The sequence below is a fragment of the Urtica dioica genome, chromosome 4 (assembly GCF_054948205.1).
Source record: "Urtica dioica subsp. dioica isolate 48M chromosome 4, U.dioica_male_clone48M_v1_H2, whole genome shotgun sequence".
In the NCBI taxonomy this organism is placed as follows: Eukaryota; Viridiplantae; Streptophyta; class Magnoliopsida; order Rosales; family Urticaceae; genus Urtica; species Urtica dioica.
The window spans coordinates 3,743,814-3,882,640 of NC_142759.1; the positions used below are offsets into that span (position 1 = coordinate 3,743,814).

The 138,827-nt window shown below is 38.0% G+C and overlaps 17 protein-coding genes, 1 non-coding gene and 2 pseudogenes across 22 annotated transcripts in view; 12 read left to right on the plus strand and 8 right to left on the minus strand.

Annotated features, from left to right (window-relative positions):
• The first annotated feature begins 13,557 nt into the window (after positions 1-13,557).
• Positions 13,558-14,269, plus strand: LOC149399412 (uncharacterized). Its single transcript, XM_089612639.1, has one exon. The coding sequence runs from the start codon at positions 13,732-13,734 to the stop codon at positions 14,068-14,070; it is 339 nt and encodes a 112-aa protein (XP_089468765.1). The 5' UTR covers positions 13,558-13,731; the 3' UTR covers positions 14,071-14,269.
• Positions 14,270-20,429: 6,160 nt separating this feature from the next.
• On the plus strand, positions 20,430-24,078 carry LOC149399413 (signal transducer, putative (DUF3550/UPF0682)). 2 transcript variants are annotated; one of them, XM_089613087.1, is made up of 8 exons: positions 20,438-21,150; positions 21,463-21,894; positions 21,967-22,033; positions 22,314-22,484; positions 22,562-22,653; positions 22,968-23,144; positions 23,231-23,367; positions 23,442-24,078. In XM_089613087.1, the coding sequence occupies exons 1-8, from the start codon at positions 20,671-20,673 to the stop codon at positions 23,644-23,646; spliced, it is 1,761 nt and encodes a 586-aa protein (XP_089469213.1). In that variant the 5' UTR covers positions 20,438-20,670; the 3' UTR covers positions 23,647-24,078. The 2 variants fall into 2 exon arrangements, with proteins under 2 accessions (XP_089469214.1, XP_089469213.1); XM_089613088.1 differs by lacking the exons at positions 23,231-23,367; positions 23,442-24,078 and having other exon boundaries at positions 20,430-21,150; positions 22,562-22,657; positions 22,968-23,143.
• Positions 24,079-24,570: 492 nt separating this feature from the next.
• On the plus strand, positions 24,571-25,685 carry LOC149399414 (histone H3.3). Its single transcript, XM_089610950.1, has 4 exons — positions 24,571-24,712; positions 24,811-24,886; positions 24,981-25,148; positions 25,242-25,685. Exons 2-4 carry the CDS (start codon positions 24,815-24,817, stop codon positions 25,410-25,412), a joined length of 411 nt encoding a protein of 136 aa, XP_089467076.1. The 5' UTR covers positions 24,571-24,712; positions 24,811-24,814; the 3' UTR covers positions 25,413-25,685.
• Positions 25,686-29,921: 4,236 nt separating this feature from the next.
• On the plus strand, positions 29,922-30,523 carry LOC149399415 (histone H3.3-like). Its single transcript, XM_089611613.1, has 3 exons — positions 29,922-29,993; positions 30,091-30,258; positions 30,343-30,523. Exons 1-3 carry the CDS (start codon positions 29,922-29,924, stop codon positions 30,511-30,513), a joined length of 411 nt encoding a protein of 136 aa, XP_089467739.1. The 3' UTR covers positions 30,514-30,523.
• Positions 30,524-32,397: 1,874 nt separating this feature from the next.
• Positions 32,398-32,985, minus strand: LOC149399416 (histone H3.3-like). Its single transcript, XM_089611624.1, has 3 exons — positions 32,914-32,985; positions 32,654-32,821; positions 32,398-32,568 (listed from the first exon to the last, which is right to left on the minus strand). Exons 1-3 carry the CDS (start codon positions 32,983-32,985, stop codon positions 32,398-32,400), a joined length of 411 nt encoding a protein of 136 aa, XP_089467750.1.
• Positions 32,986-35,460: 2,475 nt separating this feature from the next.
• On the minus strand, positions 35,461-36,053 carry LOC149399417 (histone H3.3-like). The gene is made up of 3 exons (XM_089611620.1): positions 35,982-36,053; positions 35,717-35,884; positions 35,461-35,631 (listed from the first exon to the last, which is right to left on the minus strand). The coding sequence occupies exons 1-3, from the start codon at positions 36,051-36,053 to the stop codon at positions 35,461-35,463; spliced, it is 411 nt and encodes a 136-aa protein (XP_089467746.1).
• Positions 36,054-39,010: 2,957 nt separating this feature from the next.
• Positions 39,011-39,633, minus strand: LOC149399418 (histone H3.3). The gene is made up of 3 exons (XM_089611489.1): positions 39,542-39,633; positions 39,280-39,447; positions 39,011-39,186 (listed from the first exon to the last, which is right to left on the minus strand). Exons 1-3 carry the CDS (start codon positions 39,611-39,613, stop codon positions 39,016-39,018), a joined length of 411 nt encoding a protein of 136 aa, XP_089467615.1. The 5' UTR covers positions 39,614-39,633; the 3' UTR covers positions 39,011-39,015.
• Positions 39,634-40,701: 1,068 nt separating this feature from the next.
• On the plus strand, positions 40,702-41,306 carry LOC149399419 (histone H3.3). The gene is made up of 3 exons (XM_089610951.1): positions 40,702-40,774; positions 40,869-41,036; positions 41,136-41,306. Exons 1-3 carry the CDS (start codon positions 40,703-40,705, stop codon positions 41,304-41,306), a joined length of 411 nt encoding a protein of 136 aa, XP_089467077.1. The 5' UTR covers position 40,702.
• A 6,386-nt stretch (positions 41,307-47,692) lies between these two features.
• On the plus strand, positions 47,693-50,314 carry LOC149399420 (serine/threonine-protein kinase SAPK1-like). The gene is made up of 10 exons (XM_089613484.1): positions 47,693-47,871; positions 47,952-48,255; positions 48,344-48,418; positions 48,497-48,598; positions 48,704-48,757; positions 48,868-48,960; positions 49,088-49,180; positions 49,251-49,355; positions 49,465-49,563; positions 49,759-50,314. Exons 2-10 carry the CDS (start codon positions 48,136-48,138, stop codon positions 50,020-50,022), a joined length of 1,005 nt encoding a protein of 334 aa, XP_089469610.1. The 5' UTR covers positions 47,693-47,871; positions 47,952-48,135; the 3' UTR covers positions 50,023-50,314.
• A 959-nt stretch (positions 50,315-51,273) lies between these two features.
• Positions 51,274-52,839, minus strand: LOC149399421 (Peroxidase superfamily protein). The gene is made up of 3 exons (XM_089613482.1): positions 52,383-52,839; positions 52,179-52,314; positions 51,274-52,092 (listed from the first exon to the last, which is right to left on the minus strand). Exons 1-3 carry the CDS (start codon positions 52,620-52,622, stop codon positions 51,440-51,442), a joined length of 1,029 nt encoding a protein of 342 aa, XP_089469608.1. The 5' UTR covers positions 52,623-52,839; the 3' UTR covers positions 51,274-51,439.
• Positions 52,840-56,283: 3,444 nt separating this feature from the next.
• LOC149399422 (uncharacterized) lies at positions 56,284-61,697 on the plus strand. Its single transcript, XM_089613481.1, has 14 exons — positions 56,284-56,562; positions 56,639-56,727; positions 56,831-57,013; positions 57,103-57,169; positions 57,304-57,352; positions 57,559-57,644; positions 57,742-58,001; positions 58,086-58,141; positions 58,591-58,676; positions 58,941-59,033; positions 59,985-60,330; positions 60,425-60,993; positions 61,088-61,322; positions 61,388-61,697. Exons 1-14 carry the CDS (start codon positions 56,383-56,385, stop codon positions 61,537-61,539), a joined length of 2,451 nt encoding a protein of 816 aa, XP_089469607.1. The 5' UTR covers positions 56,284-56,382; the 3' UTR covers positions 61,540-61,697.
• Positions 61,634-62,703, minus strand: LOC149399423 (ras-related protein Rab11D-like). The gene is made up of 2 exons (XM_089613485.1): positions 62,402-62,703; positions 61,634-62,304 (listed from the first exon to the last, which is right to left on the minus strand). Exons 1-2 carry the CDS (start codon positions 62,620-62,622, stop codon positions 61,866-61,868), a joined length of 660 nt encoding a protein of 219 aa, XP_089469611.1. The 5' UTR covers positions 62,623-62,703; the 3' UTR covers positions 61,634-61,865.
• Positions 62,704-71,053: 8,350 nt separating this feature from the next.
• Positions 71,054-71,126, plus strand: TRNAK-UUU (transfer RNA lysine (anticodon UUU)). The gene has a single exon. It is a non-coding gene; the product is annotated as a tRNA-Lys (tRNA).
• An 8,033-nt stretch (positions 71,127-79,159) lies between these two features.
• RUS4 (root UVB sensitive protein (Protein of unknown function, DUF647)) lies at positions 79,160-82,809 on the plus strand. Of its 3 annotated transcripts, none has more exons than XM_089612438.1 (10): positions 79,160-79,686; positions 79,960-80,106; positions 80,272-80,418; positions 80,779-80,841; positions 80,953-81,029; positions 81,303-81,408; positions 81,603-81,705; positions 81,862-82,013; positions 82,198-82,263; positions 82,352-82,809. In XM_089612438.1, exons 1-10 carry the CDS (start codon positions 79,246-79,248, stop codon positions 82,589-82,591), a joined length of 1,542 nt encoding a protein of 513 aa, XP_089468564.1. In that variant the 5' UTR covers positions 79,160-79,245; the 3' UTR covers positions 82,592-82,809. The 3 variants fall into 3 exon arrangements, with proteins under 3 accessions (XP_089468564.1, XP_089468565.1, XP_089468566.1); XM_089612440.1 differs by having other exon boundaries at positions 79,548-79,686; positions 79,949-80,106; XM_089612439.1 differs by lacking the exons at positions 79,960-80,106; positions 80,272-80,418 and having other exon boundaries at positions 79,161-79,686.
• A 4,177-nt stretch (positions 82,810-86,986) lies between these two features.
• XLG1 (extra-large G-protein 1) lies at positions 86,987-91,921 on the minus strand. Its single transcript, XM_089611334.1, has 9 exons — positions 91,679-91,921; positions 90,144-91,590; positions 89,908-90,045; positions 89,706-89,810; positions 89,427-89,612; positions 89,068-89,233; positions 88,682-88,923; positions 88,109-88,272; positions 86,987-87,951 (listed from the first exon to the last, which is right to left on the minus strand). The coding sequence occupies exons 2-9, from the start codon at positions 91,473-91,475 to the stop codon at positions 87,360-87,362; spliced, it is 2,925 nt and encodes a 974-aa protein (XP_089467460.1). The 5' UTR covers positions 91,476-91,590; positions 91,679-91,921; the 3' UTR covers positions 86,987-87,359.
• A 10,409-nt stretch (positions 91,922-102,330) lies between these two features.
• On the plus strand, positions 102,331-103,853 carry LOC149399427 (F-box/kelch-repeat protein At3g06240-like). The gene is made up of 2 exons (XM_089611023.1): positions 102,331-102,507; positions 102,626-103,853. The coding sequence occupies exon 2, from the start codon at positions 102,656-102,658 to the stop codon at positions 103,811-103,813; it is 1,158 nt and encodes a 385-aa protein (XP_089467149.1). The 5' UTR covers positions 102,331-102,507; positions 102,626-102,655; the 3' UTR covers positions 103,814-103,853.
• Positions 103,854-105,996: 2,143 nt separating this feature from the next.
• On the plus strand, positions 105,997-107,862 carry LOC149399428 (F-box/kelch-repeat protein At3g06240-like). Of its 2 annotated transcripts, XM_089610870.1 has the most exons (3): positions 105,997-106,055; positions 106,137-106,283; positions 106,424-107,862. In XM_089610870.1, the coding sequence occupies exon 3, from the start codon at positions 106,454-106,456 to the stop codon at positions 107,609-107,611; it is 1,158 nt and encodes a 385-aa protein (XP_089466996.1). In that variant the 5' UTR covers positions 105,997-106,055; positions 106,137-106,283; positions 106,424-106,453; the 3' UTR covers positions 107,612-107,862. The 2 variants fall into 2 exon arrangements, with proteins under 2 accessions (XP_089466996.1, XP_089466995.1); XM_089610869.1 differs by having other exon boundaries at positions 106,011-106,283.
• Positions 107,863-108,494: 632 nt separating this feature from the next.
• LOC149399429 (protein JINGUBANG pseudogene) lies at positions 108,495-109,754 on the minus strand (annotated as a pseudogene).
• Positions 109,755-116,157: 6,403 nt separating this feature from the next.
• On the minus strand, positions 116,158-118,438 carry LOC149399430 (protein JINGUBANG pseudogene; annotated as a pseudogene).
• A 3,852-nt stretch (positions 118,439-122,290) lies between these two features.
• The window catches only part of LOC149399431 (vacuolar protein sorting-associated protein, putative (DUF1162)), a 17,291-nt gene continuing 754 nt past the window's right edge, over positions 122,291-138,827 (plus strand). The window contains exons 1-35 of the mRNA XM_089611228.1: positions 122,291-122,735; positions 122,843-122,939; positions 123,210-125,449; positions 125,750-125,864; positions 126,028-126,837; positions 127,013-127,298; positions 127,380-127,837; positions 127,975-128,104; positions 128,171-128,295; positions 128,473-129,134; positions 129,249-129,366; positions 129,440-129,556; positions 130,099-130,193; positions 130,377-130,525; positions 131,126-131,181; positions 131,290-131,503; positions 131,808-132,227; positions 132,315-132,592; positions 132,779-132,864; positions 132,993-133,079; positions 133,170-133,434; positions 133,519-133,905; positions 134,044-134,140; positions 134,793-135,112; positions 135,671-135,787; positions 136,239-136,406; positions 136,619-136,747; positions 136,842-136,931; positions 137,416-137,522; positions 137,608-137,756; positions 137,886-137,968; positions 138,042-138,137; positions 138,257-138,379; positions 138,543-138,626; positions 138,781-138,827. The exon at positions 138,781-138,827 is cut by the window's right edge and continues 97 nt beyond it. Of these exons, the coding sequence (XP_089467354.1) occupies positions 122,455-122,735; positions 122,843-122,939; positions 123,210-125,449; positions 125,750-125,864; positions 126,028-126,837; positions 127,013-127,298; positions 127,380-127,837; positions 127,975-128,104; positions 128,171-128,295; positions 128,473-129,134; positions 129,249-129,366; positions 129,440-129,556; positions 130,099-130,193; positions 130,377-130,525; positions 131,126-131,181; positions 131,290-131,503; positions 131,808-132,227; positions 132,315-132,592; positions 132,779-132,864; positions 132,993-133,079; positions 133,170-133,434; positions 133,519-133,905; positions 134,044-134,140; positions 134,793-135,112; positions 135,671-135,787; positions 136,239-136,406; positions 136,619-136,747; positions 136,842-136,931; positions 137,416-137,522; positions 137,608-137,756; positions 137,886-137,968; positions 138,042-138,137; positions 138,257-138,379; positions 138,543-138,626; positions 138,781-138,827 (9,086 nt within the window). The 5' untranslated portion in view covers positions 122,291-122,454. The remainder of the gene's footprint in view (positions 122,736-122,842; positions 122,940-123,209; positions 125,450-125,749; positions 125,865-126,027; positions 126,838-127,012; positions 127,299-127,379; positions 127,838-127,974; positions 128,105-128,170; positions 128,296-128,472; positions 129,135-129,248; positions 129,367-129,439; positions 129,557-130,098; positions 130,194-130,376; positions 130,526-131,125; positions 131,182-131,289; positions 131,504-131,807; positions 132,228-132,314; positions 132,593-132,778; positions 132,865-132,992; positions 133,080-133,169; positions 133,435-133,518; positions 133,906-134,043; positions 134,141-134,792; positions 135,113-135,670; positions 135,788-136,238; positions 136,407-136,618; positions 136,748-136,841; positions 136,932-137,415; positions 137,523-137,607; positions 137,757-137,885; positions 137,969-138,041; positions 138,138-138,256; positions 138,380-138,542; positions 138,627-138,780) is intronic.

The window sequence follows — 138,827 nt, forward strand, 5'->3', positions numbered from 1 at the left end:
TCGTTTTGAAAACCCATTTTATAAGATCGCAATTAGTATTTTGTAGATAGCTAGGTTGATTCAATGACCACTCAGCTAATAATAAAGTACCTAGCTTGTTTGTGTATTTGAAGGAATAACAAATTGTGGAGTGAAGAAAGAAAATTGTGACAAAAATATCTAATATTTTCATGTTTATATATATATATATATATATATATATATATTTACTCATTCTTTAGTTTGAAGTTTGAACGGCATAAATAATTAGTTACACAGTAATTACCAATGTTATCTTAAAAATAGACAATTAACATGAAATGGTTGATTAATTCTTTTACCTCTCTCTCTCTCGTGGCTTCTTCTGAAACACATCATGAGATCTTGCCCGGGAAAGGACCTAGACTACTCTCTCTACGATGACGGCACAAACAACTACGAGGAAGAGGAGGATCAGATTGACCGTCAACATATCCTCCACCAAAAACGACGATGTCTCCACCAAAATCGACATCACTCACGATATGCTTCAAAAGTTGCACAAATACCGTATGTATCACAAATTCATCACCAAATATAGATGTTAAATTGTAAATTTACCATAAATACTACAAATATAAAAATATTTATTTATTGTTTTATTGTTTTACTCGTGAATAATTTGTATTCATCATAATATAATGTTTTATTAATAATAAATTAAATATCCACTTCCTCTATCATCGTCAATCCTCATGACCTCGGTTGTTCGCCGCCAATTCTTTCTTTAGAGCTCTTGGGGAGGATAGAAAACTGACGCCACCGTATCTATTAAGATTAACCAAAAGCTTATATACTAGTGAAAATCGTTACTAAACCAAACATGAACCTGGCCATGATGAGACATGGTTAATGTACATGGTTACGTCGTCAATTTAGATATATAATTAAATTAGTATAATGAAATCTTCAACGATCTTTAAAAAACATTATAATTTAAAAATTATGTCGTCTGTATGTAGTAATTTAATACTTTTCCAACGGCCTTGGACAGCAATACAAGGTTTTCGATGCCCTGTAATATTATATAAATGGAGCTAAATTTTATAATATTAAACATTAGTATGTGTAAATTTATGAATGTACAGATAAACTTATGGCGATTAATTTGTGTGAAAACATATGTACGAAATTTTCATAAATTATAAATTATTTTAAGAATTGATCATATACTTGGTAATTATAATGTCTTGCGAATTTTCAACGTAAGAATTAATTACTCAACAACTTTGTGGATAAAGCATATAAACTTTAACGCACAGGCATTTAGATATAGAGTGTGGTCCAAAATAGTAGACTTGTGTAGAATCAGAGAACTACTGCTCTTGCTTGTGTGATTTGACCACGTTACTATATACAATACGCATTGCGATACACTCTAAAATATATGTCCTTATTACAAAATATATTTTATCTATCACGCGACTCTAATTCAAATTACATTCGAACTGATCCTCATTTTTACATTTATGAATATTTAATTTTTGGTGGTGTATATTTTAGGACGTGTGTGCTTTATCGTTTTGAATTATCGGGAAGTATTTTTGTCGCGAAAATAATATTTTTCAATAAACAGTGTGGATCGGTATTTCAGATTTTTCGTCGGATTGTAGGATGGTGCATGGGGTAGACTTCGGTTGGCTACGGAGAGTTCTTTGTCATGGTCTCGGGCTCCATTGGGGAGTGTCAATGTGAAGGTGCTTGTGCTTTTTTTCTAGCGCTTCTCGAATTGGTTCATTGGTCTTGATATGATTTTTGTAATTTTCTTTGTTATGATGTTTATGTTTGTGTACCGTTTGTTTTGTTATCTCGTGTCAGATGATTTGGTTTGGATTGGAGATGGATTAGCCATCGGCCACTATCTCATGTTGGGGTTTTTGTTATGTTTTTTTTTCCATATATAGGCAAAAAATTCATCTTCTTCATGATTATCGGACCGCGGTTGAATGATTTTTTCTATCAACCATTATGAATATTTTGAAAGAGCCTTACATATGCTCAAACTTATTTGTGCGTTTAAGTATTCCCATCGTCAGAAGCAAGCACAAGATGAACTATTATTGGTATTTAGTTTTAGATCATAGATGCATTTCAATTTAAATTTGTAGTGTGTTTTGTATTAAACTATTTTTTTCCAATATCAACTTTTACCCTATTATAAATAAAAACTCAATTTTAGTTATAAAAAAAAAAAAAAAAGAGTTGCAACGATGTGAGCACTACTTTCATTGACAATTCAAATCTGACATAATTAGACTAATTAAAAATAAGTTTTCTGCGTACCTATATGGATTAGGGTTTATCGGAGCTTAATATTCCTCTTTTGAAATTAATTCCAAGACGAGAGAAAAAAAGAGGATGAAAAGTAAAAACAGATCAATTTTTATTTATTTATTTCCTTCTTCTTTCTTTCACTTGATTTGAGAATTCTTAATAATAAAACTCTTCGGAGACAGGAGTGTAGACCTTTGCTTTTTATTTTTTTAACTTTGATGAAAAATATTAATTTTGTAGTGGCTCATTTTATAATAGTGGGGTCCAATAATATGAAATTAATATAACTTTATATGTGTGTGGTCACTTTGGTCTCCCATCCAATGTTGTCTTAATCAACTTATCAAGCCGATCAAATGTCAAGATTTATCAGCTACACTAACACAACCCCATTGTAACTTCAAAAGTATAGTTTTCATATTTTAACCACTCTTTTCATGAAAAATCAACAAACTATATGCTAATTTTTTTTAACGAAAGTATTATTTGTTGATAATACAGAAACAAATATAAATAAATATGAGATGACAGACAAATATAAAAATTTATTATATTAACTACTACATAGACACATCTCAAAATTAAATAAATATGTACAATATTATTCTCAAAATCCGATACTACATTTTATTTATAATAATAGAAATGGTATTAACACTTCCCTAACAAATTTGAGTAACTATATACTATATGAACTACCAAATCAAAGTATAGCCGGAAAATAAAAATAGAAATAGTTTACTTAAAGATTCTATTCAAGTTTCCATCTAAAATCCAAGAGTAGTGAATAGTACACGGATCTGGGTAACTCAAGCTTAGGTGTAATGTAAAATTGTCAATCTTATATTTCTCTCATAAACAAAGAAACATCGGACCTGGAAGTTGGTCCCACAGTAGATAAAGTCTGTCTTTGTGGAAGTCTTCTAAGATGGGTCTCACTCAAAGTCTTCGTGACGTACTGACTACACGCATTCCGATGCTCAAAGAATATTTTTTATTTTATTATTAAGCTCTAATCCCAAGAAGCATCTAAATCAGATTTCTTTCAAGCAAAAATATATATACATATATATATATATATATATATATATATATATATATATATATATCACTTATTATTTTGATGGACTTGAGCCACTTGAATTGGATCTTGTGTTTATTTTCCTCATCAACCAATTTTATGTCTTTGTTTCTCGTATATATATAATTTTTTTTTTGAAGCATGTTTCTTGTAAAAAAAAAAAACATGTTTCTTGTATATTCAAGGTTTTTTTTTTCTTTGGTTGAAAGACTCGTATGTTCTAGTCAAATATAACAAAAACAACAATTTTTAATAGTAAAAGGAGAGAATTAATACAAAGTACAAACTTGAACGTATTCGTTTAGCATGGCTAAGAAGCATAATTTTCTTTAAAATGACTGTGAAATATAAATACTAGTAAATATCACATTCACATGCTTCAGTTTCCTAGTTGGATTAATTAGGGCGAGAAAAGTAACAAATTCACACACAAGTATAAGTAATTAGAAAATAATATAACGTAAAAAATAATAATGTTTCTTTCACATTTGCGATATTCGTACGTGAGACAAAACAGATACATGATAATACCTTGTGTTATTTTAAAGAAATTGTTTGGCTACTTAGGCGCATGTTTCATTAATAAATCATCGTGTACGTTTTGCAAGGTATTAATTCGTAGCTTAAACTTGAGAAGTGGGCTCAATGGTTCAATTTTTAATGTTACAAAATCATTTTGTCTACAACGAGAAATAAGCATGTATTCTTAATTGTGGAAATGGCTCTCGGTAGTCGTTTTTTTGCAATTTATTGCGAAAACAACATACCTAAAATTCACTACAAAAATAACCATTTTAAGTTATAAACATATTTTTTTATGTGTATTATTTTAGACTTTAGTGAACTTTATTTACTGTTTATAATTTAATTTAAAGGAAAAATAACTATTTATCATTTAAAATATATAATATTGAAAATAGCCGCTATTTTTGATATATTATATTTTAAAACAATTATTTTTGTAATTTCCCCTCTAAGAATTTTTGTAATTCTGTTTTTAAAGCTGGGTACATTACATTCAACAGATTGGCCCAAATATGTTGACATAAGTAAAGTTTATTTGTTAATTTATAAAATGTAATTTCCTATAATATATCTTCATAGTGATAGTGTGCTTATCTGAAACTCTATGAGTTGGTCATCTCTCGATCTAATATCCACATATAATTGTCTAAAAATAAAATTAAAGAGATATTTATAAAAAAAAATAAAAATCTGAAATATTTAGAAAATACGATATTCAAGCTATCTAGGTATTTGTGTTACTCTTTCAAGTTGGCAAAGCACATGGGATAATGAAATCTTACTACAGATACTCAGAAGTATCTGCGATTCTGGATCAATATTGGAATTGGGCCTGTAAGCTCAGCCCATAAATGGCTAATGGCGACAGTTGCCCATTGTTCCATATATAGTAACAAGTATTGTACCCGGCGCTTTGCAGCGGGAATATAATCATATGAGATTATAGTTGAAAAGATTTAAAAGATAAATGTAGTTTCACTTAATTTGTGGGATGCGGAAAAAAAAATATTTAATTAGAGTTTAAAAAATAAGAATATTTTGACATATATATATATATATATATATATATATATATATATTTAAACTATATAGATCTACAATCATTTGACATTTTTGCCAAAGTTTCTTTGATAAATAATCTGAATAGGTCATTGGAATAAAACTACCTCTGAAGTGATGTTTCTTTTTATTTGTGTGACCAATAAATTTTCTCATCGATGATGAAGCTATTGTTTGTATTTATATTACAGATAAAGTAACCAGAACTATCTAGGCTCATTCAGTAGAAGACACTTCAGGAGAAGTCCGGACACATTCAATGGCAGCCTTTGTATTTTTTTTTAAAGAATTTATAAGATTTTGTCAGCTATTTTTATCACTATTGTACACTGTCATGGGAAAGAGTGGCATTCAATGTAATTTTTTCGGGAGAAGTTCGGATACATTTTTTTTTTTTTTGAGGAAACGTGGTCGGCACCACGCAAAATTATCATTAAAACCCTCACTTAAGTGGCGGAGGAAAACCGTGGTTACATCAAGGACTAATACCACGAAGGTCGTTCACGGCCTCTTGAACAACACTAGGAGGGGCCGATCCCAACCAACGGGCGCCCGGTTCAAAGTTAAAAGCACAACTAGCAAGAGCATGGGCAACCTTATTACAATCGCGAGGATGAAACACGAAGTCCAAACTATCGAACCTAGGTAACAGAAGGAGAATATCGTTTAAAATGGTACCTACCTCTGTAGCTTGCACCTCGTGTCTTCGGATAGCCGAGATAACTTCAAGACAATCAGATTGCAAGACCACTCTGGACCAGCCCATATCGAGCGCAAAAATCATACCCTGTAGAATCGCCAAGGCTTCAGAGACTTGGGGTGAGAGGCCAAGATGAATAGTCTTCGTGTCCGCCCCAAGAATCTCCCCCCTCGTATCTCGCGCAACCACTCCGAGCCCAATCCGGCGCTCTTTCGTACGAACTGCGGCATCCACTGAGATTGCCACTTTATCAATCGGCGGCGGGTTCCACTTTCTCGGTGGGGTCTCCTCCCGCTTCTTCTTAGGAATTCCGCACGCTTTATGGTAGTCTTGCAGAAACAGACCGGACCATTCAAGGAGTGCGTCCGGTTTCCACACTTTCCGCCCCGAGCAGACTCCATTCCTGTGATTCCATAATTCCCAAACAATAATAAGAAACAATTCGAAAGTACGTACCGTGAGACTCGTAGAGGCATGAACGAGCATCCCAATGGTATCGCCGGCCGGGAAACCTCGAATAATATCATAGAACCCACCCAGCTTCCATACTTTCTTGGCCCAAGAACAGCCCCAGAAAGCATGATGAGTAGTTTCCCCATCAATACCGCACACCGGACACCTGTCATCAGAGCTAATATGACGATGTTGGAGGATGGACTTAGTCGGAATCCAACCTCTACAAGCCCGCCACACAAAGGACTTAACTTTAGGAGGAATACTTAAACTCCATAGCTTGTTCCACCATTCTCCATTCCCGGATATGCCGGAAGGGCCCACCAGAACCTTCGCCTCTGCAGCTACTCGGTACCCACTCCGCACCGAGTATTCGCCGTTTTTAGTGAAGTGCCATCGGAGCTTATCCGGGCCACCCCCACGACTCTCAGGAATACTGAGAATAGCCTCTACGTCCTCGGGGGGGAACATAGCCGAGATCAGGGAAACGTTCCACGCCCCGCTGATGTCCTTAAGCTCGGAAACTCGCATTTCCACGGGGATAGAGGCCGCGTCACTGATTCTGAACGTCGGGGGACAAGGCAGCCACCTATCGCTCGAGACGGATAAGCTCTCCCCATCCCCAACTCTCCATCTGGATCCCTTAACAATAAGCTCCTTACCCCAACAAAGACTCCTCCAAATAAAGGATCCTGTGGAACCACAAGAGGCTTGGAGGATATCTCGGTTCGGGTAGTAGCTTTGCTTGAAGACGCGCCCCACAAGACTATCCGGTCGGCGAATAAGACCCCACACATTCTTAGCAAGAAGAGCTTGATTGAAGTCACCGACATCTCGAAAACCCAAACCACCCTCAGACTTGTGCCTTGTGAGCTCAGACCACTTACACCAGTGGATTTTCTTCCCGTGTTCTTTGTCTCCCCACCAAAAACTTGCGATAGCTTGGTGGATCCCATCTACAAGTCCTTGTGGGAGACGGAAACAGCTTGCCACGTACGTAGGGATGGCCTGCACAACAGCCTTAATAAGAGTCTCTTTACCTGCCTGAGAGAGCAGAAGCCCCCGCCAAGATTGGATCCTCTCCCAAACTCTTTCTCTGACAAAAGCGAACACGTCTGCTTTTTTCCTCCCCACCGCCGTAGGCAACCCTAAGTACCGGTTATGACACGACGTGACGGACACCTGTAGCATCTCAGCCAGCTCTGCACCGTGATCTTCGTCTACATCTGACCCAAAACAAATGTCAGATTTAGAATAATTAATTAACTGACCTGAAGCCGCCGAATAAGAGGCAAGACACCGAGCCACCTCCTCGCACTCGTCCATATTAGCACGGAAGAACATAATGCTATCATCTGCAAAAAAGAGATGAGAAACAACAAGGTCTTCCTTGCCAAAGCTAGCACCTCTGATAAGCTGTTGGGTTTCCTTTTTTCTTAGTAGGCAAGAAAGCCCCTCAGAACAAAAAAGGAAAAGGAAAGGCGAGAGTGGATCACCTTGTCGCAGCCCCCTCTCCGGGGTCACCCGTCCCCTGGTTTCACCGTTTATATTGAAAGAGTAGCTCACCGAGGACACGCACCGCATCACCTTATCCACCCACCGGCCATCATACCCCAGCTTCAACATCATGAACTCCAAGAAGGGCCATTCTACCCGGTCATACGCCTTCGACATATCAATTTTCAGCGCCGCGCACTCGCCATTCCCAAAGCGCCCCCGGGACATGGTATGGATAGCCTCATAGCAAATCATCACGTTATCAAAAATTTGACGACCCCCCACAAAGGCACTTTGGTTCTCCGAAATAGCGGATCCCATCGTACCCCGTAGGCGGTCAACCAAACATTTCGATATGATTTTGTACAGCACGTTACAGAGGCTAATCGGCCTAAAGTCACTGACCCTCCGAGGCTCATCAATTTTTGGAATAAGGGTGATGATCGTGTTGTTGGTTTCCTTAATCGACCTGCCATCATTTAACACCCCCAAACAAAAATCTACCACCAGATCAGACACAATATCCCAATACCTTTGATAGAACAATGCCGGAAACCCATCCTCTCCCGGAGCTTTGATGGCCTCCATCTCAAAAACCGCCCGCTTCACGTCCTCACCCGAGAAGGGAAGAAGAAGAGCCTCGTTCATGTCATCTGTAATAGTAGGAAGCACCGCCTCCCCAATCTCCTCCATCGTCTCACGAGTAGGCTGCGAAGACGAAAAAATGGACGAAAAGTAAGAAGAGATAACAGTGTCAATATCACACTTACCTTCAACCCAGTTCCCGTGCGCATCAAGAAGGCCCCGAATCGTGTTCCGTTTCTTCCTGGCTGACGCCTTGCGATGGAAGAGCTTAGAGTTCCTGTCCCCGCACTTCATCCACGTGATCCGGCTTCGCTGACGCCAAAAAGTCTCTTCTTTCTCAAGCAGGGCGTCCAGCTGGCGTTCCTCCCTACGGACCTCCTCAACATTGTAACCGTCATCCCTTTCACTGGCCTCTTTAAATATCGACCTCTGCCTGTCAATACGATCCCGTAGGCCACGCCACTTATATTTCCCCCAATTTTGAAGAGCCGTCCTACACCCAGTGAGAGAAGCCGCAATCCTGTCCTCAGCCGCTCTACCCACCTCCGGGTCCCAAGCCGAACGTATCGCCTCCTCACAGCCCTCCTCAGAGCACCAAGCCTCCTCGAAGAAGAAACGACGTGGTTTCCAACATCGTCTCTTCCCCGTTTCACCCGTCGTGGAAAGCAATAAAGGTCTGTGATCTGATCCCCAGAACTCCAGATGGTTGACCTTAGTATGAGGAAATAAGGTCAACCACTCCGGGTTCCCGAGACATCTATCCAATCTGCCAGCGCTACTATCCGGAGCATCACTGCGGCGCCACGTAAAGGGATTTCCTTCAAATCCGAGGTCACTAAGCTCGCAATCAGCCATCATCTTCCGAAAGTCTTCAAGCAAACCCGGACTTCTCGCTCTATCCCCACTTAGCTCCGAATTAGACGACACCTCATTAAGATCCCCTCCCACCAACCACGGGAACTCCGGCCAGGGACGTAGTCTTCGAATCAACTCCCAAGTCAGCTTCCTCCGATGCGCCACCGGATCCCCGTAAATGCCCAAGAAATTCCAGCACCGCCCATCATCATCTGTGACCGACCCCTCCACATGGAAACGTGAGTAGGAACGAACCGAGAACACTATAGAATTCATCCAAAGCACCATTAGGCCTCCACTTCGGCCCACACAGTCCACTGTAAAACACCCATCAAACCCCAAAAACACTCGCAATCTCTCCGCCGAGTGACTCTTCATTTTGGTCTCGGATAAGAACACCAAAGCCGGCCGATGAGTCAACACGTGAGAGTGGAGTGCCCTCCTCGTCCGGGGACTGCCCAGCCCCTGGACGTTCCAGAAAACGCCAATCATTGCGCTCGGCGGCCCTCATCGAGGGGCGCCGCTTCTGAGTATAAAGTAGTTCCGTCCAAATCCACTTTCGAAGAAACAGACGAAGCCAAGGAGGGGTTTGAAGCTTCAGAAAGATCCTCCTGCGGGGGCTTCAATTCCACAGGAGATACGACACACTCACCAGCCGTATCTGAGCAGACACGAGCTAACTTCCCGGTAGATTCCTCTATGTTGGCCATACTGACTTTCCGTTTCGAGCCCGAGCTAAGCCAAGCTCCCTTCAGCAGGTCCGCATCAATATGTTTTCTGCTACCTTTCCCCTGTTTTTTCCTCGAACCCAGCCCAGTGCGACGTCTCGTTGCTTTGAACACCAGACCCTCAGCACCTACAGGGGTGGAAGAAACACCGCTCGACCCAGTTTGGCGATTCTTCTCGGTGTTTTGAAATAAAACCTCCGACACAGCTTTGTTTCCCGATTTGGCATCATCCCTGGCCAACTTCTTCCATCTCGTGCCGTCTCCTCGAATCCTCAACGCCGAGAAGGGATTGTGGTCGTGTCCCTGGTTCAAGAGCCCCGAGCCGGTCGCAGATATCCCTTGTTCCACCGTCGGAGCCGCTGTGGTGCTCGTCTCATTAGTCGGCGTCTGGTCCGCCCCCTCACCCAGGACCGGATTAGACGAGTCCACATCCATGCCATTTTCCTTAAACACCGGTGCTCTTGTCCGAGTATCTGAATTGGGGAGGCTGTTCTGGTCTTGCTTGCTGGATCCACTCACGTTAGGGTGAGTCTCTCCCGCAGGTCCAGGCCCAAGCAAATGGCCAGAAGCAGTAGAAGTCTTCAAATGGGCCTTACATCCAGAGCCCACTAAAATTTCATGGCCCTCGTCCAAAATGAGGCCCTTCAGCGGATTGGTCTTCAAGTCGGGGCCCACCACACCACCAGCCAGATTAGACTTAGGTTTATATCTCTTATTAAACTCCGAAACTCCTTTCCTAGAAGAATTCCCAGCATTAAATTCCTTGTTTCCGGGATAGGGGCGCGAATTCCCTAGGTCTGGATCCTCGGAGCCTTGAAGATTAACAGCCACACTGCTTGGCGAATGGGAAGAGCGCGTGACATCCCCCTCCTGGTTTCCACCAACAGTTGGGCCGCCACTGCAATGATTACGCTTTTCCTCCTTACGAGGTTTCGCAACGGTCTGGGAGCGTCGCTTGGGATTCCTGTCAGTCGTCGAACGAAAATTCCCGGTGCCGCCATCGTCTCCGTTCTGGTCCGCCCTAACACGGGATCGCGCCTCCTTCGTCTCAGAACCCCAGATCTTGAAGGAGTTGGCCTCAAACCTGTTTGGCGTCTCCGCTCTCAACCAGCCCCCAAACACGTGCCCTGAAGAGCTCCCGTCTGTCACCTTCGTTTTATTGGTTGGGCTTTCATTACAAGCCTTCCAACTATGGCCTATTCGACCACAATCGAAGCAAAAGTCCCCCAGCCTTTCATACTTCACGTCTATCCACGATTTCGCAGAATTGGAACCCAACTGGACGAAGAAGCCACGTCGGAGCGGCGCAGAGACATCGATGGACACTCTGATTCTGACAAAGTTGTCCCGACACCTACCTTCCTTATCCTTATCCACCCGTCTTACAACCCCCAGCCGTTTACCCAGCAGTTCCCCCATTTTGGGTGTTCTGGCCAGGATCGGAAGGCCATGGAGCTGTAGCCAGAAGTCCGCTCGAGTGAAATCAGGTGGCTCTCCTTCCTTGCCTGAGGGGTCGAACAGCATCAACATCGACCTATCGAAGAGCCACGGTCCCAAATCAAGAACCTTCTTTTTGTCTTCAGGCTTGTCGAAGGAAAACCAGATCACATCGTTGTCTAGGTCCTTAGTTTTTACATTCCCAGCAGTTTTCCAAAGACCACCGATCACCGCTTTAAGGACTTTTTTGTTGTATTTTTTACCACATAGCAATTTACCCAGGAGAATATCTTCCCCCGAGATAGAGTTGTTACTAACCTCTTCATCAGCAATCACCCACACATCTTCTTCATCATCACCCAGTTCCAAAGAAGACCACTTCTCACACACCTCATCCATCCCAACCCTGACTCGCAGAGAAAAAGCCAAACCTGACAATCCAAGAAACACCCGCCCCTCAGGCTACCTAATCCGACAACAACAAGGAAAAAGGCAGAGAGGCAGAGCAAGGGACAACAGGTGGCTCAGAGAGAAAACAGAGAGTTTCTTTAGTTCGGATACATTCAATGGCAGCCTTTGTATTTTTTTTTTAAAAAAAATTTATAAGATTTTGTCAGATATGTTTATCATTATTGTATATTGTCACGGAAAAGAGTGGCATTCTTTAAAAAAAAAAAAAAAAACCCCCCGATTTACTGTAGCATGAACAATGAAATCGGGGTTTTGCTTTATATATATATAATAATGTCTGACATTTATATATAATTTTATGCTAAAAATAGATATTTATTTGAAAGTAAATTTAAAATGGAGCGTATGCCGCTAAATAAAATGAGAGAACTGTGTCTAAATTTCTACTATTTTTATTGAGTAATTTTATGTACATCTTGTTCGTACGGTCGGTGATGCCAAAGTCAAGGTGAAGCTTATATAATTTGGGTGTCGTTTTCTTATATTTGTAGTCGTTTTCTTAATTTGGGTGTCGTTTTCTTAATTTGGGTGTCGTTTTCTTATATTTGTAGTCGTTTTCTTATATAATTTGGGTGTCGTTTTCTTATATGTACATCTTGTTCGTAAGGTCGGTGATGCCAAAGTCAAAATGTGATTTGGTTTATATATGTTTTTTTTTTTTTTTTTTTTTTGTCTACTATTGATAGATATCTGTGAGTATGGTTTTTTTTTTCTCAACGATTCGTTAATTAACTTGATATTAAGTATTTAAGATTTTGTGTAGCGAATTTCTGTGTATATGGAGGGAATATAATTTTTTTACTATTATTATTATATAGTCTCCATTGTCATTTTTGTCTGACGCTGATATTTTCATTGGGAGACCATTTTTTTTATCATCACGATTTATCTTAATTTGTTATTATTTTTTACGTTGGCAACCTCGCCAAATAAGAGTAGCTTCAAAGTGCAAACTATCGGTATTTTAACTAGTGGTTAACACTTTAACTTAACGTTAGTTGATTATTTATTTATTTGGTATTTGTGTGTGATGATGATGTAGTGAAGAACTTCACACGCACACGCTTACAAATATGATGCAATATTAGGCCCAACCCAACAACCATAGAAGAAAGAAGTCCACATCCTTTTGGTTGGTTTTGGGAGAAGTTTTGCCACGTGTCCAAGTCAAGTGGACCCCACCGCATTGGTGCCGGTAATGGCGGTCGTCGGATAAGGAGACACTCCCCCACGTGCACGCCCACGTACTCAATCCCCGCCGTCCATCTTCTTGACTCGTCGGCCGACCTTGCGTGACTGCTCATCTCACATGCCTGTCACCCACGCCACCTCACAGATTTCTTTACTTCTTTCTTGGTTGAGAAAAACAGAGATAAAACGACAACATCGGCAACAAAACCGTGGTTGACTTTTATTTATTTCTTGACAAATACAGATGAAAACAGCTTGATTTTTTTTAAAAAAAATTTACCTCTACCTAATATTAATCATAATTAATTAAAAAAAAATCTAATTGTATGCCATTAGTTTATTAAATATAATCTTACTGTCTAACAAAATAAAATTTATTAAAAATTATGATGCATTGATATAAATAATTATGCAATCTAGACATTTATTTATAAAAAAATGAGAATAAAATAAAAACATTGATTAAGACAAACTATACTATCACTTATTGATGACATGATAGTAAATTTTCGGAAGCGACATCACATAATAAAGAGTTGAAAACGTGTGATCGTAAAAGGCAAAAGAATTAAGCGAATGTGGAGTGTCTGTGAGATTGGAGAAACCAAAGCGTGGGTGTAAGTATAGCAAAAGACCCATCACGACTCCAACAAAACACGAAGAGGCCTTCCTTCATGGAACCACGTTCGTTCATTCATTCATTGACTCTGAATCCTCTACGTGTGTGTGCGTGTCTATATAATAATAATATTTCACAACTTCATATATAAATATTACACACCAATACACAAGTTTGCGAGCATTCTTATCATCTATACCCAAAAAAAAAATAAAAAAGTAAAATCCAAGTAAAAAAAATGGGTTGGTCGGAGAGTTGCAAGAGACACCCGAGCCTGGACGGCCGATCGCCGGGAGTTTGTCCGTGTTGCCTGAGAGAGAGGCTCTCTCTTCTCTACCAGTCGCCGGAGATCGGCCGGGGACACCGCCGGAACGCGTCGGAGACCGCGGAATTCTCGCTGAAGAAGATGAGCTCCACGTCAGCATCGACGGGGCTCGGGCCGAGGTGTCAGAGCCACAGGTTCTTCGAGGTCAACGCCGGCGAAAAGGTGAACCAGAAGAAGCGAGGGTTTTGGTCAAAGCTGATTTCAGGGAAGAAGATCAGAAACAACACGCACGCTCAGTACCCTTTTGTCTGATCTCATCAAATCAATTCTCATTATATGTATATGTATATGTATATAATATACATATACTTATACACTACCTTTTCGCGATTAATTACTAAGTGTTGTTGTAGCCTTGATTCTTATGATCAGATACTTATACTTGGTTGATATAATTTCGTAGATTTTCCTTGCTAATTGTGTAAAAAAAATAAATCCTTGATATATATATTGTTGTGCAACTAATTTGGGACTAATGTTTTTGGGGCTTTTTACCAATATGCCCAAACCTAAATACCTCTGACCTCGTTATTGTTCTTGAGATTGTTCAACTGAAATCTCATATTCGTCGTTTTGTTTCTATATACCTTATTAAGAAAATATTGATATGATATGAATATTATGATGAATGTGTGATTATGAATTATCTTTGTATAGCAATTACGTGCTTGATTAACTTGGTCATAACGCCCATTTCATCTGTAATGTTTATTTTATTTTTATTATCCTGAGGATGGTGACTCATATCTAACTTATCTGAGATTACTTCTTGAAGAGTGCAATTGTGTTTCAAATGCACACTCAATTCAGAAGATGAAAAGTCAAGTTTGGCTTAATTACTTGTTGAATATAAAATAGATAAAATGTAAAGGATGAAATGAAGATACATACAGATAAGTAAATCCAATAACCAAAAGCCACAAAACCGAGTTATTGGACCATTTCATTACTTTGTCCTTTTATATTTTATTTGATGCGTTCATCACAATTTTTCCGTTTCGTTGTTCTTTTCTTTTTTCGTTGTCTTCTTGATTGTGGTAAATCGTACTATTAGATTCACTGTGAGATTAGGTTCAACATATCTAGATGGATATATTGTGTCTTATTTTCAAGAGACCATTCATGTAATGAACATTATTAAGACTGTTTTGAACATTTTGGGATAAGATTGTCCAGTGCTTTCAAAACATAACGACGATTCAAGCAATATTGTATATAAAAGATATGGCAAATCCATATATTCTCTAGCATTTGTTTTTCTTCTTTTGACCATACTATTAATTTGAGATAATCCGCGCGACTTGCTTGCATCAGGATCAAAATAATTCCGATATACTCATATATTTGAATTTCTTTATAATAAGAATTCAGAATGAATGAAATACAAATTATATTACAATTGAAGCTGTTACAAGTTTGAAGATTATGAGCTGGGTTATAAGGCAAGGACCAAAAAATCAAATCACGTAATTCACCAGCTGGATATTGTATCTTTTTTTTTTTTCTTTTTTAATAAGGCGTGTATTATACTCTCAAAGTTTCAATAATTTAGTCAATAGATGCTACCAAACATGTGTGCGCGGTTTCTCTAAGATGCTGAAACTTATATTCTCTTGATTTCTAAACTCAAGTAGAAGTAAAAGTGAGATATGGGTGTTGTAAACTTATATATATCAACCTATACAAGGCCACCATTTTGATACCTAAGAGTGTTCACCCGAGGACAATACCTCGACATGGACGCTGACTAAGCGATCTTATATGGCAATTCCTCAAGTCTCGACCATTAGAGGCCTAGGTAGAGGACGATAGCAAAGTGGCTTTAGACTTGTAAATCATCGAGATAGAATAGAAGGCCTTCAACCTTGTTTCTCGAGGTTTGAATTTTGTTCGGGTTTGTGTAATTACTGCATCCCACAATCTAGTTCAATATTTCAACAAACAATCGAGTACTTGGATTGAGGATCACACTTTTCTATTTGATGCGCATTGACTATCATTTCTCTGTAAAAGGGCATCTAAAAGGTAAAAAGAGTAAACTCGCGAATTTTAGCTACCACACTCTTGTAAAATCTAAGCTCTCATCTTTTTCTTTCCCTGACTACGCTCTATTGCCAACTTGATATTGACCAAGACAACGTCTCTTAAACTCCCTAGGGGTTGTGAAGGTCGTCGAGTTCAAAAGCTATATTACATTAGGATATTTTTTTTTAATTGAAACAAGCTTTTTCATGTCCAAAACTCTTATTTTGTGGATTATAGGCCCCGAGAATTGTTTCTCGAGATTTTTGGTTGTTTTGAGTGTTGATAAAAATTTCAACATCTGCAATCGGCACTAGATAAAAGGATCTCATCTCTCAAGTATCACAAGTACCTCTTTACAATTATTATTTTAGTTACACTTTTTTCTTTTACCAATCCAAGAAGAAAATCGCCTAAAGGATTTTCCATTGACGCAACCATGACTTATAGAACCCCGGTTAAAGAGACCCAACCTAGTTGATGTTGACTTTTTTCCGGTTGCCAATTAGGCCCGGCTATTAGCTATCGAAGAACATTGGCGCTTGACTCGCAAGTCTCAACGTTGTGTTAAATGTGGTACATTGTCACGCTACTAAGACTCGAGATTTCACGGTGGAGGAGAAGAGCATAAAAAATTCCAACGTCTTGTCGGAGGAATATCACCCTTAGAAGGCAATGAACACCAAGAGAAGCTGGCCTAATTGGATACATCCCGTAATTGTTATCCTCACTTTTGTATTGTTGGAATAATCTTATGTCGTCTACAAAATACCTTGTCGTTTCCACGTTTACATCTAATTACAAGATGGGCTGAGCTATTTTGTTTGCGGCCCAAATAGAGCAAATCGGTCCCTTAAAAGAAAGGAAAGCACAAAAGCACATGGCTTAACTTCCACCAACATAATTATATATCTAACAATATGACATGTTAACTTTGGTTAAGTTTATTTTTAAATTGTATGTATAAAAAAAAAAACTATTTGTATTAATCAACGACGTCATCCTCATCATCATCATTGTTGTTCTTTTCTGCTTTTAATTGCTTTACTATTTGCTTTGGTTTGCTTTCAGATACAAGAAGATTCTCAACTCTTTAAAACATCTTTCTTTCACTAAAGCCCCTCCGCCTCTCTTTTTTGCCTTAATTTCACCACTTTCTCTATTTTCAAAAATGCACTCATGATTTGACTTTTGCTAAGAAAAGGATGACGTGGTCAACGTGATTAGTGACTTTAACGCAAAAACAAAACTTAAAAATCTTTCGGCTTTGTTTGATTTTTTTTTAAAGGATTTCAGCTTTGTTTGATAGGAAGAGAAAATAATAAGGTGTAGATAGGAGACAAGTGAGAAGACTGGTAGGTGAATTATGAGATATAATTTTTTTGTAGGAATTATTAAAGAACAATAAATTATTTCAAATTTAAATTAGGAAATGTTAAATATATATAACGTTATATATTTAAGTCCCCCACTAGAAAAGAGCGATATGTAGAATAAACAGCGATTTGTTTGTGGATGATCCAAGACATTTAATAGTTTTGTGCACGTCATATTGGTAGCTGAAAAATTACGTATATAATAAATGTGGTATGGACTATTGTCTATGGACTATGGTACGACTGGTTATAAGTTATAACCGTCGTTGCTACTGAAAGGTCATGCTTTTATAGCAAAATAGAATAATAGGCAATAGCAAAAATAGCCCAAAGCTCAACCAGCCTTTGGTCTCTACAATATTCGTTATTTTTAGATGATAAATTGCATGAATTAATGTGTGTCCCATTGAAAAGGAAATGGCATTGATGAGTAAGGAAGAACTTCATCTACTAAAGCAAATTAAAGAAAACGACGACTTTCTTTTGTAAAAGCAGTGTATCCATACATCTATATCCATACATTAATGTTTTGTATTATATAATAATAAAATATACTCGTGTTCTGAAATTAAGAGTTTTTTTTTAAATGATTAAGTTCTGCTCTTTATTAGTACAAAAAATTAGGTAATTAGCCAATTAAAATGTTTGAAATTGCTATATAGCAAATGTTTCGTAAATTTTAGATAAATAATTATAAGGATGACATGATATTTCTAGTTTACTCTTTCATTGAAATAAAAAATGAGGTATTACGTTGTGTAAATACATAAACGTGATTATTTATATAATATTTACGAAACAATGATTATTTAATAATATCAAACCGTAAATGTGACTATTTATCTAATAGACTTTATTAGTAAGTATGAAATTCTATAATTAGTACATGACAAATACAGTAGTATCTTTTCTTTCCATAGATCTCTTCTGTCGTTAGCCTAAAAAGAAAAAAGGCATAACTCAGAGAGTCGAACAATTTTAGACACTCGCTACACAGTACTTACAAATCAATAGTTACATATATGACATTTTCATAATTAAAGGTTCATCATTATACATGAAACTGAAAGCTCTATATACCAACTACACCCTAATAATTAATAAATATAATAGTTTACTTGTTGATCACAAGACACGCATTATATCTAGTATAATGCATGGAATTTGACACCATCTCGTTGCGATGAAATTAGCTGGCCAACTCCTCGAATAGCAACAATAATAATGTAAAAAATATATATCAAAACAGCCTGGTCTCATTATTATAAACTTAAATGAAGTTTTGTAGATAAAAACAAAAAAACAATAATAAAAAGAGAGATAGCATATTGGTATATTATCGTAAATAATTAGGTATGTATTGGTAAAAAAATTAATAATAATTATTTGGTATATAAATATCTACCTCAAAATATCTCTTTTGTATGTAGTCCTACTTGGCTGGCTGATAGATTACCATGTGATTTCTAATTCGAATCATATTATAGATGGGTAGAGTGTGGTATTTAGAAATACCAGTATAAAAGTTAAATAGTAAACAAACATAAATGATAAAAGAGAAACTAGTACTAATATGTTCTAATGAATTCCCAATAATAAGAATGAAAAAATAAACTTAATATAATACCCTCGAGATGTATATATCAGCCAGATATACAACATTGAACACAAACATGCAACAAAAAACATGATAATTGTAAATGAGTTGCTTGAGCTTTTTGAAAAAAAGAGGAAAAAAACAAACGAGTATTTTCTTATTGGAAAAATTAAGAAATGTATTGTTCGAGTAGTTAAAGAATAAAATCATACGACTATTAGACTTTGCTATGATGATCACTATATTGGAGAGTCGATAACCAAGGATGGGGATAGTTTGGTCTGTTTTTTTTTTCTTTTTTTGAAAATAATTAGGGTCTCTAAAAAAAACATTCCCGCCTCCGATATTGGTGTGACGGAGTGGAAAAAAGAGGATTAGAGTGGACATTTACATGATCTAATAAATTAAAGACAAAAAAATGAAATTGAAATTACGTGATCTGTGCGTATGTCACAGAATATGTTATGACGGATTCTGTGACAAACACTAAAATTCGAGTGATCAAAACAGAGAAAGCTATAAGTGCGAAAATATAAAGAACACAGAGATTGATGACCCAGTTCGGCAATCTGTGCCTACGTCTGGGGGGCCTTAGCCCGGTGGAAAGCAATCTATTATGATAACGTGGTACAATCAGGTTTTACACTAAACGACTCCCTCGCTAGCTACCCAACATACGTCTATCTTCTTCAACAGCAACTTAGGCTCCTCCTAAGCACGAGATCCCCTCGATTCCCATAAAAATATGAAGTAATTGACATTAGTCTTCAAGATGAGCTCGGTGCAACAAATGTTTTTGTTTTGTGAAACAATTTTTTTTTTTACAATTTGTTTTTTTTTTCGATATTAAAAGATTATGCAAGAAGCACTTATGCGACGATCCGAGAGTAAGACCTCGCGGTGATATTGATTTTTAATTTTTTGTTTTTAAATGTTTTTCTTGTAGTTTGTGTGTGTATGTTAGATAAATGTATTGCAAATAAAATTCTAATAATAATTTGGTTGAATATTAACGATTTTACTGTATGATTCATTACGCTAAAGCTGAACAATGAAACTCCAAGTGCTTTGGAGTTTGGACAAAATGTCTCTTGAACATCATGAGCGAGTGTATCTGATTTTCTCATATTTAGTCACTAATTTTAGTTAAAATTCAACCAAATATATAAGATGTCAAATCAATTGTTAGAAAAGTTCTCAACAATATGTACAATTTATGATGCCCCATTTTGACAAACTGAAACATAAAAATAATGTATTTGGTGGAACAAATTAAAAAACAGAAAAATAATTGAGTTTTTGTCAAAGCTCAAAGGTAGTGGATTTTGATTGAGTGGATTTTGATTGAGCGAGTTAGGTAGCTAGGATACAAATGTTTAATCTGGAACTGTCTCATATTCATTTTTTTTTAAGTCAAACTCAAACATTTAAACTCTGCAACCTGTCTCCATGTATAATTCATTTAAATAAATAAATAGATTATTTTCTTTTTTATTTACCATTTAAAACAACAGCCATCAAAATTTAAATCGCAAAAAAAAAAAAAAAAAGAAGTTTACTGATAGTTGTGAGTCAGCGAGCTACTTTTATTTATGTCTTTATTTAGTTATTTAATTAAAAAAGGGAAAAAGAGAACCACTCTGGATTATAATGTTAGATAGTAATCTACAAAGAATTTATTTACATATATATATAAATAAGAAAGAAAAAGAAGAACGAGACGAAAAATGAAAGAGGAAGTGAAAACAACAGCACCGGAAGAGTCGGGCAAGAGAAACAACGAGACGTTATCAAGAGCAGAGAATAATATCCAGCTTACAGTCACCGTCACCGTCACCGTCAGCGCCGTCAGATAAGATGTCGTCGGAGAACGGCGATGATGCGTGGCGAACTTTCCGAGCTCTGGTGGAGAGCGCTGACCGGAAATTCGCGCGTGTAAGAGACGCGGCGGCGTATGGACGAGTCCGAGAGTTTCAGAAGGTGTTCAAGTCGTACATGAGGGTTTGGAAGTACCAGCAAGAGCACCGAGCGACGCTCGTCGCGGCGGGGCTGAGCCGGTCGGAGATCGGCGAGATCGCTAGCCGGATCGGCCAGCTCTACTTCGGTCATTACCTGAGGACGAGCCAGTCTCGATTCTTAGCCGAGTCGTGCGTCTTCTACGAGGCTATTCTGAACCGGTCGTACTTCGACGCTTCGCATCTATCGGTACGGTTCAAGGAGCTTCGGTTCTACGCTCGGTTCTTGCTCGTCGCATTTCTCCTATGCCGGCCCGACCTAGTTGCGATGCTCATGGAGCGATTCAGAGCGGTTGTGGAAGAAAGCAGAGCGATATTCCGGGTAGGTATTCCGAAACCTAAAAAAAAAAATTCCAGAAAATCATTCAAGTTTGATTTCAATATATCATGTTGAGAAATCATGAGTTTTTTTCTTCTTCTTTCAAAAAGCAATGTATACATATACATTACATACATTACAATACAATGTTTGACATATTATAAATGGTTAAAAGGTCTGCTCTGCTATTTTTACCAACTGTGAAGTTGAAAATCAGTACTTATCAACTATATAGCACTTTTAACTAACTTAATCATAATCCAAACCTGAGAATCGGAAAATGAGAGAATGGAATGCAATTTGGGGATTTTGCAGGAGACGGACTTCAAGGAATGGGGACAGGTGATCGAAGAGGCGGTTCGGTTCACGAGAGCCGACACGGCTCGGTCGCTGAGGTACTTCCCTTCCGCCTCGGGCAGCGAGTCTCGGTCGGAGCCGTACTTGGCTCGCTTCCACGCCAAGAAAGTGTTGAAATTTCAGGACGCGTTGCTGTGTGGGTTCCATCGGAAGGAGGTCAAGTTTGCCGAGATCACCCTTGACGCTTTTAGAATGATGCAGTGCTTGGAGTGGGAACCGGCTTTCGTCGACCACGCGGCCAAGAAGAAGATGAAGAAGAAACCGCCGGAGAACGGTGTCGCTCACTCTGGCCCTTCTGGCCTTGTCGATGTCACCGTGGCCGATCCGACTCTGGCGCCCAATCCCCGCAAAGCCGTTCTATACCGCCCCACAGTCACTCATTTGATTTCGGTCAGTCACTTTCCATGACAGTCTTGTCGATTGGGTTGGATTTTGGATCAATATTTTGTGTTGTGTTGGCAGGTTATGGCCACCATCTGCGAGGAGCTTCCTCCGGATTGTGTCATTCTCGTGTACCTTTCTGCCTCAGGTTTGTGTCTGTTGCTTTTTATTCAGGATATAGCGTTAAAAAGATGAATGAACCCAATTATATAACGGAATAAAGTGAGTGGATTAGCTTAGAGGGTTGGGGTAATTGTAAATGATTAGCTTGATTAGTCTATAGATAGAATTATAGCTTATTAAGGAGGAAAAGCATGTTAGTGAGTGTAGCGGACCTCTAGAAAGTTGGGAAAATAACTATCATTGATTTCCTTTATCATATTTTCCGCTAATAAAATGAGTCAGGTTCTTATAAATCTTTTCTACAGGTAAGCCTAGCAATATCCCAGAATACCCAGGAGGAGTAGGGTCGCAGAAGCCGCCAAGAAACAAAACTCTTGCCCTCCACGACTTGAACAATGCGCTGCCCGAGCACGAGGGAGATTCGTCGAACGGGCTTTACGATAAATATTTGTGGTTTGGGCCAAGAGGACGCGGTGGTAAATCCTCCGTTTCAACCCTTATGGACATTTTGTGTGCACCGTCTGTCCATTCATAGTATGTTTTGATTTTTCAGGTTCAAATAACCTCTACCCCGGAGACTTTGTTCCCTTCACACGCCGACCGCTTTTCTTGATTATTGACAGCGATACCAGCCATGCATTCAAGGCAGGTTTGTCCAAACTTGTGCATCGAATCACTGTTGTTTTTTTTTTTTGCAAATTAAAGATACACACAGAGCTCCGCTTTCTTTTCCCTCCATATATAAAACTCATTATGTCTTGTCATTGTGTAACAAATTTCTATGCATTAACTACCAGTCCAACTCCAATGTCGATATATATATATATATATATATATATATATATATATATATATATATATATATATATGATGCTTTAGGGAGAGTCTGCTTTGCCATATAGCACGGGCAATGAACTCATTGGTCATCTCTGCTCACCCAGGAAGTGCTAATATTTCAGGTTCTACATGGGATTGAGAGGGGCGAGCCAGCTGCGCTACTTCTGTCACCCTTGAAGCCGACGTTTAAGAAGCCGTGCGACACAGATCAAAATGGAAGTCAGTTTACTTTTTTCTTGACTTCTCCTCTGGCGGCGTTTTGCCACTTAGTTGGCCTCTCTTCTACAGATACCGAAGCAGTAAGTCGTCGAAAAAATAAATGGGACTTTAACAAGATTTCTAGGATTCACGAGTAACTCACCGCATTGCAAATCTGACACTGTAGGATGTTTACAACGATGCCGAGGAAATACTCGCAGCTGCCTTCTCCGAGTGGGAAGTAATCCTATGCACATCGAAACTGTTGGATGTGGTTTGGGGACAAGTCTTGTGTGACCTGTTTCTCCGAAGACTGATATTGAGGTTAGATTTCTTTGTCAATCCCCAAGTTATTACTCAAGTTTCGAAAAGGAGCTAAATGAAATGTGTGGTGGCAGATTTATATTGTGCAGAGCAATTCTGTTCCTGTTCTGCCCTCCAGAAGAAAGCAGGCAATGCTTGCCCACTTGCTTACCGCCTCTTCCCAATTCGGTCTCTCCGGACTGTGAAGCAGTGAAATCTGCCGTTTTACGGCTAGCAAAGCATTTTAGAGTTTCCGATTGTTTTCATAGCGATCGCTTAGAAAGTGGCAATCATTTTTAGTTACGAGCCCTTTGATTCCATTGATTCAAAGGAACAACATGGTCCAGAAACAGGGTCTGGTCTGTCTGTCTCCCTCCTCTGGGTTTCTAACGGAATGTAAGAATAGTTTGCTCATCTTTGTGTATTCTTCTGGGTTTGCTGTGTTTTTCTTGGCTGTTGTGTTTGCTCAGCACCATTTAGTGAGGAGACTGTTGATTATGGAGTTTTTTTTTTTTTTTTTGGTATTTCCGTCTGATTAATTTGTTCATACCCTTTGTAATAGAGAATCAAGGTAGTGCAAAGGTTTACATAGATTTTTTTTTTCTTTTTGTTTTATGGACACTATATTCTTCAGGCTTGTAACCCATCAAAGTGTATCACAGACAGCAGACTGATCGCAATTAGACTGCTTCTTTATTCAACATCAAATATAGAGTCACTAGTTTGGTTGAAGTACCTTTTTCTTTGTCTGTTTTATTTATTTATTTAGTATTATAAGAGCACAGGCCAAAAGGACCCAAACACGCCAACGTGTTTGTTTATTGTGTATGATGGTTTTTTTCTTTGGATTTGTATTATGGATTCGTGAATGAGGATCGACAAGAAGAATTAGTACCAAAAATAAAACAAACTAGAGAAGGGTACATATGTGTCATGATGGAAAACTAGAGGACCATTGAAGCCAAAAAGATTAAAACTAATGGACCAAAAATGTAAAATATAATCTTTACCATCGTGATTTAATTGGATTCATGGTAAATAATTGATAAGAGCGTAGTTGTTTTTGTACATCAGATATTCACCAATGAGAAACAGGTATTGATGCATGGCGATCCGCGTCAAAATCCGACGCCCGATCAGAGCCGTTAGAGGCACATGAGAAAACACAAAAGAGCAGTGTGAGAGCCGTAAGATTTAAAAAAGAGGAAACACGAGGATAGCGAATCCCAGCCGTCCGTATTTCACAACCGAGCACCCTATAAATACCCCATAACCCCTCTTCGTTCAAGAACTTTAGCCAAATTGGATTAAATCGAAAAGAAAGGGACAAAGCAAAAAGAAGGAAGAAGAAGAAGAGGCGAATCAGGTAACACAATGATGTTCTTGTCTTCGTTAGGGTTAGGGTTCGAGTTAGGATTAGGATTTGTTGAAAGCTTATTATAACGGCGTTGGTGAATGTTACAGAAAGATGGCCCGTACGAAGCAAACCGCTCGCAAGTCCACCGGAGGAAAGGCTCCGAGGAAGCAACTCGCAACGAAGGTACGATTTTTCATTCTTCGATTCCAAACGACGTCGATAACTACGAATCGTCATTTAACGATCGAATCGTCCGTTTATTTGTTTCCGCTAACAGGCGGCTAGGAAGTCTGCTCCGACCACCGGAGGAGTGAAGAAGCCACACAGATACAGGCCAGGAACGGTGGCGCTTCGTGAAATCAGGAAGTACCAGAAGAGCACAGAGCTGCTCATCCGGAAATTGCCTTTCCAGAGGCTAGTCAGAGAAATCGCTCAGGACTTCAAGGTTAGTTTCGTAAATTAAGCTTCTGTATCATCCTCCACATTGAACACAATTGATTTCCTGATCGTAATCTGGTGTTTCTGCGTGTGCGTTTAGACGGACCTGCGATTCCAGAGCCACGCTGTGTTGGCTCTCCAGGAGGCGGCGGAGGCGTATCTGGTAGGTCTGTTTGAGGACACCAATCTGTGCGCAATTCACGCTAAGCGCGTCACAATCATGCCAAAAGATATTCAGCTCGCAAGGAGGATCAGGGGAGAGCGTGCCTAGACTCGCGATCCTCGTCTCTGCATTGGCTTCTGTGTTGGTGGTGTGCAGTTATCTTTTTTTTTTTTTTTTTTTTTTGTAGTTTTTGGTTATTTTCCAGTATCTGTTTATGTACTTTAGGCAACCCCAAAACTGATTGTGTTTTCGCTGCATATTTTGCGCTCCTAAGAGCAGTAGTTTGTTGTTCAATAGTTTCATTGCTTTTGTGGTCTGTGTAGACATAACCTGAACGGATGAATGAATGATATGAATATGCATTGCAGTATTACGTGTTAATTTCTGTCGTTATATCTGTATTGTGGTTTTGATCGAGTTAGGTACTGATAAGAATCCATTAGCAGCGTTATTGATTTGTGAGTAAACTCAATAGTCGTCAGTGATCTAGTTTCCGTGGAGGATTGATTGTGGAATTAACCATCGCCAGTATAAAAAATCTTGAGTTCAAGTTGAACTATGCCTGTTATGTTTTTTATTTGGATGATTATGAAATTAGTTTTCTCGTATTTTATAGACAGTCTCTAGATATGATTCTCGTTAACTTTCCTCTTATCTCGATTTTTTTTTTCTTTCGATTCACCGTGCTGTCTTCTGAATCTAATTAAACATCTGTTCAATAACATTTGCCAACTAGCTATCTGACGGTTTCTCCATTAAGTATATATTTCTACATTGGCGATACATCGTAGATACCACGTATGTTTGAAGTGATTTGTGATCATGTGAACAAATTAGTTCGATGGATTGGTCAATGACACTATTTTATTTCGAATAGTAGCTGAGATCATATCCGTTTAAAAAAGTTGGCGCAAGACCGTAGAAGATTAACAGGCGAAGAGGTCACGATGGATGGATCGTAAAATTGTACAACAACTTTGTACCAATATAAAAGTAAATAAACGCAGTTCAAGTAATTGATAATCGAATATTTGGATATCAAAAAGACCGTAGAAGATTAACAGGCGAAGAGGTCACGATGGATGGATCGTAAAATTGTACAACAACTTTGTACCAATATAAAAGTAAATAAACGCAGTTCAAGTAATTGATAATCGAATATTTGGATATCAAAAAGTGTAATGATTTTGGTCACGAGGGGATGACTGACGACTCACCCCCCAAAAAGTGATAAACACAAAAAATTATTTAAAATTGGTCCAGTTATCACATGCTCAATGGATCACTCAAAGATCGGACTCGTGACAAATAGCATTCCTCTATCTAAAACGATAACTGGTCCAATTTCATAAGAAAGAAAATAACAAAATATTGAAGTTTATCGTAAATAATCGCAAACTATAGTCTAGATCTTCCACCCAGTAATGTTAATGCGAGAAACATAAGGGCATTTGTTACACTAGATGTTAACGTCTCCGCTTATCCTACAAGAAATTTGGCCTTACCATGCATCCAACGCACGGCATAGGGCTCGAGTACTTGATTACTTCAAAAGTTAGCGCAACTTGTGGTAACTGGGACATAGTTAAAATTTTATAAAATCTAAACTAATGTTTTAAAATAAGAAGAATAATTACATATTAAATTAATATTTTCACAAAATGTTTTTGATCTAAGACTTCAGAGAAGAAATTGGCGGTGGCAGCCTTGAGTGGTCACTGCTGCGTTAAGATGCAACAAGTTAAGATATTCAGTAAGATTAAAAAATATTGTCAAGGTTAATGTTATATTTGTAGGAAAATAGAAATAAAAATTGTATTTCATTAAAAAAATTATAAAACATATTGTAAGAACAGCATTTAAATCAATTTTATCATAAGAGTACTGTTATACATTGTTCATTTTTTTTTACACATTTTTGAGTTGGACATTTATTTTTTCTTATTTTTCATTAAACCTTCGTCAACATCACTATCAAGCTTTTTCCGAACCCGGTCGAATTTATCAATAACTTCTAAGTCCGAAAATTATTAAAGATTAAGTGGTCAAAATGTTAATCAAAACCTAATCCTCATACCCTTTACCGATAATTATTTGATTTTCTCACAGAAGTTCAAGCTTTTTGTTTTATTTTGTAGGAATGATAAAAGATCAAACTTTTATCACGCAACTTAACATATATATTTGCCGAATCTCAAAAACTACTATTTTTTTTTTGCCATATAACTTTATACCCAGATAAGCATAATTTGATTTTGGAGAGGATTTTTTTTTTCTTTTGCTTTTTAAGGTAATGTACGTTGAATATAAGATCCGGATTTCATTCCGTATGATTGGTTGGTTTAATATAGAAACCCCGCCAAACTCGGAATGGCCTCCAAACTCTAAATCATCTGAAATAACAACCACAAGACCAGAGGCTAGACTCCTTTCCCTTGAATGATGTCAACGCAGTAAAATAGATGAAAAAAATAAAATTATTAAAAAGCAAAAAGTCGTACAAAGATGCAAGAGCTAATGGGACAGCTTGACAAGGAGACGAGGACGATGAAGAAAATAGAGGAGCAAGACGCCATGCACGACGAGCTCCGAGCCATGCAAAAGCTGGTCCGGAAAGCGAACATAGAGATAATGGAGAGGGAAGCCGAAATGGAGTCCCTTAGAAAGGAAGTTAGGGCTGCGAGGCTGGGCGAGGAGACGAGCAAGAGAGCTTTGGACGAAATGGCGGCGGCGCTGAAGGAGGTCGGCTCGGTGGCGGCGCTGGCCAGGGAAGAGGCGGAGCACTGGAAGGATAGGCTAAGAGCCGAGTCTGAGGAGAGCCTCCTCGGGTGGGCCCACAAGGAGAGGGGACTCGTCGAGTGCCTGCGCAGAGCCGAGGCCGAGAGAGAACAAGCCGTGAAAGCCTTGATGATGATGATGATGATGAATGGTGATCGTGAAGAAGGATCTATTTTCGACAAGGAAGACAAGGATGAGAATAATCAGAAGGCTTTGTTTAGGAGATTAGGAGATCTTATCATCACAAGGAAGAAGCAAGGAATCACCATACGAGTATGACTATGACATGTCGACGTTATTCACCAACAAAAATCTTGAATCGTCTTTTGCATACATTTTATGAATATTTTTTTATTTCGGATTTTCTAATTTTATTGTATATTACTTATGTTTTTTGAATTGAAGATGTATAAACATGGTTGTAATAGTTATTTCTACATTTTTTTTATTATTACGAGCATGTAATTGATGAATCTAAAAGATCTATGCATAGCTTGAGGGAGCATCTCCTTCCCAAAACCAAATAGCATATTTTTATACTCTGAAATATATTTTCAGTTACATCAAACAATTTTTTTTTATCTCTAACTCAATAATCAATTTAACTATTTGAGCAACTTTATATATATAAATATATATATATATGTATATATATTTATATATATTTAACTCGTAAATTTATATTTAATAATGTCATATATATAGATATTTATTTTAAAATCAATTTGGTACAAAAATATTTATATATCTAGCTGCTACTTGGTACAAAAACATTTATAAAGCAAAGCACATCATAATAAAATACTAATTAGATTTTATTTATATCATATAATTTAGCTCCAATTTGTTAGTAATGAAAATTAATATTTTTAGGATATAACTTTAAAAAGAGAAAATAACCTATGTCTTCTTATGTTTAATCGAAATGCTACATTTTTGTTACAAAATTTTAAAAAATATTCCTTAACAATCTTATTAATATCAATTACAAATGCGTTTACATATCAAAATTTTCCTTTTATTTTATAAAAGTTGGTTGATTTTTTCAAAATGAAAAATTGAATTGCCTATTATCATAAGAAATGATCGTACCTGGCCTCCGACAATGCACGGCGACAAAAAGAAGAGCTTAATAGAGAGCATATAAAGCATTGTTGTTGCCGTCATCATAGTCGTCGAGTACCGTGAAGCTCTCTGAATCCGGTTGCCTAGTCCAATCAAGCTCTTCATAGTTGTCATGATAAAAAATCAGTGTGTGATTTTTTCTCGCACAAAATTTTAGAACTCGCTCCCTTTTTTATGTCCTTAACGAAGAAAAAATGAAAGCCCAGCGTACAAGCGCAAACAAAAGTTTTGTTCTTTTTTATTATTAAAATAATTTAGGGAATTAGAGAATTCGTTAAGGGTAAAATAGCAGTTTAATTTATACTTTAAAAAAGTCAACAAAATCCTATTAAGAGGTATATAAATAATATTAATAGAAATAAACGCAATATATTGATTAAATATTTTTTCTGTGTGCCCCACAAATTACAGTCGTAATCAGCTTCAATCCTAACCGTTCCTTAACCAAAAAAAAAAAAAAAACAAACAAAAACTTCCAGTCGCTTAATAGGCTATAAATACCCCCATAGAGTGGCTTCCATGTCAAAAACTTTTAGGCGAATTTGATCAGATCAGTTTTTAGAGAGAGCGAGAAAGAGAATAAGAAGAGACAAATCAGGTAAGTTCTTGTTTGTTCTTGTTTGCGTTAGGGTTGGAATTAGGATTTGCTGAACGCTGTTTAAGAATGAATGCTTGAAAGTTGATAATGACGGCGTTGATGAATACCACAGTGAGATGGCCCGTACGAAGCAAACCGCTCGCAAGTCCACCTTAGGAAAGACTCCGAGGAAGCAATTCGCAGCGAAGGTAGGGTTTTCATTCCCCGATTTCGAACGATCACGGTTACAATAACTCGCTATATATCGAAGTGCAATATCGTATGTTTGTTTATTTCTGTTAACAGGCCGCAAGGAAGTCTGTTCCGACCACCGGAGGAGTGAAGAAGCCTCACAGGTACAGACCGGGAACGGTGGCGCTGCGTGAAATCAGAAAGTACCAGAAGACCACAGAGCTCCTCATCAGGAAATTGCCTTTTCAGAGACTCGTCAGAGAAATTGCCCAGAACTTCAAGGTTAGTTTAGTGAATTACTGTTCTATATCATCCTCCACAATCGATATCATGACCTAGATCTGGTGTTTTTCTTCGTGTGTTTAGACGGACCTGCGATTCCAGAGCCACGCGGTGTTGGCTCTTCAGGAAGCGGCGGAGGCGTATCTCGTAGGTTTGTTTGAGGACACCAATCTGTGTGCAATTCACGCGAAGCGCGTCACAATCATGCCAAAAGATATTCAGCTCGCCACGAGGATCAGAGGCGAGCGTGCCTAGACACTGTGTTGATCGTGTTCAGTTTCTTTTTTAGTTTTTATTTTTATTTCCCGTATCTGTTTAATACTTTCAATGGTTTTTGTGGTCTGTGATAATATTACATGCACGGATGAATAAACAACATGGATATGCGTTGCAGTATTTTGGTTCTGAATGGGTTCAGCACCGATGAAATCCATGAGCTTTCTTGATTTGTATACTGTCTAAGCAAGATCAATAATCGTCAGTTACCGAGTTTCTCACGAGTTTCCGTGAGTGTTGGTTGTGGAATTCAATCATTGCGAGGATGGAAAATCGTGGTTTATTATTACCTTCACCATTAAAAATGAGACATTTGAATCCGTTAAATGATATTGGAGCTCAAATTTAATTTTTAGTCATTAATACCGAAGATTATGTACTTTGTTTCCATTTTTATTAGTCCATGCTTTTCATAGATATCATTCTCTTCAGCTAATTTCCTCACATCTCCATTTTTTGGTAAAATTTAATAGATCTTGCTCTTAGTAAGATAAATTAAATAAATAAAAAATGTCACGTTTTTTTTTTCTAAAATAAGAAGTAATTTTATTGCTTTAAAAAAGATGAAGAAATGATAAGAATAGCATTTAAATCAATTTCATTATAAGAGTATCCTTTTACACTGTTCGTTTATTTTTAACACATCTTTTGAGTTGTCCATTTGTTTTCAATCATGACATATCTACCAATATTCTAGACTAATTTTGCTCTGGCTCCAAATTACATACTAATAGTTAAAGGAAAGTAAGAGAACGAGACATTAAATTTGAACAATGTTCGAACACAATAGTGTTCTACGATTTGATTAGATAGAGTAGTTCCATTAACATATACCAATCTGATACTACACACAAGACACAAGTCTTCTAAATGTTTGCTTTTGTCTCTAGGTAGTTTCAAGTTCTTTTGCTCTATCACCACACTCTTTGCTCTCGTTCTTTTGCCTATATTAAAATCTTGGGCATTGAAACCGAAAGTCATAAAAAAAAAATTCATTATGATGCGTAAGGTTACGCCACTTGAAGTACCATAGCGACAATCAAAAGCTCATTACGGCTGTATTATAAGCTCACCTTCCAATACAGTAACGAAAAGTACTCACTTCCAATATTTTTCATATTTAACAATTTTTTATTTTTATTTATTTATTAATTCGGGACGTTGGATTTTAAATCCAACAGCCCATATTGTCTTTTAACAAAATTTACCGCGACAAACATTGGAGATTATGTAATTTTTAATGTGGATTTTTATGTCGTTTTATATACACTACTCGATAAAACGCAAAACGGACAAAAACTCAGAATTTTTTGTCCGGAAATCGAAAAAATTCTGTTCCGATATGGGAGGTCATATATGCAATTCTAACTAGAGTGCTATTCGATTAAAACAGAATACGATTATTCCATCAAATTTAGAGAAGGGTGATAACTTTTAATAAGTATCTTCTGAAAGTAGGGAGAAAAAAATTCGTGCATATTATATAAAATATTATTCCTATGAAATAAAATCAGATTTCACACTTTAAACGGTGATGGGAAAAAAATAAAATTATTGCGTCGAGTTGTAATGGAGTTCCAGGATCAACTCTTAAATGACTTTGATTATAAACGCTGACTTATTCAAAACGAAAATAAAGATATAACGCCAAAGATTAATACGAAATACTGCAAACATTCATCATTCATTCATCCGTTCCTTCATGTAATGTCATAGATCACATAAGCCAAGTATTAAACACAAAAATAAACTTTAATGTGGGATACATAAAAAATAAAAATAAAAATAAAAAATAAAAAAAAAACTAAAAAAGAAACTGAACACGACCAACACAGAGCAAAGGAAAAGACGAGGATTGCATGTCTAAGCACGCTCGCCTCTGATCCTCGTGGCGAGCTGAATATCTTTCGGCATTATTGTGACGCGCTTCGCGTGAATTGCACACAGATTGGTGTCCTCAAACAAACCTACGAGATACGCCTCCGCCGCTTCCTGAAGAGCCAACACCGCGTGGCTCTGGAATCGCAGGTCCGTCTAAACACACGAAGAAACACCAGATATCAAGATCATGATATCGATTGTGGAGGATGATATAGAACAGTAATACACTAAAACTAACCTTGAAGTTCTGGGAAATTTCTCTGACGAGTCTCTGAAAAGGCAATTTCCTGATGAGGAGCTCTGTGGTCTTCTGGTACTTTCTGATTTCACGAAGCGCCACCGTTCCCGGTCTGAACCTGTGAGGCTTCTTCACTCCTCCGGTGGTCGGAACAGACTTCCTAGCTGCCTGTTAACAGAAATAAACAAACATACGATATTGCACTTCAGTATATAGCGATTCATTGTTATCGTGATCGTTCGAAATCGGGAAAAGAAAACCTTCGCTGCGAATTGCTTCCTCGGAGTCTTTCCTAAGGTGGACTTGCGAGCGGTTTGCTTCGTACGGGCCATCTTGCTGTCACAATCATCAACGCCGTCATTATCAGCTTTCAACCTTTCATCCTCAAACAGCGTTCAACAAACCCTAACCCTAACGAAAACACGAACAAATAAGAACTTACCTGATTTGTCTCTTCTTCTTCGCTCTCTCTCTCTTTCTAAAAAATAATCTAATCCAATTCGTCAAAAGTTTCTGACAGGGAATCGGTTAAGGGGGTATTTATAGCCTGTTAAGTGACTGGGAAGTTTCTTTAAACAAATTTGTAATTATTTTTTTCTGATTTAAAGTGACGTCTATGATTCTCTTGTCTATCTCATATCCTAAAACGAATGGGTAATTACTTAAAATCTGCCAACTATTGAATATCACATGTCTCCTGTATTTAATGGAAATACTCCCAAAGTTTCAAAAATTATTAGAAGTGTCTCTTATCCTTTAAATTAATATCAATTATATATATCTTAAAAATAAACTTTCCCTTTTTATAAGATTTTATTGTTTTTTTATTAAAAAACTTTCCATTTCACGCTTAATGAATTCCTCATTTTATACCATGAAATATTTTTGTAATAAAAAGCAAAACAATAAAAATAAAAAAAATTATTGTTTGGCTCGTAAGTCTTACCTTCCATTTCTTCTTCATTAGACTTAACAACAGGGAGAGAGTTGTAGGATTTCGAGCAAGCAAAAATCACATAGAGAGCTTTTGATCATGACGACTATGGGGTACTTGATTAAACTAACTAGTCAACCAGATTCAAAGAGCTTGCATGGTGCAATATAAGCTTCATGGTGTTATTATCCGTCAATTATGAACCCTCGAAATTGTATGACAGATCATCGGCAAGCTCGGTTCTAGAATATTAGAGGTCCAAAGCAAATTTAATTTTATATTCTTTTTTTTTTACAATTATTTTGACTATTTAATATATTTTCAACATTTTGGGCCTAGCTAAAATATATTAAATTTGAGTATTTTCTATATAATTTAGGTTTTTATTTAGTGGAGCCTAAAGCACTTGCTTGACATCCCTAAGGGTCAAAATAATGCCAATCTGTGTGCTATTCACGCGAAGCGCGTCACAATAATGCCAAAAGATATTCACCTCGCCACGAGGATCAGAGGCGAGCGTGCCTAGACACTGTGTTGGTCGTGTTCAGTTTCTTTTTTAGTTTTTATTTTTATTTCCAGTATCTGTTTAATACTTTTAATGGTTTTTATGGTCTGTGACATTACATGCACGGATGAATGAACGAAATGGATATGCGTTGCTGTATTTTGGTTCTGAATGGGTTCAGCACCGATGAAATCCATGAGCTTTGTTGATTTGTATACTGTCTAAGCAAGATCAATAATCGTCTGTTATCGAGTTTCCGTGAGGGTTGATTGTGGAATTCAACCATTGCGAGGATTAAAAATCGTGGTTTATTATTACCTTCACCATTAAAATGGAGACATTTGAATCCGTTAAATTATATTGGAGCTCAAATTTAATTTTTAGTCATTAATACCGAAGATTATGCACTTTGTTTCAAATTGTTTTAGTCCATGCTTTTTATAGATATCATTCTCTTCAGCTAATTTCCTCATATCTCCATTTTTTGGTAAAATTTGTTAGATCTTTCTCTTAGTAAGATAAATTAAAGGAATAAAAAATGTCACGTTTTTTTTTTTTTTTTTTTCTAAAATAGGAAGTAATATTATATTGCTTTAAAATAAGATGATGAAATGACATGAATAGCATTTAAATCAATTTCATTATAAGAGTATCCTTTTACACTATTCGTTTATTTTTAACACATCTTATGAGTTGTCCATTTGTTTTCAATCATGACATATCTACCAATATTCTAGACTAATTTAGCTCTGGCTCCAAATTACATACTAATAGTTAAAGGAAAGTAAGAGAACGAGACATTAAATTTGAACAATGTTCGAACAAAATAGTGTTCTACGATTTAATTAGATAGAGTAGTTCCATTAACATATACCAATCTGATAGTCTTCTACATGTTTTCTTTTGTCTCTAGATAATTTCAAGTTCTTTTGCTCTATCACCACACTCTTTGCTCTTGTTCTTTTGCCGAAAATAGGGAGAAAAAAATTCGTGCATATTATATAGAATATTATTGCTAGGAAATAAAATCAGATTTCACACTTTAATTAACGGTGATGGGAAAAAAATAAAATTATTTCGTCCTTGAGTTGTAATGGAGTTCCAGAATCAACTCTTAAATGAACTATTTGATTATAAACGCTGACTTATTCAAGACGAAAAATAACGCCAAAGATAAATACGAAATACTGCAAAAATTCATCATTCATTCATCCGTTCCTTCATGTAATGTCATAGATCACATAAGCCAAGTATTAAACACAAAATAAACTTTAATATGGGATACATAAAAAATAAATAAAAAATAAAACTAAAAAAGAAACTGAACACGACCAACACAGAGCAAAGGAAAAGACGAGGATTGCATGTCTAAGCACGCTCGCCTCTGATCCTCGTGGCGAGCTGAATATCTTTCGGCATTATTGTGACGCGCTTCGCGTGAATTGCACACAGATTTGTGTCCTCAAACAAACCTACGAGATACGCCTCTGCCGCTTCCTGAAGAGCCAACACCGCGTGGCTCTGGAATCGCAGGTCCGTCTAAACACACGAAGAAACACCAGATATCAAGATCATGATATCGATTGTGGAGGATGATATAGAACAGTAATACACTAAAACTAACCTTGAAGTTCTGGGAAATTTCTCTAACGAGTCTCTGAAAAGGCAATTTCCTGATGAGGAGCTCTGTGGTCTTCTGGTACTTTCTGATTTCACGAAGCGCCACCGTTCCCGGTCTGTACCTGTGAGGCTTCTTCACTCCTCCGGTGGTCGGAACAGACTTCCTAGCGGCCTGTTAACAGAAATAAACAAGCATACGATATTGCACTTCAGTATATAGCGATTCATTGTTATCGTGATCGCTCGAAATTGGGGAAAGAAAACCTTACCTTCGCTGCGAATTGCTTCCTCGGAGTCTTTCCTAAGGTGGACTTGCGAGCGGTTTGCTTCGTACGGGCCATCTTGCTGTCACAATCATCAACGCCGTCATTATCAGCATTTGACCTTTCATTCTCCAACAGCGTTCAACAAACCCTAACCCTAACGAAAACACGAACAAATAAGAACTTACCTGATTTGTCTCTTCTTCGTCGCTCTCTCTCTCTTTCTAAAAAAATAATCTAATCCAATTCGTCAAATGTTTCTGACAGGGAAGCGGTTAAGGGGGTATTTATAGCCTGTTAAGTAACTGGGAAGTTTCTTTAAAAAAATTTGTAATTTTTTTTTTCCTGAACTTAAAGTGACGGCTAGGATTCTCTTGTCTATCTCATATCCTAAAACGAATGGGTAATTACTTAAAATCTGCCAACTATTGAATATCACATGTCTCCTGTATTTAATGGAAATATTCCCAAAGTTTCTAAAATTATTAGAAGTGTCTCCTATCCTTTAAATTAATATCAATTATATATATCTTAAAAATAAACTTTCCCTTTTTATAAGATTTTGTTGTTTTTTTATTAAAAAACTTTCCATTTCACGCTTAATGAATTCCTCATTTTATACCATGAAATATTTTTGTAATAAAAAGCAAAACAATAAAAATAAAAAATTCTTGTTTGGCTCGTGCGTCTTACCTTCCTTTCCATTTCTTCTTCATTAGACTTAACAACAGGGAGAGAGTTGTAGGATTTCGAGCAAGCAAAAATCACATAGAGAGCTTTTGATCATGACGACTATGGGGAACTTGATTAAACTAACTAGTCAACTAGATTCAAAGAGCTTGCATGGTGCAATATAAGCTTCATGGTGTTATCCGTCAATTATGAACCCTCGAAATTGTATGACAGATCATCGGCAAGCCCGGTTCTAGAATATTAGAGGTCCAAAGCAAATTTAATTTTATATGTTTTTTTTTACAATTATTTTGACTATTTAATATATTTTCAGCATTTTGGGCCTAAAATATATTAAATTTGAGTATTTTCTATATAATTTAGGTTTTTATTTAGTGGAGCCTAAAGCACGCTTGACATCCCTAAGGCTCAACCCGGACCTGATCATTCGAGAGCCACCGGGCCTAGCCCATTGGGCCCACACGATAAAAAAGCTACGAACCCTATGGACAATCGACGGCCGACCAAAGCTCAACCCCTCGGCCTCATGCCGTCCAGCAACTCGGCCACAGGACGTCTCCCACTCGGCCACACACTTAGAGGACACGTCTAGAAGGCTCCTTCGGCCTAGAGGTGTCCTCATTAAACTATATAAATAGAGAGCTCGACCCCAAACTTATAAGGTAACGTATTTTTGAGTCTCGACGCGCTGTCGAACCTTTGTAAACGCTCATTTCCCTCGAATTCATCCTCTAAACGCTAAAACTTATCTCTCTCACCACAATCCTCCTAATGTTGAGCCTGATCAAACAAGCATACCTCTGTTTCCTCTTTGCAGTTCACCTATTCTCTTTGTTTTCATATCATCTTTAAGGACTAGAAGTACAATTCTTGATTAGAGACGAACTCAAGATACAGAATTAAAGACACTTAGGCTCGAGCGCGATCACTTGATCCGATTTCAGGTCGAACCCTTCAAGTCTCTTAATCGTTCGAACCCTGCAAGTCTCTTAATCAGTAATCGAAAACGAGCGACACATGGGACCCACTAAAAGCTGATAGCGTTAGACACCAATGCCCATTGTCTTTTTATGTAAAAAAATTATAAGATAATGAAACACTCTACAACTTTTGATAGCGTTAGACTATTTTTAGATAACTTTGGTGATATTCTCATTAAAGTGTTTTATTGCAAGGTGGTATAATGATTAAAAAAAATATTACTATCAATGATATGTAAAATTTGGCACTTCTGTACATTGAAGTTGCTCTAATCGAAACTCGCTGAGCTCGATCAGATTCTAACTTTTAAAAAGTAAAATTTACGAGACAATCTCTAGTAGGGGGTTGAGTCTAATAAAAGCTGTTGTTGATGAGTTCCAATTTTGCATCTCGAATGGGAGTTTAGTGTAACACGAATTCCTGTTGGTGAATATATTTGATAAATTTCGATGAGTGTAGAAGGATTAATTAGAGAATTTGATGGGTGTTTCTGTAAAAAGCATACCAAAAATATGTTATTGTAAACGGAAATGATATGTGACACGGGTCACGACAACGAACGATCCACTCACGTTTTGACACGTGAGTGGATCGTTCGTTGTCGTGACCCGTGTCACATAGCAACGCTCGTTTGTAAAACCAAGTCTAACTGACACTTTGTCAAAAAAAAAAAAAAAAAAAACAGGGATTCAATCATTAATAATTAAAAATACGGATTCAGTCAAACTCAAACGGTGAATTAAGTGGTATCTAATTTGGTCTTACTAATAATCTCACAAATACTTCTCATACTCCTATTGAGAGGTTCTGGAATGGATATTCAAATTCGACGAGGTTCTGGATTCAAATTCCAGGATCCTAAATCATGTAATTTAAACACTAGTGCCACTCCTTAAATAAATAAATAAAAGAGGGTGAATCGCATACACATACGACACTAGGGTGAATCGCATACACTTACGACACAAGGTTTTGAATAATATTAGGATCCAATCCATCGTCAATCACTCAATTGTGCAATCTGACCAAAGAAAAATTCGATTAAAACAGAGTTCGATTATATAAATGAACTTAATGAAGAGAAAAAAAAACTCAGCAGCATTTTATATAAAACAATTACTTATGAAATAATATTAAATTTATCATTTCGAATGATTTAGGATAAAAAAATCATTCCGTCAGAGCTTAATGCGAAATACTGTAATGCACATTCATCGTTCATTCATCCGTTCATGTAATGTCACAGATCACAAAGGGCCAAGTATTGAACAAAAACTAGAAGTTGGTTTGGGGTTCCTAAAAATCGTTAACAGAAAAAAAAAATAAAAAAAAAATAAAGCGAACTGAAGTGACGCGGATTGCGAGTCTAGGCTCGCTCTCCCCTGATTCTCCTTGCGAGCTGAATGTCTTTTGGCATGATTGTGACACGCTTGGCGTGAATTGCGCACAGATTGGTGTCCTCAAACAGACCTACGAGATAAGCCTCCGCCGCCTCCTGGAGAGCCAACACAGCGTGGCTCTGGAATCGCAGGTCCGTCTAAACGCACACACAGAAACACAAGATCACGATCGGGAAATCAATTGTGTTTAATGTGGAGGATGATACAGAAGCGTAATTTACGAAACTAACCTTGAAGTCCTGAGCGATTTCTCTGACTAGCCTCTGGAAAGGCAATTTCCTGATGAGCAGCTCTGTGCTCTTCTGGTACTTTCTGATTTCACGAAGCGCCACCGTTCCTGGTCTGTATCTGTGAGGCTTCTTCACTCCTCCGGTGGTCGGAGCAGACTTCCTAGCGGCCTGTTAACGGAAACAAACGAAAGGACGATTCGATCTTTAATTGACGATTCGTAGCTATCGACGTCGTTTGGAATCGAAGAATGAAAAATCCTACCTTCGTTGCGAGTTGCTTCCTCGGAGCCTTTCCTCCGGTGGACTTGCGAGCGGTTTGCTTCGTACGGGCCATCTTTCTGTAGCATTCACCAACGCCGTCGTTAATCAGCTTTCAACCATTAACTCTCAAAACAACGTTTTAAGACCGTACTCCTAACCCTAACGCAAACAAGAAGAAACAAGAACTTTTACCTTATTTGTCTCTTCCTCTTCGCTTTCTCGTTCTCTCTCCAAAAGCTAATCCAATCCAATTTGACGAAAGTTTATTGACGCGTAGCGGTTAAGGGATATATATAGCTTGCTCAGTCGCGAAACATACACGTTGGGAATTATTTTTTTGTGCTTAAGTGACGGCTCGGATTTGTTTTTTTTTTATCCAACGGTTAGGATCCACTATCCCTGAGTTTCGTCTTTTTTTAATCTTACGGCTATTACACTGCTCTCTTGTGCTTCCTAAAATTCATCTGACGGCATCAATTGCGCTTTAGGTTTTTACGCGGATCGCAAGAAATTAATAACTACTTCTCATTGGTGGATATTTTGTACTATGACAGCTGATCTCTTATAATTTATTTCAAGAAACCATAATCTCATATTTCATATGGTGAAAATCATATTTTACATTCCTGATCCATTAGTTTTCTACGGTGTCAAGTTCAATTTAAGGCCAGTATTAACAAAAATAAAACAAAAAACTAATGGATAAAGAAAAAACTAAGGGACCATTGAAACGAAAGAAAAAACTAATGGATAAAAAATATAAAATATAAGAATCTTTACCATTATTTTTGGGTCCAAAACTTACCATTATTAACAGCTGGCGATCCGCGTCAAAATCCTAAGCCTGATTAGAGCCGTCAGATGCACACGAGAAAACACAAGAGAGCAGTGTGAGAACCGTAAGATTTTAGAAAGAGGAAACACGAGGATAGCGAATTCGAACCAACTATGCTTCGCAACCGTACCACGCTATAAATACATCATAACCACTACACAGTCACAACTTTATGAGAATTTGATTTGGTCATAAGAGAGCGAAGAAGAAGAAGAAAGAAAAAGTCAAATCAGGTAACACAATGATGCTCTTGTTTCTTCTTGATAGCGTTAGGCTTAGGGTTTGCTAAATGCGGATAATGACGATGATGATTCTTGTGACAGTGAGATGGCCCGTACGAAGCAAACCGCTCGCAAGTCCACCGGAGGAAAGGCTCCGAGGAAGCAACTCGCAACAAAGGTAGGGTTTTCATTCCCCGATTTCGAACGGCGTCGATTATAACGAAATCATAAATTAAAGATCGAATCGTCTGTTTGTTTGTTTCTGTTACCAGGCCGCTAGGAAGTCTGCTCCGACCACCGGAGGAGTGAAGAAACCTCACAGGTACAGACCGGGAACGGTGGCGCTTCGTGAAATCAGGAAGTACCAGAAGAGCACAGAGCTCCTCATCAGGAAATTGCCTTTCCAGAGGCTAGTCCGAGAAATCGCCCAGGACTTCAAGGTTAGTATAATAAATTACGCTTCTGTAATATCATCCACATTAATTCATCTCCGGCTTATGATCCTGATCTTGATCTGGTGTTTCTGTGTGTGCGTTTAGACGGACCTGCGATTCCAGAGCCACGCTGTGCTGGCTCTTCAGGAAGCCGCGGAGGCTTATCTCGTAGGTCTGTTTGAGGACACTAATCTGTGCGCAATTCACGCCAAGCGCGTCACAATCATGCCAAAAGACATTCAGCTCGCCAGGAGAATCAGGGGCGAGCGTGCTTAGAGACCGTAGACATGCGAATCCGCGTCTTTTCTTTGGCTTCGGTGTCGGTGGTGTGAAGTTCTTTTATTGTTTTGATTATTCAGTTTCTGTCTATTATGATTTTTAGGGACCCCAAACTAATTCTGTTTTACTAGATGTTTTGTGCTTCTAATTCCGGTCTCTTGGTATAAAAAAATACTCTTAATGCTTTTGTGGTCTGTGACATTACATGAAAGGATGAATGAACGATGAATATGTGTTTCAGTATTTCGTAGTATTGGAGTTTTCATTCTCTCTACTTGCGACCATTATCAATCAGGATATCGTTTCTTGTTAATTTTTCTCTAATCTTAGTCTTCTCATCACAACTATTTCAGTATGATTAGCACAGACATTTTCAAAGATTCTCAATTAAATTTTCAGTAGGCTGATTACGCGCAAGATGTGTAATTATCAATCTGAATATGGGAGACGATATTGTGTAGGAAATATTTAGATTCTCCTGCAGAGTAGTCAATGACGAGTATTTGTTTTTTTTGTTTTTTTTTTTTTTTTTTTTTTTTTTTTGTATATTTGGCCGTCATGTGTAATCGATGGGCATCATTCCATTGGAAAACATTGTGGCATTTTGAGCAGAGAAGTTAAGACTTTCGCCTAAATAAAACTACGAATTACAAGGATCCTCTTCTTTAGATCGTGTGCCTGTTTGTTCGCACTTGATCATCATTTCGTGTTTATGATGTCAATGAATTATTTTTTGAACCTCAAATCAAAGTCGTTATCTCTGATCTCCTGGGTTTTTGTTCGTTGAGGAGGTCCGATCCACGAGAATTTCTTACATTTGAAATAATGGGAATAAAGAGGACTGATTTTTATTGAGTGGTTGATTTGCGGAAATTATTTGAGGGACTTCTACTCATCAAAATGAGAAGCAGTATTATATCTATTGTGAAGATGTATACATCAAATCGGTTTATTGATTTGCCAAATGGAGTTATATTGAATGGGAATTTTATGCTGAGTCAGAGCATATTGTAAAATTAAATGAATGTGCTACGAAGATATATGAATATATAGAAGTCCCACATAATAGAAATAGAAATATGCGGATTTTTTTAGAGCATATATAGATCAATTTTGAACGTGTGATCTGGTTTTATAAGTCCATCTCTACCACGCAGTCCCACCCAGCTGAGTTCGTGTTGGCTAGAAATTTTAAGCTCCAACTCTTTATGTCGAGCCGGTTTGTGTCTTGCTCAAAGTCCAATATTTTCCTTCCATGATTTTCCTTAAATTTTCAATAAAAGGAAGCTACGGTTTTATTTTGTACACTAAGCAATAATTTTGAATATATGTAACCATTGTGCATTAACTCACTTTAATGCAATGTCGAGCATTAATGAGGAACATTTGGAACTTTGGTAAAGACGTCTTTTTTTTTTCCCAACTCAAAAATCTTCCAACAATTGTCTTGCTTTCTTTCCTTCCAGCAAGACACTTGTCTTGCTTTTTTTACTTCCAACAATTGTCTTGCTTTTTTTGTAGTTTGATGACAGTTTTTAGTGGAGGTCATATTTGCCAAAGTCGAGCAATAAGGTGCATAGTTCGTCATTGTATCTTAAGAGACTTTCACTCATTTAGGATCCGTTTAGAACTGAAAAATAGGAGGGAGGAAAAAAATAAGAATTTGTTGTATTTTTCTAACTTTGTTTGGATTAAGAAAAATAAAATATTCTCACTTAAGGTGAAAAAATTAAGAGAATGGAGCAATTCATAAGGTAAGAGGGTAAAGAATTTAACAAAATAGATAATATTGAATAAACTTGTAGCAAAAAAACTAGCAACCATATATACCTGAAATATATTAGTTTAACAACAAACATTTAGATAGCTGGGAGAATCTGAGTCTTATCAACTGACGGACGCAAAAAATTACGAGTATAAGAGGTAATGAGTGAGATGGAAAATGGGCCAAACATAAAATATTTTAAGATTCGTACTTAAGATCGATAAGTCCCCACAATATATTGCTAAGTCTAATAAAATGAGTCTATTCCAATATAAAATTTGATCTAGAGTTTTCGGATATGGGATTGTTAAATATTAATGTTCGTCTCAATAGTTTCCTCATTGAATAATTAAACTATTTTTTTTATCAACACAATTGTAATGGTCCCAAGAAAAGTTTTTTTTTTAAATTATTTGATAGAAATTTTATTTTATTATTATTAAAAATGCATTGCTAGCTTATATATACGTATAACTGCTTAAAATTAATAAAAATATATATTAAAATGTAAATCAAGTGCAATATGAAACTTGACTTGACGCACCAATTAAGTAATATTCCATAATTTTTAGATTCCCTATTGAAGAAGAACGAGCGTAATGGATATATCCTATCCTAAAGTACAATCGTCAAATTCAACGGCTATGCGTATAGCTAGCATTTATTTGTGAAGTCAATAACGATGCCCGAGTGAATATTCTTGTGAAACTTGTTATAGTGCGTCCGATTGCTAGTAATTAATTGCAAACAATAACGTGTCAATAACTTTTTTGCAAAAATAATTTGTCAAATGGTAAATAATAATTTTTTTATATTTATTTTAGATTTTATTGAAATTTATTTATAATTTATCATCTTAATCTTTAAAAAAATATTGTTTTCGAAAGAATTTAAATACGTAATATTTAAAAAAAAAAACAAAAACACACACATTCTTATATTAAATTCAAATTTTTTTTCTAACGACGAAAAAATGTTACTGTTATAATAATAATAAATTTGTCAAAATAAAATATAATAATAATAGTAATAATCCCTGACCTGTGACTTGTGAGTTGTGAGTGGTGCATATTACCAAACATATAACAATAGTCTCATAAGTTATTTGTGTTCCACGTGTTTGTTAGTTGCATCAATACGTCACAATTTTGGTATGCTTAAGCAGGCCTTAAATTATTATAAATTGACTGATACACGAAGAGATCATTTTATATTTCCACTTCTCCCCTTAAATTTCTTGATACTACCCATACAAAAATTCAAAATTAATCAAATAAATAATAATATCTTATATGTAGTTATGAAACTACCCTAACTTCTCACACCCAGAAAACGTACACATTCCAGTATCATATATATACCTCGACGAATGATCCGAGCTGATGATAACTTCAATCCAAAGTTTTAAATACTGTTACAACTTACACATGATGTGCATATGATGGAGAAAGTGCTTATTTTATAGTCATATCGATGGAGGAATAAAAAAATCAAACGTAAAACTGGGTATTTAAGAAAAATCTAATCAAATGTAGAATATATGCATATTATATATATATATATATATATATATATATATATATATATATATACAAAACTTAGAATGAATTAATGTATTTTTTTATATAAACGAAATTACAATTTATCGATCAACAAATAACTGTTCCTATATATCTACACGTAAAATAGAAAAGTATGTATTTTTTTTTATATAAAAAAAAAGAGCTCGAAGTTTTTGTATTAGAAAAAAATGGTATAACACTCTATAAAAATTGTACATTTATGATAAAATCTCAAGATAACAAAGATTAAAGACTAAAATCGGATGAACTCGAATTATGTGAGCCTCCGACGAAATTATAAGATAAATCACACTAAACTTCAAGTAACACAATGACTCTTTTAACAAACTCTCGGAGGTTAATTATGTAAGGTAATAGCTACAAGTGAAAGATTTATCGAAGGTTAATTGATAATTAATGAGTAAAAGATTTATAGTAGGTGAGTTGATAATTAATGAATAATAACCATAGATGTATAAACCTTTGCTTAAAATTATAACCGAAGAAGGTGATGATATTATTGCACAAAGTCTTAACAATTTATTTTCTAAAAAAAGTTCAGTAATTTCTCTCTTCTACCGACTTTTAGACGTTTTCAACTTTGCATTATAAAATTCAATTTTCGTTTTTTTTCCTTCTGAATGAAATTACCACAATAGCTTTAAAAATTGTAATTTTTTTAGTCAGTTTTAGTTCGGCAACAAAAATCCCTCAAGTTTTGCATCTCTAGATCCATTTAAAAGACTTTGGGGGAGTAAATACAGCTTTCCGTTTAGAATGGTATAGGGTTTATACGTTTGGATTTGGTTTTATTAGCTTTAGGAAACAAATAATTGTCCAAAGTACTTACTTGCACGTTAAGGCAATTCATACATAAAAATATATGGTCCCAATCCAATAAGTATAGAAAAGTGGGCCACGTGCGAAACTAAAGAAAGGTACTTAAGCATAAAACTAACTAATGTTAGATTATCATTGGGGTTCGGAAATTAAGTTTTTAATCCGCAAATAATTGTCCTCTAAATTTTTGTACGAGGAATAATAGCCGTGAGTCCGTGACTTGTCTCAAGCTCGCAACACTTGTCATATTTATTATTAATTTATTTATTTATGTTTAAGCTCTTCGGTCTTGCTTTTAAATGGGCCCCAGAAATGAAAGAGAAAAAGAATCTTTCACCTATAAAGAATGCACCCAAGTTTGTCGTTATTCCTTTTTTTTTTTTTTTTTTTTTTCTATTCTCTTTTCGGCAACCAAAAAGTTGCCTACCCTAAATAGAACTTCAAATCTTCATGACATTATTATCGGTTTGAATTATAGATGAAGTGAACTGCCATCGTAAGATAGAACTTGTTAGTTTTTGGTGTTAATCTATTGGGAATTTAATATTGTTCAAATATGCATGGTCATTCTGTATACTCATCAAATCCCATTTTGACCTTTTAATCTATGTGAATAATCGTATTCCGAAAGTAAAAAGTTCATTTATTTCAAACCTTTTATGGTAATTAAAATTTCGCTAGGTAAATATTTTTTATTTCAGGTAACATATTAGGAAATATTTTATTGTAGTTTATACATGTGGATCAAATTTTTATATTATTGCAAGACTGAACGTTATATTTGCTTGAAATATATATGTGTATATATGTAAATAATATAGTACGATTATTAATAATATAAGAAAATTGAAAATTTCTATAGGAAGCTCTGCTTTTACAAAATATATTAAATTATTCATGATTTAATTATTTTACTTTTAGTTTTACTAATTGTTAATCATTCATTCAGTAATTTCATCTAAGAATTATTTTTTTAGATTTGTATAAAACTTACCGAACATTTTCATCCGAATTCAAAAATATTTTATACCAACCACAAATTTTTTTCTACAGAAAAATGATTTGATCAATCTTGGAGAAAGGGTTTGAAATAACATAGATGTGTCCTTAATCAAAATATAATCTAATTATTCAAATATAAAAGTTAAAAGTCAACCAATAATTAGTTTTTTCATTGTATAACGCATAGATGTTATCTTAATATAATTATTAGATAACTAGATCAATTTTTTAACTTAAAATATCTAGATAAGTCATATACATATCTTCTTTTGACGACGTATCGTCTTTAGTAATTAGTTTTACAATTATTAAGGTAGTTGGTAATTTTTTAAATGGTAACGTTAAAAAATGAATCAACACTAAAAATCGATGCGATTGTGGTGAATTGAAGTATTTATAAGAGTCAAGAGCTTCGAAGCGACTAGGCTGAGGCTGAGGGCGTGATAATGATGGGCACTCAAACGTTCAACAAGCTACATGTTTGCAATAGATTTTTCGTAGATTCTTAATTTGGATGTTTTTCAATTACTTATGTGAAGTCTTAATACGAGTTTGAGTTTGCAACTGGGTCTTCAGTGCTTCGATTTTATGGACTTGACTCGTTGCTTTTGGATCATTAATTAAAAAATTTAAAATAAAAATGTCACGATAGGAAACTAACGCCATACCTTAAAATATTGTGATTAAGAAACGTCATACCATAAAATATGATATATGATGTATGTATATGTGCACCCATCGTTTTTTTTTTAGCCATGAAAAAAAATATAATAGATGGTCGTTCTTATGCATTATTTTTGGCTAATAGGAAATTCAAATTTGTCCTTGATGTGAAAAGGAATAGAAACACGACATGAGGGTACAAATTTGATTTGAATAAATGATGAGCTCATATTTCTGAAAGAAGAGTTGAGACTTGAGAGGTGAGTTGAGCTTTGCTGGGTCCCACTGCCATTCTAACTGTTTCCTCTCAGCCGTCCACGTCATATCTTCTGTCATCTTATCACCTCTCTCCTCGTAGTCCGCAACAATTTTAGTGACTTTTTTTTCCTCACAAACCCCAAAACTATACAATTATTAAAACATAGCCCCGTACATAACGCTCCCATCACCATCTCCATGGTATTGAATTGCACAACTATATGAATTATTTTGATTTTTCTGTCTAATAATAATAATACCAAAGGACCACATGAACACACTTTCTATTTTATTTCATCTTACCTTGACATGAAGCAAGAACGAACGTGTTTTTTTTTATTCTTTTCATAATAACTATTTATAAAAATAAAGTAATAAGAGCCCCCCCAGTGTTTGAAGATGCTCTAAGAGCCCAGTTGTGTCGAAAGAATTCAAAAGCTAAAATACAAAAAAAGCGACGTCGTAATAAAAGGTGAGAGACACACGTACGAAGCTAAGCCCACAAGAAGAAGTTTTTTTATTCACTAATACAGTGCCACGTGGTGTTTTCAGCTCTGTTATTGGGAATTGAGCAGAGAAAGAAGAGACAACCCAGCTATTACTATATATATATTGGCTTACTTCTACTTGTAGTAATAATTCAAAGACTTAGTGGATAAGAAAGAGAAGAGAAAAAAGAAAAGAAAATTTGTACACAGTGGCGTTATTGGAGCCTGAAAATCTCGGGGGTCTGGGGATGGAACGATACGAGATAGTAAGAGATATTGGTTCTGGAAACTTCGGAGTCGCCAAGCTGGTCAGAGATAAATGGAGCGGTGAACTTTTTGCTGTCAAGTTCATCGAGCGAGGCCTCAAGGTTCGATGATCGAAATCAAATTCTCGTCTCCTTTTTTGTCTCGCGAGTTATTGATTTTTTTTTTTTTTTTTTTTTTTGAGTTTCGCAGATCGACGAGCATGTTCAGAGGGAGATCGTGAATCACCGGTCTCTGAAGCATCCGAATATCATAAGGTTCAAAGAGGTAATTAATTGATTGATTTAGTGTGTATATCAATCATCAAAATGCTAATCTATTGAGCTTGATTATGAGTATGATCAGGTTTTGCTAACGCCGACTCACTTGGCCATAGTCATGGAATACGCAGCTGGAGGCGAGCTTTTCGAAAGAATTTGCAATGCCGGCAGATTCGGCGAAGACGAGGTAATCTATACTTACATACATATACACACATATATACATTGATAATGAACACTGATATGGTGATTCATGATGAGTAATGAATTAGGATTGATTTTTCATCAACAGGCCAGGTATTTTTTTCAGCAGCTGATTTCAGGAGTCAGTTATTGCCATTCCATGGTATATTTTTTGCCTCAGCCTTTTGACAGTTTGATCCATTCATTGACTTGTTGTAGAAAACATTGAGCTGATTAAAATTGAAAATATAAAATTGAAAATTGTTGTTGCAGCAAATATGCCACAGAGACCTCAAGTTGGAAAACACTCTTCTCGACGGAAGCTCCGCTCCGCGTCTTAAGATCTGCGATTTCGGTTACTCAAAGGCAATTAGATTACTAATTTAATAATTTGATTCATTGTTTATGCGTTGTTTTGATGCGGAATTTCTTGTTAATTGTCATTCTGTTTTCAATGTGAGATTTCTAACCAATTTTCGATTTTCAATCACAGTCGTCGGTGCTTCACTCGCAACCCAAATCAACGGTGGGAACTCCGGCGTACATCGCGCCGGAAGTCTTATCGAAAAAGGAGTACGATGGGAAGGTGAGTTTGAATTTGAATTGAGTTGAGTCAGACTCAGTGAGTCGAATCGATAATGGTGTGCGATTTGCAGATAGCGGATGTGTGGTCTTGCGGTGTCACTCTATATGTGATGCTAGTCGGGGCTTATCCATTTGAAGACCCTCAAGATCCAAGGAACTTCAGAAAAACACTTCAGGTAGTTTATATTGTCAACAAACAATTAACTTTATACTATATGACATGACATCTTATTCTGATCTCCCATAATTTGATCTTTTTATTCCTTTTTTTTCTGTGACCGGCAGCGAATTCTGAGCGTTCACTACTCGATTCCAGACTATGTCCGCGTTTCGGTGGAGTGTAGACACCTGCTCTCTCGCATCTTTGTAGCAAGTCCTGAAAAGGTATTATTTTGGTCCATTCCTTCCTATATCAGGTTCGATCGTTTCAAAATAGTTCGGAAAAATCGAGACTAGACTAGACCAAATAAGAACAACAAGACGAAGAAAACCGCTAGCCCCAACCATTTTTCTGGACTTTACAAATCTAATTAAGATAAAATGACTAAAACATTACAATCCGGTTTATTGGTGGTGCAGCGAATAACAATCCCGGAGATAAAGAAACACTCGTGGTTCCAAAAGAATCTGCCGATAGAGTTCACGGACGAGGGAGAGGAAAGCATCGACGCACAGACACAGAGCGTGGACAATATCGTGTCCATAATTCAAGAGGCGAGAACCACGGTCGGAGGTCTCGGGATCGGAATATCGGCCACGGGAAGCATGGATCTCGATGATTTGGACGCCGATTACGACATCGACGATGTCGAGACCAGCGGAGATTTTGTTTGTGCATTATGAGAGCACGTAGTAGCAGAGACTATAACACACACAAAAGTGACACACACAACAACAAAAACACACTATGTAATGTATAATGTATTTATGTATGTATGTATAAAATTATGATTTTCCCTTTTTTTTCATGGTAAAAACCCAACCACCTTATTTTATTTGCTTGCCTCCTATGAAAATTTGCAAGTCTCTTATATTAATATCCAATTCTATGTGAAAGTTCTTGGAGGTTATTTATATACATGCTATGTACATTGTAGTCTTGTTTTTAGTGACAGTCACATGGGGTTTATTGATATCAAGGTTTACTATATCCGTCTTGGTGGCTATTTATTTATGCTGATAAAACCCAAGCAACCTTACTTTATGGATGTAAGTTTGACTGTTTCAATAAAAAAAAAAGTGCATGTTGGAGAATTGACTGAGACTCCATAGTGAATTACTACTGTTTGATTATTTAATGCAAAAAATAATCAAACATAACGTTTTGTGAAAATAGTGGTGGAATATATTTTCATTATAAGTTCTTAGACTATTAAAATATATTTGTAACTATCAATTCAATTTAATAGCAATATATGTTCATTTTATTTCGGGAAAATACAGCGATAATAGTGTTTTTTTTACTGCAACATTTCAAAAATAGTGGTGGTTTAAAATTAGAGACTGCGATTGCACGTTGCTTGCTGTTTAAGCTATCTTTGTATTTTGTTCAAGCTAGATTAGATTGAAACCATTCATTTGTACTATTTCAATTTGTAAACACTCAAGAGAGTTGGGATTAAAGGAAACACAAGGGCTCATTACGGGAAACACGATTGGGAATCTTAGATTGGTTCGTACCAATATCGGGAAAGTTCGTTTTGGGATTGAGCGATTTTCTTTATACTCGGGGTTAAGTGTGGGTGATAGAGGGTGTATTGATCAATGAAATAGTACAAATTAAACTACAGATTGAAGAGTTTCGGAGATTATACTTATATACTGAATCTCAGAAATAAATTCGCCATTCTTGTTATTTTCTTTAATTACTTGCATCGCACGCTATCATGGGCTTGTTCGTTTGTGAGTTCTGTAGTAACAATGGTGCAGATAGCCAATTGGGGAAACATCACCTAAGATAACCATTTGCAATTATTGTTTACCTAAATACGCATATGCAATATGTTCTTCGAAGTAAACACTCTTTTGTCGAGTCAATGCAATCCGGTCAAAAAGCAATGTAGACCCAACAACGAGTTATAGACAGTCCTCAAATATTTAATCATTTATTTGCAATTTCTAGGTAATTAGCTATTAATTCACTCACACTCTCATAGTCAAAGCTGAATATATATCAATCTGCTCATAACTTGAGTCAGTAAACATGGCATAATTAGTCAATATTCCAAGATATATCTAATCAGTGATCACAGATCACAGTTCACAACAAGAAAGAAAGTGGATCATATCCGTTGCTGTTGTAATTATTGGTTCGCCTGCAATTAGTCCTAATCTCACCGGGCTTCCCAGACTGCAAATCCCCCATCTTCACCATCGCCGCCGCAAAAGCCTCGAAGAACTCTCCCTGGTCGCGGCTGAACCTCTCCACCCACGGCCTCGTCTCGTGCCACGTGTACAGCGTCTGATCGGAGTTCAGAAACCCCCTCCCGGCCACGAGATCCCTGAAATACTGATTGTCGAACACCAGCGGCGTCGAGTCCAGCGGACCCGTCACGTTCTGGTCGACTCGCTCGGGACACAGCCGGGTCAACTCGGCCCGGAAACCCGGATCCATTTCCGGATCGGGGATCTTCCCTCCGTACAGCCTGAACATGACCGAGAAGCACCGACCCTCGCCGATGGAGTGGGACCCGGAGAGCGCCACCAGGTCGGCGGCGGAGAGGCGGAATCGCCGGAACAGGGTCAGGAGTGACGTGGCGTTCGACCTGGGGCTGGGCATGACGTCATCGGAGAGGTCGTGGTACGCGGAGAGGGAGTCCAGTCTCCCGAGCTTGACCTCCCACCGCGGACCGCCGGTCAAACCCACGGCGTCCCTCGCCGCCATGACGATGACGTCAGCGCACGAAACGGTTCCTGGTAATTAATTAATTGATTTATAATTACGCTGGTGATTGTACAGATGGCAGTTTCGTTTCGATTCATCAGCTGTAATATATTACCTGGACAGGCCGTTTCCAAGGCGGCTTTGGCTTCGTCGATGACGTCGTAGGATCGGAGAGAGTTTATGTTGGAGAGGCTTAGTTTTTCTCCGGCCATCGACGGAGTGTCGTCTAGGAGCATCGAAGCGTCGCAACCCTAATTTTGCAAGTTCAAATTACCGTCAGAAAACAGACATAGCAGAAGAAATAAAAAAAAAAATTAACCTGCACAAAGCAGTCGTGGAACTGGAATCGCATGACGGAGGCGACGCTGCGGGGCTCTCGGAGAAGAGCCTTCTTCATGGTGTCTCCGACGATGGACTCGGCGGCGGGGCAACTTTCTGAGTAGTATCCGGATCGGAGATTAGCGCTGGACGACGACACAGTCAGTGTCAGTGTGATCAGTATCAGACCAAGCACCACACAAGTATAAAAACGACCACCACTCATCATGAATATTTTCATTTGATTTTTGTTTACATGTGTGCCTATCTTCTATTTCCTCACTGCCGTGTATATATAGAGGGTTTTTATTATTATTATTATAAATATTAGACAGTGCTGAAAACTGCGTCAAATATTGCGACACCCCATTGTGAGTCTGTGACTACGAGACACTTTATTTGTTCTATTCTATTTCTATCTTTCTTTTCCACTCAATGCGTTCCAGGTAATTAATAATGACATGTAACGTTTTAGTGATTTATCTTACGCGTATTGATATTTGTGGGATTTTTACCGCGCTCTAATTTATAGCGCATTCCATTTCCATCTATAGAAAGAGAAACTTTATTTCTTATAGGAGGTGGGATAGCCCATTGCAACGCATTGCCCTTCGGCTTAAAAATATTTAAAGACGAACACAAGTTGTTCTCAAACAGCGAAAATCACAAACTGCCTATGCAACATTTAATAAAATTTTCTCAACGCAAAAGAAAATATGAATAGATAAAAATAAATAAATAAAGCAAAGCATACACCGAATTTGATCTCATGTATGTGAGGAAAATACAAAAAAAAAAAAATTATGATATATTACGATTCATTCATCCAAATTTTGTTTTTGACAACACAAATTTGTGTGTGGCTGCGCGCGTGAGAGAGAGAGAGGGGTTTTGTAAATTTCACACAGGATCTTCATGACAACGAGAATAATGATGCTGTAAATAACTAATAAGAAATTGTATATAATCTGAACAATTGTATATAAAATGAAATTTCTTTTGCAAAATATTCCCTCTTTTTCTCTGTGTCCTACTCCTACTCCTACAGGCTATATATATATATGTATATATATAATATATATATATATATATATATATTTAGCAAATGACGTTTTTGCTACGCAACCATTTCCATTTTTTTATTTTCCAAAAATAAAAAACCTTTTCCATCTTTTTCCTATGTGGAAATAGTATTCAATAGCATTTTTTTGTTATTTTTTTAAGGAAAAATGGTATGAAGTAGCCAATTCAAACAATGACTTTTGCAAAATAGCCATAGTTTCATTAGGTATAACAAAATAGCCAATTGAGAGTACTGCGACTTTTAATCCTGCCTCGATTAATTTTAATCCAGCCTTCATAAAACTTACATTATGTCTTTATAGTTCGTTGGGATTAAATTTAATCCAGCCTAGATTAATCTTACTTTGACTAGTTTACTTATAGTTGACAAACTATGGCTATTTTGCAAAAGCTTAAGTTCTATTTGGCTATATAGCCGCTTGACCCTTTTTTTAATATCAACCGTTGAATTTTTTATTTTTTATTTCATAAATAATCGTTTTACTTCTTGAAGTATTAATTTTATCTTTAATAGCGGTTAACCATACTTCAATAAATGTTTACTAAATTTAATAATTGTTAACTATATTTTAATAGTTGTTAACTAGATATCCATAAAAATTAACCATATTTAAATATATCAATATTTTTAACTCGATTTCAATAACTGTTAATCAATTTAAAAAAACTATTAATCATATTTCAATAGATATTAACTAGGTTCAAATAAAATTGATCAGATTTCAATAACTGTTTATCAAATTTAGAACATAATGGTGTTTATGTATGAAAAAAGAGAAACGATTACTGCTAAAATATTTTGAAAACATGAGTGAGATATGAAAATTTGACGCGCGTTTTAAATTAGCTATGAATTTTAATTTTTTCTTCTCAGACATCAAGGCCTCAACTCAACGGTCCACAAATCATTCAATGAGATCTACTTTACATAACGTGTATATAAGAAATTTGTAATTGATCAGTCTCTTTTAAATTATAAACTAAATTATCATTTAATTAAAAAAATAGTCGATTTTGTATTGTTTTCTCAATTTGTCTATTTTATCACTAGAGCGTCTAAATCATGTAAACTCATAATAAATCATCACTTTCTCCAAAATATATGCTAAACAGTCAATTGAATTCAAATATAAAAAATTTATATTAAATTATTTCTTAATTCATATACATGTTAGGTCTTATCAAAGTTTCTACACTAACCTTTCAAAGCGGATGTATTCTCTCGAATAGAAAACCAGACTAATTTTTTGATACATAATTATGCTGCCAAGACATTTTTTATATATATATTTTTAATTTGGGATGTTTAGACGTAGAGTTATATAAAAAAAATCAAAATTTGTCAAATAATAAATTTTTGATAAATTTGAAATAAACGGTCACGAGATTTTATTAACATAGTAAAAAAAAGATTAAGAGTTGTAAATAATTGTTAATAATTATAAATAAACCATTAAATTCAAATACTTTAAATGTATAAATAAAATGCTAAATACGTCCAAACAATACCAAATCATGATAATGATTATTTATCTAAGATGTATAAAAAATTGACTATTTATAAAATCTTTAAATTTTGATAATTTAGTTACTTATAAATTTTTATAATTTTCTATCTAAGGTGCCACTATAAATTATAAAATATTCCATATTCGATGTCTGTATGTTTTGGCCTGAGTAGTCTAAATGTGTTTTAAATGAAACCACTAGTCAGAATGGAATTTATTATATTATGCGGTCGGCGGATCCTGAGCATTAGAAGAAAGTAGAAATACCACTTCTGTTAGAATGTTTTCTATTGTTCAACGGAAGTGGAAATTCCGTTAAGTAATTCTTTGTATTCTGTAATTAGCTTATGATTCCGAGGTCAGTGGTGGTGGTTATATGGTCTATCCAAAGTTCATTTATTTTGCTTTTGAGTTTTGTTAAGATGCTTCAAAGTTGAGTAACTTGAGTTACACACTTGACTTTGTAGCACCCAATAAAAGAACACCAAAAAGGTGGATGATTGAAAAATACGTTTTGTCTTTTCATGAATGTCCAATGGCAGTTACTGTGTTATTAGCAATGAAACTTTTTTTTCATCCATCAGAAATGAAGACCCTGTTAAAAGGAAAATAAAAAAGTACTCTTTTGAATTATGTTACTTTGAAAATTGCGAGTTACTTTGAAAATTGCGAATATTTTTACAAAATTTATAAGTTAAATATTTTTTTAACATAAATTATTATTTGAGAACGTTTTTTTATGAATAAAATTGTAAATATACTAAGTTATATAATATTCTAAAACAGTAGATAATTTTTTTAAAAATATTTGTAAACATAAAAAACAATAGTTCTTTAAGACTTAAAAATATTAATTTCGCGATAAAATATAAAAATAGTTAGCAAAAAACATCACCAAAACTAGAGGAATTATAATATAGCTAACGTTTTATAAATTTTGGTAAATAGTCAATTCGTAATTATTGTTCATATGTAAGTGTATATATTGTGTAAATATTGTTTATATGCAATACAAAAATATTGTGAATATGAGTATTTATAAAAAAGATTATTAAAAATAGACTAAATAGCAAACTAAAAGTACAAATAAACTTATATATGGTAATGGACCCTTAGAATATAGCCTTTTATTTTTGCAATAAATTAAAAAAATGAAAAAAAAACATTGGTATTCCACATCTTCAAACTCAACCTCAATTTTTATTTTTTGCTCGAACAAACTCAACCTCATTGGTTCGTTGGACTTGGACAGCCAATAGAGGTCAATATAAGATGGCCCAAAATAAATTAGGCCCAATTAATTGAAACCTAGCCCAGAAAGAAACTCAGACAATGCTTCGCAGAAACGAAACACAGCAACACTGAAGAAGAAGAAGAGAAGAAATAAGCCGAAGAAGAAGCAGAACAGCCATGGGAAGAGGAGGACGCTCTCGAACTCAACGACGCCATTTCCGGCAGAACAGAGAGAACGTTTGGAAACGATCGAAGTCCGAACCTTCCGACCAGAACGATTCCGCCACCGGCGATGCACCTCATCGCGCATGGGAGCCCTTCGCCACTCAAAACCCTATGTTCGACGAGTATTACAAGGTCTGTTCGTCTCAGCTCGGCTCAGTTATCACTTCGTATCTTCTCTGAATCAAACGAGTCTTTGCTTGCTCTGTAGGAGCAAGGGATTGTGTCCGCTCAAGAGTGGGACTCTTTCATGGCGATGCTCAGAACTCCATTGCCTGCTGCTTTTCGAATCAACTCAAAGTCATTTTCGCATTTCCCTGAGAAATTCAAGTTTATTTTTGTTGCTGAGCTAAAAAATGAGAGTGGCTGAGCTGATCGGGCGTTTTATTCTTTGTTGTTGCAGTAGCCAGTTTTATAAAGATATTAGAAGTGAGTTAGAGAATGACTTTATGGTATCTCTTCAAGCTGAGGCTATCGATGGCGGTGAAGTTGACGCTATTAGGCCGCTTCCTTGGTATCCTCACAATCTCGCATGGCATTCCAATTTCTCCAGAATGCAGCTGAGGAAGAACCAGAGTTTAGAGAGGTCCTAAATTCTTTTCTTTTTCTCACATAATATGTGCCTTGTTGTATAAGATTTTAGTTGGTCTTCGTCTCACCATATTCATATTACAGGTTTCACGAGTTCTTAAAGCTGGAAAATGAAATCGGAAACATAACAAGACAGGAAGCTGTCAGCATGGTGGGGATATCAATTCAGTAATTTTTAGCTTAATTATTTTATTTCGGAAATTCCGGGATTCATTTCTTGACTTAGAAATTGATTGGTATTCTGTTCAAGTTTCGCATTAACGGTTGTTGTGGATGTTGCTACAGGTACCGCCGCTATTCCTCGACGTATCTCCGGACCATTTTGTCCTTGATAGTAAGCAACAATTCATTTCTTGTTCATATGCGTCTGAATTGAAATTGAGAACATAAAAAATCATAGATGGCAAGCTTAGTCATCACTTATCTTCATAATTAATGTTAATTGTATTTTTAAGGATGGAATAAGTACTTAAGAGGGTCTTTTCGACAATCCGAACCTTCTGATAATTTAATTATATGTTTGTATTTCGCTTTTTCCAGTGTGTGCGGCGCCTGGTTCGAAAACATTCCAGTTGCTTGAGACTGTATACCAGTCATGTAAACCAGGATGCTTACCCAATGGATTGGTTGGTGTCCAATATAATATTTTTGCTCTCTAAATATATTATGTGTATTTCTTATAGTGATCCATTGTTTTGTCATCATGTTTTCCTTTCCCGTTAGATTGTAGCGAACGATGTCGATGTTCAAAGGTGCAATCTTCTTATTCACCAAACCAAACGAATGTGCACTGCCAACATTATTGTCACGAACCACGAAGCTCAACACTTCCCTGGTTGTCGTATAAAAAATAACGTTGATGCTTCTGGAGCGACGCTGAAAGAATCGAGTATCACTGAGCTCCAGTTCGATCGTGTGTTATGCGATGTTCCGTGCAGTGGAGATGGAACTCTTCGCAAGGCACCCGATATTTGGAGAAAATGGTATCAACATATGATCACACGTTACCTCACTTGGTTTATGGCTTGTTTAGTATTGTGCCTCTTACATTTTATTCAATGATATAGGAATGCAGGAATGGGAAATGGAGTTCATAACCTTCAAGTCCAGATAGCAATGCGAGGTGTGTTTTTTAAGAGAGAATATTCAGATGGAATTTTTTAATCGAAAAAAAATTCGGGATGTTTTGTCATGTAGCTTTGTACTTTAATTTGCCTATACCTATGACTTATGATGGTGATAACAAGTTAGAACGAAGAGCTTGTTGCTAGTTTTCGACTATGAACTTAACTCTTTTTATTTAACATATATAACCGGATATTTTACTCTGTTGCTGTTGCAGCCGTATTTGAAAACTTCCATGTAATTTTGCAAGAGTAGTCACTCATATTTCAAATACAATCGTCTTTTTTTTTATTTCTGTTACAAAAAAAAATTATTGAACTTTGACACTCATATGCTTATTCGTCCAAAAATACTATTTTTTCTTGAATATAAACAGGAGTTAGTTTGTGTCTATTGATGCCTTGCATTGGGCATTCTGAACTTACAAGAGATACTTTACTAATTCAGGTCTCAGTTTGCTTAAAGTGGGTGGGAGAATGGTCTACTCAACCTGCTCAATGAATCCAGTTGAGAATGAAGCTGTGGTTTCCGAGGTATACTTTTTATTTATTGATTTTTTTATAACTTTCTTCCATTATTTACTTGCTCTTGGTTATGATTATGAATTTTCAAGCTCATATGTTTCTGATGGGTTTTCGTTTTGGACTGAGAACTGCAAAAGAAGTTGAACTTTTGTCAAAGTAAAAACACTATCAGTTTATTGTTCCCGTTTATTTAAGTGATCACCTTTGTTAGTCTTATAGCATTATTCTATCTGCTCTCTTGCCAACTGTTCTAATAACTATTTTCCCATGCAGCTTTTGCGTAAGTGTGGAGGATCTGTTGAGTTAATTGATGTCTCTAATGAACTTCCTCAACTTCTTCGAAGGCCCGGTCTCAAGAAATGGAAGGTTGGTTCCAGTTCTTCTTTCAGTTGTAGTTTTGGACTAGTTCTGTGTTATATGGGAGATTCTAGTTAATATGTTATTTAATAAATAACGAATCTGTTCTTTGTTTCCTTTCCACCTTGCTGAATTATTTCTCTCTTGCTCCTAAAAGTATATATCGTGGATAACTATACCACTCAAAAGATTTTAGGTTCACATAGTTCTTGTTTGCTTGGTTTCCAAGCACATAAAAAAAAAAAAAATTAGGAAACTAACCCATTTAGACTTTTGGAATTACTATTTAGCCAACTTTCAGTAAATAGCCATAGACTTGACGTATTTACATATTTTTATTTTCCTTTTTGTTGTTGCCGTTAAGTTTTTTGAATGTGTAAATAATGTCTTATGGCTATTTACCAAAAATTTACTAAACGTTGGCTAAATAGCAAAACGAATATGTAAATAAGGCTATATATCTAATGGACCCTAAAAAAATCATGGATCTTTGCAATTTCTTAGTGATAGGAATCATTGATGTTTAGAGATAGTGATTCCCATAAGATAAAGCGTATTTCTAAGACTCTGATTGGAAAGTGAGTAGCGAATTATTCTAAACCGTTGTTTGAAACCCAAATTTCTGAAAATTTGAATGAAATGAAAAGGGTGAGGAAAAGTGGAGTGAAAATATAAATTATTTTATTGTGTTTGGAAGACATAAAAAATTTAAGTGATCAAATGGCAGTTTCTTTACTGCTTTCTAAAATAATGTTTAGCAAATTCAAAGAAAAAAAAACGTGGTATAGTGAAAATTAAGGAAGTAAAAGGATGAAGTCCTATGAATTCTATTCAATTTTTAATTTTTGTCACTATCTTCAAAATGAGAATGGGATCCACAGTTTAGTTGCTGATGAAAGTTATTTACTCCAAGAAATAGAAGGAAATGTCACGGACTTAATGCCCCCATGTGCGGAACAGGTACGAGACAAGGGTGCTTGGTTGGCTTCCTTCAAAAAAGCATTAAATTACCGAAGGAATCTGATTGTTCCGAGCATGTTCCCTTCTGGGAGATCCGGTGATGTGGAATCAACCGACAATTGCAACGTTTCCGCGGAAGAATCACAAGAGAAGCAAGAGAATGGCAGTAAAAATGATTGCGCAGAAGAAACATCAGAGGCTCTAACAACTCAACCCGAGGATGAGCTCGTCGAGGAAGTTTCTGAGTTTCCGCTGGAGCGTTGCATGAGAATAGTGCCACATGATCAGAACACTGGGGCTTTCTTCGTTGCTGTCCTCTGCAAGCATTCTCAGTTACCAGCAACAGGTATGTTCACGGCACTCAATTATAGATAGTCGTTAAATTAAGCCTGAGCTTGGCCTATATAAAGTCTTTTCCTTGATTTCTTTCTGTCCCGTAGCTTGTCAGGAAAAACCCAAGATTGAGAAGGAGAAATTGTGCTCCTCTAACATAGGAGCTGATGAAACGCTAAAGAACGAGCCAATCCAAAACTCCCCGGATGAGATCATAGAAGACACGAACGGAGGCTTGGAATCCAACTCCGCCGATGGAACGGAGTATAAAAATTCGGAGGTTGAGCTGATGGACGACGAAGTCGAAGAGGTGGGTCCCGAAGTAGAAGCTCATATCAAGGAAGAAGAACCTGGCGACAAAGCTAAATCAGATACTACCGGCGAAGTCAAAGCCAAAACCAGCGGAGGAGGTAAAAGGAAGTTGCAAATACAAGGCAAGTGGAAAGGGGTCGATCCCGTGCTTTTCTTTAAAGACGAAGCGATCATCGAGAGCATTAGGGCGTTCTACGGCATCGACGAATCGTTTCCGTTAACAGGTCTTCTCGTGTCAAGAAACCTGGACAATAACCACGTGAAGAGAATATATTACATATCTGAGTCAGTGAAGGACGTTCTTCAGCTGAACTTCTCGGTGGGGCAGCAGCTCAAGATCGCCTCGGTCGGGCTCAAGATGTTTGTAAGTCTACAAAATTAAGCTCATTGTAATTCTGTAACTTCAAATGCTTTGAATGTTGCTAAAAAATGATTATATATACATAAATGAAAAACAGGAACGTCAGACTTCAAGAGAAGGCAACTCGACACGGTGTGCGTTCCGGATATCGTCAGAGGGACTTCCTGTGATTCTCCCGCACGTCACGAAACAGATAGTCCATGCAAATCTCCCCGATTTCAAGCATCTTTTGGAATACAAATCCATCAAATACGCCGATTTCGTGGAGCCTGAGTTGGGCACCGCGGCTGAAGCCTTGTCGCAGGGCTGCTGTGTGGTGGTTCTGAGGAATGGTAATATAACTTTTTTTTTTTTAATAATTCTATTTTATTTGGTTTTTATTTATTATATATTACAGATTATGAAGGGGACGAATCGAGAATTGCGATTGGATGCTGGAAAGGCAAGTCGAGCCTGAGCGTGATGGTCACCGCCATCGACTGTCAAGAGCTGCTCCAGAGGCTTGCAAGCAGACAGACAAACAAAACAGAACAAAGCATGGAGAGCTAAGAGAGAGTGATTAGCATGTTTGAGTTTCTGAAGCATTGAGGACAACACAACACATTCGTTGGATTATCATGTATTTTTATTTGGTTTTGAAATGAGAACCAAACCAGTCAAATTTTTGTTGTTGCAACACTTGTGAAATGAATACCTTCTTTCGTTCTTTCTTTCTTTCTCAACATATTACCAAAATTATGAGAACAGAACAAATTCATAAAAAAAAAAGAAATCGAAAAAACAAGCACGCAAGCCTAAATAGACAGTGATCGGTAAAATAATATAATAAAAGTAAAAAAGAGAAAAAAAATAATCATCTTTCTTCGGAGCTTCCATTACGTACAGCAAGCTCTCTTCTGCGGTATGATCTGAGCCGGACCGGGAACGAGAATCTTCTTGCCGGAGAGAGACGCCGGATCGGCGGCAGCGGCGGCGCCTTCGGCGGCGAGCGTCTTCCTGTTGACGGTGTTGAAGATCTCAGTGAGAACTGTGGTGAAAGCGGCTTCAACATTGGTGGACTGTAGAGCGGAGGTCTCGAGGAAGAACAGTCCTTCCTTCTGAGCGAACTCCTTGGCGTCGTCGGTCGGCACGGCTCGCTGAGATTCGAGATCCGACTTGTTTCCGATGAGGATGATGACGATGTTCTTGTCGGCGTGGCTTCGGAGCTCTTCCAGCCACCGCGGGATGTGATCGAAGCTCGGCCGCTTCGTGATGTCGTACACCAGCATTGCTCCCACGGCTCCTCTGTAGTACGCGCTCGTTACGGCTCTGTATCTGCGCAATCAAAATCATCCAATCAATCCAATTATCATCATCATTATCGTAATCTTATATCAATCGATCGATTGATCGATCGAACGAATTGTAGTACCTTTCTTGTCCGGCTGTGTCCCAGATCTGAGCCTTGACGCTCTTGTGCTCGATGACGAGAGTGCGCGTCTGAAACTCGACGCCGATGGTGGCTTTTGAGTCGAGGCTGAACTCGTTCCGGGCGAACCGAGCGAGAATCTGAGATTTTCCGACCGCCGAGTCTCCGATCAGAACCACCTTGAAGACGTAGTCGATCTTCTGATCTCCGCCGCTCTTCGCCATCTCTCTCTCTCTCTCTCTCTCTCTCTCCTAACTCACAACTCCAACTTCTTTCTCTTTCGTTTCTATTCTATGGTCTTATTAGTCATGTCGACACTGTCTGAATAGTCTCTTCGCCCAATCACAGGCTGTCAATTGAGACACGTGGTGTTTACTCATAGGGAACCGTGAAGCGAACTTTGCGGTGCGTGACAGCGGATTGTACGCCTATTGAAATAAGGCGGGTCTTCACTTTTCTCTTTGTTTGACTATTCACGGTCTTTACTCTCACTTACTTTCACATGCCATTCTCTCTCGACCACTTCCACTCTTGCATCGGTTTCAAGGTCATAAGGGCTCATAGTCCAACCTTCCGCCATGACTTTTTAACCTTCAAAAGTTTTAATATTTACATAACTCTCCCTTTTTGAGCTGTCCAAACTCTCATTTTGTACCCTTTTCAGACTACTATATACCATTGACACTAGAACAAGAATAAGAATAAGAACAAGAACGGAGAGGAAGAAAAATCCTCGCAATGCATGAGCTCAGCCGGCTTTTGCTTTCTCCAAAGACTCTTCTGTGTCGTCTTTCTTCCTCTTCTTCTCTCGCAGCAAAATTCATTAGAGCTTCATCGGTTTATAGAGACTCGTCTCTCTCCTATACTGAGACTGGCCATAAAGCCGTGTCGTGATAGTGTTGTAGAAATGAATGAACGAGAGAGAAGGAGAGAATCAGAGTATGAATGAAGAATGATAAAAGCTTCATTGAATGTAACAGAGTTAACAGTTATTTATACAAGATCAGAATTTTAACTGACATTTAGCTATCTCACTCACTCTAATTACAAAGAAAGCCATGCAATGCTAACTATTAGTGAGCTGCTGAGTTGGCAGAGCCATATGGAGCTTGAGTCAAGGACCTTGAGCTTGGAGCATAAAACTTCAAAATAAGAGCTAGAGACTAGTTTAGTGAAGATGTCTACAATCTGATCAATAGCTGAAATATGTTGAACTTTCAGCAGATTAGCAAGTATCTTCTCTCTCACGAAGTACAAATCAAGATATATGCTTGGTTCGAGCATGTAGAATTGGATTTGCAGCTAAGTGGAGAGTGCTAAAGTTGTCACACCATAGAGTTGAAATCTGTGGACATGAGATGTGTAGTTCAGAGAGAAGACTCGGTGTCCAAGTTACTTTAGATACTTGAGACGCCAGGTTTTTGTATTATGCTTTAGTTGAAGACCTCGACATTGAGTTCTGATTCTTTTATTGCCATGAGATGGGAGTTTGAGCCAAGATACGTAGAGCGACGATCTAGCTTGAGGTAGAGCGGCGATCTAGTGGATCGTAAGTCCAGTCAGCATCACAAAATCCCTTCAGAGCCATTCCAAATTCGAGTCATCTCGTGTGAAGCTTAGACCAAGATAAATTGTGCCATTCAGGCACCTTAAAATGCATTTAACAGATTTTCAATGATCTTCAAGAGAGGCTAATGCATGAATTCACACACCATGCTAAAAGCAGTACAAAAGCTGAGTCGAGGGCACTATTGAAGACCATTTTAGAATCTTTATGCTAGGAGATGTTATTGAAAGAACTAGGGATTAAAGTACAGAATCCCATCAAGATTCAATGTGACAACAAGGCTACAATCTCTATTTTCCGAACCCCCTTGAGTCCATTGCTATTTAGACTTCATTCAATTCTTGTTCTGGTATTTATAATGACCACAATCACATTACTCCATCCACCATTAATACGATCTAATTCGATGATTTATTATTATTAAATTTATTATAATTTTTTGTTATAATTTATTATATTATACGTTTAAAAAGATATTATTTTATACTTCTGGATAATGAGCTTTTACATGGGACATCAATATACTATACTTGTGAAAATGTGATAGTATTTCTTAAACCTAATTGCAACAGTTACGTGTTTAAAATATTTATTGTAAAGTAGTATTTTTAAGTTTTAAATATTTTTTTTTATGTTTACAGTACAAAAAAATAATTTAAAATTTTTAATCTATATTTAATTTTTTTTAACCGTTTTATTTATAAGAAAAATAGTGTCAAATAATTATTAAAATTCTGAAGAAAAAAATAAGAAAAATTTGTTGCAACTACTCTAATATCTTTTAACATTCTAGTCAAAATTTTATTTTATTAAGAAAATAGCTCACCAGACAGAAGTAAATTAACTTACTTTGAAAAATAAAATTAATTAAAATAATTAATTTAATTTACTTCGGTCTGATAGACTAATGTCACGCGCCTATGAAGTTGGCCAAGAGGCCGCATGACCAATCTGGCTCGATGAAGCTTCCATTTTACATGGAGGTTTTGGCCCGAGAGACATTTTGGCCCAACATTTTACAAGGCCCAAGGAGGATTTCGTCCAAACACATTCTAGAAGACTCTACAAGTCTCTCATACTCAAAGAACCCTCTAGAACGTGTCTTGGTTCAATGTATCTCTTAGGGAACATACTATAAAGGCCATTTTTGTACTTTTCCCCTAGGATTCTAGAGAATTCCTTACTTGTAACACTCCCTATAAATAGGGGAGCCATTTCATTTAGTAGGCATCCAAAAATCATTCTAACAAGCCTTGTATTCGGAGTATTACTACAAATCTCTCACTTTTAAACACTTTCATTCTTGTTTTCTCGATCAATTTTCCCCTTTCTTTGCCAAGTTTTCAGGCTGACTTAACCCATAATGAGCTAAGGCCGCACAGTTTATTCAAGCAAAATTAAGCACGTGACAAGTGGTATCACAGAACGATTACTATGACGAAGAACATGGAACCATCCAATGTCACCGAATAAGAAGGTGGCCAACAACAACGAGGAGATAAGAAAAACGCGTGGAGAAGGGCGCTCGCGTAAAGTCGATGGAAGCACTCACTAACTTGAGAGAGAGACTCGGAAGGATTGAGGGCATCGTCAATGACTCGGAAGACCACATTAAGGAAAGGCTCGAGGCTATCAAGGACATGGAGGTCCGTATGGAGAAGCGACTCTAGGAACTCAAGGGCGTGGAGGAGATAAGCGACGAGCGATTTGGCAACCTGGAGGAAGAGGTGTCAGAATTGACACTTACCATCGTTTAGAGACTCATAACGCTGGAAAAGGAAGTCTACACAAGGGATCCAGAAGAATGAAAAACCGAGATAGAACAGATGAAGGGCCAAAGTCATAGAGCAAGTGAGGAGCTGAAGGCAACATTGGCTTCAGTCCAAGAGCACGGGGTGTTTGCAATAGGTTCCTTTATTGGCTTGTTTGCAACGGTGAACGTTTATCTTTGATTTCCTGGTATGTGACCTCGGAGACATCTATAGGGAAGACAATAATATAATTTATCGTTTAAAGAGGAAGAAATAAAGATCTTGAGATAGAGAAAGACTAGTAAGAATTCGTACCAGGCTTGGTGATGGCAGCAGTATGATTACAGTCCAATGGGTTAGGGGTTTTCATCGTCAGGTTAGGATTGCGAAAGCGAAAATGAGAAAACGAGAGGGTTATGGTTTTTGAGAGAGAGGAGTGAGAGAGGGTTCGGTGGCTCCGACCGAGACCATCTTAAATAATAAAATATCAACATTATTTCTCATATTTAATTGAAATGCGATATCAATCCTTCAGTTTTTAAAAATATCATAAGTTTCATTTCAATCTAAGCCACTTGATCTATGCACATACCCCCCTAAAATATGTTATATCACCAATACCATCAATTACATTTATACAATACAATTTAATTATATTTGATTCCTTAAAATATTATGATTTAGATTAATTAGGAATATTCGCAATTCTCAAAATTGACAGCCTATACAGCTATACAGTGGCAGTCCGTGAATGTATAGCTAATAATTTGAAAATTAATTAATTATAATTGATCGATTTGCTCACATTTTTATTTTGAGAAGTCGTATTATTGAATAAGATTACGTGATATATTAGCAGTGCTAGGACAAATGACATTATTGATCAAGATTACATGATTTATGATAAATTTTAAAATGGTATGTATGCATTTATGCAACTCATGAAGTTTGAAACCAAGACTTTCCAACTGAAATATGTATGAGATTACCACTAGATCAAGATAATTACCACCAATATGCTCACATTAGTTTACTATATATGTAATGAGAATATGATTATTATATGTGGTTTGCTTCATATTTGTTTGATTTAGAACCAAGTAAATTTTTAATATACAAAAATAACGTTTGATATTTGATTGGAATAAGATCAACTTCAGGAGGAGCATAATAAATAGGGATTATTGGATATATCAAAATTAATCTAAAAGTATGACTTCTTTATATTTGTTGGTACAAAACTACTTTCAATAAAATATCTTTTTTTTAATATATATTTCGTCTGCCTAGTTTATTTACATGATCGTCAATAAACTATTTGATTTATTGACAATATTGTCAACATTATAATTTTTTTTTTGAAAAACTTAAAAAATTGGATGTAAAACCCAAGCAAATCTAATGAAAATCAACTACACATCCGAAATTAATCTCATTTCGAGCTAAGCATTTTGGTACATTGCGATGTCAATTATCTAAGGATATTGAAGGCTTTTGCAATTAGAGAAATCGCCTCAACTATCACCATTTCATAGGTTTATTCCAATTTCTCATAAAAAGCTTAATATGGCCAAAAATACTAGTAAACCACTTGTACAAATACAATTTTACCCTCAACATGATGTCAACAATTGACATCTATTGTTGGCATAGATGTCAACAATTGACATCTATTGTTGACATCTGTGAGTTTTAGGTTCTCTGTTTATTGACATAGATGTTAACAATCGACATCTATTATTGATATTTATGTCAACAATTGACATAAATTGTTGACATCAATTGTTGAGGGTAAAATTGTATTTGTACAATTTGTACAAATGGTTTAGTAGTATTTTTGGTCAAATTAAGCTTTTGGTGATAAATTAAAAAAAACTTATCGAATGTTGTTAGTTGAGACAATTTCTCTTTGCAATTTTGATTTGGAGCCCTGGATCATTAATTTTTAATCTATATTAAATTATAAAGAATCCATTGTCCTAGAAATAGCCCATTTCAGATTTCTAAGGGCCCCCAAATTCTTTATAAAACTATAAAGAATCTTCCTTTTATCAAGAACAAAAGTTTCAAGTAAGATTGGATAAGCATATATAACTCTCACGTTCTTTGGTACATACACGGAGCGGCTTATTTGTTTCGTCTTTCGTCATTGGATTGGTCGTTTGTCTCATCAGATACTGCAACAATATCAACATCGAGGATCTTGCCAGGGTCAAGTTTGTTATCATGTCAAACATGATATTGGAGGGGAGGTAAATTGGATATGAAGTGTTATCTAAATGGCATTGACGCTCCTGATATTTTTTCACGTTAGACTTTGGTTAAGAGTAATTTCCGGCTTGAGGCCCCACGTACCAAAGTGGCAGCAAGTAAATATATGGTTCATCCTGTGCAGTGTAAGTTATATATTATACCTCGTCCTCAGGGCCGGCCTAACCCTTAAGCGGGTTAGGCGATTGCTTAAGGCCCCCAAAATATTGAGTAGAAAGTAGGCCCAAAATTTGAGTGAATATAGATCCACTCTGTTGCAGCTGATGCCAAAGTTTAAAACAAATAAAGACCGAACTATTATTATTTGTCTGACAAAAAGCTTTCATATACCGAGCCAATGTTGCTTTTGACTGATTTGATAGTCTGAGGTAATAATGAGCATTCTTTCCCTAAAAAAATGTCCTTGTACAGTTAAACACTCGTGAAAACACTTAATAATAAAAAGATAAATCACAAACATGTGCAATACTATATGGGGACTACTCACTATTATTAATCTACAATTCTACATCAATACCTAAACGATATTTACACGCCAATGCATCATTATGTGCATTTTTCTTAAAAAAAAAAGTCAATGGGAGCTTGAGACAAAAACAATTTAAGAATTTCCTAATAATTACATATTATAAGCTTGAGACCAAAACAATTTAGGAAATCTCACATAATTATATATTATACTTTTAAAAACGTTAACAAGCTATCTTCTTATCAACTTAAGCTTTACCATGATGAATTTTTAAATATATATGTTACTTAAGATTTTAGGGCTGAACGATGAAAATAAAATGATATGCGAAAAAAAAACATGTACATTTGGAAAGCAAGAAAGACTATAAAACAATATTTTGGGGATCGCATAGCTTTATAAAGTGCAAGAATCAAACGAAAAATATGGCGAGAGATTTAATTAAGGACTGTATTATTTAGATCATTATGGTTAAATATTATTATTATTATTATTTTAATATATATTATTTTTTTTGTTTTTTAAAAAAGGCTTTTTTATTTTATTTTTACGCTTAAGGCCTCCATATACGTTGGGCCGGCCCTGCTCGTCCTCAGCAAACAAGATTATATCCTGTCAACTATGATTTTACAAAGACAATTATTATTATTATTGTTATGCCATCATTTCACAAACAACGAAAATTATTATTATTATTATTGTTATGCCATTACTTCTAGTTCTGGTTAGTTCGTTCTTCCTCTTCGTATTTCTTCATCCTGTAATTGGGTTGGGACCTTTATTTTTTTTATGCCATCACACCTTCTATGTAGCCAGTGTTTCTACTAATGAATGAGCATTTCTTAGCATTCTTATAATCAGAATGTCGATATGTATTATTCATATATATACATATATACATATATATATATATATATATATATATTGTTTTATGGAGTCAGCTCTTTGCATTGTGCTTACCTTATACTTGCATATATTTCAGGGCCAAAGAAGCTCCTCACTTCGCAGAATAATGGTGGTTTCCAATTTATGGTATGAAATATGAATACTCTTTCAAGTCACTTTCAACATATGATATCGCTTATAAGCTCTCACTATTTAGATTTTTTTATGGAATCACAACTGATGGATACAAATGCACAACTTTGGTATATCATATCAGAGAATATATCTCCAACTCAGGTATGAAACCCAAGAGAGACTAACATCCAGTGGTCATCATTATATCGCTATCCACTCCGAAGAGAAAAAGAGGAGGCAGTTATTATCGCATTCTAAAACTGAATTTTATGTTCTACTGAAGTTTGAACTTGTCTGCTGTGAAAGTACCGATATTATCTTATAGCAACTTGCTCTGATAGCACTATGTGAACACAACACCTTTGGTATACTGTAAAACACCTTCCTCTGATAACACTTGGTGAACACGAGTCAGCACCCAATTTTGGACACACTTGACAATTTTTTTTACATAACCCACAAATTTCTAACAGCCTATTTGTTAAACAATTTTCAGACTTCTAATAACCAAGCATGTTCTTTTACAAAATGTCATCAATTTCCAACTCACTGGACAACTGCGGTGGACATAGAACGGTGTGTGGCGGCTGAAGAAAATACAAATTTACAAGTAATGAAAAGTTCATCAAAGTTCATCTCAGAATAATAAACAAATTTAATATTATACACACTTAAAAGCACATATAATCAAAGATAAAATCTGTGACAAATTAAATAATCAGATCTACGAAATGCCGTGGTTAACCGTTTCTTCGCTATGCCGAAAATTTTCGCACAAGGTTAACCGTCACATCATACGTTAGTTACTTCACAAGTGTGTAACGGAGGGAATTGACTTAAGCTGCAAGAAACAGATATATGAATATAAAGAAGGGCTTCTAATTGCAAAATAAAAGTCATGCATTCTTATAATGATTGGAGATATCAGAGAATAAGACGAGCAAAAAAAAAAGGTTCCCGGTTAATATTGGCTATTTAGTTAAACGAGAAAAAAAAAAAAAAACAGTTAGTATTGACCTAAGAAAGGTTTCTACTTTCCATAAAAGGCACCGAAAAAGAACAGTGATTAGGAACATTGATCAGAAACGAACAATGGCGGCTCCTATGTTGTTCGAAGAATTGTACACAAATTGGATATCGGAATTTGATTGTAGTGAGCTCTGTAGCACTATATAAAGAAATATGTGTCTTGTTTATACTTTTGGGGGTTCTAAAATCCAATCTTACCATCTCCATCTGAAAATTATGGCGTCGTCATCAATCACAAACCCTAGCTAACATCACTGATGATAAATCTCCTAAATAAGTAATGGTCTACAGGGAAAATCACCGGCCAAGTAAAACAGCAAACAAAAATTTAAAAAATCCGTTCCTAAAATGAAAGAGATTGAAAGAAATTTCGTTGAAATGGAGTGAGAGACAGACAGTGGTGTTGGCGAAATGTCTCTGTCAGAGATATGGCTACGCTACAAGAGATTTAATTTATTTTTTATTTTTCCTTGAAACTACGCTACAAGGGTTGAGTGAGTGTGATGTTTATTGGTCTTTATCCATTGTTGATAGATGATGCAGACAAAGCCGTCTTAGCTCAGCTGGTAGAGCGCGTGGCTTTTAACCACGTGGTCGTGGGTTCGATTCCCACAGACGGCGAAGTAATAACATATGTTTTTTGACAACCGAGGGACGGTGAAGCTAACGTTTTTTTGTTTTTTTTGTTTTCTGCTTTGTTAATATTATAGTAGAGGAAAACGTATATTGACTTTATGTTAACATGTCAATTTAACTTTTAACTTTGTACATAGCAAAAGCTTTAACTTTTAGTAAGAAAAAATAAAAGCACATAAATTCTGTATGATACTCGAAGCACTATGATCTAATTTTCATCCCTCTAAGAATTTGAAGGGTTTTCCTCCAACATAGTCAATCTCAAAGGATTCTTCTCTATCACACTCAAGGATCTAGTTTTTTTTTTTTTTTTTTTTTTTTTTTTTTTTTTTTTTTTTTAATGTATTTTTATTTTCTTTGGTTGAGTTTTCTTAAGTGTTGTGCGCTTTTTTTTTAATTGAGGTTATGTGGAACTTTAGCATATCGATACTCAAAGAGAACATTTTAAGTTATTCGTTGGTCTCAAATTTTTAGTTACTGTTACCGGTCCATTCCGGCCCGGTACGGCAACGACGACATATGACGGCTTCCCCGGGTCTTTCCCGGCGCTCGGCCACCTCAAAGCCGGCCATGGCCTCCACGGCCGAGTCAGAGCCGGCCATGGCCTCCACGGCCGAGTCAGAGCCGGCCATGGCCGGGTCAGAGCCGGCCATGGCCTCCGCGGCCGAGTCAGGGCCGGCCATGGCCGAGTCAGGGCCGGCCATGGCCGAGTCAGCACCGGCCATGGCCTCTACGGCCGAGTCAGAGCCGGCCATGGCCGGGTCAGAGCCGGCCATGGCCTCCACGGCCGAGTCAGAGCCGGCCATGGCCGGGTCAGAGCCGGTGTTACCGGTCCATTCCGGCCCGGTATGGCAACGACGACCTATGACGGCTTCCCCGGGTCTTTCCCGGCGCCCGGCCACCTCAAAGCCGGCCATGGCCCTCACGGCCGAGTCAAAGCCGGCCATGGCCGGGTCAGAGCCAGCCATGGCCTCCACGGCCGAGTCAGGGCCGGCCATGGCCGAGTCAGGGCCGGCCATGGCCGAGTCAGAGCCGGCCATGGCCTCACGGCCGAGTCAGAGCCGGCCATGGCCGGGTCAGAGCCGGCCATGGCCTCGACGGCCGAGTCAGGGCCAGCCATGGCCGAGTCAGAGCCGGCCATGGCCTCCACGGCCGAGTCAGGGCCAGCCATGGCCGAGTCAGAGCCGGCCATGGCCTCACGGCCGAGTCAGAGCCGGCCATGGCCGGGTCAGAGCCGGCCATGGCCTCCACGGCCGAGTCAGGGCCGGCCATGGCCGAGTCAGTGCCGGCCATGGCCTCCACGGCCGAGTCAGAGCCGGCCATGGCCTTCACGACCGAGTCAGAGCCGGCCATGGCCGGGTCAGAGCCATCCATGGCCGGGTCAGAGGCAGCCCTCGGTCAAGGGGTTGTTCATGAAGCTCCTTGGTCGCCTATAAATATAGGGGTCTCTCCCCTAGTCCAGGTAATCCATTTTTGAGTCCCGAAACGCTGCCGAACTCGTACTTCGCTCGTTTCGCTCATCTTTGGCTTCTCACCACCCCTAAAACCTCTATACTCCACCTCAATCCCACTAATGTTGAGCGTCGGAGAGGTAAACAGGGGAACCCCCCCTGTTTCCCCTTTGTAGTTCACAATCTCTTTCTTGCTTTTCAGGTATCGAGATAAGGTGAGCTTCATCCACAGCTAAGGGACGACTTGGGATACCAAGTCCGACACGCTCGAGCCGGTGTGAGACCACTTGGTCCGGCCTCGGGTCTAACCACTCTGGGCTCCTAAATCGTTGTCCGAAAAACAGCGACAACATTTTGGCGCAAGAAGGAGGGGATCTCTCGACCTTGGCGACGCATCCCCTCTACCAGTCTTCTTCTCACTTCTACGACTCTCGAGAGATGAGTCGTGTCCCCGCCACCGCCGTGGGCGCCCGAGCAACTAGCTCGAGGCGCGGCCTCCAAAGCCCCGTGCATCGTCTTGGAGGGCAACCTCGTGATAACGAGAGCCAACCCCGAGACCCAGCGAATGACCCCGAGGCCGCAGTCCGAGAGGACACGGCTCGAAGCCTCGCCGAACTCCTAGACCGCCCCGGCGTCACTGGTGCCCTCATCGCCGACCTTCTCGACTCCAACAACGTCAACGACATCAACCATGAGACCAACCTCGACCACGCTATTCACGAAAGTGGATGCCCGCGCACGCTTCCAAGGGGACACCCTCGGGCGACCGCGTCGAGGCGTCAACTTTCGGATGAGCACCCGCACGCGCCCTCGAGGGGACACCCTCGGTCAACCACGTCGAGACGTCAAGTGTCGAGTGACACTTGGGGGCGCTCAACCTCTAGGCCCCGAAAGGGACGCTCCAAACTCACCATCCGCGTCCAAAACCCCCGAGGAGACGGCGACGACAACGGCCGTGTCGTCTGTCGAGAGCGTCACTCAAGCGACGCACCCTCTCCTAAAGTGATAGGTACGGCTGCCGGAGACTTGAGAGATCTTCTCAACTCCCGAAAGGAGTCTCGTGAGAGCGACTTGAGAGAAAAGCTCAACGCCCAACGCGAGATCGCGAGCAAGGTGGTCTTGGGATGTCAACCACCTGACGCTGCTAACTGCGCGCCCAACAAGAAACGCGCCTCCACACTCGCCGCATCGGCCGTCGCTCCCGACTCACGAAGGAAGAGGCGCAGAAAGGGTCGAGTCCCTAATGACCTTCTTTCTCCGACCCCGAAGCGATCCTTCATCCCGCTCAACACAACGCCCGACCGGATCCTGAGCTTACGCCGCGATGAGCTGGGAAGCCCCACTCCACTCACAAAGGACCCCGCGAAGCGAGATCGAAGTAGGTTCTGCGAATACCACAAAGATCACGGGCACGTGACGATCGAATGCAACCAGCTTAAGAAGCGAATTGATTCCCTAATTCGAGGCGGGGACTTCAAGGAATTCGTCGCATCTCCTAGGAAGCCATGATTGTCGCGACTTCGACCTTTAGATTCACGCCCGAACCCGATCGGCTTCGTGATCACTTTTATTTTAAAAATGAAATTTCTTTTTCTTTCAAAGAAGGCCAAGTGCCATGATGAAATGTAACGACCCCGTTATTGCAATAAAGAGTTATCCCACACGTGACAAAATACAACGCACACTATTGTATACCTCCATCACGAGAGTTTCTTGGCTTTCGTCTCACAAACGCAAGAAACTCGGGGGGCTAATAGGGATCAGTACTAAATCAAAACAACTCGACAACTCGAAAACAAAAAAAAAATAATAATAGTAGTAAAGTCTCAAGGGGCCGATGGTTAGGCCGGAGGTCCCGAAGAAAGACCTTTCACGTATCTCCTCGAGTTGAGTTCACTCCTCGAGCTGAGTCCGAGTCCGTGAGTCGATCGATACTCCTCGCACCGACTCCTCGCTTAACTCCTCGTGCAGGCTCTACATGAGTCCTCGAGTCGAGTCCGAGTCCACGAGTCGACTGATTCTCCTCGTGTCGACTCTTCACGTATCTCATCGAGTTGAGTTCGCTCCTCGAGTTGAGTCCGAGTCCACGAGTCGACTGCTTCTCCTCGTGCCGACTCTTCACGTATCTCCTCGAGTTGAGTTCGCTCCTCGAGTTGAGTCCGAGTCCACAAGTCGACTGCTTCTCCTCGTGCCGACTCTTCACGTATCTCCTCGAGTTGAGTTCACTCCTCGGGTTGAGTCCGAGTCCACGAGTCGACTGATTCTACTCGTGCCGACTCTTCACGTATCTCCTCGAGTTGAGTCCGAGTCCACGAGTCGACTGATTCTCCTCGTGCCGACTCTTCACGCATCTCCTCGAGTTGAGTTCACTCCTCGAGTTGAGCCCGAATCCACGAGTCGACCAATTCTCCTCGTGCCGATTCTTCACGTCGCTCCTCGTGCAGGCTCTACATGCGTCCTCGAGTTGAGTTCGAGTCCACAAGTCGACCGATACTCCTCGTCCCGACTCTTCATGTAACTCCTCGAGATGAGTTCATTCCTCGAGTCGAGTTCGAGTCCACGAGTCGACTGATTCTACTCGTGCCGACTCTTCACGTATCTCCTCGAGTTGAGTCCGAGTCCACGAGTCGACTGATTCTCCTCGTGCCGACTCTTCACGCATCTCCTCGAGTTGAGTTCACTCCTCGAGTTGAGCCCGAATCCACGAGTCGACCAATTCTCCTCGTGCCGATTCTTCACGTCGCTCCTCGTGCAGGCTCTACATGCGTCCTCGAGTTGAGTTCGAGTCCACGAGTCGACCGATACTCCTCGTCCCGACTCTTCATGTAACTCCTCGAGATGAGTTCATTCCTCGAGTCGAGTTCGAGTCCACGAGTCGACTTATTCTACTCGTGCCGACTCTTCACGTATCTCCTCGAGTTGAGTCCGAGTCCACGAGTCGACTAATTCTACTCGTGCCGACTCTTCACGTATCTTCTCACGTTGAGTTCACTCCTCGAGTTAAGTCCGAGTCCACGAGTCGACTGATTCTCCTCGTGCCGACTCTTCACGCATCTCCTCGAGTTGAGTTCACTCCTCGAGCTGAGCCCGAATCCACGAGTCGAGCAATTCTCCTCGTGCCGATTCTTCACGTAGCTCCTCGTGCAGGCTCTACAAGAGTCCTCGAGTTGAGTCCGAGTCCACGAGTTGACTGATTCTCCTCGTGCCGACTCTTCACGCATCCCCTCGAGTTGAGTTCACTCCTCGAGTTGAGCCCGAATCCACGAGTCGACCGATACTCCTCGTGCCAACTCTTCATGTAACTCCTCGAGATGAGTTCATTCCTCGAGTCGAATTCGAATCCACGAGTCGACCGACACTCCTCGCACTGACTCTTCGCTTAACTCCTCGTGCAGGCTCTACACGAGTCCTCGAGTCGAGTTTAAGTTCGCGAGTCGACTAATACTCCTCGTGCCGACTCTTCACGTACCTCCTCGAGACGAGTTCATTCCTCGAATCGAGTTTGAGTTCGCGAGTCGACTGATACTCCTCGTGCCGACTCTTCACATATCTCCTCGGGATGCGTTCATTCCTCGGGTCGAGTTCGAGTCCGCGAGTCGACCGATACTCCTCGCGCCAACTCTTCACGAAGCTCCTCGTGCATGCTCTACGTGAGTCCTCGAGTCGAGTTCGAGTCCACGAGTCGACTGATACTCCTCGTGCCGACTCTTCACGCAACTCCTCGAGAATAGTTCAAACCTCGAGTTGAATACTGAGTCCACAAGTCAATTAATTACTCCTCATCCAGGCTCTGCATGAGTCCTCGAGTTGAGCCCCAAGTTCGCGCTCGCCGCCCAGCTCGTGCAGGCTCTACGTGAGTCCTCGAGTTACAAATGAGTTTCGAAGGCTTGCGTCCGCCAGGATGTATCTGGTGTAGCCAGCGTCCACGGGAAACCTGGCCACACGAATGTGGCACCGCGCTCGCCGCCCAGCTCGTGCAGGCTCTACGTGAGTCATCGAGTTACAAATGGGTTTCAAAGGCTTGCGTCGGCTGGGCGTATCTGGTCTAGCCAGCGTCCACGGGAAACCTCGCCACGCAAATGTGGCATCGCGCTCGCCGCCCAGCTCGTGGGCCGATAGGCAGCGAGTTACAAATGGGTTCAAGGCTTGCGTCCGCTGGGCGTATCTGGTCTAGCCAGCGTCCACCGAAAACCTCGCCACGCAAATGTGGCATCGCGCTCACCGCCCAGCTCGTGGGCCGATAGGCAACGAGTTACAAATGGGTTCAAGGCTTGCGTCCGCCAGGGCGTATCTGGTCTAGCCAGCGTCCACGGGAAACCTGGCCACACGAATGTGGCACCGCGCTCGTCGCCCAGCTCGTGCAGGCTCTACGTGAGTCCTCGAGTTACAAATGGGTTTCAAAGGCTTGCGTCCGCCAGGACGTATCTGGTCTAGCCAACGTCCACGGGAAACACAATAAAGCCATGCAAATCGATCACGCCTTTATTGGTAGGTCGAGAAAATGAGCCACGCATGATCAACTCGGAACTAAAGCCGTCCCTCGTGATGCGCAAAGGCCGTCACTCGCGGCGCGCAAAGGCCGTTCCCCATGACGCAAACTCGAGAGCGTTCGTCCCGCATCCGCGTAAAAGCGTAGATTTTGAGTTTCCACTCGACCTACGCTCGACCGGAAACTCGGGGGGCTAATGTTACCGGTCCATTCCGGCCCGGTACGGCAACGACGACATATGACGGCTTCCCCGGGTCTTTCCCGGCGCTCGGCCACCTCAAAGCAGGCCATGGCCTCCACGGCCGAGTCAGAGCCGGCCATGGCCGGGTCAGAGCCGGCCATGGCCTCCACGGCCGAGTCAGAGCCGGCCATGACCGGGTCAGAGCCGGCCATGGCCTCCACGGCCGAGTCAGAGCCGGCCATGGCCTCCGCGGCCGAGTCAGCACCGGCCATGGCCTCCACGGCCGAGTCAGAGCCGGCCATGGCCGGGTCAGAGCCGGCCATGGCCTCCACGGCCGAGTCAGAGCCGGCCATGACCGGGTCAGAGCCGGCCATGGCCTCCACGGCCGAGTCAGAGCCGGCCATGGCCTCCGCGGCCGAGTCAGGGCCGGCCATGGCCGAGTCAGCACCGGCCATGGCCTCCACGGCCGAGTCAGAGCCGGCCATGGCCGGGTCAGAGCCGGTGTTACCGGTCCATTCCGGCCCGGTATGGCAACGACGACCTATGACGGCTTCCCCGGGTCTTTCCCGGCGCTCGGCCACCTCAAAGCCGGCCATGGCCCTCACGGCCGAGTCAGAGCCGGCCATGGCCGGGTCAGAGCCAGCCATGGCCTCCACGGCCGAGTCAGGGTCGGCCATGGCCGAGTCAGAGCCGGCCATGGCCTCACGGCCGAGTCAGAGCCGGCCATGGCCGGGTCAGAGCCGGCCATGGCCGGGTCAGAGCCGGCCATGGCCGGGTCAGAGCCGGCCATGGCCTCGACGGCCGAGTCAGGGCCAGCCATGGCCGAGTCAGAGCCGGTCATGGCCTCCACGGCCGAGTCAGGGCCAGCCATGGCCGAGTCAGAGCCGGCCATGGCCTCACGGCCGAGTCAGAGCCGGCCATGGCCGGGTCAGAGCCGGCCATGGCCTCCACGGCCGAGTCAGGGCCGGCCATGGCCGAGTCAGTGCCGGCCATGGCCTCCACGGCCGAGTCAGAGCCGGCCATGGCCGGGTCAGAGCCGGCCATGGCCTTCACGACCGAGTCAGAGCCGGCCATGGCCGGGTCAGAGGCAGCCCTCGGCCAAGGGGTTGTTCATGAAGCTCCTTGGTCGCCTATAAATCTAGGGGTCTCTCCCCTAGTCCAGGTAATCCATTTTTGAGTCCCGAAACGCTGCCGAACTCGTACTTCGCTCGTTTCGCTCATCTTTGGCTTCTCACCACCCCTAAAACCTCTATACTCCACCTCAGTCCCACTAATGTTGAGCGTCGGAGAGGTAAACATGGGAACCCCCCTGTTTCCCCTTTGTAGTTCACAATCTCTTTCTTGCTTTTCAGGTATCGAGATAAGGTGAGCTTCATCCACAGCTAAGGGAACAGCGACAACAGTTACCATCACGAATTTTCGCTTAATTTATGAGTATTAGACTTGAGAAAGTGATTCTCCTTTCAAAAGTTGGAAATCATTCTCCAATTGTTTAATATTGGGTGATTATCATGTTGTCATCCTTGATCATTTTTAACAAATTACGAGTAGGTTCATTCTTGCAATTAAGTCTCGGTTGTTTTTTACATACTTATATTTTTGTTTTTTACATACTTATATTTTTTTAAATGGATTTACCATACTTATATTCGACGGGTCTATTTGGGTTGAGCTTTGGTGGAATTATTAAATCTCTATAATTTTTGTTCATCGGTATTTCCAGTAGGAAAAAAAAGTAAGAAACGTTGTATATTGTGTATTAATAAACCTAATTAATGAAATTTATCTAGCAAACGCTGAAACCTCTCTTTTTAGCAAAAATAAAATAAAACAAAATAAAATCGGCGAGCCAATAATGAGAGTCCACTTTGCCTGGTCCCTAATTTTCGTACCAATTTATTTCAATTTCACCATCAAAACCCTCCATAAACCCTAACACCCCCAAAACCTCTGTTTGGTTGGCGGGAAATATCCTTCTCTCTCATGCAGTCTTTTTCGATCTCCCATCACTTCCAAACTCCATGGACAATTCACCGAACCCGGCTCACGACCCCCAAACCCACACCCAAATTCCTTACCCTAAGCACAACCAATTCTCGCTCTCTCCGAACCTCAATCGACTGCGAACCAGAGGAGAGCCTCGGCGGCGAACCTCCGCTCCCAGTGGTCGTCCATAGCTCCGGTAGGGTTTCGAGGTACTCCTGGGATGGGGATGGGTTGCGATTGGTCGGCGTCGATGGCCGTTCGACGGTCTCGTTCGGGCTCGATTTCGACGAAGGATTCCGTGGTTTGGGACGAGCGTGCCGTTTGGGCGTTAGGGATTTCTTTATTCCGAAGAATGTAAGCGAGAGCTATTTGGAATACGTGAAATGGAAGTTCTTGCACAGAATTTTCAGTTCGGCTCTTCAAGTTCTTGCCACTCAGGTAACCAATTAATTAGATAATCAATAAATTATCGTCCTTTTCTGGGTTATTTCTTCAACGGATAACGTTTCTTGGAATATGATTATTTTGCTGGAAAAGCTGCAAACTTTATAGGTTTTAAAACAAAGTATATAGCTTCACTGAATAGTTAAAGATGCTCGGTCTTAGGTTATATGAATATGTGTACTAACTGTAATGGTTTGATTATGCAATGGGAAATCTTGGCTCATATGATATGGGGGGTACATATTTATTTGGGAAGGGTTGATTTAGGCAATGTTTAAAGCAATTGGGATCGGGTATTCTCGGTCACTCCCATCAGCTGCGGCCCTGAATTGGGTTCTCAAGGATGGGCTTGGAAAGCTTAGTCGATGCATCTACACTGCTAGCCTAGCCTCTACTTTCGATACCAATTTGAAGGTATGACTTTCTCTCTCTCTCTCTCTCTCTCTCTCTCTCTATATATATATATATATATATATATATATATATATATATGTCAAACTTGTTTAGAGTTAAATATGAAACCGTTTTCTTGTAAATTGAGGCTGACATTTCGATATCTTTTTTGTTATGATTTTGAAGCGAGTTAGGTTCACCACCTCTGTCCTATACAGTATGAGCATTGGAGTGGAGCTTTTGACTCCTGTATTCCCGAGATATTTCTTGCTTCTTGCTTCTTTGGCCAATATCGCAAAACAAATAAGTTTGGCTTGCTACTTAGCGACTGGTGTAAGGATACTTTACTATTTGATAATATGTTCTCTTTTTTATTTTACATGATATATTTCTGTTAGCCTCATAATGTAGTGTGGTAGGGTAAATCTAATCATGTTTTTATTCATTTAATTATGTGTATATAACTAACTTTAGATGAACTTTATGCTTACGAGAGAAGAATTATTTAGTTTATTGTTTTGGTAGTGGTAGAATAGTTTAACAACTTGTGTTGTTAATTATCCCGGGTCATATCTGTTTCACACTAGAGAAATTGCAGAGAATATTTCTTCAGTTTTCCCCTTTATTTTTCATGAGTGATGAAGTTGAGTAATAGTGGCATGCAGGTTTTGATGTTCTCTTTCTCTGTTTCAGCCCACTGTTCATCGAAGTTTTGCAATTGCAGATAACCTGGGAGAGGTTTCTGCCAAATCACAGGTCGAGTACTTTTTATTATTATTATTATTATAATAATTATCCTAGAGATAAATTTTGTATTTATGTTGTATCTTTCTTGACAAGGGACATTGGTTTTTGGTGTCATTTCAGATACAAACCGTGTGCTTTGATAATCTTGGCCTGTTGCTCGCTGCAGCATTGAATATTCTGTTCAAGAACAATGAACGGTGTGCTCTTAACCTTCTTGTTCTATGCTCTTTTTATCTGATTATATCATACACCATTTCAAATGGTACCCCCATTTTTGGACTAATGACACTCGAGCTAAATCGATGATTTCGTGAACCTGGCCATATAATCAAAGACGAGAAAGGTATAGAGCTAGGAGAGAGAAGGGAGGGGAGTTTGTTTTTAATTTTATTTGATTTTTATATGCAAAGCTTTCTTTCACTTACAGAGTTTCGTGGCACAGTTTCTAATAATTTTGTTAAATTTGTCAGATTGCAAGCATGTTTACCCTTTGTCGTATACCCAATCTTCTCAGCAATTGACCTTTTTGGGATATATCAAGGACTTAAGCATGTACATTTGCAAACACTATCTAAGGTGTGTCAGGCTCCTGATAATTTTTCGAGTCATTTGAGATGGATAGCCTAGTATACATGATCAATTTGATATTGCTAAACTGGATATAGATTAGTGAGTTCGTTCGATGCTTTTCCTAATAAGGTGGTGTTCTAAATATATGATCATTTGTTAAGCCGGATTGTTAGCTAATTTTAGCATATATTTGTGTTCAGGATAGACTTGAGATTATACTCGATACTTGGATTGAGTCGGGTTATGTGGCATCACCCGCTGAAGTGAGTAATCTTGAAGGGGTTGATTTACCCTGGACCCAAGGTGATCCAATCACATCTCTAAACAGACTTCCAATATATTTCTATATATTGTGTATGCATATATGTATACATATATATATATATATATATATATATATATATATATATATATACATATTATATATGGCTGATCCGGTAAAGATTGGATCTGTTTCAGGTAAACATGCATGGCCGATCAGAATCGGGTGCATTAGCTCCAGTGATCAATTTTCAAAACTGTCAATGATGGCAATGCGGCGTTTGAGCAGTAAAGACTATTACTTTGTGTCTATGGAAACCATTCGCTCTGGAGTACCAAGAACTATGCAGGTGAGTGTTTTTGCAAATTCTCTCAAATCACTCTATTGTATTTACGTAATGACATGGATCGATTTATGATCATTATTATTATTATTATTATAAGTGTGTTAAATGGTATTGATGCACATAGGAGTAACTGAACTTCACAATTCACTAACCATATTCTTTCCTTTTTGTGTGTGCGTGATTCTAGCATGGCGTTCTTCTTTGTCTGAGAGAAGGAGCCGGTACTTCTGATGTTATTATGGGTCTTTTGCAGGTAAGTTATTTTATTCATTAATAGGATCTTAAGGTGTTGATAATGAAGAGAAGGAAGAGTAAACGTTTTTATTTTTAATTTTTTGTAGGCGTGTTATATCCGCAAAGCAATCGCCTCGAATGGAAATAGATGGGGAAATATACTGAGCGAAGGTGATTTACCCGACTCAGTTCTCAATAAGTGGTTTAAAGTGGTGGACGAGTGCAGGGCTCGGGCCGAAGGAGATTTGAGGGTGTTAGAGGAGGAGATTTCGGGGCTAGGATGGGCTGTGAAGAACATTTTATTGAATACGCAGGAACAAATTCGATACAGCTTTGTCGATGACTAGATTATAGAAATATTTTTTTGTTGGTTTTTGATTGGCTATGGCGGCTTCTCTCTTCTACCAAGGAGAATTTTGGGGATGATAATGAGTGAATAAATTTTTTGTAACAGGGTATTCACAACCAAACTTGGTGATTTTCATTTGCCGTTTGTCTAAAGAAGGCAATGACAATTTGTTGTGCATTCTCAGCGATGATTGAAATGCCGATTCTTATCTAATTATTTATTTAAGTTAGACTTTGATAAACCAAAACTTAAAAACCAGTTAAAATTAATTAAATAGTTAATTTTAACCAAAATTGTAGTTAAAATCAACTATATGATTAATATCAACTAGTTAAGGTTAAAAAATAAATCTTATGTACATATTTATTTAACTGAAATATTCAATAACCAGATTAATACCAAACCCAAGATAAGCAAGAACAGATTTGTAGTAGTAATTGACGATTAACGTGTCTCTAACGGAGTTAGAAATCTCAAATCGAATAACCTGTAAATTCAATTAGTGCAAACGAGCTGCTGTATGTAGGGATCAAATTTGTCAAAAAATAAAAAAACAAACAAAAAAAAAACCTTAACATCAGATCGTGTAGCAAGATCAAGTAAATTAATAGGATAATTATATATATCTTCTCCCATGCTTGTTATGGGCCAGCATCACTCTATGTAAAAAGAACTTCCTTCGTAATAATGATTATACTCACGATCGCGATCATAATCATAGTCATAATCAGGAGTATCGTCCAGGTGATTACCGAACAGGTCGGTCTTAAATGGGCAGCTCTCGGTCGATTCACTGGGAAGCCGCAGCTGCTTGACCTGATTGATACATCTTTCCCACACTTTTCCTCCGATAAAAGTGTGACATTTTCCTCCGACTCGAGTTTGGGACACCCATCGAGGATCGCTTCTAAGCCCTCGTCCGGGCATGCTTTTCCCGATAGCAATCACAAGTTCATCCCAAATCCACATATCGTGGGCATTGACATTCAGCTTTAACGATGTGAGATTCGGGCAGTGAGTCCCGATAGCCATGAGAGTGCAGTATGTGAGCTCGAGCTCCTCCACCCATGGCTGCCTTGCAATTGCAGCTATATTGATCAGCCCCGTTCCAGAAATTCCACCGCAGTGGGTGAGCCGGAGGTACTTTAAACGAGTTAATCTGTTTTACAACAAAGCCACAATACTCACATTACTTCGCTAACCAACCAACAAATAACAAGGCTAGCTTTACACAATTCAAATTATTTCCAAAAAAAAAAACTGCTTGAGTAGAATTAGAGACAAAGTCCATAACGATAGCCATTGAACAAATTACTGAAGGTCTGCTTGTTTCGGCTATACTTCAACGATCTTATTTAGAGTTATTACTTTTCTTTCACCAATTGCAAACCGTTCCTCTTTTAATATCATATTCGAGCAAAAACAAAATCTATATCCGTTTAAGAAAGACGAAAAAAAATAGAAATTGAAGTGAAATTCGACATTATTTAGAACGAATTGAATACCTGTGAGAGCCTCGCGACACAATTTTTCAAGCTAGAGCTTGAATCGGAGGTCGCCGACGTCGTGATATCGATTCTGGTTCAGACGAGAGGGTCGTTCGAGAACTCGAACCAGAGCTTACACACGAGCTGAGCGCTCCTCAGGATGTCCACTACCCTCAGCCGGGATAGAATCGACGCCGTGACTTCCCTGGGCAGCTCCAACCAGTTCCTCCATCGGAGACGCCATGGACGATCGGGATTTAAATATGTGAAATGAAATCAGAGGAGAGGAGTGTGTACCTTTTTAATTCACGACAAATTAATAGAAAGTAGGCTGTACAAAAAAAAAAAAACCGCATATTTGGAAAACCGAACAGGATCGATTAAAACCGAACCGAATTTTCGGTGCCACATCATCAACCGAAAATTCATTTCGGTTAACGGAAACCGAATTTTAAACCTTTGATGCCGAGCAGGGAAACATAAGCCACTTCTGCTAGACCAACATGCGTTTTGAGTTACATATTGACTTTAAATTTATATATCGGTTAAGAATCGAATGAGAACCGAAGCCGAATCGAATTATTCGGTTAATCAAAATTTGATTTTTGTTCAAGTTGGACCGGTTTCGATTTTATATTTTGAAAAATCGAAAATTCGATTACTAAAACTGGACCGAACTAATCCAATTTCATACCAAACAGAAACACATGTATCCACAATTTAAATATATGTGGGCTTAAATATGATGGGTAGAAAGTTGATAAGAATATTTAAATCATAAATATGTGAGATATTTATGTTTTCTTATGTTAAAAATAATTTTTTTGTTGTAATTGAAACTATAGGATAGAATAGAAAATTATCTAATATAATTTTGGGTTTAGCTTATGCATATATGGTCTATTATTACAGCGATCATAATATAAAGAAAAAAAAAAAAAAAAGATAAACTTGATAAATGCAACAACATACGTCTTCAGTCACAAAATACTGCATTATTTAGCAACTATCTAAAAAATCTTACACACCCATTTGAAAGGTCTAAATTACCCTCAAATGAAGAGAAAACAAATTGCCCATTACTTTTGAACATTTCGACCAAAATCCAAAGAGAAGTTTCTTTCTCTCTCTTCTTTCGTTCTGTGGGCCCACCGAACATTAAGATTTGAAGAACATCCTACGCTATTCTTCCTTTCCTTTCGGAACTGTTCGTGAAGCCAAAAATATCAATCCGGTTGTTCACGAAAGTGGAAGTTCATCATTTTTTGTTCTTATAACAGGATATATTTTAATTTTTTTTTTATTTTGTAAATACTGTCAGAACAAATCGAAAGAAAAGTTCCACTTCTATTAAACCTTTATTCTATTCCTTAATGGTTGGAAGCCTTCCTTCCGTTAAGAAGTAGAATTTCATATTAATAAAAGTATAATTCACGTAGTGCTTCCATTAGCTAGGTTTAGTGTTATTATGTCAGGCGTGGATATGTAATAAGGACATTTTCTCTTCAGTAGCTATATTGTTAATATTGTTAAGGAATAAATAGCTCAAAACAAAACATGTTTATTTCCGTGTAACTGTTATTGCTCATGTACCCAATCGATGTGGGACATTTTAATACATCTCCCTCACGCTCAAGATGGACAATTGGAGCGTGAAGTTTGTAAGAATGAACATTCACGGGTGGTCCCACATTCGAAATTGGGTCCCGCTCTGATACCATATTAGAAGTGTGGGCCTAACTCACACTCAAAAGCTAGTTCAATAGTGGAGGGATGACAAACACTTATAAGAAGCACATTGCTCAAGTATTCAATCGATGTGGGACATTCTAATAATTGTGTAAGCAGGAAAATTATTACTCTAACTCTATCAAGATTGACATAACTCTAGATTTAAAAACAAATTCACCAATTTAAAGTAAAATCCTCAAGAGCACCGCGATTACAACTTTCAACTTACAACCCTTCACGTGAGAACTTCTCTAACAATCTTCTCCAAGAGCACTTCAAAACCTTAACAAGTTTCTCTCACTATCTGTGACTTGCATGTCAAGTCACTTACAATACTCCAACAGTCGAAAAACAAAAAATGGATAAATTCGCAAAAAATATGCAATATTTATTATGAGTTAACCTACTAAAATAAATAAAGGAAAATATTAACTAATACTATCAATTGCTGCATATGTTTTCTTTTTTTTTTTTCTTGAATACTGCATATGTTTTCTTGTAAGTTAAAATATGTTATGCACCACATTTTCCCACCATCGCTCTCTCTCTCTCAAAATATCTTTATTTCTCTTGTCAAACAGATGCAACTTTATTTTGTTTTTTTTTTTTTTGGCTCTTTCCACTACTCTCTCTACTTGCTTTTTTCACGTAAGACTGATAACAAACAAAACACTAGTAAAATCCAAAGTGTGTTTGTGGACATTAACGTTATAGCAGTAGCACCATCCCATTTTTTATGCCATTTAAGTTCAAGGTACTGCCAAAAAGCACAATTGATTTCATACAATCAATCTAACGCGTTTCAAGGAGGTTGGCAATCATATTATTGTTTTTTTTCTTTTTCTTTCATAGCGGGAATTATTGGCTTCTTTTTTGTCTTCGGCTACGAAGTCTTCACTTCTTAGCTGTAAAGATGTAAAGTGGCGAGTTTTTTTTCCCATGTTTATTTCTACTTCACTTTAGTAGGCCATCACACTATTTCTTCAACTGTACTATTTTCAGTCAAATTAAGTTTAAATTCTAAAAGAGAAAAGTTATACAGTACGAAATAAAATATAAATAAATAAAATCTGGCTCTTTGCCGACTAGTAAAAAAATGTTAAATTCACCTTCTTTTTCATGGGTAATTCAGTAGTAAAAAAAAAATATATATATATATATATACACGAGATGAATGAAAAGATTTACGTCCGTGGGCTCATGAAATTAGTAATTCAGAATCTTGGTCTACTCTACAAACACCTTTCCTCTCTGATCTGAGCCCTAAGGTTTTGAAGATAAAATTTCTCAGTAGTTTCAGACGCATTTGCATCTTCTCATAATACAAACGAACTTTGGTGGGTACAGAAGCTTATAGTACACAAATGGCTGTTGATTAAATGCTATCATCTATGCTATGTTGGAACCACCAAGTAATTTGATGGAACAAATTTATGGAAAAGAGACAAACCCTCTATTTTGCTCATTTACAACAAACCCAATATATTTACAGTCTGGCAGGAGTGGGAACATTTACCTACTTACAACCATTTCCATGGCTTCCCAGCGTCAATGAGAGAACGAGCTCGCCTCGGTGCTATAGGCCGAGTACTCACTCAACCCGAAATTCCCTCTTTCTTCTTCCCATTTCAAAATCTCTCTCGAGTATTTGAGAGCGGCGTCAACGCTGTTCGGCTCCAATCCTCTCACCAGAGAAACGTACAGCTTTTTACCGGTTAAAGACGAATATAGCCTCTTGAATTTCACCCCAATGTAGTGTAAAGCAATCAGGCCCTGTGAAGGGCTGTGGTTGATGCTGTTGGTGTTGCTGTTGGATCGGTGTTTGCTTAGCAAGGGATGAAATTGATCGAACCATTCGCATTGGGTCAACGGTACGCGTTCGATCTTCTCCTCGAAAAGGTCGAATTTGTTGAGTACCAAGAGAAAGTCCATTTGCTCAAAGGTTGGATGAGTGACCATGCTTTCAAAGAATCTCTTGGCCAGCATCATTTTGTTATTCAAAGATCCATCGGAGTCCGGAGAGAATTGGTCATAGTCACTCAATGAAACACAGAATATGACAAGTCCAACGTCTTCAAACATCTCTAGCCACTTGCAGTTTTCTCCTAGTCCTCTTGCATGTACTCTTATAAGCTGATACCTAAATAATAAAAAAAAATGAGCTGGTCAATACCAAAGATGCCATCACAATTGGAGAATATTCCCCATAGGAATGTGGAAAAAGAATATTAATTTTTTTTTCTTTTTTGCATGAAATTGTCAATTTGAGACACACATTTCTATGTGGTCATATTTACCTGGTCAAAGAATCATGTTGATCCCCCGAATCACTCATGTCATCAGACGACGACTGAGGAAATGAGAAATCGACGCAGGCTAGCCCGTTGGATGAAGTTACACCCTCAGCGTAAAGGATATCCAGATCTGAAGGTTCATAATCCATCCTCAAAATGTCAACAGCCTGAAAAATGTCGAGAATGGGAATCTTGACGTTAGTTTGTAAAAAATAAATCAGTGAAGCCCCAGAATTGGGTTGAAAATATGATAAAAAACTGGAAAATAGCCATGACCAAATATAGCATTTTTTAAAATACCCTATCAAAGCATTGGCTACTTATAAAACGTTGGCTATTTACCTAAAATTTACAAAACGTTGGCTAATTGTAAATTCCTCTAGTTTTAGTTGGCTAGTTTGCTGATTATTTGTTTTTAATTTGTCAAAGATTTCAAGAAATAGCATTATACTTCACAATGTTACCCATCAAGAGCTCAAAATTTCCACAACCATTACCTGAAGTAGAGGCTAACAACTATTTTACAAAATAAATAATATATAAGAAAGCAAAACATCAAGCATGACGTAAACTCACCCTTTCTAAAAAGTAACTTGCGACACTAGGCAGCATTTCCAGCTCACTTCTTCGCTTGTAAGTTGCTTTAATTGCTGGATCATTCCATAACTCCTCAACTAATGGAGCGTACTCGCGACTGGCAGCTGGAAAAACGGCTTCCAAATTGCCCGAGATCATATTCTTGAGAACCCAATCAGAGAACGATTTCAGCCTTGGGTGAAGCGAGAATTTACTTTTTTCATCACCAACATCAGAGTTTCCTGTATACACAAGAAATTCACAGGGTATTCGGTTTTATATTATTTAACTACTGGAAATGAAACATTAAAAATAAATGATTACATCCAAAAAAAAACCCATAACAAGTCAGATGGAAAATATGAAAATAAAGAAGCTTAACATACCATTAGAAGATTGGTTCTCTCTCAACTCAGCCAAACTCTCATCTTCAAACCGCTCACGGCCCTCGAGGAGTATACCGATATAACTATAAACATTGCTTTGAATCCTCAGCTTAATACTTTCCCGTTCATCATCAGGAAATGGGACTTCTTTGTATAGAATCTTAGCCTGGGTAAAGAATTAAATGCTTAAATATGCATACAACAAACTGCAGATTTTATAATTGCTTCCTACAATTGCATAGATGGTAACAATCCTCTATAACTAGAACATAAATCATTAGTCCTTTCGAAAAAGAAAAAAAAGAAAAGAAAAAAAACATGGATGGTTAGTAAGTTCAGCGCCTCAGCTAATTAAATACCTGCTTGAAGATAGTACTTGTCCCAGAGCCATTATATCCAACTAATAAAATTTTCTGAAGTGCACTGTGCTCAAAGTAGTCAGGAATGGATCGGCTGACAGGAGTGTTTAGTAGCTCTCCACTGGGAGTTATTGATTTAGAAGGAACAGGCAGTGACAGGACAGCACAGACAAGCTTAGTTCCGGCCTGAAATAGTTATAGTGTGACAAACATGAACATCTAAACAAGCACATTTCGACACATATCAACGTTGTTTTCTATATCTGGCAGAGAACTTACCTTGCCCCATATGTACCCTTTCGTATTCTTCTGTCCCTCTTCTTGGTATGAGCCATCTTCATTCACCCAGAAGTGTGGATTACCCGCACATTGAACTCCAGCCAACTGTAATTTCAGCCAATAAATAAATAAATAACTTGATAAGCCTTCACATGATAAAATGAACCAGAATGAGTTTTATAGGCCTGTAAAAGGCTCTCACCTGCAACATTCGGAGCTCAACTTTTGTTATTTCCCGGCCATTTATGTAAACCTGAGTGTTACCATTGCTAGCATCTATCTTTATTGGACCCCCAACATTAAGATGAGGACTAATTACTCTGGAAGGCTTTTGTCCCTCCTGAAAAATCCGACCATAAACACACATGTTTAGATTCAGACGTCGAAACAAACTTAGGAAGATAATTATTTAAAATGCCTAAAGGATGCCATATTCACCTTTCCCCAAAGACCAGACACTTTGTCATACCAATAGTTTCCCGGTTTTAGCTTCTTCGGTGGGTTTGGGGAGGTTTGTAGTAATACCAGCTCCTCATGACAAAGAGGCGTCCCGTTGACACAGACATACTCAGGTGGTAACTGATTCGCTTCACAAAATTTCTCGGCCTTCATTATCTGCCGAACCTCCAAATCATTCAAAAGCCTCTTGAGCATCCGAGAACACTTGCCCAAATTCAGTCTCTTTACTTCGTCGATGGGATAACCAATACATGTAACACATTTACGACCTTCGGGCATCGACCCCATAGCTCTAAGCACGCAGCTACTACAATATTTGGCATCACAGACAACACACACCTCCTTCTCCGTGAATCGATTTCCCTTGAAGCACCTGTAACACGAACCCTTCTTCCCTTTCGTCCGAGGCTCTCTCTTCTTCACTGGAACAACCTCAGGCGCGTCCCTACTAAACTCCTCATCATCGTCATCTTCGGATTGGATGTCGCGAAACGTCACGATTTGGGGCCGTCTAACATCAGAGCTCGATGCAAGAGTGAAGTCCCCAGCCTTAGTGGAAGAAACCCGAGACGAGGGATAATCCAAACTCAATACCGACTCATTTGATGCCCAATCTGGCCGATTCAAATCATTCAAATCCAAACTCTCCTTCCTACCACTCGATTCCCTCAGAGCCCTCAAGCTGTCCGAAAACTCTACCGTGCAAGAGCTCCCAGCCCCTGCTAATAGCTCCTGCGAATGCTCGTGACTAATAGAGCACGACCCCAAAGCCCTAGAGCTGCTAGCTAAGTCCGAAAACTCACCCGATTCAAAATTCGCGTTTGAAAAGTCCAACGCGCCGGAGCTACCAAGCTCACCCGAGAGAGAAACCCCAGCTCCGCTGCACTCCCCGCCACAATTCTCGGCAATAATGGAGTTGGGAGAAACTGTGGTGCCTGTCCCCAACTCCAGTGCCGAATCGTCACCTTCGCCACTACTTCGCTCAAAGGCAATCACGGAAGTCGGAGAAACAGTGGACTTCAGAGAGCCTAACTGGTTAAGCTCCGCAGAGAACGGCTTCTTCTTCGAGACGGTGGAGGCTGGGGCGAGAACCGGTTGAACCACCGGAAGAGACAGCGTTTTGGAGAGCGGAACCTGAGAAACCACGGCGGCGACTGGAATCCTCTCGACGTTGATCGGAACTGCGCGAGGGAGGTCATAGGTCACCGGAGGACCTTTGTACTCGTCGGCGAACGAGTACTGAGCGCCGTCGTTGACGCTGGAGACCGCCGTAACCACCGGAGACATCTTTCGGTTCCCAATCTGAGACATCAAGTGTCACTCAAACCCTAACCCTAAGCCCAAACCTACCTCCGACGAAGAACGAACAAGCAGTGGCAAGTCCAAATCACGTCGGAGATACAAAGACGATCTCGACCTCCATATTCTGACAAATCAAAACAAAATACGAAGCGTTGTTGATAGAAAATCAAACCGAAAACGAAAATGAAAAACAAGAAACGTCTTTACAGAACTTCAGATGAGAAAATTGGGAAAGAGGCCAAGTGAATATCGGAGCATATTTTTCGGAAGTGGAGAGAAAATCCAATCCAAACTTTAAGATTAAGACAAAATTTGAGGGAATGAATTTCAAAAATTCGATTAGAGAGAGAGAGAGACGATCGAGCTGTTGCTTGCTGTTTGGGACGAAGACAATATGTTGGGAAAGTGGATAGAGAGAGAGGACATAGAAATGAGAAAAGAAATGAAAAAACAAAAATGAGAGAGAGAGAAATAAACCTTTAATAAAATAATTAAAATATCATGTGGGATTCGGATTGGAATCTTTTTTGGTTCTGTATTATTACTTTTCTTTTCTTTTTCCTTTTACTTTTTTGGATTGGTTGTTGGATGAAAGCTGAGAGAGGGACCCAGCCGGCTGCGGCAAAGGGTACTTTTGTCTTTTCGAGATGGAGATACAGAATCCGTGAAGACCACGTGGGAGATTACTATTGAAAATGGTGTCTTATTGCATGTTTGGTTCAAAAACTTTAAAACAAAGTTATTTTATTCCTTTTCTTCTTTTCCTTCGAGAGGTTTAGAGTGTATTAGCGCTGTAACTCGAATACTCGATCGTTTTGGTTTAGTTTTGATCTTCTTTTTAATAATTGAATAGCTTTAGACTGATAATCAGATTGTTAAAACCGAAATTTGGTTATCCAATTTTTTAAAATAAGTTTCTAATGAGAAATTTCATTTTCTAGACCTAAAAGTTATGGAAATATCTCAATTAAACCCGTTAGTTAAAAAATATCTAAATTGGACTTTTGTACAAATTTTGGACGAAAATACCCTTAATTCAAAATAAACTCTCTCTCCATCTCTTTCATTCTCACTCTCACCTTCTCTCCACACCAAAGAACACCAAATCCGATGAGTTTCAACGCCCACCACACCAAATCCGACCGAAACCACCAAATTCGACCTCCACCGAAAATACCCTTGATTTGAATGAGATTTGTTAGTGAATTTTTTTTTTTTTTTTAATCTGGGAATTTCCGATGAAGATCATCGGAATCCATCGGATTCGGTCGGATCCGACCGAATCCGATGGATTCCGACGAGTTCCGATGGATTCCGACACGTTCCGACGAGTTCCGATGGATTCCGACACGTTCCGATGGATTCCGACACGTTCCGATGGATTCCGACATGTTTGAATTTTTTTTTTTAATAACTTAAGATAAATAGAAAGAATTTTTTTATTTATTTTTTATTTAAAGCCCATATAACACTACTAAACAAAATTCATTCTCTACTTATTAGTATGTTGTTCATAATAAAAAAAAACAACTAATCATTAATTAGAAAAAAACAACTAATTATGTTGTTCATAATTAAAAAAAAAACTAATTATTAGTATGTTGTTCATAATTAAAAAAAATTAATTATAAAAAACAAATAATTATTAGTAATGTTGTTCATAATAAAAAAAAACAACTAATCATTAATTAGAAGAAAAAAAAACAACTAATTATGTTGTTCATAATTAAAAAAAAACTAATCATTAATTAGAAAAAACAACTAATTATTAGCATATTTTATTAGTATATTTTGTTCATAAATAAAAAAATAATAAAAAAAAAACTCTTTCTATTAATCTTAAATTATTAAAAAAAAATTCAAACATGTCGGAACGTGTCGGAATCCATCGGAAATTCCCATATTTAAAAAAAAAAAAAATTGACCTCCAAATCTCATTCAAATCAAGGGTATTTTCGGTGGAGGTCGGATTTATGGTGGTTTCGGTCGGATTTGGTGTGGTGGGCGTTGGAACTCATCGGATTTGGTGTTCTTTGGTGTGGAGAGAAAGTGAGAGTGAGAATGAAAGAGATGGAGAGAGGGTTTATTTTGAATTAAGGGTATTTTCGTCCAAAATTGGTACAAAAGTCCAAATTTGGATATTTTTTAACTAGCGGGTCTAATTGAGATATTTCCATAACTTTTGGGTCTAGAAAATGAAATTTCTCTTTCTAATTTCAAAATTCGATTTCAAAATTTTAGTTATCTAACATTCTATACGCCAGGTTCTTAAAATATAAAAAAAATATATTAAATTTATATGTATCACACAAATATTTGACTATAGAAAAGCAAGATACAGGTTTAAGGCCTCCGATTGCACCCAAAATTTTAAATATAGTTACAAAAAAATTAGCACCAAAATTTCAAATTTTCAGTCGAAGTTTTTATTTTTTTTATTATTGAATGACTTCAAAATATTAATTCGATTAGCGTCTCTAATAAGTTTGGGCCAGCCCTTCGAATATAGCATCTCAGTGGACATCGCTAAGCCAATTTTTGTATCAACATACAACTTAGTTTTAAAAAAAATGGTGAAAATAAATAAAATTGGTTGTGTGGTTCAAGATTCAATCCTAAGACAATGAGGAAAGAACAAAATGGCCTTACCTTTAATTCACAGTATTTGGTTGTATATGAAATGACTCAAGTAATTAATAATCAGTTTAATCAAATTTAAAATATGTAAAACTGGTAATCGAAGGGGTTTAAGAAATTGGTCCGTTTTACCGAACCAAGTATTTCATTTGTTGGTGTGGCACCAAATTCTCGATTCACGATTAGTGACGATCCACTCACGTGTTGACACGTGGCAACGAACTGCCACGTGTCAACACGTGAGTGGATCGTCACTAATCGTGAATCGAGACAAAAATCAATTCCGTTATTGTTTTATATCGTTTAAATCAATTTTCAGTTAATTTTTGCACACCTCTCGAGTGCAATATAACAAGTTGTCTAATTCATTTGACAAATTCGTTACCGATTTTTTTTTGTATCATAATAAATGTCCTTAAAGAGTAATTTTCAATTGAACTGTCATTAAGGTGCGCATTAAGAAACTACATACATAATTCGACTTAGATGCTCTTGATTGATGCGAAACAATGATTTTTTTTTCGTGATAGTTTTCAGAGAATAAGTTTTGTGATATTTTAATAGGTGTATAGAATTTATATCGCTATTAATATTGAAACGTAATTTGAGCACCTATAACCAAGGAAAAAATGTTGTTTTCGTTGCCGTTTCGAGCCTCATAATTTACGGAAAATCGTCATGTTGATGAAAAACCGAACGGAAAAATTGTGGAAAATGGCAAGTGAAATTCCGTTTTCAAATGCCGTTTTCGATGGAAAACCGACGTGCCGACGGAAAACCGAACGGAAATAACGTGGCAAAATATATTTAAAATATATACATGTAATAATATATATTAATTTTTAAACATATATAAAGAAAATACATTATGTATATAATCTTTTTTTAATAGAAAATTGTGTATATATATATATATATAATATTTTATAAATGTGTGTTACTAACGTATATATTATTTTTTATAATTTGTTTTTTTAAAAAAGCGATAGTAACAAAAACGACAATAAAAAATTTAAAATGACAGCAAAAAAAACTACGCAAAAAATCGACGAAAATCGACGAAAAACGAAAAAAAAAATGAAAAACAACAAAAATCGGCGAAAAACGACGGAGAAAAAAAAAACATCTTTCGTCGGCCGGACACCTTCCGGCAACGACTTTTTCGGCGAAAATCGTCGACATTTTATTCCATGCCTATAACACATAGAAAATAAAAAAGGAAACTTTCTCTTACATAGAGTTTAAGATGAAATGAAATCTAATGTTCTAATGATGCGTTTGCCATATAAGTCTTAAATAAATCGAGTATTAGGATATCGTATGCAGGAGATAATTATTTGTAATTATCATTTTTTTTCTGATTGATAAAATATTAAATCCCTTCAACATTTATAAAATTAATAGCATTTTACGTAATTATGTGCTTATATTTTATGATGAAAAATTAATTATTAAAATTTGACGATGTCATTCGCTAAAATTAAAATGAATTCGATATACTTTACACCTATATTTTCCTCCAGAATTCCTTAATTCACTGGTTGCATTAAAAGTTAAAACGCGAGAAATTTGCAAAGTTGATAGAGACTCTCATCAAATCAAGTATATCTAAAGTGTTCATTTAATGGAGCTATAGAAGTTGGTATGATCCTTTAAGAAAGTATCGTGGCACTACGTACTAGCAACATTCTTTTTCCTATTTCCTCTCAGAATCTTCGAACCCTCTCGAGGTAAGAAGAGATCATTGCTTCTAGAAACCTCATCAATGAGAATTCTCAGTTTCTTACAGGAATATGGAATAATGTTTTTAAGATTTTGTTTGATAGGAATGAGAGGAATATGGATGGGTCTATTAAATGCGATAAAAGAGAAACAAAAAGACAATGATGGATTAAATTTTTAAAAGTTTAATGTATATAATGACTATGTTTGGTTTAACTTATTAACCTTGATTTTAGTTTTTTTTTAACCTAAATTATATTTAAGTGTTTAATAAAATTGATTTTTATAAAAGTTTAAAAGTGTATTTGAATATTTTAAGTAAAAAACTAAAAACTACAATTTGAAGCTTTTTGTATGTAACTTTTGTTTTTGTTTTGTTTTTCTCTCTCCTGACTTTTTTTTTCCCCTTTTACATTAACTTTTAAGAAATTTGTAACTTATTAGACCATATGAAGCATCACGTTTGTAATATAGCCAACGTTTTAATTTTTTTTAAAAATAGTCAAAGTGATGAGTTGACACATGAACTAGTTTGTAAAATACCAAATATAACACCCAGTTTAATACTAACTATCTTTATGCTTTTATCAAATAATTATTTTGAAGTCACCAAAATTTAAATTTATAATTTATTTTTTGCAATTTATAGAGACACCCACTTGAATATATATTTTTTATATTCCAAAAAGTATCTTATTATTTTTATAAAATTACATTTTATACAAATAATTATTACTTACAAATATTAATATATATTTTATCAAACACTAAATCATTTTTTGCTAATAGCTATAACTATTTTACTATAATATACTAAACACCCATCTGTTTTTAAAATAACAGTTTTTACGTACAACAAATCTAAAATTAAGCAAGTTAGTTAGGGATGAGATGATGGATGGGTATTTGTTTAGTTGGTTAAATTATACTACGTATAATTCCCACACGGCAATATGATTTGCATGGCTACATCGAGTATTTTTTTCCTTCTTAAAAAGTCTGCCCAATTTGTAGTTGAAGACAATCAGCTTTATTAGTCCAAGGTTTTAAATATAGAGAAAACCCGAGGAAAAGTTGTTGGTTTGCCGTTTTCTGTTGTCCATAAAGAATTTTGAGTGAATAACTATGGGTTGAATATTATTTATGGGTAGGATAGTGTATTCATACATAGCAATGTCATGACTAAATAGTAAACAAGCATACATAATAAAAGGAAAACTACAAATCATAATTAGAAACCACTAATCACAAGAATGAGAAACTATACTCGCCACCCTAGTAGTAAACTATACATTTTCATTTTCAAACTTATATAGTTGTTATATATAGCTGTAAAGTAATTATAAAATTTCAGGTGATATTTTTGGATAATTTCTAGCTAGGTCTCAAAGGCACAAGCTTTATATGTAATTTTATAATTACTTTACAGCCTCATGAAGCGTGACGAGAAGTTCTGACATTTGATCACAGATTCTCAATGATATATACTAAATTGGTCATTGCTTGTTTAGATTTTATATATTACTTCAGTAAACATGACATACACTTTTGAAGATATCATTATGTCCAGTGTCTCCCAATCTCATCATCCATTAGAAATAAGCTGCAAAGTTCTTATCTTAAAAGTTGTATTTTTAGTACAAAGCTTGTCAAATTACATAAAGAGAAGCAGTCACCAATTTGGAGGCAATATCGATCTTCTATTCGATTTATTCGACTACTATAAATTTTTCCAGAAACAGCTTGTAGTTTTAGCATGATTCTTTGATCACGTGAAAAAGGAGAGGAAGAATATTGGAAAAAAAAAGAGAGAATTGAGAGAGAAGAAAAGAATCACTATATGTAATTTGAAGACAAAGCTACTGTTATGGGCCATTTTTCCTTCGCAAGAAACGCCGCAGCCCAACCCAAAAAGATGCGTATAGTGATCCCCATGGAAAGTCTGGCGACCCCCCCTGACAGGTCCCGAGACCCTTGGGCACGTCCAGTGATCCCCTTGGCGAGTCTGGCGACCCCCCGACAGGTCCCGAGACCCTTGGACACGTCCAGTGACCCCCTTGGCGAGTCTGGCGACCCCCCCGACAGGTCCCGCGACCCTTGGGCACGTCCAGTGACCCTCTTGGCGAGTCTGGCGACCCCCCGGACAGGTCCCGAGACCCTTGGACACGTCCAGTGACCCCCTTGGCGAGTCTGGCGACCCCCCTGACAGGTCCTGAGACCCTTGGGCACGTCTAGTGACCCCCTTGGCGAGTCTGGCGACCCCCCGACAGGTCCCGCGACCCTTGGGCACGTCCAGTGACCCCCTTGGCGAGTCTGGCGACCCCCCGACAGGTCCCGCGACCCTTGGGCACGTCCAGTGACCCCCTTGGCGAGTCTGGCGACCCCCCGACAGGTCCCGTGACCCTTGGGCACGTCCAGTGACCCCCTTGGCGAGTCTGGCGACCCCACTGACAGGTCCCGTGACCCTTGGGCACGTCCAGTGACCCCCTTGGCGAGTCTGGCGACCCCCCCTGACAGGTCCCATGACCAGCGGGTACGTCCGGTGACCCCCTGGCAGGTCCTATGACCCGTGAATACGTCTGGTGACCCTCTTGGCGGGTCTCATGACCCCCGGCAAGTCCCATGACCCGTGGGTACGTCTGGTGACTCCCCTGGCGAGTCCCATGACCCCGACAGGTCCCGTAACCCCTTGGTAGGTCTCGTCCATCCCCTTCTAAACATGACCGTCCCTCCAATAATAGCCAAATGACGAGACTACCCCGACCCTCACAATTCTACTATAAATACCCGAGACAAACTCTTGTCAAGGGTTGACTTTTTCTCTCTCTAGCTAGACTCTGTCAAAACCTCTACTCAGCTACTTCTCTCACTAGAAACACTTTTGAGACCGAAATCAAGAACAAAGAGAATCAAAGCCACTCCATTCATACATTTTCACACAAAAACGAGGAACGATATCCTTCCATTCTCTCTAGAGTGGGAGAGATAAGTTCACTCTCTCTCAAAACCCGAGGCTCCCCGAGCCAAATTATATTCCATCTACGATCGTGTCCAAGAGCTTGAGAAACCAATTCTCTCGTTCTTCATTCGATAAGAGGAATATCACATTACTAATCTCACAGATTCGAAGACACGTGGCCAAGTCCGCTCACGTCACGTGTCCACAAGTGTTGAACCAAAAAACGGCTTAACAGCTACCAAAAGTCACGCTTTTCTTTGGTTATATGTACCATCGGAACATTCGAAACTGAAAATTATTCCCGCACATCCTTTTGGATTTTATTGACATAAGAACATTATTACATTCCAAACTTGCCTAATTTACACTTCATAAACCATACGCAAAGGATTAAATAAATAAAAAAATCCATATTCACTCATACTCGATAGCTCAATCGTAGTCACAGTATATATAATTTTATTGAGATAAGAACATTATTACATTCCGAACTTGTCTAATTTACACTTCATAAACCACACGCAAAGGTTTAAATAAATAAATCCATATTCACTCATACGCAAACCAAAATCATAAGATAGCTCAATTCTAGTCACAATATATATAATTTTATTGAGATAAGAACATTATTACATTCCAAACTTGCCTAATTTACACTTCATAAACCACACGCAAAGGATTAAATAAAAAAAAATCCATATTCGCTCATACTCAAACCAAAATCATAAGATAGCTCAATTGTAGTCACAATATAAAATTATGGGCTAGAAATATTAAAATTAATAAAATTTTGAGGAAAAAAATTACGATTTTCAAAAGGTCACAGGGAGAATTTGCCATTCTTGTTCCACAGGGCGATATAGAAGAACAATGCACACGAACTCTTAGTATAAGTTTGTATTATGTTAGATGTGTCAATCTGGTGACGTGTATTGTTCCGTGTACTAAAGAATGTTGATTATTGTAAGAGCAATAAAACTCAAACTGCTTGTTGATTAGACTTTGAGTTTAACGAGGTAAACTAGAGAGAAAATTCAATATTCTAGAATTCATATTTAAAAAATATACATGGTTAGGGTTGATAGTTATCAATTTACAAAAATGAACTTTTTCATGTTTTTGGACGATATATTACTCCAAAACTAACCAATTATTCTAAACCTAATTCTCCTCTCACTACATCATTTCTCCCTCTCCAATTCTCTAACTCTCTCATTCTCTCAAGACTCTCTCATAAAGCTTGACTTTTGACACGTTTTTGGACGAAAATTTAATTTTCTTGGAATGATATTTAAGTGCAACAACAACTCATTTGGAGTTGTTGTAGAAATTTTGCATCCAATGAATTATGATAAAATATGTTGAATTGTGATTATATATGATAAGTTTCGATAAAATGACTTTCGACATAATAATGTTAAAATTCAAGATAATGTTTTTTGTTGGAGTAGAATTTCGTCTTTTTATTCGAAAGCTTATTTATAGACTCACATATACAATGCTAATGAAAAGAGGGCCCTTATCGGCTAAAAGAAGAAGGAAAGACCAGTTGGAGATTGCTGAAAAGTTCCAGGTCAGCTCACATAAGAAAGATTCCCATCGAGCTGGATTGCGACGATAGCAGAAGAAAGCCTCGTTGCGAGAAGAAGAATAAGAGAGAAATAGATGTTGCACCATTACTTGTTTTTCCCTACATTTTAGGATCTAAGATTTCAAATACTTGTCTATCAATAGTTTGTACTGGAAGAAACATGTATCTTACTTCATATATGATTATTGATTACCACAAATATATTATCAACTATATTATTCTCATTAATATTCAATCTTAATATTCATTATTCACGTTACTGTTATTCTCTCATTATCTGTTATCGAATCGGATTACCTACTATGCAAATTTGAGGCCTATAAATGATAATGAATCAATTCCTTAATTTAGAAGTCTCGTGACTATTTGAACGTGGTTTCTCGACATCAATAGTTTTTTGTCCAAAAATGTGCCAAAAGCCCTTTTTTGTAAGTTGGCAACTACTAAGTATAGTCATGAATTTTTCATAATTATGAGGTCTAAAAAATTAAAATTTTCAATTCAAGCTCATAAACGAACATTAAAACCGAATCTTCAACGTTTCAAACCAGTGCAACATTCTCAATTCACCTTAATCATGTCTCTACGTTTCGATCAAAATAATTACGTGGTGTGGCGATCTCAAGTGCTTGTAACAGCTTGTTTTCATGGTTTTAAAGAAATCTTTTTTTGATAATGTTGCATTGCCTCCTCAATTCATCCACCAGGAATTAGTTACGATAAGATCATTTTCTAATGAGTAGGCTCTAAGTTTCAATATTTGAACTTGGACATGTGAGTCAATGTTGAAGTGCTGAGACCTAAAATGTCATCGAAAGACTAGATTCAACTCTAATGTTAAATTACTTCAATTGCGTCTTATGTTCATATTACAAAGAAATTATCAGCATCAATGGAAGACGACTACCTATCAAAAGAGAGATTTTTTTATAACATTTCAAGTTGTTTACTCTGTGTGATTTTTATTTCCTTTTGTGTTTGGTTGAGATTAAAAAATCCTGTTTTTATTTTTAGAAAAAACTAAACTGCTTATTCGGTGTTTGGCAAAATTGCTTTTACAAAAAACTTCAAAAGCGATTTTAGATTTTGTACATGAGATGAAAAAGCTAGGATTCTTAGCTTTTAGAAAAAGTGTTTTTAAGTTTGCTATATAAATTATTGTAATATCATCGTACAAAATATTATTTATATATATGTATATAAATAAGCATATTAATTATTTAATTTTTAAGAACATGTCTATTTTAATCTTTTTACTATAATATATTTATTGTACCAAACGCTAAATCAGTTTTTGTTAACAGCAACAACTGTTTTATAAACAGTTTATCAAACACCTTATCCTTAAAAAAAAACAGTTTTTTTAAAACTAAATCGAAAAACACTTTTTTTTAAAACAAAACTATGCCAAACGAGATCGGGTCATATGGTTTAGGAATCTTTTATTATTGCTTTTGGTTTAAGAGGAAAAAAAAGAGAAATTTCATTAATTGGGCTTAATAAGCCATTAAATATCAAGATTAGACCCTAATGTTTAAAAATATCTGAATATGGACTTTTGGCCCAAAATCGGACAAAAATATCCCTGATTAAAAAAACCCATATTTTTCTCTCATTTTCAAATGATTTTCATCACAATTCTTTTTCATGTCCGAAAATTATAATCCTAGCGCAACCAATTCGAACATGAAAAAGAATTGTGATGAAAATCATTTGAAAATGAGAGAAAAATATGTGTTTTTTGAATCAGGGGTATTTTTGTCCCATTTTGGACCAAAAGTCCATATTCAGATATTTTTAAACATTATGGTCTAATCTTGATATTTAATGGCTTATTAAGTCCAATTAATGAAATTTCTAAAAAAAAAAAAAAAAAAGGGTAAATAACTAAAAATTTACGCATTACGGATCCTCTCTTATAAATTATAATATCCTTCCCCCAGCCGCTTATGCTTTGTCTTCTTCTTTCTCGTTTTAGCTTCTGTCACTGTCGTCATCGATACCTCCAATTTGTTCGCCGAGAACTGGGTTTCGGATTCCGAGATCAATCGATCGTTGTTCTCGTTCGTTGGGTCGGCCACGTCGGACCACACCGTACCCTTTGCCATCTCTCATAAATAAAAGACGGTTAGGTATGTCGGTCTATTGTGTAAAATTTACTCTGAATTCCGATTTTAATTTTTTATATAGCACACTATATTGTTGAGATCATATATTTAGGAGTTTAAATATTTCATTCGTGTGGATTAGGATTTATCTGTTCCCTTAAAAATTTCAAAGATGAAGAGGTGTAAATTGAGGGGTTATAATGTTCCGAGAGAATTGGAGGAACAAATATTGTTGAAGTTGCCGGTCAAGTCTCTGCTCCGATTCCGAAGCGTTAGCAAGGATTGGAACTCTATCATCACCGACCACAAATTCGTAAAGGACCACCTTCAACTTCAAGCAACCAAGCCATCGTCTTCTCTCCTCTTAGGGTGGGCCCACAACGACCCGTTCGTCGTGAGAGATGACGAAGGCAACATCGTCGATCTCGACGAAAGGCAAGTTCTCTATCACCTCACCGTCGGCGATTCTATAGAAAGTACCTTCGTGAAAGAAGAAATCCTTCTCCCGATTCGACCGGCACTACCTGAAGGCGTAAAATGCGGTTTACTCTCTCTATACAGCATTCACTGCAATGGAATTGTTTGCTTGGTCGACGAGTCGTGTGACTACTCGCACCGACTCGCATTCTACAACCCGGCGCTCAGAGAACACGAGGTCACTAAAACCTTGTGGGGCAACCCAGACTACCATATATACTACTGCAGCGGGTTCGGGCACGACCCGAAAACCGACGACTACAAGTTCGTGAGGCTGTTGGGTTCCGAGTACACCACTGGGGTGAGCAAGGCCGAGGTGTACACTCTGCGAACCGGCCGCTGGAGAGAGATCGAACTCGACACAAATTGGTCTCTCTCAGGGCATCCGGGGGCGTACCTGAAAGGCCGTGTGTATTGGCAAAGCTACGAGGGGGACGATGTTCTGGTGTGGTTCGATGTGTCTGACGAGAGCTTCGGCACCGTGGATCTGCCTCGGCCGCGACAGAAATGGTCGAACGTGATGGAGCTTCTCGTGTGGGACGGCTCGCTGGTTTTCTTCAACAACGTCGAGACTTGTTTCGAGATGTGGGTGATGGACGGAGAGGCCGGTGGTTGGTCCAAATATTATAAGATGGGGGAGTTGGCGGGCGTCAGAAGGCCGATAGCGTTTTGGAAGGAGGACGAGCTGTTGATGGAGAGAAAAGACGGGAGCGTTATTTCCTACAATTTCCGCATCAAAAAGCTGAGAAATCTCCCGATTCCGATAGCCGCGTTGCCAGATTCAGCTCATGCTGGTTTGTATACCGAGACTTTGGTTTCGGTCAAGACTACTCGTGCTTTACAAAACACTTGATCAGTTTCTTTATTCTTCTAAAAATCTCAAATTTTGTCTGCCCAAATTGTAGTTGAAGATAATCAGCTTTATCCAAGGTTTTAAATATAAAGAAAACCTGAGGAAAAGTTGTTGGTTTGCCATTTTTCAGTTGTCCATAAAGAATTTTGAGTGAATAACTATGGGTTGAATATCATCGATGAGTAGGATAGTGTATTCATACATAGCACTGCAATGACTAAATAGGCATGTGTTTATACAGTTGTTATTTAAGTGCAACAACACAACTCATTTGGAGTTGCTGTTGAAATTTTTGCATCCAGTGAGTTATGATGAAATATATTGAATTGCGATTATTTATGATAAGTTTCGATAAATTTTGATGACTTTCGACAGAATAATGTTAAAATTCAAGATTTATTGTTGGAGTAGAATTTCGTCCTTTTATTCGAAGGCTTATTTATAGACTCAACAGGACATTTAGGAAATCACATATAAAGTTCTAATGAAAAGAGGGCCATATCGGCTAAAAGAAGAAGGAAAGACCAGTTGGAGATTGTTGAAAGTGTCCAAATCAGCTCACATAAGAAGGATTCCCATCGACGATAGCAGAAGAAGGCCACATGGTGCGAGAAGAATAATAAGGGAGAAATAGACGTTTTACCATTACTTGTTTTTCCCTACATTTTAAGATCTAAGATTTCAAATACTTGTCTATCAATAGTTTGTACTAGAAGAAACATGTATGTTACTTCATACATGATTATTGCTTACCATAAATTTATTATCAATTGTATTATTCTCAATAATATTCAATCTTAATATTCATTATTCACCTGTTTCTGTTATTCTCTTGTTATTTGTTATTGAATTGGATTACCTACGCGAATTTGAGGCCCATAAATTATAATGAATCGATTCCTTAATTTGGGAGTGTCGTGACTATTTGATCTTGATTTCTCGACATCAACATTTTTTTTTGTCCAAAAATGTGTCAAAAGCCTGTTTTTGTAAGTTGGCAATTACCAAGTATAGTCATGAATTTTTCAAAATTATGAGATCTAACAAATGAAAATTTTAAATTCAAGCTCATAAACGAACATTAAAACTGAATCTTCAACGTTTCAATCCAGTGCAACATTCTCAATTCACCTTAATCATGTGTCTCTACATCTCGATCAAAATAATTACACGGTATGACGATATCAAGTGCTTCTAACAAATTGTGTTCATAGTTTTAAAGAAATCCTTCTTGGTAATGTTGCATTGCCTACTTAATTCATCCTCAACTCATCGAATTCATTCCGGGTGCTGTTCAACCCAATCTAAATTTTAAAATTAGTTACGATAAGATCATTTTCTAATTAGTAGGCTCTAAGTTTCAATAATTGAACTTCATGTGAGTCAATGTTGAAGTGCTGAGACTTAAAATGTCATTGAAAGACTCGATTCAACTCAGTCTAACGTTAAATTACTTCAATTGCGTCTTATTTATGTTCATACTACAAAGAAACAATCATCATCAATGGAAAACAATTACCTTTTGAAGAGAAAAAAAATTATTATTTTTTTTTATTTTTATTTTTTTGATAAGATAAAAAAAATTATATATATATATATTATATATATATATATATATATATATATATATATATATATATATATATATTCCAACGTTTCAAATTGTTTAGTCCGCCGTTCATGAATTCACTGTTCTATATTATTGCTGCGTTTGGTTCAGATTAAAAAACATTGTTTTTGTTTTTGAAAAATACTAAACTGCTTATCTGGTGTTTGGCAAAACTGTTTTTACAAAAAACTTCAAAAGCTATTTTAGATTTTGTACATGAGATGAAAAAGTTAGGATTCTTAGTTTTTAGAAAAAATGTTTTTGAGTTTGGTATGTAAATTACTGTAATATCCTCGTACAAAATATTATTCATATATATGTATATAAATAAGCATATTAATAATTATTATTTAATTATTAAAAATATTTCTATTTTAGTCTTTTTACTATAATATATTTATTTTATCAAACGCTAAATCAGTTTTTGTTACCAGCAACAACATTTTTTATAAACAGTTTACCAAACACTTAGGTTTTTGAAAAAAACAAAAACATTTTTTTTTTTAAAAACAAATTTATGTCCAAGGAGACCAATAACTCACTTTCCCAGTTTTATATGCGTGTTTCTTCTAGTGTGATTTTTTTTTTCTTTTAACATGTGGTTTAGGAATCTGTTTACAGAGAAAGAAAAAGGTAAATAAAAAGTTTACAGATTGCGGTCCGTCTTATCCTCCCCCAGCCGCTTATGCTTTCTCTTCTTCGTTCTCGTTTTAGCTTCTGTCACTCGTCATCGATTCCTCCATTTTGTTCGCCGTGAACTGGGTTTTGGATTCCGAGATCAATCGATCGTTGTTCTCGTTCGTTGGGTCGGCCACATCGGATCACACCGTACCCTTTGCCATCTCTCATAAAGACGGTTAGGTATGTCGGTCTATTGTGTAAAATATACTCTGGATTCCGATTTTAATTTCTTTTTTCACACACACATATCTGTATAAATTGTTGAGATTATAAAGTAGGATTGGATTTAGGAGTTTAAATATTTCATTCGTGTGCATTAGGATTTCTCTGTTCCCTTAAAAACTTCAAAGATGAAGAGGTGTAAATTGAGTGGTTATAATGTTACGAGAGAATTGGAGGAACAAATATTGTTGAAGTTGCCGGTCAAGTCTCTGCTCCGATTCCGAAGCGTTTGCAAAGATTGGAACTCTCTCATCACGGACCACAAGTTCATCAAGGACCACCTTCAACTTCAAGCAAGCAAGCCATCGTCTTCTCTCCTCTTAGGGTGGGCCCACAACGACCCGTTCGTCGTGAGAGATGACGAAGGTGACATCGTCGATCTCGACGAAAGGCAAGTTCTCTATCACCTCATCGTCGGCGATTCTATAGAAACTACCTTCGTGAAAGAAGAAATCCTTCTCCCGATTCGACCGCCTAGTCCTAAAGACATAAAATGCGGTTTAGTCTCTCTATACAGCTTTCACTGCAATGGAATTGTTTGCTTGGTCGACCAGTCGTCTTACTACTCGCACCGAATCGCATTCTACAACCCGGCGCTCAGAGAACACGAGGTCACTAAAACCATGTGGGGCATCCCAGACTACCACATATACTACTGCAGCGGGTTCGGGCACGACCCGAAAACCGACGACTACAAGTTCGTGAGGCTGTTGGGTTCCGAGTACTCCACTGGGGTGTGCAAGGCCGAGGTGTACACTCTGCGAACCGGCCGCTGGAGAGAGATCGAACTCGACACATATTGGCGTCTCTCGCGGCACCCCGGGGCATACCTGGAAGGCCGTGTGTACTGGCAAAACTTCATGGGGGACGATGTTCTGGTGTGGTTCGACGTGTCCGACGAGAGCTTCGGCACCGTGGATCTGCCTCGGCCTCGACAGAAATGGTCGAACGTGATGCAGCTTCTCGTGTGGGACGGCTCGCTGGTTTTCTTCAACAACGTCGAGACTTGTTTCGAGATGTGGGTGATGGACGGAGAGGCCGGTGGTTGGTCCAAATATTATAAGATGGGGGAGCTGGAGGGCGTCAAAAGTCCGATATCGTTTTGGAAGGAGGACGAGCTGTTGATGGAGAGAGAAGACGGGAGCGTTATTTCCTACAATTTCCGCATCAAAAAGCTGAGAAATCTCCCGATTCCGATAGCCGTGTTGCCATATTCAGCTCATGCTGGTTTGTATACCGAGACTTTGGTTTCGGTCAAGACTACTCGTGGTTTAGAAAACACTTGATCAGTTTCTTTATCCTTCTAAAAATCTCAAATTTTGTCTGCCCAAATTGTAGTTGAAGATAATCAGCTTTATCCAAGGTTTTTAACTATAAAGAAGACCCGAAGAAAAGTTGTTGCTTTGCCATTTTTCGGTTGTCTATAAAGAATTTTGAGTGAATAACCTATGGGTTGAATATTATTGATGAGTGGGATAGTGTATTCATACATAGCAATGCAATGACTAAATAATAAACTATACTCGCCACCCTTTGATAGCAGTAAACTATACATTTTCATTTTCAATATATATATATATATATATATAACAGTTGTTATATGTACTATATAGGCATGTGTATATACACTTATATAAAGCTTGTGCTTTTGAGACGTAGCTAGAAATTATCCTAGAATATCACCTAAAATTGTAAAATTACTTTGACCTCATGAAGCTTGATGAGAAGTTTCTGACATTTGATCACAGATTTTCAATGATATACTACTAAACTGGTCATTGCGTGTTGAGGTTTTAGAAATGCCTTCGGAAAACATGACATACGCTTTCTTCTCTTAAAAATTGTTATTTTAGTGTAAAGTTTGTCAAATCATATAAAGAGAAGCAGTGACCACTGACCAATTACCAGGCAATATCGATCTTCTATTCGATTTTATTCGACGACTATAAAATTTCCAGAAACTTGTAGTTTTAGCATATGATTCTTTGATCATGTGAAAAAGGAGAGGAGGAATATTGGAAAAAAGAGAGAGAATTGAGAGAAGAAAAGAACATTATGTAATTTGAAGACAAAGCTACAAAAAGTCACGCTTTTATTTGGTTATATGGACCATCGGAACATTCGAAACTGAAAATTACTCCCGCACATCCTTTTGGATTTTATTGAGATGAGAACATTATTACATTCCAAACTTGCCTAATTTACACTTCATAAACCACACGCAAAGGATTCAAAAAAAAAAAAAAAACCCTATTCACACAGATTCAAACCAAAATCATAAGATAGCTCAATTGTACTCGCAATAAATAAAATAAATAAAAAAAGAAATAAAAATTGATGATCAAATTAGTACCTTCATCTACACCATAAGACAAAATTATCCTTCAAAAATGAAAAAAAAAAAAAAAATTTGACGTCGAATTATCATCGTTTCGCCCCGGAATAACCCCGTCCCATGGTGGCGAAACTCGGGGCGGAGCTCATGGCCTTTTGTGCGGACGGGGCGGGCGGCTCGGAAGCCCGCCACATCTTGACCGACTTATCCAAGCTCCCGCTATAAACAATCCACCGCCCCTCCGCCCCGTCCCGCTCTATCGCGAGGCACTTCACGGGGCCCATGTGCCCCGTCAGCACCGACAAGCACGCGTGGGTCCCACCGGCCCCGCGGCTCCAGACGCAGATCCCCATATCGGCGGAGCCGCTGAACAGCAGCGTCCCCGCCGTGGCGAGGCAGAGAACGGCGAGCTTGTGTCCCCTCAGAACCCCTCTGTGGGCCATCGACCGGTCCCTCTCCCAGAAGTTGACCGCCCCGTCCGAGGACCCGCAGTACAGCACCGCACCCTCGGGGCTCAGCGCCAGAGCCGTCACCGCGCTGTCTTGCTTCAGCAGAGTCTGCGAAAAGAAGTGCTTCGTCGCTTTCCCTTGAAGCTCGCGCCGCCACGATTTCACCGTCCCGTCCGCGGAGCCCGTGAAGACTAGCCCGTCCAGCCCCGTGGCGAGCGCGTTCACCGCGTCCTCGTGGGCCTTCACCGACTCGAGGCACCGGAAATCCGAGGCCCGCCACACCTTGAACGTCTTGTCCCACGACGCCGAGTATAGAAGCGTCCCGTCACGGGTCGAGCTCAGGCACGAGATCGCGTCGAAGTGTTTGATCCAGAGAACGGTGCGGTGGCGGCGAGCTTCGACGTAGTTGCTGAGCTTGACCGAGCACCGCACGAAGTTGGCGAGAGTCGGAAGCGTCCCGGCGCGTTTGAAGCTCGCGGGGTTTTTCGTCGAGGCACGCCAGACTCGGATTTTGCCGTCCTGGTGGCCGGTGAAGATCCGGTCGCCGGAGATCACGATGGCCTTGACGAGGCCCGAGTTCGACTTGTTTGAGGAACTCGTCAAATTTTGAGGAACTTGTTTCGAGATTATGAACTGCCTGACCATCCTCAAATTTTAAAAGCCGAGCAAAATTGTTCGTTATGTGATGCTTTGAAATTCCAGTTTGAGCCACTCACGTTCTGTTGCTCTTCTGGTCAAATTCGTTTGACGACGGAAGAAACACCTGCTATTCAGAATCAGACAACTTTCGTCGTTATGTCAGAATATATAATTCAAGCTTCGCGTTCACTTCAATGGGTGTTCATTTGGACAAAAAATTGTTGCAACAAAATGCAGGGATTTATACATTCCGTGTTCAAGGTCAAATTTATCATTGGATGAAAACATTAAATCCTGATGATAATGCTATCTCTTCTCTTCAACTTTACTTCCATGATACAGATCATGAAGTACAAAATCGTCAACAATATTCAAATAATTTAGACGTACTTGTTATCGAGAAATTAATGGCGATCCTGGCTTCAAATCCGTATTCCGAGTTCTTCAAGAAGTTGACCAATGTTCCCGACATTCATGATTTCACCATATGTATAAAGATGGATCCTGGGCTAGATCAACAGGTTTTTAATTTGCCATGTGTTTCTCAAGTAGCAGCAATGTGGGTAGAAGATGGTCCATCAAGTGACCAATGGAATAGGGATATCGTTGTTCATGAATCAGATGATCGTACGCATACTATTCGTTATGACTATGGATGCTATGACCCTTTACAATATCCGATTTTATTCCCACGTGGTGAAACTCGTTGGCATCCAAACATTCCTCGCAACACACTCGGATCGTCCAACTTATTTGGTTCAGTGCAACGGAATTCTAAAAATAATTATGTGAATATAGAAGAATTACTTCAACCACGGAACACAGGTATTTCTATTTATATTTTTCCATTTTCCTTATTCTTCTCTCTTTTATTTGCTCGTACTCATAAATGTATTATTTCAATGGTATTCTATTTCGTTAAGTATACGTATTTTTATTATTGTAATTCATAATTCACCTTATTTTCATAGGTGACACAACATGGAAACGCAAATCGAGAGTTTCTTGCCGCGATTACTATTGTTACAAGCTTCAAATCCGCCATCCTCAAACATCCATTTTATTACACGCCGGTCGACTCTTCCAACAATACATCGTCGACATGTACGTTAAAATTGAAACGGGACGATTACATTTTCTGCGAAAAAATCAACAACACATTCGGGCTGACTTATATCAGGGTCTTGTTGATGCTATTCAAATGGGGTGCACAAGAGTGTGGAGGTTGGTAAACGCATTGTTCTTCCAGGGTCATTTATTGGTGGTCCAAGAGATATGCAACGACGATATCTTGACGCAATGGCTCTGGTCCGTAAATTCGGAAAGTCGGATATTTTCCTTACCATCACTTGTAATCCAAATTGGCCTGAAATCCAAGAAGAGTTAAAAGCCATTTGATTTAGCTCAGAATAGACCAGATCGACATCTCGGATTTTCAGAGCAAAAGTAGAACAACTTAAAAAATATATTGTTAAGGAAAAGTTTTTTGGCCCGGTTGTTGCGTATGTTTACGTTGTTGAGTTCCAAAAGAGAGGACTGCCACATGCTCACTTCTTGATCATTCTAAAGGCTGGTTCGAAGATATATTTTTTAAAGGAGAATTGTTCGATTGGGGGCGGAGCATGTTGGCTGGAGAGTTGATCGATCGGTGGCGGAGCATGCTGGCCAGAGAGTTGATCGATCGGGGGCGGAACATGCTGGCCGGAGAGTTGATCGATTGGGGGCAGAGCATGCGGGCCGGATAGTTGATCAACCGGGACCAGAGCACGTGGGCCGGAGAGTTGAAGGGCCGAAGAACGGGGACCGGAGACTTGAGCGATCGGGGGCAGAGAGTGAGGGCCAGAGTTTAGATAATTTGATTCCGGTTATACATAGATCAACAGGTAAAAGATTTAAATCCATCGGTGTATTTTAATATTTCCTAGAACTAAGGATCGAAACCGAGTGGAGTTAGCTTAGAAATAAGTTTCAATACAAATTTAAGAACGGACCTTGATCGAATCATCGACCGATGATTTGAGCCGTTTTCGTGGAGGTATCATCGGCGGCGCGATGGAGTGAGCCAGAGGCAGAGGATTACTTTTTTATGTAATCCTCCCCCTTCCCCTCTCTTGTTCTTTCTTGTTTTCGCTTCTTTCACTATCGTCATGGATTCCTCCATTTAGTGTACACTAGAATAGGATTAGGATTTCTTTGTTCCCTTAAAAATACCACATTGAAGAAACAACTAAGGACCTCTCTTCATCATCATCGTCGATTCCCTTTCCAATTTACAAGGCCTTATGTTTTGAGGATTAGGATAATTGTTTTCCAATTTTTATAGGGATTTCAAATATACATTGTCTTATTTGTAACCGATGTGGGATTATTGAAAAGTAGTGACTGCCTTGTTGTTATAGTTTTTATATGTATGTGCTATGTACGTTAATTTTTTTTGGATATATATATATATATATATATATATATATATATATATATATATATCATAAATTACACTCATGCCCCCTGAACTCGGAGGTCGGTAACAACTCACCCCCTGAACTCGAAATTTCCACAAAACTACTCTGATCTTTTAATTTTTTTGAATTGCGCCCCTTCCGTCTATTATTTGCCGTTACCATCCATGACAAACCCACGTTTTCGACACGTGACCCATCAGCGAGGTCAAATTATGATAATACCCTTCAGTAACCAAATTATATATAGAAATCCCTAACCCTAAAATCAAAATGCCGAACTTGGATCTGATGTGATCTCTGCAAACTCAAATCGATGGCGTCTTCTTCGAAATGTGGAGGTACCGGCTTCGATGAAGGAGAGTCCGCCGATAAACGTCGGATTCCTCCATGCTACTGTCGTGTATTGTGCGTCGAGCGAACGTCCTGGACGTGTGACAACCCAGGAAGGAGGTTTTATGGCTGTTCAAGGTTTGAGGTACGTTGTTCTTTGTTTGTAATCGCCGCTGGTATTCATCGCTGTTTGTTTGTATAAAGAGCAAATCATGTTTGGGGTTATTGACAGAAGAACAGGGACAGGGGATGTGGTATGTTAGAGTGGATTGATCCACAAATGTGTAAAAGGTCTTTGCAAATTATACCTGGATTGTTGAAGAAAATTAACAAGCTAGAAGCACGGGAAACAGAAGATGTGTCGGAGACGAACATGAATAATGAAGTTGACATTGAGCTGAAGAAGCTGAGGGAAAAAATAAGGGATGAATAGCGCAAACTGAAGATGTATATGATGGTATTATGTATTGGTGTAGGTTTTATTTTGATGTTCAAATAAATCATGTTTGTACTTAACATTTTGTATGTATGCAATTTGGACGAGTTTTATCAATGTAATATGTAATGTGGACAAGTTTTATCAATGTAATTTGGTTTGTTGTGGTGTTAGTATCCTTATCAGTGTTACTTAGTTCAAATAGTATTTAAATTGGACAAAATGAATGGCATTTAAACTGACTGTAGTTGGTAGTTTAAATGGACAACATTAATTACAATAGAAACATGAATGGACATCAAAACATTGAAATGGACAAAAGACCAACCTGGTCAGTTTTAGATTCCGAAATGGACAAAATATGTTCAGTTTACAACCACAGTTTTTGACTGAATGGCTGAATGGCTGTTGACTCTCATCCACTTGGCTGAATGGTTGTTGACTCTCATCCACTTGGCTTTGTGGGTCTTGACCCTCGTGTTGACTGACTGGCTCTTCAATAACAGCAGGTTGACTTTGTGGCTGTTGACTCTCATCCACTTGACTAAGTGGCTCTTCACTACCATCAGGCTGACTTTGTGGCACTTGAATTTCATCTACCTGGCTTCGTGATTGTTGACTCTCATCCAGGTTAAGTTCAGTCTCTTCAATTCAGCTTGACATTCTTGAAATACAAGTTCAGGATCTTCAACTATAGTCTCACCCACTTCAACATCTGGAACGTCAACTGTTGGATTTGAGTCTTCTACCAGAAGAAGAGTATGTCCTTCTTCAACTCGGTGATCACAATACAGAGGCAGTAGAAATGTCCTCTCAAGTAGCTTTCCTACAACACTTAACAACGTACTATTTGAGTCAAGAAATAGAAACTCAGTAGCGTCAGCATGTACCATGTAATACAGCCCTCCAACAAAGTATCCCAAGTCTTTCTTCAAAATCGCGTCCAACTCCAGTAACGACAACCGGTCAATGTCCATGTGGTCCACATAGTCCACTTTAGAGTCCACATAAGACAGCCGGTCATTCACCAATTCCATCCTACCCCCATGGTGAACTTCGTACGTAAATTTTCCTGACCCAGTCACTGCAGCAACAAAACAAGAAAAAACGTGCCAAAAAAAATTACTCCACCATACAACAAACAGTACTGGTCCCTACACTGGTATTTCAAGTCTGGAATCAAAATATCGAAACCCCCAAAACCAGACAACGACAACAAAAGTGATCCCTTTATTAAAAAACAAAGCATAACAAATACCAGCAGTGGTCCCAACATTTCACTTTCATAAATACTTACCCACCAACACCCGACATCCTGGATTTATTTATATTTAATCTTGAAATAAAGATTCTCACCATTAGGAATGGCAACGGGTACGGGTTTTAGCGGGTACACCAATACCGGTACCCGTACCCGCCTATTAAAATACCCGTTAACCCGTACCCGTTAACCCGGTTTTTCCAACGGGGCGGGTAACGGGTATACCCGCCGGGTGACGGGTGCCAAAATTGAGCACCCGCTAACCCGTTAACCCGTTTAAAAAAAATAAAAAAATAAAAAAATAATTTTTAATAAGATCAAAACAACAACCTACTCATTATGATGTAATATAAAGTTTTCTTAAAAAAATATCTAGTTTTTTTACATAAAAATAATTAACGGGCGGGTTAGCGGGTTAACGGGGCAGGTTTAACATTTTCGCTACCCGACCCGTACCCGCTAAAATACTAACGGGTAATACCCGTTAGCCCGTTAACTCATTTTGAACGGGTATTACCCGACCCGTTAAGACCGGGTAACGGACGGGCTAACGGGTTTCGGGTAAAAATGTCATCCCTACTCACCATATGGTGGTAAGCGCACCGATGCGTTACTTTGGGAATCGCATTTCTTGTTCTTGGACGGAGATTTACGAGCGGTCTTCTTCGTCGGAGACGATTTCTGCTTCTTCTTCGCCGGAGATTGATTTCGCGAGGGTTTCCTACCAGTTTTCACCATTTCGAAATAAATGTCCAATTTTTTCCGAAACTGATTCAACCCGCTTGAAATTAATCATCTTTAATTCATATCATGAGAGAATACCAAATACACCCCTCGCTGATGGGTCACGTGTCGAAAACGTGGGTTTGTCATGGATGGTAACGGCAAATAATAGACGGAAGAGGCGCAATTCAAAAAAATTGAAAGATCAGAGTAGTTTTTATGGAAATTTCGAGTTCAGGGGGTGAGTTGTTACCGACCTCCGAGTTCAGGGGGGTATTCTTGTAATTTATCCATATATATATATATATATATATATATATATATATATATGACAATGTATGTACTTTTTTTTTTAATATTTCCTTCTTTATATTTTATAATACATGTAAGTATATACATATATAATTATATATAAGACAATTCCTATATATATATATTACAATTAAATTATATACATTTGTAAAATAAAAAAAAATCAAACTTCTATTTATACATATACATATATATATATATATATATATATATATATATATATATTACTAATCATAATTTTAATTTGTCATCATTTTTAAAATATATCATAGATTATTTTATGATTCGTAGTGCGTATTTTGAGTTTATTAGTTGTTTTGAATATGTAGTATTTGAAAACTATTTTATCTTTTGGATTTTCAGACATATATATATATATATATATATATATATATATATATATATATATATATATGATCTTTTTAAAAATTATATTTTATTATAGAATTTAATTGAAGAAAAAAGAGAGAGACTTGAGAGACAAGAAAAGAACACTGTAAATCGGTTAACCGATTTCAAAACTGGTTAACCAGTTTTAAAGATGTTATAATTATCCAAATCGGTTATCCGGTTCAAATCGGTTAACCGATTAAAATCGGTTATCCGGTTTAAATCGGTTATCCGGTTTAAAACTGGTTATCCGGTTTCAAAACTGGATTAAAAAAAAATCGGTTAAATAACCGATAACCGAATTTTTGGATTTTCAAAACCGATAACCGAACCGATTCTTAAATTCGGTTTCGGTTAACCGAACCGAATTTTCGGTTTGATGACGTGGCACCGAATTTCGGTTCCGGATCGGTTCGGTTATCGGTTTAACCAATTTTCGGTCAATTTTTGTACACCCCTACCAAAAGTCATGCTTTTCTTTGGTTATATGTATTCGAAACTGAAAATTATTCCCGCACATCCTTTTGGATTTGAATGAGATGAGAACAGAATTACATTCCAAACTTGCCTAATTTACACTTCATAAACCACACGCAAAGGATTAAAAAAAAAAAAAAAAAAATCCCTATTCACACAGACTCGAACCAAAATCATAAGATAGCTCAATTGTACTCACAATAAATAAAATAAATAAAAAAAGAAATAAAAATTGATGATCAAATTAGTACCTTCATCTACACCAGAAGAAGACAAAATTATCCTTCAAAAATGAAAAAAAAAAATAATAAAAAAAATTTGACGTCGAATTATCATCGTTTCGCCCCGGAATAACTCCGTCCCATGGTGGCGAAACTCGGGGCGGAGCTCATGGCCTTTTGTGCGGACGGGGCGGGCGGCTCGGAAGCCCGCCACATCTTGACCGACTTATCCAAGCTCCCGCTATAAACAATCCACCGCCCCTCCGCCCCGTCCCGCTCTATCGCGAGGCACTTCACGGGGCCCATGTGCCCCGTCAGCACCGACAAGCACGCGTGGGTCCCACCGGCCCCGCGGCTCCAGACGCAGATCCCCATATCGGCAGAGCCGCTGAACAGCAGCGTCCCCGCCGTGGCGAGGCAGAGAACGGCGAGCTTGTGTCCCCTCAGAACCCCTCCGTGGGCCATCGACCGGTCCCTCTCCCAGAAGTTGACCGCCCCGTCCGAGGCCCCGCAGTAGAGCACCGCACCCTCGGGGCTCAGCGCCAGAGCCGTCACCGCGCTGTCTTGCTTCAGCAGAGTCTGCGAAAAGAAGTGCTTCGTCGCTTTCCCTTGAAGCTCGCGCCGCCACGATTTCACCGTCCCGTCCGCGGAGCCCGTGAAGACTAGCCCGTCCAGCCCCGTGGCGAGCGCGTTCACCGCGTCCTCGTGGGCCTTCACCGACTCGAGGCACCGGAAATCCGAGGCCCGCCACACCTTGAACGTCTTGTCCCACGACGCCGAGTACAAAAGCGTCCCGTCGCGGGTCGAGCTCAGGCACGAGATCGCGTCGAAGTGTTTGATCCAGAGAACGGTGCGGTGGCGGCGAGCTTCGACGTAGTTGCTGGGCTTGACCGAGCACCGGACGAAGTTGGCGAGAGTCGGGAGCGTCCCGGCGCGTTTGAAGCTCGCGGGGTTTTTCGTCGAGGCACGCCAGACTCGGATTTTGCCGTCCTGGTGGCCGGTGAAGATCCGGTCGCCGGAGATCACGATGGCCTTGACGAGGCCCGAGTTCGACTTGAAGCCGGAATATTCTCTCTGGTTCTTCCACACCCTTATGTTCTTGCTGTCGGAGCCGGTGAAGAGAAGCTCGCCGGAGGCGGCGAGGGAATAGATGTGGCCCTCTTCTCGAACCAGCGAGCCCATGAGGACGTTCGAGAAGTTGTCGCTCGGGGGAGCCACGTTGTTCATGGTCTCCGACGACCAGGGAGACCGGGTGTACGGCGAGGAAGGCTCGTCGCTCTCCGTCGCCGGAGGGGACGAGAAGTCTCCGTCGTCGTTTTCGTCGTCGGCGCTCTTCTTCAGGCGGTCGAAGCGCTGTCCCCGGCTGCTGAACTCGTCCGCCGTGAAGATTTTGGAGCCCGACTTCGACGACGATCGTTTCATCATGGTCGCGAAAAAGGATCGGTATTTAAATGCTATGTGGTGGTGGTGGTGGTCATGGCGATGCGGTCCCAACGAATAAAGAGAGACTGAAAGGGACGCGGACGCAAAGTGGTGGTGTCGTTTTTGAGGTTTTTTCGTTCTTTTTGGAATTTACGGAGGAGAGAAAGAAAAATGGATATGGAATATAATTTTTTTTTTATTATTATTTTATGTTTTTATTATTATTTTGTTTTTGGGGAGGAACGAGAATGAGGAAGTAGCGTGCGAAACTATTTTTGGCTATTTGATCCGAAGTTTCCGATGTGGCAATGTGCGGTTATGAAGGAACAATCGGCGACTTTCAATTTCGTTATGAAATGAAAGAGAAAATTATATACATATACATTTCGTTTTTGGAAGATTGTAAAGTCAAGGTGAAAAGAGAAAGCTGGATCGTCAATATAATTCTTTCTTGTGAAATAATACCGGAATCTGTGTTGACGGACCAAAAAGAAACTACGAATTTGTTGTTTTTTCCCCCCTCCGATCGAAATAAGACACGTCATTATTATATTTCATTATTAGTTTATATATATTTAAAAATTAAATTAAAGTGATTAAATTAATTTATTTTTATTAGAGTCACGTAAACAACACCCAAAAAAAACTAATTCATCATTTTATTTTATTATTAATTTATATATTTAAAAATAAATAAATTTATTTTGATTGAATTGAAGTAAAAAAAAAAATACCAAAAAGATAGAGGATTTGGGTTCCAAATATATGTGGTTTTGTTTAGGAAAATCTATAAAAGAGTTCGGGATTCGAACACGTGTGACAAAACTCAATGTCAATCGTTGATTTGGGGTGGTATAGGTTTCGGACAAATATTAAAGTCTGCTGTGTGGTGCCACCGTGCCACTAAATTAATATTCTGAACTTCAATTCAACACATGTAAGAAGCTACAGATTTTCCTTTAAAATAAAAATACAGATTCTTTTAAAATTCATGCATATAATGAATGATGACGGATTATTGAAATTACATACTTTATTAATAGTCTGTTAATAGGATAATTGTCTTCAACTAAACTACATAATAATTTTCCATAGAAAGAGTCAATTACAAACACAAAGCAATACATTTGTTATAGACTTATAGTCGTTTTTTTTCAAATATGAATGTTATTTGCTCATTCATCACTTGTACATTGTACTCGATATTTTATTAGTTTTTTTTTTGTTTTGTTTTTTTTTTTACTTACTTATATATACAAGCAAAATAGCAGCGCGTTGTTGCGGTCTGCTTGATGTATTTTAGTATTAATAAGTTATTATTATAAAGAGTTAATATTCTTAATGACATAAATGTAATTTCCGAAGTTTCAAATGACATAATTGTCAGCGCACTGTAGACTTAACAGTAAATTGTATCTACGTGAATAGTGTCGCGTTCCTTGGATACGATTGGAAGTGCTATAGGTGAGAGCAAACCAGGTATGTGTTATGTTCATTATGTATCGAACCGCAACCACTTAAGTATAGTATATGACAGTGACAGAGGCTGCGAATGAGGCATCGTAGCTTAAAGGTGTTATACAAAGCTTGGTTATGACAATCAAAGAGCTGTACATCTGCCCAAGCATCAAGTGTTCCATGAACGTTCAAAGCACATTGATATGCATATGCACTTTGTCAAATGTGATCAACAATGGACAGTGGACTTGTGGAGGTGCTAAAGATAGACACATACGACAACCATGCAGATATGTTCACCAAATCAACCCCAAGTGATAAATTTGATCACTGCTTAGACTGATCAGTCTGGTGAGGCAAGAGTAGGACGACCCGCAGACAGTTTAACTTGTTGAGTTTGACTTTACGAGTATCTTCAGAGTAAAAAAAAAAAGTGCGTGCATAAAAGTATTCTTATCACCCGAATGAATTAAGTTTTCTTATAGGCATTCAATTCATTGTTGGAATTCAATGAAGAACTTTATCCATTGCATATATAATGGTCAGCTTAAATCTAGTAAAGATTTCTATCATGAAACAATGAACATAAGGAAAGAAAGTCTATGAATGAAATAAAGAACGGGGGTGGAGAATGTAAATATTGACATTAAACTCGATTTACAGAGGTTGCTTGCATAAGAAGTTACTTCAACAACTATAACAACTTTTATGTTTAAACAGTTTTTTTAAGGAAAATGTAAACGATAAATTTGACTAGTTCATAAAGTCATGTCTTGTAGCTTCTCAATATATAAATACTCGAGATTAAGGGGGTTAGGGGACACAACATTTTTTTTTAGTAGTCAAGGGTTAAACACGAGTGAAAAAGTATTTAAGAGAGTTTTTTAATCGGGTTATACCTTATAAGATAGAAAAAACCCCGTAAGTGTGTTAGATTGATTATGAAGGTGTTAGTATGCAGTGTAACTTTCGAGTTTTTTGAGTCATTGCCGGTTAAGCCACGTAGGTCCACGTCTTTACCGAACCAGGATAAAAACCATCGTGTCATCTTCATTATTGATTCTTTCTGTGTGTGTGATGTGTGCGTTTGATGTTCAAGTTTTGCAAATTCTGTTTAATAGTCATCAAAACTGTTAAACCAGACAACCTTTGCGTTTACCAAGCAACACAATCTTTGAACAATTTTAACCGGTTAGGTCTAACTGGTTGATCCTTTTGTCCAATACCCAAGATATTAATGCTGAGGACTGAATGCACTTAGTCCAGCCTGAGGTTATATAGTCTATAAAGGATACAATTCCATCAGCTTTTGTAAGGCCTCTTCAAATTGATTGATGAAAATTTAATCTCCTTACAGACCAAAATCTTATTTCACAAAAATGACTCAGATTAACAGACTCAGTCCTAAATCCTGTCTAAAATGTGATGATTATAATCTACTAAAAATTTACAAGTACTAATAATGTGAGGAATCAATGAATCAACACGTTATTCAAGCAAACAAAACACCAGTATATCAGAAAATTTATTTCAACAATATATAACATTAAAATGTAAGCTATTCTAAAGTCCGTATATACGACGATCTGCTTCGTTCACTTGCAAAAAAAAAAAAAAAAAAAGGTAAAAAAATGCTATCCATTTGAGATATATATTTTTTTTTTACTTTTAAGCATGACGCGAAAAATAAGCATCTTGTTTACATTAGATTGGCTAGTTTAAGAATAAAAACAAAATAATAAAAATAAAATTTGTTAATTTAAAAATGTAGGCACCAATAGACGCAAAAGGCTGGGAATCAAAGCATTTTGCCTGGAAGGTAACACAAAGTTGGTGTATGAGAAGGTTCTCTTGAAAAAGGCTAAATCCTATGCCATTTCAATCTTCTCTCCTTCTCGTTTACTACTATGAACAAATAAAAAAAGGTAATAATAAAATGTAAGAAGTTCCGTGACCAGATTAGTCGACAAAGAGATATTCAATGAAATCTCTCCACAATCCGCTTGATAACCGTTCAATATGCCACAGTCACAGATACAAGCGTAGAGGAGCGGAGATACGAATAGTGAAGCTGAAACCTTAGGCGTTTGAGTTCAATTTATATTAGGTTATTTGGCGAAGCATAAGTTAGAGGATTAATCTGAACCGTTCATCACGTAGACGCTTAATTGTTACTGGCATTTACATCTTGTCTTGTCGTTTGCATTCTTATAGGGTCGCTTTCAATTTTTTCCTTGGGACAAATATGTCGTTTTCTTTACAGTCACAAATACGTCGTTTTTGTACCACTGACAATATATTTTTCTTTTCACTCTAATTCTTTACTTGTATTTGCAGCTTTCATTTATGATCCATGTAGTGTATCGGTGTTAAAAATGTTGACGAGCGTACAGAAATGGAATATGTACACTAATTAGTCTTCTACAATACACTCTCCCTCACAATACAAATACTTGAGTCTTCTATAGCACACTTGCCAATGGAATTAGTAGAGACAAAAATCAACAAGAAATCAACAATAATCTCTCAGTATACAACGATGATGACGAGACGAACAATTTGAAATTTAGAAGCCCAATTTGAATTTTTTTTATCATCTACCCCTCCCTGAAATATAATCCAAGCTTCGTCCATGCATATTTGCGATGAGAAATAAGAATCCAATCCAATAAGATTCGTCCGCTTGACAATTGACATTCAAAATTATTGTCGTAACTATTATTACTAAATATAAATGAAATAACATTTTCCAACCCACAAGACTATATCATTATTACAAAAAAAAGGAAAAAAATAAATTGATACATTATAGTTTTTATTTATTTATTTTTAGAAATGAGAGACACTCACGTGTTTGTAAAAAATAAATAAAATGCTTGTCACCGCTAGGTAGTTGGAATTTATTTTGGCCTCTTCCCATGTCCCACATGTTGAGTGAGGTGTCTATCATCCTCTTCTGCTATACTCCGAAACCAGTTTCTGTTCACCTTTAAAAAAATAAAAAATAAAAACCAGTTATTTTTTTTTTTATAAAATAAAAACCAGTTATTGTTCGCTCTAAATATCTCCACTCTCTCGATATCTCTCAATAAAATCTTATTTCCCGCCTAGTCACGCTCACATTTATGATTCTCTCTAGAAAATCACCTCCAGTTTCCTCTAATGGCAGACATTCAAACCTAGCGCTCTTGCAATCTCGTAACGACATAGCGCCGCGATGTTCTTCAGCAACCTAACGCGGCGGAGACTCGCCTCTCTGCTGCGCCCATGGCTCCGGGAAGAGCCCGACCTCGAGCTCAGCCTAGGGCTCATCAATTCGCGCGCAGTCGCGAAGAACCTCCGCTTCGACGCTTCGGCTCTCAACGAGCTCGTCGACGATGGAGCTGGATTTCGCTTCGAGGATGTCTCTGTCGGTGAAATTATCGTTAGGTTTTCGAACTGGTCTGTTCCTGCGTTTTCCTTCGAGTTTCGCGGCATAAATGCCACCATATCAGTTCGGTGAGTCTTTCAATTGCTTTGGTTTTGTCTTCAGACTTTATGAATACACCTCTAAGGACTTGCCTTGTTTGATCGCCGGAGTTTTTTTTTTCATTGTTTCATTGCAGGGAGTTGAAAGAGGAGAGCGATTCTAGGATGGTACCGAAACGTAAAGATACGTTCGATGAATGTACGAAGAAAAAGCTTTCTAAGATTGATTCTGAGGTACTAACTTCATTTCCCATTTTGGCTTGATTTATTGAAGACTTGTAAATTTAGTACTTGTCATATTAGCAAACAAGCTATAATCTTCATTATCCTGTTGGCGTGAGAACTAAGTTTGAGTTTATTTAAATGATCATAGGAGTATTAGATTAAGTTCATTGTGTTTTGAAAGTCTAACTCAAGTTTATTTATTCTGTTTAGGTATCATATTGAGGTAAAAAAAAGTTGCTCATCTATTTTGTTATAAATATAATAAATGTGGAATTTCAGGGTGTTGTTTTGCACAATGTTCTCGAGGCAATCTCTGCAATTAATCCTTCAAGAAATATCTTAAAGACAGCTTTCTTGAATCTCCTACTCAAGCATTGCCGATTGGAGATACACAATGTTAATGTGCAAGTGAGATTTCCCGTGCTGAATGATTCATACATGTCTATGCTGCATCTAAAGGAGCTTAATGTAGATTCTGAGCATTTGGATTTCGGATGTCTTCTCAAAGGCATTGTTGGTTCACTTTTCGTGCCTGTAAAAGAAACCTCGCATTCTGTTAGTGGTAGCAGTTTTGAGATCTTACTTAACACCGTAGATCAGGTCGATCGCGTTTTGCTATCTGCAGATTTGTACTCTAGCATCAGATTGAATGATCTTCGGCCTGTAGGCATCAATCTTCGGGTTCCAGAGTTGAGTGTTTTTTTCACTCCTGCTGATATTTCCCTGTGTTTACTACTTGGTAGAATATCAATTAAAGAATCCCAGCCTCCCAAAAGTGGTAAAGAACTCTGGAAATTAGCTGCCAGAAGAATTGACCGTGTGATATCGTCTCCTAGATTGAAGTTCCAAAACCTAGTTGTTACTGTTGGATTATGGCTGCAGTATGTCAATGCTTATGTTTATCTTCTTCAAGTAGTCGGATATTCCGCCGATAACGATCTCTTCAAAAGAACTGCTACTAAGATTTCTCAGAACAAAAGGGTATTGAAATCAGCCAAACAGTGCTGGAAGGAGATTTCTGATATCGAAAAAGAGCTTCCAGCTGAGTCTGTTGCACAGGCACGACGGATAGCGCGTAATAGAGCAGCATCAAATGTAAAACCTGTAGTTTTCAAGCAATCCTATATTGGGACTCGCGTCAAGCTCATTGGAAATATTTCACATCTTCTCGGACTTGTCTGGAAACTTATTTTCAAGCTGCTCCATTTTATTGTGTGCTTGGTAACTTTTCAGTGGACGTTGGCTAGAGAGCCAATGAACGAGGACGTAGATATTTTATGTGAGCATCCCTCTCCGGAGTTTTGCTTCATTTTGAGTCTTGGAAGAACTTCAGTCAATATTTCCCCAACATATGATATTCAAATTTCTGAAATTGAGAAGCTTGAATCACAAATAGGAGTCCCTTTCTCGGGTTTTGTTTCGGTTTCCCTATCAGTTGAAGCGTTTTTAATAAAATATGTGGAAGATATATGCGAAGAGTCACTGATCGTATCTTGTGGAAAATTTAAGGTCGGATTGCCATCTCTTACTGAGACTCCACTGATGCAAGAAGGTTCAAAAAAATTTCTTAGATTTGCGAAAGGACGTAGGAACAATGATATGGAATCTATTTTTTGGTGTGAACCAGCACAATCATTTCGCCTTTTGGAAACTAGTGAAACCAGTACATCAGAGAAGGCTAAAGTGACTTGTGACCATTTTCTGGAAACATTTCTACATGAACTGTGGATGAATTGGGAACACACTTGCACAAAATTAAAAAAGAATGACATACTATGCCCAGAAAACCCATGCCTTCTCTATGAAACTAGAAGCTATTTGACATATCCAGGTCCTGGTAACTTAGACTCTGGGCTTTTGAAATGCTTTTTCACTCTAGGAAAGATACATTTGGAATTAGGATGTTCAACAATACTGTCAGCCTCTGTCCTCTTAAAGCAGATACAACATGCTCTTCACAGGACTGGGGATACTGAGCAAACAGAGGTTCGCTCAGAGACTCTAAGAGCCATGAATGATCCACCAGAAGCCAGATGGCTTGGTATACACAAGTTCTATGGTCATAGTTGGAGCCAGGCATTGCTTAAGACGCTTCCCAAGAAACATATGCAGCTAGGAGTAGTCATTGCTGGTGCTCGCATCAAACTGTCACTGGAAAAGGAATTTGGTCGTGGAACAAAGGATGCACGATATATGGCTCTTCATAATGGGCTTTACCTTCAATTTGATCTTGAAAATATAGAAGTTGCAAGCTGGCCAAAATCAACGTCTGAGTTGGCATCAGATGCAGAGCACCCAGGTAGAGGTGAAGCAGAAACAGAGTGCACAGGGTTGAAGCAGCCTCGGATGATTGAAATCCCTAAATCAGAAACTGGAAAATATACAGCTGACTGGTGGATTTTACTTGGTTCTCATGTTCGAATTAGTGGTTTGCGTGCTTATTTTGGGAGCTCAGCAGATAGAATAAAAAGTCAAATTTTAGTTTTGCAGCCAGTGACTGCCCATCTTTTATCATCCAGGTAAAATTGTAGTGTTACCAGCGTCTTCCTCCATACCGTAACTTGTATTCGTGTTTTTAAATGGATACTTTTTTCTTTTTATTTTTGGAAAATATCATCAATAATCAGTTCTAGGGCAAGAAATGGCATCCTCTCTTTTTGAAGTGTATCCATGAAAAACCTATCAATTTTCTGTTTGTTTATAAAATTTTCCATATGTATACATTCTTAACCTTTTTATTTGATTTTTTTTTTAAGAGTAGAATACTGTTACAGTTCACAAAATTTTACACTGACTGTGAAGAACTGAATTATTTGCAGGGAATATTTTCACTCATTTAGCACAAATGCCATTGCTCTGTCTGCAGTCTTGTGCGCTTCAGCTGCAGGATTGACTGTGTTTACATACATGGATGAATTTTATGTTCTCTCCAAGGCAGTATTTCTTTTCCATATTTATGCATTGTTATTTTTTTCAGGAAGAAAGGCTTTTCAAAATATTAAATAATTTGTTACTTATTAGAACATGGAATTTACGAGGTTTCTGTATTTGTTTTTATTCCATATCATCTCATGACTAACTAATAGGCTTTCTGCAGGTGGTTGTAAACCTATATCGTGCGGTATCGTATGTGCACATCAACTTTGATTCTGTCACTTCTTCATCTTTAGAAACGTTTTGGCAGAGATTTACACCCACTGAATCGGAGAATGAGAAGGTAACCGAAGAAGAAGCTCCTTCAATTGGTAGCAGCACTTTATTCTTTATTGGTGGAATCTTCAAAATTAAATCCATGGATTTAAGTCTTCAGAAGACTAGGATAAACGATGATAAGGAGAATTCTACAAAACTGTCTGATTCCTCAAGCAGAAACGGCTTGGCTGAGGTTGAGTGTCCTGATTCTGGAATTTTGATAACCCTTCAGCAAACAGTTATTGACATGTCTAGTGAAGAAGAGAAGTTGGGAATTTCAGTTGAAATTTCAGAAATTCAGTCTCTTATATTTGGATATAAGAATCAAAAAGTAAAAAATATGGATCAATCTGCACTTAGAGATCTCCTGTTGCAGTCTTGTGATTGCTTGTATGAAATATCTCTTTCAAATTGTATATGTTCTTTATCATCATTTCTCCATCAAAGTAGCTCATTTTCCAGGGACATGCACAATAAGTCTAGTGGTTCTACATCATCATCTAATGTTGTTCAGAACTTAAAAAGTTCCAATACAATTATTCAAGATTCAGATCCAGACCCAACTCATGCGTTGTTGGTAGATCTTGAACTAGGTACGGTATATGGGGGAAGTTGCTCTCTGAAAAGTGCTTTGATTGAAGCACATGATGTGAATAAGCTTCTTTCATCACTTTCGATTGGAGGGAAATTCCAGACGATCTCTTGGGAGATTCAGGTGATCTTTTCTAAGTAAGAGCAGACTTTAGATACACAATTATGAACCTGTTTCTGGAAATTTTGATATTTTAGCATCTTGATAGATTGTTTATCTACATTTACCGAGAATAATCTTGTATTTTGTATTTAGCTCCTATTTTTTATGGAAGTGACACAATTTTGCTATCGTGCAGGGTGGTGTTCTGTTCCTTGAGACAGAAGCTATGGAAAAGTTCAGCTGTTGTTTTGATTCATATCTCCATTCGGTCACAAATATTTTAGTTTCCAAGGAACCATTTGACGAGGATGTTGAAAAGACCGAACAGAATGTGGAAATGACCAGAGTCAATGATAGCTATGGCAGTGATGACGTTGAAGAAAGTCTTCAATCACAGTTAGAGACGGCAGGGCAACATATGCAAGCATTGACTATAAATGTTTCTCAACTTTCTACTGTTCTTGTGTTTGCAAATAAGCAAGGTTTACTAGATATCTCAGTTTATATCTCCGTGGTATTGGCAACAACTATGACAATATTATATGACTTCTTTACTTTTGCAGGTGGCGTTCAGGAACTTGTGCTTGAGTTTGATGTTCATCTGAACTTGGAATCAGCAAATATGACAAGAAATATTGCTTTTGATCTCAAGCGTTTATCATTCATTTCTCGAGTTTTACAACAACGTAGTGGACATGCATTCCAACTGCCTCATTTCTATTCTTTCACATCGGATAAAGTGTTGGTGCAACTTGAATCTGGAGATGGTCCTGCAGAAATTCAGCCCATGGGTATTATCCATTCACTTAAAGATCCAAGTTCCTCGAGGGATTCTGACTCACTGGGTAAAGTTTCAGCGAAAAATTCTGTGCCTGAGGTCTTTGACTTGATATCTCAGAAACCTATCTTAGAACATTTACGTGCTTTCTTATCGGCCCAAAACCGTATCAGTGGCCAGACATGGGTTGGCAACGGTTCTACTTCAGGTTTTGATATTATTCTCTCTCTTACAGAAATAGAGGTGAGTTTTGATGTTTAAGTAATTAAGTAGTATTTTATTTTACACTCTGCTTTTGCTTATCTAGTGTCGTTAATCACGTTACCTTGGTTTACAATTACATGGGATATAACATTTGCTCAGCTTATTTCCATTCCCAGATGATTCTGTTGATTTTTTCATCTTTCTCCGGTCTCTCTAGCACAATGACCACAAGTGATTTGGATAAAAAGAAAACGTCCAGTAACCAGGAGGAATCTGATAGTGGTTTGGAAGCAATGATACCTAATGGTATAGTTCTCTAGACATCCCATTTATAATTCTAACCGAAGTTAACGAGTGCTCTGATCTTTGCAGGCTCAATTGTTGCTATTCAAGATGTTCAGCAACATCTGTTCTTTGCAGTAGACAGTGAAGAAAATAAGTACACCTTAGCCGGTACAATTCATTACTCTTTAGTTGGAGAAAGGGCTCTTTTCAGGGTAGGGATTTGCATTTTCACTTTTCTGTTAATATATACAAGAGTCGAGGATGTATACACTGGATATGAGATAACCCCATACATGTGATAAATGACTCCCAAATCGAGGAATAGGTTCCCATTTCCTACGTATATATCCTTGAATTCTAGAAAACACCTAATTGTTTGTTTTTTAAAGGTTAAATATCATAGTCAAAGAAGATGGGGATCGTCGATTTTGTGGTTCTCCTTGCTATCTCTGCACGCTAAGAATGATTTAGGAGAACCATTCCGCTTGAACTATCGTCCTGGATCAGGTTTCGTTGACATCTCTAGTACTGATGATGGTGCACGGGCAGGCTGGAGAATACAATCTTGTGAACCTGAAAGCGTAGAGAGTGATACAGACTGGGAACCCTACAATCAATTAGTCAGAAAGAATTTTTACCTTGTGAACAAGAAGAATGATTGTGCCATAGCCTTTGTAGATGGGGTTCCAGAGTTTGTCAAGAAGCCGGGAAATCCATTCAAGTTTAAAGTTTTCCATGACCTTCCTGTTGCTCACGGTTTCGGAAATGCAGATAGCCATCCCTTAGAGGGTCCCAGAACTAGGCTGCAACAGAATGCATCTTCTAACGATGAAACTTCAGGGAAAAGCGGAAAGTTCCCTTGTATTGATATAGCAGTTGAAAAAATTTCGTTGACCATTGTTGATGAACTTTTTGATAGAAGAGATGTATTCCCTCTCCTCCGTGCTTCCATAGACGCAAAAATTACTGTACAAATTCTTTCTACAAGGACCAGGGTAATCAGTACATTAACAGCGTCCGTGTATCACTTTGACTCCCGAAGAGATGCATGGTAAGTTTATGAATGGTTTATAGTTGCATACTCTTATTGAAGTAGTTCTTTACATAGTTACATCTATTTTCGATTAACCAAGGTTTAATAGATCTCATTTGTTTTGAATTTTAGGACTGAACTACTTTACCCCGTTGAAATCTTTCTGTACTTCCGCTCTAAGTTCCGTACCCAAAGTTCTGATGCTAATTTGCATGAAATACCTGTTCATATCCACTGCAGAACAAAAGAGGTCGGAATCCTCAGCTCTCTTAAGCCTTCTTACTCGTACTTTTTTTAACCATAATTATTTGATCCACTGATAGTTGAACATATCTCTCTCGGAGCTTTCGTTGGATATACTCCTTTTTGTGGTCGGAAAATTAGATTTGGCTGGTCCTTATTCAGTCAAAAGCTCCAGGATTCCGGTCAACTGCTGCAAGGTGTGTAATATCACATTGATTTGTATGCTACATTCTACACCAAATGCATTGAACTAAAGTAGAGATACAGACTTATGTTGTCCGTTAATCTGAATACGTATCCATGTTCATCTATCTAATCATGCTTTCCAGATTTCATGGTATTTTGGTATCAAGGTGTGTTATATCTTTGACTTTCTTCCCCTGTTACTTAAGAGGCCTGCTGTTTTATTACAGTATAAAAGGAAGGAAGTAGAAAACAGGGTTTGTTCTGAATGGGAAATCAAACATGTTCTTGAGATGCAGTTTTGTTGAATCTGTGACCTACACATGAAAATGATTCACCGTATATGTGAGTGTTGAAATTGGCGTCACTACAATCTGTTTATCCGATCTCACGTTAAGATAACACAATGATTATAAAACTGCCATGCTCCAGACTGAGTGCCTCTTCCTGAATACAGAAAACGTCCCTGCATAAGTTTTTATTTATTTATTTATTTATTTTTTATCGTATTTTCTGCAAGAATAAAAGCGGTTATTAGAATTGATTATTATGGCAGGTGGAGAACCGAACAAGCACAAACCTTCTATGTGATTTCTTCAACAAGCAACATGTGAAAGTATCCAGGAATCAACCTACTTCCATATTTTTGAGGTAGGAATAAATGCATGATACCTAAGACCATTTAGAAAATGTTGTACATTGAACCTGATATGCGTTCGACTTTTATTCAACTCCGATTGCAGCTGAACCAATACTTAATAAATTTATTTCTTAACGAAAATTAAGGAGCAAACTGGATGCATAACTTGATATTTGTTGCTCTCTACTGAAAAGGTACTCAGACTTGGCGAAGCAACCCATAGAAACTTCACATGTCTCCATTCAACTTGATTTTCCTGGATCTTTTTCCACTTCCTCCGTCCCTCTCTCTCTTTTGCAACCCCAAAGGCTGGCTTGGAGAACTCGCATAAAGTCAACTCAAGGTGCGCCCTAAATATACACATAGGTCCAATTTTGTGCAGTTTTTTTACAGAGAAGGGAACCATTGATAGTTCTTCTCATTGATCTCAACTGGAGGCTTACAAGTGAAGAAATAGGAAAAATATTAATGACCTAGCCAACTCCTACCTCTATTTTTAAGAGAGTATCTTTCTAACAGTTAGAAAATATCAGTTAACTAACTCCATATCGCTAGGAAAATATTCGAATGACCCTTTTTTTTTTTATCCCGGCGGCTTTACAGTTTGAACTTGAAAAGTAAAAATCTTAGGAAATGTATATTTATGCACTACAACTCTAGTATTACATACTTATAATGAGACTATAAGTGGTTATTGTTTAAAAAAAATGAGACTAAAAGTGTATTGTTCTTGAATCTGAACTTACAGTCTTGCTATTTCTTATGCTCTTCAGATGACAATAAGAAATCATAATTCAGAGACTGGGCCGTCAGTTTATCTTAATGCAATGTTCTTATTTTCTTTCATAAAATGTTCACTTATTTCCTAAAAGATAAAATAAGAATTCAGAACCGATTTGATTGCCATTTGCTATATGCATCCTCATCTTTCATCTGTAAACAGATTCAAGGACTTTTCCTGGACCTTTTCTTGTTGTTGATGTTTCAAGAGAATCTGAGGTACTATCAAAGAGTAACTTGCACCGAAAAGCAAATAGTTATGAAATATAGATGGTCTTTTTATAACGTCCTTACTATTTTTTTAATAAAGATTTCTTCATCATGTAGGATGGCTTGTTCGTCTGTGTATCTCCTCTGATACGAATACACAATGAAACTAGATTCTCTCTCGAGCTTCGATTCCAACGACCTCAGCAAAAAGAGGATGAGTTTGCTTCAGCAGAGCTCAAGTCTGGATGTACAATTGACGATTCGATGGCAATGTTTGAGGCATTAAATTTGTCTGGTGGATTAAAGAAGGCATTGACATCTTTTAGTCTTGGTAAGAATTCTCTTTGAGTAGATGAAAATTTTGAGTATAATTTATGGCGTACAGAAAACTTAAATGAAAATATCAATAAACAAGTTCAGGTATGTTAACAGAAATTTAACTCAAATTCAATTGCATGTAGACGAGTTGGCTTAATTTAATCCTTTATGATGTCTATTTTTATTAGTTAGACACCGGACTTATGTGTCATTGAAGTTTCAATTTAGCCTAACTTTTAATATAATTTTCTCCTGTTTCCTTGTCCGATGGTTTTCTTTCAGAAAAGAAAATTTACATGGTCATTACTGACATGCAGGTAACTTCCTATTTTCTTTTAAACCCAAGATCACAGAAATCTCGATGAATCCCAATAGTTCACTTTCAGTTGAATGGTCTGATGATCTTAAAGGTGGAAAGGCGGTCCCTCTCTCTGGAATATTTGATAAACTAAGCTACAAAGTTCGAAAGGCTTTACTTACTAAAGCAGAGAAGTGCTCATTCAGCACTGTTCGATGTAGCCTAAAATCTGAAGATTCTCGTGTTTCTGATATGCACTTCCTAATACAGAGCATTAGAAGGGAGGTGCCTGTTGCACGCCCCGTTGTCTCCAAAGAGGGATTTGAATATAGCAGTTCTCCAGTATCACTACAGGAAGAAAAGGAGATATTTCTTTTGCCTACTGTAAAGGTGTTTAATTTTTTACAGTCAGAGATACATGTTAATCTAAGTGAATCGGGTAAGGGCAGAATTTTATTATTGGAAAAGTGATTTGCTATTTTTTTGTGTACCTCCTGTTAAAAGTTATATTTTCACACGAGTGCAGATCAAAGCTCGAATAGTGGCAGTGACATCAACTTGAATCAGGCAGTAATACAATCTGGTTCTTCGATGGATTTTTATGTAAATCCCTCCATCATTTACTTTACTGTTACCTTAACTACCTACAACTCGAGCTCCAAACAAGTGAATAGCAGCGATTTGGTGAAGAAATTACGGAAACAAAAAACTGAAGCCCAGTATCTTGACATTGATCTTGATTTTGGCGGTGGAAGTTATTTTGCTTCCTTGAGATTATCTCGTGAGCACAAAGGCATACTGGAGGTACTGATGATGCCACAACCTCAAGAGTCATTATATGCTTAACTGATGTGTTATCAGAATATTAGTGACTGACAGTAGTCAAGATTTGATGCATCATCATGCACCTAACTTGATTGTTGAATCAAAATTGATAATTTTTGTTTTTAGTTCTGCACTGGATCTAACCTCTGTGTATCTCCCTTGTAGGCTATGGTTTTCTCATCATATTCCTTGAAAAATGATACAGAATTTGACCTATATTTCTTTGGTCCCAGTAGGAAGCCCCTGCCAAGGTAAATCAATGTATCAAAGCAGACCATCCTAGAAAATACAAACAATGGATGAGTACAATAGCTAGATAGCACTTACAGCAATTACCAAGTGCTTATCATTTCTGTTCATGTCCCTTAAATTCAATCAGGCATAAAGTGGAGACATTCGGTTCTGGTATGTCTCCAGAGTTGGGATTAGTTGTGCCTCCGAATTCAACCCAATCATGGTTCTTGAAGTAAGATATACGATTCGCAATAGTACAACAAATTTCTTTTTACTCCTTTTCTATTTCTAGTTACTATACTTATGCTCCTTGTACTTCCAGATCCAACAAGGTGCGCTTCAAACTGTTAGAAGATAATGTATCGGAGGCAGTGCTGGACATGGACGCCTTATCGGGTCTAACGGAGATAAGCTTGGACATTGAAGAAAGCAATGGAATGAAATCCATCACAAAGGTTGGGGTCTCTCTGGGCCCCCCTCCAGTGGGTAAAGATGTTGTGTCATCACAACTTGTGACCATTGTTCCACGATATGTTCTAGTCAATGAATCAGACGAGGCTATGAATATTCGTCAATGCTATTTACAGGTGATTCTTGCTTCATACATCAAATGTTATTTATAAATATTTCATTTCCAATCTTACCGCCCTTCCGGTGTTCTGTTTGAATAGGATGACTCAGCTGGCATTACTCTAGTCAACAGAAAACAAAGAAAACCATTATACATATGGAATACGACAAACAAGAGAAAGGAGTTCAGCCTGTTTGAGAATTTCATAAGTAATCACAGAAAGGCTGACGATGATACGCTTCTTCATATCCAGTTTCGTCCAAACCAACCGGAATTTGGTTGGTCAGGGCCTGTCTGCATAGCCTCTTTAGGTCTCTTTTTCCTCAAATTCAGAAATCAAAAGTCGGGGCAGGTCATATTTGGTTCAGTCCATGTGATGGAAGAAGGTTCTACACTTGTTATGCGCTTCAATAAACCCCCAAATGTCAGGGTTCCATATCGAATTGAGAACCAGTTGCATGATGTATCTATAACCTATTTCCAAAAGGTTCTTCTACTTTTATATTTGCTGTTTATTCTTGCTGTCTCTTAAAAAAAAAAAAACTATTACATTTGGTGTTTTTGCTAAATTTGGATGATGATTGTCTCCATAACATGTCTCTCTTTTTTCAATATTCTCTTATAGGAATCAGCAGAGGCAGAGGTTCTTGGATCTGAAAGTAGTGTTGATTACATATGGGATGATTTCACGCTTCCACATAAATTGGTTGTCCGAATTAATGGTATAATTTTTGTGGTTCAGATAAGTTGCTGCTTATTCAATGATAGCTAAATAGAGATCGAAAATCAAACTTGCAAATTACTTTGACTGTATCCTGGTTAGACCCTCGTTTGTTCATCTTAGTATTCCTTTATTTTAGTTTTTGCTGGGATATTTTCTATGCCGTAGATATGTGTAGAATAGCAAGGTGAAATGCAATTTAAATGCGAACCGCACCCTTCACCCACTTGCATACATTAATCCGAACATTCTGGTGTGGACTAAACATTCAAAAATGTCGCCTGCATCTTGTTTATCTGAAATTTTGTGTCCCCCATTTTTTTTAAATTCAACACCTTGCACTGTAATCTCTTCCTTTCATTTTTATAAAAATTTAGTATCCCTGCTTTGTATTGAATTCAGGTTAATAGATGAGCCCTTGTTTTCCCCCAAGGGGAGGATACTGGTTCTCTTAGTCAGTCTTAGTCTTCTTTTGTACCCAGAGATTATTTCCGTGGGATAACTAAAAAGATCTGCCATTATTCTTTACTTGGTTGCACTTTAATTTTACTGTCAGTTTTGAGTGCTTATCAGCTATCTTGTGCTTATCAGACTGATCAAGGTTATTTTACATAACAAGCATTAGTTACTGGCCAGTTAAATTATCTACACAGATACCCATTCACTCCGTGAGATAAATCTGGATAAGGTGCGGCAATGGAAGCCTTTCTACAAGCTCGGGCAGCGCCTTGGAATGACGTATCATCACCTTTTGGATAAAAACTCGGAGATGAATACACCAGATGTCAGTGAGTATGATAGCAAGGAGATGGTAAAAGTGGGCTATGAAGTATATGCAAATGGTCCTACTAGGATTTTGCGCATTTGTGAGATTTCTAAAAGTCACAAGGCGGAAAATGTGTTTCAATCAAATGAAAGGATTCAACTAAGGGTCCCTCAACTTACAATTCAGCTGCTTGAACAGGAAAAACAGGTTATTCTACAATATTTATGTGCTTACTTTATTTCTTTTTCTGTTTCTGTGCTTATCAATAAAAAACAGGCATATTGGAGGTACTTTATTTCTGTTTTTAACATTAATAAAATAATTCGTCTTCCTAAAATATATTAAATTATGAATCCTATTGAGAAAAATCTGTGAAGAAATAAATTTTTCTATGTTAAAAAAAAATAATAATTCCAAGTATAAATAGGAAATACTAAATATTGTTTACTTCAAATAGATAAGATAAGAATATTATATAAACTAATATAATTTAATCATAAAATATATGATTAAATAACTAATCACTTAAACAATAAAAGATATTTCAATTAATAGTAGTAATAATTACCAAACTTATTATGGGAGTATTTAAAACTAAAAGGCTTGTATAGAGATTCCGTTCAATCGCTCCCGTAGTCTGCTTCTTTCACTCTTTCATTATACTATTACATTTACTGAATAAATATCAGAATTAACTGAAATAGTTTCATTTGTGTTAACAGCTTTATACATATGACATATACAATCAATTACACTTTTTTGCAGGATGGAAATGAGCGGGAATCATCTCATTATGCACCAGTTATAGCTGCGAGATTTGATAACATTTCTCTGGATTCTTTCTGTACTGATCGACAGAAATATAACCTGATCAATTTACAGGTATAACCTGTTCATTACCTAGAATGGCCTGTCCTGTTTGCCTTCTCTAGCAGGGTTGATTTCTGACTGTAGTTACCTTCACATCCCGGCCTTTTGTTTGATCAAGGAGTTAATATATCTTGTACACAATTTTATTAATAAGACATCTTGAAAGAAAGAATGAGTCTGATTCTCCAAAGACATCCGTCCATGGGCAAACCATAAGACATATTGAACATATACATTGCTACAAATCAAATTTATAATACTTTCTTATCCTTGTTTAATTTTCTTTTTGACGTTATTTTTTTTTCATTTATTATTATTATTATTTTTTTTAAACATGAATCTTTATATTAACAGGGCTGAAAGCCTCATTACAAAAATGGAGTTTTTTATTTTTCATTTATAAATATTGTATTTTTTTTTCTTACAGCACACATGAATTACCCTTTTTTATTCCCTGTTTCAGTCATTGACCATTGAGCAGAAGTGGGATGGAGCTCCTTTTGCAGCAATCCTTCGCAGACATCAAGTAGTCAATCCAGAATCAGATGGCAGCATACTCCGCATTGTCTTTGTTCTTCTCTCAACAACTTCCGATGTAATGCAGTTTCAGTACGCTTCTATTGCCCTCCAGGTAAAATTCAGTGTCGAGCTCGTTATATCTTTCCTCTCCGTTAGGTAAAATTCAGTGTCGAGCTCATTATATCTTTCCTCTCCCTTAGGTAAAATTCAGTGTCGAGCTCATTATATCTTTCCTCTCACTTTGTTGTATCAAATTATGGTAAAATAATATTTTATTTGGAAATGCGAACTGTGCATTGTCTGAAGCACTTTTATTTTACGTAGCCAATTGACTTGAATCTTGATGAAGAGACGTTGATGAGAATTGTCCCATTTTGGCGAACATCTCTAGCAGACCCAAATGCCAAGAGTAGGCAGTTTTACTTTGATCAGTTTGAGATTCAACCAGTAAAGGTTTGACCTCTTTCATCTATGTCTTGTATATGACCTCTTGCATCATAATATAATGTCCAAAACTCGTCTTGTCTCCTGATTTATTCTTCTGCAGATCATTGCAAATTTTCTTCCTGGAGATTCATATTCAAGTTATAGCTCAGCCCAGGAGACACTCAGAACTCTGCTGCACAGTGTCGTAAAGGTTAGAAGAACTGTTAGAACTTCGTATCTTTGACTGGGAAGTACTATTCTGTTAGAATTGATGAATAAATCAACCATCCTACTGCTCTCTGGATTTTGATGTCATGTAATGATTTTAGTGTCTCTTATCTTTTCGGCTGAGCCGTTTTATTAATAAAGGAGGTGTTTCTTTTAAAAAAAAAAAATGATTTTAGTGTCTCTTGTTCAACCGATTTTGCTCGGGATCGGTCTAGTTCTATTTAGGTTTTAAGTTGTAACCATTGTTTTGGATTCTCCCAAAACGTTCATTAAGAATATTTCTGTTTCTTCTGTACGAAAAAAAATTAAGAGAGAAAGATCTATCCGTCGGTAAGAATCTCTGTGGACAGCAGAGAAACTGACAGGAGTTGACTGTAGAGACTTTCTTTTCTCTCACATTTGATCTTCTTCAGCAACTTTCAATTTTCTTTTTTTGTTTATGATGTCCTCTTGTGCTTCTTCTTTAGGTGCCTCCAATAAAAAATATGGTGGTTGAGCTAAATGGTGTCCTGGTTACTCATGCTTTGATAACAATGCGCGAACTGGCTCTCAGATGTGCACAACATTATTCATGGTATATGTGTCTAGGATAAAGTCTTCCTTGCATGTTTTAGGTAGTATTCAAGACTTGGATATTTGAACATTGATGGACTCTTCAGGTATGCCATGAGGGCTATCTATATTGCCAAGGGAAGCCCACTGCTGCCACCGGATTTTGTGTCTATGTTTGATGACTTGGCTTCCTCATCTCTCGACGTCTTCTTTGATCCGTCACATGGGTCGGTGAATCTTTCGGGCCTAACTCTAGGTGAGCTTTCTAATCTAGCATTTCAACTTGTTAGTCATTCTTAAATCTCAACCATTTTAGCACATTGCAACTTTTTTATTTTTGCCTTGTGTTCATCTTGTAGTAACGGTTGTTGACTCTGTTGGTTAGGTACTTTCAAATTGATAAGCAAATGCATTGGTAGAAAAGGATTTTCGGGAACAAAACGCTACTTTGGCGATCTTGGAAAATCTGTACGTTACGTGCTTTGTGAATAACAATATGCTTTTCACCAACACTCACCAAATATATTTTGGGGTTATGAAGGTGCGAACAGCTGGGTCTAATGTTCTATTTGCTGCGGTCACTGAAGTATCGGACTCTGTTCTGAAGGGAGCAGAAGCGGCTGGTTTGAACGGAATGGTACAGATAATTCTTACATATGTCCTTTGCTACTGCTTTGTACATCGAGTTATTTTAAAGTTTGTATGATCAATAATTGATATTCCACATCGGGTTTCACTGTGAATAATTTCTTGTAGGTGATTGGGTTTCATCAAGGACTAATGAGATTGGCTATGGAGCCATCATTACTAGGTACTGCTCTGATGGAAGGTGGTCCAGATAGAAAGATTAAGCTAGATCGAGTTCCCGGGGCTGATGAGGTAAATGTTTTTTCCCCCCAAACCTTTTTATATTATAAAACCACTCTGAACTTTCATTGACCATGTTTTTAAAGAAAAAAAAAATAAAAAAAAAAACTAAATATCATACTCGAAAATAGAGCATTAAACTCTTTTGGTGAAAATTCTGTCTGGAGTATTGCAGTTATACGTTGAAGGATATCTTCAAGCTATGTTGGATACACTTTACAGGCAAGAATATCTTAGAGTCAGAGTAATTGACAATCTGGTATGCACAAACATAAAATAAAAGATATTCCTATGATCCATGTATTATTTTTTGAAACAAACAGTTTTCTGTTTGAGAGTCTTTTCCGACTTTTTGGCTTACTGCCTGAAATAATAATATCATTATACTGACTATACTTCTTGCAATTATTCAGGTGTACCTTAAAAACCTACCGCCAAGCAACTCTCTTATAGAGGAGAT

Excerpts from the sequence above, each read along its gene's own strand:
- LOC149399412 (XM_089612639.1), top strand. The coding sequence starts at position 13,732 with ATGGGTTGGTCGGAGAGTTGCAAGAGACACCCGAGCCTGGACGGCCGA.
- LOC149399413 (XM_089613087.1), top strand. The coding sequence starts at position 20,671 with ATGTCGTCGGAGAACGGCGATGATGCGTGGCGAACTTTCCGAGCTCTG. Across the intron at positions 21,895-21,966 it reads CAGTCACTCATTTGATTTCG|GTTATGGCCACCATCTGCGA; the intron begins GTCAGTCACTTT and ends TTGTGTTGGCAG. Across the intron at positions 22,034-22,313 it reads CGTGTACCTTTCTGCCTCAG|GTAAGCCTAGCAATATCCCA; the intron begins GTTTGTGTCTGT and ends TCTTTTCTACAG.
- LOC149399414 (XM_089610950.1), top strand. The coding sequence starts at position 24,815 with ATGGCCCGTACGAAGCAAACCGCTCGCAAGTCCACCGGAGGAAAGGCT. Across the intron at positions 24,887-24,980 it reads GGAAGCAACTCGCAACGAAG|GCGGCTAGGAAGTCTGCTCC; the intron begins GTACGATTTTTC and ends TTCCGCTAACAG. Across the intron at positions 25,149-25,241 it reads AAATCGCTCAGGACTTCAAG|ACGGACCTGCGATTCCAGAG; the intron begins GTTAGTTTCGTA and ends GTGTGCGTTTAG.
- LOC149399415 (XM_089611613.1), top strand. The coding sequence starts at position 29,922 with ATGGCCCGTACGAAGCAAACCGCTCGCAAGTCCACCTTAGGAAAGACT. Across the intron at positions 29,994-30,090 it reads GGAAGCAATTCGCAGCGAAG|GCCGCAAGGAAGTCTGTTCC; the intron begins GTAGGGTTTTCA and ends TTCTGTTAACAG. Across the intron at positions 30,259-30,342 it reads AAATTGCCCAGAACTTCAAG|ACGGACCTGCGATTCCAGAG; the intron begins GTTAGTTTAGTG and ends TCGTGTGTTTAG.
- LOC149399416 (XM_089611624.1), bottom strand. The coding sequence starts at position 32,985 with ATGGCCCGTACGAAGCAAACCGCTCGCAAGTCCACCTTAGGAAAGACT. Across the intron at positions 32,822-32,913 it reads GGAAGCAATTCGCAGCGAAG|GCAGCTAGGAAGTCTGTTCC; the intron begins GTTTTCTTTTCC and ends TTCTGTTAACAG. Across the intron at positions 32,569-32,653 it reads AAATTTCCCAGAACTTCAAG|ACGGACCTGCGATTCCAGAG; the intron begins GTTAGTTTTAGT and ends TCGTGTGTTTAG.
- LOC149399417 (XM_089611620.1), bottom strand. The coding sequence starts at position 36,053 with ATGGCCCGTACGAAGCAAACCGCTCGCAAGTCCACCTTAGGAAAGACT. Across the intron at positions 35,885-35,981 it reads GGAAGCAATTCGCAGCGAAG|GCCGCTAGGAAGTCTGTTCC; the intron begins GTAAGGTTTTCT and ends TTCTGTTAACAG. Across the intron at positions 35,632-35,716 it reads AAATTTCCCAGAACTTCAAG|ACGGACCTGCGATTCCAGAG; the intron begins GTTAGTTTTAGT and ends TCGTGTGTTTAG.
- LOC149399418 (XM_089611489.1), bottom strand. The coding sequence starts at position 39,613 with ATGGCCCGTACGAAGCAAACCGCTCGCAAGTCCACCGGAGGAAAGGCT. Across the intron at positions 39,448-39,541 it reads GGAAGCAACTCGCAACGAAG|GCCGCTAGGAAGTCTGCTCC; the intron begins GTAGGATTTTTC and ends TTCCGTTAACAG. Across the intron at positions 39,187-39,279 it reads AAATCGCTCAGGACTTCAAG|ACGGACCTGCGATTCCAGAG; the intron begins GTTAGTTTCGTA and ends GTGTGCGTTTAG.
- LOC149399419 (XM_089610951.1), top strand. The coding sequence starts at position 40,703 with ATGGCCCGTACGAAGCAAACCGCTCGCAAGTCCACCGGAGGAAAGGCT. Across the intron at positions 40,775-40,868 it reads GGAAGCAACTCGCAACAAAG|GCCGCTAGGAAGTCTGCTCC; the intron begins GTAGGGTTTTCA and ends TTCTGTTACCAG. Across the intron at positions 41,037-41,135 it reads AAATCGCCCAGGACTTCAAG|ACGGACCTGCGATTCCAGAG; the intron begins GTTAGTATAATA and ends GTGTGCGTTTAG.
- LOC149399420 (XM_089613484.1), top strand. The coding sequence starts at position 48,136 with ATGGAACGATACGAGATAGTAAGAGATATTGGTTCTGGAAACTTCGGA. Across the intron at positions 48,419-48,496 it reads ATATCATAAGGTTCAAAGAG|GTTTTGCTAACGCCGACTCA; the intron begins GTAATTAATTGA and ends GAGTATGATCAG. Across the intron at positions 49,564-49,758 it reads TTGTAGCAAGTCCTGAAAAG|CGAATAACAATCCCGGAGAT; the intron begins GTATTATTTTGG and ends TTGGTGGTGCAG.
- LOC149399421 (XM_089613482.1), bottom strand. The coding sequence starts at position 52,622 with ATGAAAATATTCATGATGAGTGGTGGTCGTTTTTATACTTGTGTGGTG. Across the intron at positions 52,315-52,382 it reads TCCACGACTGCTTTGTGCAG|GGTTGCGACGCTTCGATGCT; the intron begins GTTAATTTTTTT and ends TTGCAAAATTAG. Across the intron at positions 52,093-52,178 it reads CTTGGAAACGGCCTGTCCAG|GAACCGTTTCGTGCGCTGAC; the intron begins GTAATATATTAC and ends ATTAATTACCAG.
- LOC149399422 (XM_089613481.1), top strand. The coding sequence starts at position 56,383 with ATGGGAAGAGGAGGACGCTCTCGAACTCAACGACGCCATTTCCGGCAG. Across the intron at positions 56,728-56,830 it reads GCTTTTCGAATCAACTCAAA|TAGCCAGTTTTATAAAGATA; the intron begins GTCATTTTCGCA and ends TTGTTGTTGCAG. Across the intron at positions 61,323-61,387 it reads TGTGGTGGTTCTGAGGAATG|ATTATGAAGGGGACGAATCG; the intron begins GTAATATAACTT and ends TATATATTACAG.
- LOC149399423 (XM_089613485.1), bottom strand. The coding sequence starts at position 62,622 with ATGGCGAAGAGCGGCGGAGATCAGAAGATCGACTACGTCTTCAAGGTG. Across the intron at positions 62,305-62,401 it reads GACACAGCCGGACAAGAAAG|ATACAGAGCCGTAACGAGCG; the intron begins GTACTACAATTC and ends TTGATTGCGCAG.
- RUS4 (XM_089612438.1), top strand. The coding sequence starts at position 79,246 with ATGCAGTCTTTTTCGATCTCCCATCACTTCCAAACTCCATGGACAATT. Across the intron at positions 79,687-79,959 it reads TTCAAGTTCTTGCCACTCAG|GCAATGTTTAAAGCAATTGG; the intron begins GTAACCAATTAA and ends GGGTTGATTTAG. Across the intron at positions 81,409-81,602 it reads ATTTGCAAACACTATCTAAG|GATAGACTTGAGATTATACT; the intron begins GTGTGTCAGGCT and ends ATTTGTGTTCAG.
- XLG1 (XM_089611334.1), bottom strand. The coding sequence starts at position 91,475 with ATGTCTCAGATTGGGAACCGAAAGATGTCTCCGGTGGTTACGGCGGTC. Across the intron at positions 89,811-89,907 it reads TTGAGCTCCGAATGTTGCAG|TTGGCTGGAGTTCAATGTGC; the intron begins GTGAGAGCCTTT and ends CTGAAATTACAG. Across the intron at positions 89,234-89,426 it reads CAAGTACTATCTTCAAGCAG|GCTAAGATTCTATACAAAGA; the intron begins GTATTTAATTAG and ends TTCTTTACCCAG.
- LOC149399427 (XM_089611023.1), top strand. The coding sequence starts at position 102,656 with ATGAAGAGGTGTAAATTGAGGGGTTATAATGTTCCGAGAGAATTGGAG.
- LOC149399428 (XM_089610870.1), top strand. The coding sequence starts at position 106,454 with ATGAAGAGGTGTAAATTGAGTGGTTATAATGTTACGAGAGAATTGGAG.